The 144,179-nt window shown below is 41.7% G+C and overlaps 3 protein-coding genes across 4 annotated transcripts; 1 reads left to right on the top strand and 2 right to left on the bottom strand.

The window, feature by feature from the left end:
* Nucleotides 1-3,818: 3,818 nt before the first annotated feature.
* On the bottom strand, nucleotides 3,819-15,144 carry TAT (tyrosine aminotransferase). The gene is made up of 12 exons (XM_059043955.2): nucleotides 14,953-15,144; nucleotides 14,107-14,353; nucleotides 13,841-13,945; nucleotides 11,363-11,430; nucleotides 10,331-10,489; nucleotides 9,987-10,125; nucleotides 9,141-9,193; nucleotides 7,974-8,126; nucleotides 7,226-7,354; nucleotides 6,805-6,888; nucleotides 5,637-5,735; nucleotides 3,819-4,912 (listed from the first exon to the last, which is right to left on the bottom strand). The coding sequence occupies exons 2-12, from the start codon at nucleotides 14,339-14,341 to the stop codon at nucleotides 4,772-4,774; spliced, it is 1,365 nt and encodes a 454-aa protein (XP_058899938.1). The 5' UTR covers nucleotides 14,342-14,353; nucleotides 14,953-15,144; the 3' UTR covers nucleotides 3,819-4,771.
* Nucleotides 15,145-51,096: 35,952 nt separating this feature from the next.
* Nucleotides 51,097-64,845, top strand: MARVELD3 (MARVEL domain containing 3). Of its 2 annotated transcripts, none has more exons than XM_059043969.2 (3): nucleotides 51,097-51,548; nucleotides 54,087-54,214; nucleotides 63,233-64,845. In XM_059043969.2, the coding sequence occupies exons 1-3, from the start codon at nucleotides 51,160-51,162 to the stop codon at nucleotides 63,868-63,870; spliced, it is 1,155 nt and encodes a 384-aa protein (XP_058899952.1). In that variant the 5' UTR covers nucleotides 51,097-51,159; the 3' UTR covers nucleotides 63,871-64,845. The 2 variants fall into 2 exon arrangements, with proteins under 2 accessions (XP_058899952.1, XP_058899953.1); XM_059043970.2 differs by lacking the exon at nucleotides 63,233-64,845 and adding an exon at nucleotides 58,226-59,734 and having other exon boundaries at nucleotides 51,155-51,548.
* Nucleotides 64,846-67,266: 2,421 nt separating this feature from the next.
* PHLPP2 (PH domain and leucine rich repeat protein phosphatase 2) lies at nucleotides 67,267-139,378 on the bottom strand. The gene is made up of 19 exons (XM_059043922.2): nucleotides 139,198-139,378; nucleotides 131,707-131,984; nucleotides 121,442-121,575; nucleotides 108,098-108,288; nucleotides 101,986-102,111; nucleotides 99,844-99,998; nucleotides 97,624-97,770; nucleotides 97,012-97,242; nucleotides 95,554-95,756; nucleotides 91,027-91,087; nucleotides 87,728-87,823; nucleotides 86,263-86,418; nucleotides 83,537-83,737; nucleotides 78,419-78,581; nucleotides 78,080-78,210; nucleotides 76,824-76,934; nucleotides 75,793-75,987; nucleotides 74,110-74,341; nucleotides 67,267-71,930 (listed from the first exon to the last, which is right to left on the bottom strand). The coding sequence occupies exons 1-19, from the start codon at nucleotides 139,294-139,296 to the stop codon at nucleotides 70,776-70,778; spliced, it is 4,065 nt and encodes a 1,354-aa protein (XP_058899905.1). The 5' UTR covers nucleotides 139,297-139,378; the 3' UTR covers nucleotides 67,267-70,775.
* Between the last annotated feature and the right edge of the window lie 4,801 nt (nucleotides 139,379-144,179).

The raw sequence follows: 144,179 nt of genomic DNA, 5'->3' as shown, positions 1-144,179 counted from the left end.
AAAAACGTCTCACCTGAATCTAAGCAGGAGGCAGCAAACGCTGAACAGAGGACATTCTACCAGACAATGGGCCTGGACTCTTCAAAAGTGTCAATATCATGACAGACAAAAGATTTAAAAAGTAAGGTGAAGTGCTTTAAATTAAAGGAGACTAAACAGGTATGACATCTAAATGCAATGGGTGAACTTTGATTGGATCCTAGATTCAAAAAAGAAACACTAAAAAAAGTCATTGTGGGGACTTCCCTGGTGGTCCAGAGGTTAAGACTCCATGCTTTCAATGCAGGGGGCACAGGTTCGATTCCTGGTCAAGGAACTAAGATCCGGCATGCATGCGGTGTGGGCAAAAAAAAAAAAAAAAAAAAAAGCATCATCTAATACACTGTCCATTTTCCAAGTTTCTAATTGTCCCCACAATAACCTTTTTAAAAAATATATTTATTTATTTATTTATTTTGGCTGCAATGGGTCTTTGTTGTGGTGTGGGCTCTTCGGTGCGTGGGCTTCTCTGGTTGTGGCACACGGGCTTAGTTGTGGTATGTGGGATCTTAGTTCCTTGACCAGGGATTGAACCCAGGCCCCTGCGTTGGGAGCACAGAGTCTTAACCACTGGACCACCACGGAAGTCCCCAAGATGATTCTTTAAAAAATATATATTAAATGTACTGGGTGTGACTTTGCATTTCAATTTTCAAATGAGTAAATGTCTCAAGGAGCAAGAATTCTTTTCTATGCTTGAAACACTGACAAAAATTAAGCCACACTTGCTAGTCTGCAGACTGTTTTCTTCACAGAATTAGCATCACCTGCTTCCTACATAATACACTTCAGTTGGAGTGTCAGAAAGTGACTGTTTCTTTGGAAGGTGCTGTGCAACAATCTGACCCATAGAGAGCATCCAGATTTGTGGTTTCTATGACAACATTATGAAACCCGTTTGTAAACACACACAAACAGTTTAAAGTAAATAAGAGTATGAATAAGATGTACTGGGAATTCACTTCTCCAACAGATTCAATACTTCAACCTTTAGAGTACTTAAAATACAGGCCCCGCTGCACAGTAAAGAGTTGGGGGCGTGAAGCACAGAGGAGGATTCACCTTTCTAGTTCGGCAGAAATCCAAACATATATGCCATGCACTCGGGACCGCGAAGGATACGATTCTTTTAAGAAAATTTCCAGGGACCATACTTTTGAAAACTGACAACAGCTCCTGGGAACTTCTGCTTCTGTTTCACAACTTATGGGACTTACTGGCACCCGCCCACAGCTAGGAAAAGGTTAACAGGTGTTTACAATACCTAAAGATGACTTGTCGACTTTCTGGAAGCCTCCCGCCTGATGTGGCCCGAAAAGGGGGCAAAGGAGGAAGGGAATCTCTCAAAAAGGAGCGGGTCCGAGAAATAGGCTGAAGGAGGAAACAAAACCGAACATCCGGAGAAAAGGTAGTCGCTCCAATTAGAGATACGCCCCCTCGCCGGCGCCTCAGATTCTCCGCCGGCGCCTCAGATTCTCCGCCTGCGCCCAGAGCGGCGTCTCGTAGTCTCACGACTGCGCATGCGCCCTGATCAGTGCGCCGCCTTCATTCGCATCTGTGCCTAAGCAGCCTTGGGTTCTTTCGCCCCTCTACCCAACCCCAACTCCCCCACCGCTCCATCCCCCGACCCCCTCCTCTTCCAACGCGGTCACCCAGAGCAGGATTAGGTCTTTGGTGACTGCTAGGGACTAGAGTGGGACGGTGTGTGGTACCGGGTCAGCGGTAACTCGCCAGTTATGCCGTAGGTTAGACAGAAAGGTGAATTCACAGCTGCGAGCCCTTGTCTCCGACCTTTTAAAGCATCCTTTGTTTTATCCTGGGACGCTCGGAAGCCACCGTCCTGCTGCCGCCATCCGCGAAGCAGCTGGGACTTGTCTCTCGGGAATTTTAGGAATTTTAATCTTCTTTGGAAGCAGCCCCGACCAGGGGGTCCCTTTTTTATTCAGAATCACCCAGGACATGATGGACAGAAATCTCATCCCTCCTTAGACTTCCACAGAAGCTGAATTTAAAAGTTGAGTAATAGTTACTTTGAAGAAAGGGAAAAAAAAGGAAAAATTCACACACAAAAACATTTATGTGTACACAGAATAATCTGGAAAAATGGACCAGCAACTGTTACTGTGATTACCTCAGCGGAGAAGAAACGGTGCTGAAGGACTGGCATGAGTGGTTTTTAAATTTTTTTGCATCGTTTGAAATATGTCCAATGTGCATATATTTTTTTTGTTTTGTTTATTTTTAAAAATTATTTATTTATATATTTTTGGCTGCGTTGGGTCTTGTTGCTGCACAGGGGCTTCCTCTAGTTGTGGCGAGCAGGGGCTACTCTTCACTGTGGTGCACGTGCTTCTCATGTGGTGGCTTCTTTTGTTGCGGAGCACGGGCTCTAGGCAGGCGGGCTTCAGTAGTTGTGGCTCGCAGGCTCTAGGGCACGGCCCCTAGATCACAGGCTCAGTAGTTGTGACGCATGGCCTTAGTTGCTCTTCGGCATGAGGGATCTTCCCAGACCAGGGCTGGAACCCATGTCCCCTGCATTGGCAGGTGGATTCTTAACCACTGCGCCACCAGAGAAGTCCCCGTTTTGTTTTTTAAGTCTTTGAATGTTCATTTGACTCCCTTACCAAAATGGTAGATATCAAGGAAAATTGGAAATTTAAGAAGTCTGTCTAGATTCAGTAATGCTGGATAAAATTATACATACGTGTGAAGATAAAACGTTTTGTGTAAACCACTAAGTCTTCCTGTTTCTTTCTTTCTTTTTTTTGCGCTACGCGGGCCTCTCACTGTTGTGGCCTCTCCCGTTGAGGAGCACAGGCTCTGGACGCACAGGCTCAGCGGCCATGGCTCACGGGCCCAGCCGCTCCGCGGCACGTGGGATCTTCCCGGGTCGGGGCACGAACCCATGTCGCCTGCATCGGCAGGAGGATTCTCAACCACTGCGCCACCAGGGAAGCCCCTTGCTGTTTATTTCTGGACAGATATCCTTGGGAGTTGGGGCCAGAGGTACAGGAAAAGAAGAGCCAGGAATTTTCGAAAAATCGGCAGGCGTGGCATACAGGAAACAAATGTTTTTCATCTCAATCATTGTATATTCCTCTTGGTTTTGCTGAAGAAAATTGAAGGGTAAATTTTAGTTCACCAAAGTCCGACATAGATGGGAAGGGGATGTTTGGTTTATTTTTGTAAAGGAAATTAATTGGGTGTGGTTGGCAGAGTTGAGACTTGAAGTTCCTATTCTAGATAAGGAAAACATCCCTTAGTGAAGAATTTCCAGATTGATTATGGTATATTCCTGCCCCTAACCTTGCAAAATAACTTCAGGCTCCCTCCTCCAAGGGAAATGGTTAGGAAAAAATTAGGCAACCGTGCTTAACAGGATTTGCAGACAGAAAGCTCATACTGAAATATGAGCACACCGGACACACCTCATTCTCCTGGTTAGCTGAACCAGTTCAACTTGTTACCCAGTGGGTGGTTAGTAGATCCAGACAAGTGTAGGGATTTGGAGAGTGGGGATCCCAAAAGTTGAAAGTGTGAAGTCAGAGGCCAGGGGTTTATAATGTTGCTTCTTAGTTTGTCTTATTTGTAAGTACAAGCAAGAAGTTGAGCTCCCAAATAAAATATTTTAGGAATAGTGTTTCTTAAGTGACTCCAAATGTCAGGACATCTACAAAGAAATAAATGAAACCTAGTGGGTAATCAATCAGACTGAGCAATAAGCAGCACCTGGGGATAGAAATTCCCCACAGAGGAGAAAAATGACATCACAGAAGAGAATACTTAGTAAAATTTATTTTAAAAAAAGGAAAACAATAATTTATGCCCTTGGCAAAATAAAAGATCTTTTCAATATAAATGTTTCTTAGAAAACATATGAAAAGATAATATATATATCAATAAATCAATATCAATGTTACAGCAAAAGTAATAATGATTCTACAACAATGGCGAGTGAAGAAAATTCTGGCCCTTACACAGCAGCGTTCCTGGAAGGTCCTCTGATGCCTCCTTTTTTTAGTACAGATGTGCCCTCATTTTAAGAAAGCCTGATACACATATGTCTACATTTAGAAACTCTATCAATTAAATTTCTTCGTATCACAAAATAATTCTCTACAAAAAAAAAATCAACGAAAAGTTTCTGTTAAGTGATCCTTCAAATTGGCAAGCTTTCCTAATGTGTTTAGAATTAACCAAATACGTGTGTCCTCAACTTCTTTCATTATAGCATTCTTGCATCCAGTGAGGTATACCTGAAGTGAGCCAGTGACAGAGTTGGGCTTCAGACCTGACTGAAGAGAATGTGTTCTTACTTAGAGTAAGAGGAAATGGTTGGGGGCACGAGTTCCCTCAATCTTTTGATTCTCTAATCCCGAGTTCTTAATTTTCCTGTCTCGACTGTTTCCTGGGTAACTTTGTTCACCTGGTACTCTCAAGCTAAAAGGAGGAAGTCATATGGGAGGATGGATTGATGGAAGTCATGGGGGTGGATTAATGAATTAGTGAGTCACTCCAGCAGAGCAGAGTGAGGTGAAATCTGGGGTTCAGAGTGTGTGTGTGTGTGTGTGTGTGTGTGTGGATATAGCTGGGGGAAAGCTGGAGCAATTCTGAGCCCTTGTCGTGGTATTTGTGAAGCCCCTCTCCCAGCAGGGGCACCTGAGGGGCAGCAGGGCTCAGTCCCGCTCTCCCCAGCCGGATGGGACACATACTCGGGAGAATGAACTCCATCCTATTTGTCACATTCCTCCTGGCTCCCTTCAGCACAATGGTAGTGCTGCTCACAGAACTCCTGGATCCGGCTACACGCCTCCAGCATCATCACTTCAGGGATTGTGATTACCACTCGGAAGAAATGCGGGTACTCGAAGCACTGCAAAAATAAAAGCCTGTTATCCTCAGAGCAATTGAATCAGGGACTAGACCACCCTGATATGGCCAGGGTCCTAATCAGCAAGAAGCAGTGATGCCATTTACCCAAGGCTATCATTTCACTCGATTCCCACCACTGTAGCGCTAAGCCAGTAACTGAGTTAATTTATCTTAAAAGGAATTTGTGGGACAAGCTTGATTTCCTCTCGCCTAGAATGTTCAACCACAATTTTTCTTCCTGGATGGGGGAGAAACAAATTTTAAATAGAGGTCATGAGACCCATCAGTTTGAATCTTTTCAGAAGAGAATACCGTAGTCCCTCGGTATCCATGGGGGGTTGGTTCCAGAACCTTCGAGAGTACCAAAATCCGAGGATGCTCAAGTCCCATATATAAAATGGCATAGTATTTGCATAACCTACATACATCTTCCTGTGTACTTTAAATCATCTCTAGGTTACTTATAATACCTAATACAATGTAAATGCTATGTAAATAGTTGCCAGTCTGCGGCAAATTCAAGTTTTGGAACTTTCGCGGATTTTTTTTTCCCCGCATATTTTTCCATCCACAGTTGGTTGAATCCTTGGATGAGGAACCTGCGTATATGAAGGCCGACAGTATGCTTTGTTGGGGGAGAAAAAGTCAGGCTAAAGACCAGCTCAAGGAGAGTTCCTGAGGCTCTAGAAACCGTTGAGAGTGTCCTGAGAGACATAAGCACTCACTGTTGCCGGGAGGCAGTGGACGGATTGCTCAGCAACTAACTGCTCAGTGAATTCCACATCATTCTCAAATTCTGGGAAATGTTCCATCTCAATTCCAACCTATACCAATAACAGGGAGATGCAAATTTATCAGGAGGGAAAACAGGCCAACTCCCTATGCCACAAATTAAGGTAGGGACTGCTCTAAAAAAACATCTTGGAACTCCACTACTGATAACTAAGAGTTCTTGCTCTTATGAACTCACAGAATTTTTCATAGGGAAGAGAGGATGTATTTATATTAATGTTTTAGTTTACTGAAGGGCTCCTTCTTGGATGCTGATAAATGAAAGCTGGAAATAGGATGCCAGTGTTTCTCAAAAAAGGCACTATTGGGACTTCTCTGGTGGCGCAGTGGTTGAGAATCAACCTGCCAATGCAGGGGACACGGGTTCGAGCCCTGGTCCGGGAGGATCCCACATGCCGCGGAACAACTAAGCCCGTGAGCCACAGCTACTGAGCCTGAGCTCCAGAGCCCGCGAGCCACAGCTACTGAAGCCTGCGTGCCTAGAGCCCGTGCTCCGCAACAAGAGAAGCCACCGCAATGAGAAGCCCGCGCACCACAAGGAAGAGTAGCCCCTCTCTCCGCAACTAGAGAAAGCCCATGCGCAGCAACGATAGACCCAACGCAGCCAAAAATACATTAATTAATTAATTTTAAAAAGGCACTATTCCCATTATGGGCCAGGCTATTCTTGATTTCATGGAACTACCCTGGCCATTGAAAAATATTCAGCATCCCTGGCCCACAAAATGCCAATAGCACCCCAAACAGTCTTTCTGAAAACAAACAAAATTCCTATATATCCCCAAACACTCCTAGGGAACCAGATCTCTCCTAGGTGAGAATTACAGTAGTGTGGAAAGCCTCTTATTTGTGTCTTATGTCATCCCTGTATCTACATATAAAATGATTCTCTGTATGAAGAATTAAGTCATTTTAAGAGTATTTTTCTTTTTCTTCTTTTTTCTTTTTTTTTAGCACTGAGGTTAAACCACATCAATGGGACCATTCAGAACAAGGCAGTTCCTAAACTGACTGGCTCAGGAGCCCATGTGGTTGTCTTCGTGAGCCCTGCAGACTGGCTTCCCCCGCCTACCACCAGCTGCCTGCCACCCACACACTCACCATGAGGTACATGGCCCCAGAAGGGCGGATGGGCCGGAGTCCAGGGATGGCAGCCAATGCCCCATAGCAGAGGTCCGCATTGGACTACGAGAGGAGACAGAGACATCAAGAATGAAAAGTTAAGCAAAAGAAAAACCAAGTCATTAAAAGGAGAGCCCGCATCAAAGGCAGGGAATCTAAGTTTGCTCTCCTGGCATAAGGGGTAACAAGATAAAAACTCTGCCACTTGAAGCTTTTGGCCAGGAGCAGGGTGGATTGCCAGAAGTTAGAGAAGTGTATGGGTAGATATTTACACTGATGCCACCTCCTGGTTTGGAAGCCCCATAATGGAGCATTGCTCCAGAAATGAGGACCCATTATTCCAAATTCCACTGGTGGCATTCCTTGACTCCCAGAGTGGAAAGTCATGGGCTGCCCTTACCTTGAGGAAGCTTAGAGTGTTGTGGTAGAACTCTTGAGGGGTGCGATGCAGGATGCTTTTCAGAGCTCCCTGGACAAGGGTGCAGGGTCCCAGGATCCGCTGACTCAGCTTCACCAGCCCATCTCGGATCTAAAAGCCCCCCAGCAAACACATTATTTAGCCTTTCTTAAGCATCCCCACTGTGGAGATCCTTGTTCTGCCCATTCTTTCTATCAAGTTTTTAATCTCTGGAGAAGTGATGGTGCCTGTGTCATTCTTAGATCAGACCACCTAGGTTTGTAGCCCAGCTCTGCCATGCACTGGCTGTGTGACTCTGGGCAAATTATACAACCTCTCTGTGTCTCATATTTCTCACCTGTACAATGGAGATAATACTACTACTGGCCTCACAGGGTTGTTAGGAGAATTAAATTGAAATAAAGTACAGAAAGCACTGGCACATTGTAATCCCACAAACAATATTAGGTATCATTACTGCTATTGTTTCCTTTTTTTGTGGTACTAAAATTGGAGGTAGATGGAACGTCCTCACCAAGACAGAAAAACTGAGTTTTGGAGAGGAATAACTAGTACTGTCTTTATCCAGTGTCTTTCCAGGCACACGGAACTACAGGGCCAAAAAGAAGGAAAAAAACTCCTTACCTCCTTACCACTGTGCATGCAAAATAAATAAATAAATATTTAGAAAAAAATATATATATATAATCGCCCCTAAATTAGACATGCTGTTTCACCACATTGCTCTCACCTCATTGCCAAAAATATCTCTTCGGTCATGGATGAGGATCCAGCCCATCCTCCAGCCAGGAACCAACCAGCGCTTGGCCAGCCCTCCACAGGACAGGATGGGGACGTTGCTACTGAGGGTGGCTAGAGGTTCAAATTTGGAATCCGAAAACACCTGAGAAGAAGAGGGGCTTGTTACAGTTGTCTTCTGGTTTACCTTCCTCCAAATCCCATGCCTTGCAAGATTTTCCTTATATCACTAGGGACAGGGTCTCAGATTTACGGGCTCATTCCTACCCTGAAGCATGACTGGGATCTCAAGAGGCTTCAGAGGGGACTCTCCAAAAACATTTAATCCAGTATCTAGTCTAGATTAAAAGAAGCCTAAAATGAGAAAACTGACCCCAGCCCAGTAATAGGTACAACCCTTGGCTCTAGGGAATGAATGACCGTTGGAGTTACAGATTTCACAATAATATATGGGTCCATAATCCCTTATGTGAAATTCCTGGGCTCAAGTATGTTGCAAAATGTAGAATTGCTTGGATTTTAGAAAGGTTATAGAGCACATGTACCATAGATCATATAACAGCCGCGGGGCAATCAGGGACAGCGCTCCTAAATCAAGCAGAGTAACTGTTCCGCCCCTTTCCTTACACTCTTATATAGATCCATAAGTGAGATAAATAAAGATTTACAAATATCTTTATATCAGGCCAAGTCAGGTTTTGCCACCAAATGAATTCCCAAAATCTTCAGTTTTTTTTTTTTTTTTTTTTTTTTTGGTACGCTGGCCTCTCACTGTTGTGGCCTCTCCTGTTGCGGAGCACAGGCTCCGGACGCGCAGGCGCAGCGGCCATGGCTCACGGGCCCAGCCGCTCCGCGGCATGTGGGATCTTCCCGGACCGGGGCACGAACCCGCGTCCCCTGCATCGGCAGGCGGACTCTCAACCACTGCGCCACCAGGGAAGCCCAAATCTTCAGATTTTTATAGCTTTCTGGATTTTGGAAAACTGGCTAAGGGCTGGTTGGTTATCTGTATATCTGTTTAGATCGCAGGGATGCTGATTAGTGCTGTACTGAAACGATTAGGATTCGCTTCTGATAAATCTAGGTGCCACATCTAAAGGTGCCATGAGATAATTTGGGATTGAGAGAATGGAAGTGATGCACCCTACCCAAGACTCACCATGTCTCCATAGATCTCATCAGCTAAGATGGGGACACACTGCCTTGCAGCCACTGAAAATAAGAGAAACATGCTGAAATCATTTTTAATGTGAATTGCCTTCGCATTTAATATTTACCTGGGCTTATTATACTTTGCATTTCATGTTTGTATGTTTCATCTTCCTCTTTTTAAAAAAAAAATTTTTTTTTTTAATATGTTCGGGAGTGAGATTTTTTTTTTTAATTTTTATTTGTTTATTTATTTATTTATTTTTGGCTGTGTTGGGTCTTCGTTTCTGTGCGAGGGCTTTCTCTAGTTGTGGCAAGCGGGGGCCACTCTTCATCGCGGTGCACGGGCCTCTCTCACTATCGCGGCCTCTCTTGTTGTGGAGCACAGGCTCCAGACGCGCAGGCTCAGTAGTTGTGGCTCACGGGCCTAGTTGCTCCGCAGCATGTGGGATCTTCCCAGACCAGGGCTCGAACCCGTGTCCCCTGCATTGGCAGGCGGATTCTCAATCACTGCGCCACCAGGGAAGCCCCCATCTTCCTCTTTAAGAACTATAAACTCTTCTTATACTCTTCCAGGGTACAGAGCCTAAATTTGCTCTTTAATTAACTAGATATTTCAAACCCTCTCTTCCACATGATGGGAGTGGTGAAGAGGCAAGTATTTCCTCTTTTTCTCCTTCTTTCAGGAAATTCCTACCTTTCCAGGGGCACACCACTCACTGGAGACCCCGGTGGAGCCCTCCCACCTCCATCCTAGGCTTGGAACTTGGTGAAGGACTCCTTTCTCGTTCCATGAAACAGCTGAAGGATTCCATCCCCATCTTCTCCCCTGTCAAGTGAAGTCTGCTGGACTTACCTGCCAAAATTTTCTGGAGATGACTTCTACTGAACACTGACCCACAAGGGTTTGACGGATTATTGACAACGAGGCAAGCTGTCTTTTCATCAATCAGAGATTCCAGTTGTTTCAGGTCACTTTCCCAAAACTTCTCTGGCTGGGGAGGAAAAAAGGGGGAGACTAAGATGATTCTGCAAAATGTAGGAGGACTACTCAATTCACTCAAAGGTATAATGTAAATAACAAAATGTATCTGTGGCCTCGACCACCCACTTCCAGATCTTTCTCTGCTAAGATAATGGTCATATATTTTTATGAAGTAGTAGTTGAGCTCTTGTGTCTAAAATGTAAAAGTCATTTACCAATAAATTGTAGGGTTTGACCTCGATTCCCATAGATTCAGCCAGAGTCCTGTAGAGAGGGAAGCCAGGTCTGGGAACTAGGATGTTTTGCCCTGGGTTGGCCAGCACAGCTAAACAAAGTTCAATAGCCTGACTGCAGCCACTTGTTAGAATGACATCCTGTGAAGAATAGAAAAGTTTCATTTTGTTAGGGGTTCCAACAGCAACAGGAGAAAAGAGGTTATCAGATGAATGAGTGGGAAGCAAAAAAAAACCCTTATTTTTACAAACTCTATGTAAAGTAGTGGGGACTGTACAAAGCCCAAATTGAAAGAAGTGAATATGTTTATATATGTGCATATCTAAAAGTTGTTGAAAATGTTGGCTACTTAAGAGAAATAAATCACTTAAAAAAGGATGGGTTGGCTGTGACTCAGCAGACCTCCACCAGTGATCATTATGACCTTGGACTTTTTCACCTGGTTATTTATTTACTTTTGACCAGAGATTTGAAACCTGACTCTCTTCTGAAAGACAGATATAGGGCACCTCTTAATGTTAAGAAATGTTGACCCCCACCCAGTGGACAGCAGAGCAGAGGGTAGCATTTAAACTTGGCTCTGCCATCAATCCAGTATGCCATGGAACCTCTACCTTCCCATCTAAGTGACCTTAAGGGCAGTGAAGGAAGCTACAGATTAATAAAAGACCTATTGGTAAAATTAAAAATTTCAATTATTTGATGTTTATGAATTATTGTCTTTCAATGATCTTTTGCAGAGGATCAAATATAGGTTGACCTCTGAGTCCTTTAAGCCTCCTTGAGACAGACACTATATGAGTTGTATGCAACGTTATTATCATACTATAATGACATTAACTATAATCACTGATTAGTGGCCTCCCCATATGAAAAGTCCTCGAATTGCCAAAGGGAAATTATCCTTAGTTTTTGTTCCACTTGAAACGCTTATTCCTCCTGGAACAGAAACAAGGAAACAGGTAGGCTGTGCCCAATATTGTTCCCAAGCTGGTTCCTTGTCTAGGGCTCACCTTAGCTTCCAGGGGTGCCTCGGGACAGTGGTAATAAGAAGCAACCTCCTCCCGACTCGATAAGTAGCCTGGGAGAAAAGAGCAGAATGAGGAAGCTGGAAGTTTTCATCCCACAACTGACAGGTTCGCCCTTAAGTCAACAGGGCTTCGAGGCTACCTTCTGCCCCAGCTCAGAGCACATACGATTTAGTTTAGCTCTGTCACTATAGATAAAGGAGATTAACTTTGTATCTTACAATTTTACAATGAGCACAAATGTATAAATAATAACCAAAAGAGTTCCCCAAACCATAAAGTACTCTGCAGCATCTTGGTGACTCTGATATGTTTTATTTTATTTTAGATTATTTAATCTAAAATTTAGATTAAATAATCTAAAATAGGATTAGATTATTTCGGATTTAGATTATTCCTAAATCCCTTCCAGGTATTATATTTTTTGAAAACTTGTAATTAATGAATTCATTCCCTTGGGTCCATTTTAACTTTTTCACATTGTATTGTATACCTATTAGTATTTTTCCTTTTAAATTATATTGAGGGACTTCCCTGGTGGCAGAGTGGTTGAGAGTCTGCCTGCCAGTGCAGGGGACATGGGTTCAAGCCCTGGTCTGGGAGGATCCCACGTGCCACAGAGCAGCCGGGCCCATGCGCCACAACTGCTGAGCCTGTGCTCTGGGGCTTGCAAGCCACAGCTGCTGAGCCCATGTGCCACAACTGCTGAGGCCCTGCGCCTAGAGCCCATGCTCCACAGCTGGGGCAGGGGAGCCACCATGGTGAGGAGTGGCCCCCGCTCGCCGCAACTGGAGAAAGCCCGTGAGCAGCAAGGAAGACCCAACACAGCCAAAAATAAATAATATAAATTAAAATAAATTTTTTAAAATTATATTGAAATTAATTTTTTTTCCTTTTAAATTATGTTCTCGTACAATAGTTCCAAATGTTGGCTTACAAGCTTGAAGTATAGACAGTTTCATACAAATTATGTTTTACAAAATTGCTCTCCAGAAAGATGTTCTTCAGTTACCAAGACTAGAGGCAATATTTCCTAATGTTTGTTAAATTAATAGGTAGAGATAGGTCTCTTGATGTTATACAAATTAGCACTTCCTTAATTACTAATAAAGAAGAGTATTTTCTAGATATATATTATTATCTGTGTTTCCTTTGGCATGAAGTGTTCATATCCTTTGCATTTTGTCAAATGGAGACTTGGTTTGGGGTTTTCAGGTTAAGTCAGTTTCCTAATACTTTGGATATAAAAGTCATCATAAACTTTTAAAAAATTCTATTGAAGTATAGTTGATTTACAATGTTGTGTTAATTTATGCTGTACAGTAAAGTGATTTAAGTTATACATATATACATTCTTTTTCATATTCTTTTCCATTATGTATAAACTTTTTTTACAACTTAACTTTTGGTCTTATTTTGTTTTGAGTTTTATTTATGAAACTTCATAAAATGTAAATAATCAACCTAAAAATCACACCCCTGATATCTCTTTAGAGTGTTTTTAAAATTCTATTTTAGCATGAAACTGGATTTTTTTTTTTTTTTTTTTGCGGTACGCGGGCCTCTCACTGCTGTGGCCTCTCCCGCTGCGGAGCACAGGCTCCGGACGCGCAGGCTCAGCGGCCATGGCTCACGGGCCCAGCCGCTCCGCGGCATGTGGGATCTTTCCGGACCGGGGCACGAACCCGTGTCCCCTGCATCGGCAGACGGATTCTCAACCACTGTGCCACCAGGGAAGCCCCATGAAACTGGATTTTTATTCTGCATTAAGAATATATTTCTACGCGCACATATACACAGGGGGGAAATGTGCGACACTGAAACAAAGTCAAGGAATCACTTATTTTACCAAAATGTTTAGGGTAGTAATGTTTAATAGATGGAGAGAGTTAAACCTAAATAAGAATAATTTCTTTCTGTCCTAAACAAACCTTCTATCCTCCAGTAGGTCAGCTCATTCTTTGCTGTTCTTGATTTTTTTGGTTTTGTTTTTTGTTTTTGCCTTGAAACAAGCACAATTACATTGAGAGTGTGGTTAGGACAATAATTAAATTAAACCTTGAATGTGTAGAGAAGGAGGAATAAAGCCAAGAAGCTATTTACACAGGGCAGTAATTAAATTAATTTAGGAGCTAGGGGGCTTTGTAAAGAAGCAGGTGCAGCCAAACTCAAGGCCTCCGTTTAGAATGAGCAATGAAAGAATAGGAGCGTTATTTGAGAAATAAGTATGTAATGGGAACCTAGAGCAGGGAGGTGCCATAATGCCAGAGGAAGCCAGGAAAGAAGTTAGACCTTGACGGCTTGAGGTTAAGCATGCTGAGACTCCTTTCCCCAAATCCAACAGCCATTTCATTTTAGCTTCTCCTTAGGAATTATGCATCAGGAAAGCAAAGAAATTTATTCCTCTAAGAAGAGCACTTAAGATTTGGAAGCCACCAGATTAGAGTCTCAGGAGGAATTTACCAGTGGAGTGGGCATAGCCGTTATACTTCCCAGAGTCGAGGGCATCTTTTATTGCTTGGGTAACTTCAGGATCTGTAAGCAGGTTTCCAAACACAGTAGGGTCCCCTTTTCATGGGAAAAAAAAAAAAAAAAAAGAACCGCTAAGAGGTTATTCTTCCATGCCCAGTGCTCAGACCCACCCTCCACTTCCATCCTCTCCAATCAAGCCATGAGGGTGGGGGTGGGAGGAACCATGCCTGCCTCTCGGTCAAGTGTCTCCAACTCACCAATTGACAGAGCAATCATGGTCTTGTTTGGATTTGGCTTCACCTTCATGCTGTCCACAATGGATCGGATGGGATTGAAAGTTTTGTTGGACATGTCCGAGGGCCTCACGGACCATCTGGCCTTCCTGCCTTTCATTTTTCCCGGCACAGAGCTTCTCCCAGGGATGTTGACATGCACATCCAGCACTGAGGGGAGGTTGCCGTGGTCGTGCAACTGAATCATGTATGGGTCCATCACTAACAAAGGCTATGGGAAAAAAAAGGGGTCGTTGTGACACTAAGAACAGACATCATCCTGGGGGGACTACAGTTGGACCTAAACGTTGGGGTGATTTCACCAGACATCTCTTTCCAAACTCCTTTCTCATGTAAAGTAGCTTTGTTATGAATGTGGGGAGTTTTAAGACTTTTCCCTGAGACGGAGAATAAGCAAGAGCCCATTCTACAATATTAGCTGAGAGTGTTCCATTGAATACTTACCTACTGTGAGATTCGCTGTGTGCAGCTGTAATCCCCATGAAAATTTAACCACGCTCTCAGTGAAACCAAGGAAAAAATGACATGAGAACTGTTAAACAATGAAAGCATATGTGTTCCTTCCTCTCCATACAAGGAAGAGTCTCCCTAACACTTCAAACAGACTGTGTCTTGTCCTGTGCAAAGAAGAACCAGGAAGAACCATTCCACTTGGTTAGAAATTTAATGTTAATATCGTCGTTAGTAAAAATAAAGCCCTATTCCATAAGCATCTTACTGTCCTGTGGTTAAAGAAGTCAATACACCACAAAGAAGAAAGTGCATACTCGAAATCACCATCACCAGATTAGCTGAGGCTTGAGATTTTACCTTCTGAGTAAAGGAGAAGTAGCTTCCAAGTAGCCAAACCAGGAAGTCGTCTTTGTTCTTTGGCAAGTTACAGTGACAGTGAATTCAGATGCACCCTGTGACTCCTGAAATAGTCCCACAAATGGGCGTTGGGCCTGAAACTTTCATGCTATTGGTTCAGGTGAGAACTGAGCAGCCAGCCCTCCTTTCCACCCCCCTCCCCACTTTTTGCTTCTTTTTATCTCTAACCCTGCCTCCACCTCCACCACCAAATCAGGAATTTGAACTCGCTCTGTGTTAACTCTTTCCGCATACTTTGTGAGATGTCTGAAAGGACTGTCAGAGAGGTAGTTAGGAGTACAGTTGGTAACTTTTATTAAAACTTTTTTGTTACAAAACAACCTATTAAAATTTCAATAGTGCAGAAATGTATAGAGTAAAAAGTGAGAGTCTTGCTATCTGTATGTTCCATTTTCACTCCCAGGGCCAAGCAGTGGTAATGATTTGGCCATTTCTATCCACTCACCAAGATGGATAGATGATAGTAGATCAATTGAGCTATAGATGATAGATAGATAGATAGATAGATAGATAGATAGATAGATAGATAGATAGATGATAGATTAGATGACAGATACATAGTTACAGAATTTTATGTATTTTCAAAACACAGCTGAGATCACGCTTTACAACTTGTCGGGCAGCATGCTTATTTATTTCCTACATCTTGGGCTCCTTTCCTTGTCAGTCCACAAAGTTCTACTCCAGCTGGAACACACTGCACAGTTAGAGTAAACTAAGGCCCCCTCCATAAATATCTTAAAAGTAGACGGTCTCCAAGGCAACCCAAACCTGTATAATTGTGAATTCTCCTTCATTTTCCTGTTGTGGAGCTACTGGAAAAATAAGATGTCAGGTGAGATCTAAATAAAAAACTTTGCTAAGCAAGCACAGCAGAGATCTCAGCATTCCTGTGAGCCTATGAAAAGTACCACCCACCCAAGGGTTAAGAGGAGCCTCAGTGACCCCATGGCTCAGATCCTATCTGTTTATTTATTGAGAGACAAAGAGTTGTTACATAAGCTCCCTCTTCTCCAGCTGCTTATTGGTGATTTGAGTCTCCAGTGAGGTTGAATAACCTTTTATTTCTCTGGTCCTTCTATCTCTTAGTGCTTTGAAAGACCTACCTAATGCATTCTCTTCCCCACTCCAGTGAAGTCAGCATTTACCACTTCATCTCGCCAGTGCAGAAGCGCCAGGCAAGGGCAGGAAGCCAGTCAGGTCAGAGGGAATCTAGGTTCTGAAGCCCTGAGCCCTGAGCTAGCTGATCCAGACTGCTCTGTTTCAAAAAGCTATGTCTACAACATCTAAAAAGACAGAAAAGGAAAGCCTTAAGTCAGCTCTGCTCTTTGGCACCCTCTAGCAAAAGGTGAATGGCTTGTTTTACTAAATGCAGTGAAACATTGTACAGAAAGAAGTATACTTCACAGGCTAGACGGACTGCCCTCGGTTAAGTTGCCAAGTGAGAACATGGTGTTATTTCCAAAGCACATAGGTTTTGTCAAGAGAGAAGACCACCCTTTCTTAAATGCTTTTATTCCACCACCGCCGCCATTTAAAATATAACATGTAAAATATACCATGTATGTGCTGGAGAAAATCAGAAAAAAGTAAAAGCATTTATAATCCACCACCACTCTTAATACATTAGTCTTACTTTTCCCCCACAAAGTTTGGCTCTTGTTCTACATACGTATTTTTTAAATCGAGATAAAATTTATATAACAGAAAATTCACCATTTCAAAGTGTAGGATTCAGTGATTTTTTTAGTTCATTCACAACATTGTGCAACCAACACCACCATCTAATTCCAACACATTTTCATTGCTCCAGAGGGAAACTCCGTACCCATGAACCAGCCCCCCCCCACTTCCCTCCTGGCAGTCCCCCACAACCACTAAGCTACTTTCTGTCTCCATGGATTTGCCTACTCCTGACGTTTCATACAAATGGAATCATACATTGTGTGTCTGACTTCTTTCACTTGGCAAATATTTTTCAAAGTTCCTCCGTGTTGTCGTGTGTAACAGTACTTCGTTCCTTTTTACGGCTGGGAAATAGTCCATTGTGTGGATATACTTCATGGGTTCATCCATTCACCAGCTGCTGGCCATTTGGGTTGTTTCCACTTTTTGGCTATTATGAACAATGCTGCTATCAACATTTGTATACAGGTTTTTGTGTGAACATATGTTTTCAATTCTCTTGGGTACATACCTTGGCATAGAGCTGCTGGGCCATATTATGGATAGTTGTTTGCATTGTGAATTTTTAAATTATATCATGAATATTTTCCCATGTTATGAAAAACATTCCATCATAGAGAAGTACCAGAAGTTATTGAATAATTTTCCTATTGTTGGACATAATGTGGAGTCTAGGTTTTATCATTGTAAGAAATGCTGCCAAGAGCATCATTTTATCTAAATATCGGTTCATACACTTTACTATCTCCTTAAGATAAATTTTACTATACAGTAACTTACTGAATTGAAGACCATAAACATTTTGCTTTTACTTTTACTCTCCTAATAAAGTATAATATATCATCATATAATAAATTCAAATTTAGATGTTTATGGACTAAACCCTTAATACCTTCTTTCCCCATAATCCCATTCCATAGACATAGCCCGTTTAGCCATTTCTCGGTTATCTTTCCAAGTGTCTTCGGTGTCTACACAATACTTGTACACCTGGTTTTGGAGTTGTTCAAAATTATGTATATACTATATGTTTATTCTGAAGCTGCACTGTCTCTTATTGTAGCCACTATTCATAAGTGGCTACTGAGTACTTGAAATGTGCTTTGTCTGAATTGAGATGTATTGTTGGTGTAAAATATACATCAGGTTTCAAAGACATATAAATACTGTAATGTAAAATAGCTCATCAATAGTTTTATATTGATTACATGCTTAAATAATATTTGAATCTATTGAGTGAAATAAGGTATATTATTAAAATTAATTTCATCTATTTATTTTGACATTTAAAAATATTTCTATTAGAAAATTTGAAATTACTATGTGGTTTGCATTCCATTTCTATTGAATAATGTTCTATAGCTTGCTTTTTTCTTTAACATCTTTATTGGAGTATAATTGCTTTACAATGGTGTGTTAGTTTCTGCTGTATAACAAAGTGAATCAGCTATATGTATACATATAACCCCATATGCCCTCCCTCTTGCGTCTCCCTCCCACCCTCCCTATCCCACCCCTCTAGGTGGTCACAAAGCACTGAGCTGATCTCCCTGTGCTATGTGGCTGCTTCCCACTAGCTAGCTGTTTTACAGTTGGTAGTGTATATATGTCCATGCCACTCTCTCACTTCGTCCCAGCTTACCCTTCCCCCTCCCCGTGTCCTCAAGTCCATTCTCTACATCTGCATCTTTATTCCTGTCCTGCCCCTAGGTTCATTAGAACCTTTTTTTTTTTTTTTAAGATTCCATGTATATGTGTTAGCATACGGTATTTGTTTTTCTCTTTCTGACTTACTTCACTCTGTATGACAGACTCTAGGTCCATCCACCTCACTACAAATAACTCAATTTTGTTTCTTTTTATGGCTGAATAATATTCCATTGTATATATGTGCCACATCTTCTTTTTTTTTTTTTTTGCGATACGTGGGCCTCTCACTGTTGTGGCCTCTCCCGCTGCGGAGCACAGGCTCCAGATGCGCAGGCTCAGCGGCCATGGCTCACGGGCCCAGCCGCTCCGCGGCATGTGGGATCTTCCGGGACCGGGGCACGAGCCCGTGTCCCCTGCATTGGCAGGCGGACTCTCAACCACTGCGGCACCAGGGAAGCCCTGTGCCACATCTTCTTTATCCATTCATCTGTCTATGGACACCTCGGTTGCTTCCATGTCCTGGCTACTGTAAATAGTACTGCAATGAACATTGTGGTACATGACTCTTTTTGAATTATGGTTTTCTCAGGGTATATGCCCAGTAGTGGGATTGCTGGGTCATATGGTAGTTCTATTTTTAGTTTTTTAAGGAACCTCCATACTGTTCTCCATAGTGGCTGTATCAATTTACATTCCCACCAACAGTGTAGGAGGGTTCCCTTTTCTCCACACCCTCTCCAGCATTTAGTGTTTGTAGATTTTTTGATGATGGCCATTCTGACTGGTGTGAGGTGATACCTCATTGTAGTTTTGATTTGCATTTCTCTAATGATTATATAGCTTGCTTTTTAAAAAGACTTAATAATATGTTGTGTGGACATTCTTTCCATTTTCGTACACAGAGATCAATTTAATTCCTTTTAATGGCTACATAGTGTTCAGTTAACCATTCCACTGTTGTTGGCTATGGGGCAGCTTCCAATTTTTCTTTCTATTACAAATAAATCATATTGAACACACATTTTTTATGAATGGGAATTTTTATGAGTATCCTGTAATTTGTGGGATAATTTCCTAGAGGAAGAATCACATTTCAAACACTGATAGACCTGCAAATTGATCAAATAATAGACTATAGGGAGAAGAGACAACACAAATATGTCTTATTTTGACAACTCTTGGAGTTCAGACCAGATGTCAGAACAACATATCCTGCTTGAGAGGTGACACAAGGAATCAACTGAGTGTTACAGCAGTGGTTCTCCAGGTGGACAGAATCTCAGAAATTAAGGCCTCCTCTTGATATTGGCCTTTGCAAGAGTTAAGTCAGGCAAGGATGAGATTGTCTAAATGTTAGAAGCTATTGCCACTTAAGGTTTATACTTTCAAAGATCCCAGCTACACTGGAGACTCAGGTTCAACTCGCCCTCCCCCCCACACAGCCAATAGGCTTGGTGTCCTGTCTCCACCTAGACATTATAAACCAAGAGCCTTAGATTGTTCAGATTGATAATGCCGCCTGGGGCGGCAGCAGTGTCAGCACATCTATATCTCTGGTTTTCAGTCCTTCTCATCGCTTGGCCCCTGGGGTGCTCCATTTTTATCTTTGGAGCTCAATTAGGTATTTTGTTATATTTAACCTAACATTTTTAGATATTTTTATAACTGGAGATCTTCCAGGTCCTCCTGATCTCAATATCACCAAAAACGAAAGTCTCTCCTCATTAATTTGAAATGTCACCTTTATCTTGTACTAAATTCTTCTATCTTCCTAACCCTTTATGGAATACTATATTCTAGAATGAAAATTTTACAATTCTTGATATGCATTGGCAGCTTCCTTTCAGAATGGCCAATAACCTTCCTATCAGTCATTGTTTGCAAACCCTGGGAATTATTTTCCACAAAAATCTTTGCCAAATTGATTGATAGGAAAAATGATATTAAAGGTTGCCGTTATTTCTGTTCCTTTTTATTTTAGTGAGGGCAGTCATTTTTCATGATTTAATATTAGCTCTTCTCATGTTGTGAATTACCTGTTCACATCCCTCACCTGTTTTGCCCAGGGGCTCAACTTTTTCTTAGATGAGACTTGGACAGAGGAAGCCACTGCAAGGCAACAAAACAGCAGCACTGAGATCACTGGCCCAGCCTCCTCTGTCTCAACCCAGCTGGCTCAGACTCCGGTTTACAGATCAAAGAACAGTGAGTAGCACGGGTTTTGGGCAGGTGGTCCTGCAAATAGTGCAGCTGACGCAGAACCAGCAGGGCCGAGGGGGTGTGAAAGGAACAGGGGCTGCTGTATCAGAAGGTCATCCCCATGGCACGCCCTCATTCAGTAGCTGACAAGCGAACCCAGGTCAGATGGGAAAACAGACAAAGCAAACAAGTTTTGGTAATACCTTTCTTCTGTAGCTCATGTTTTCTCTCGATAGAAAGTAGATGGGGGAAAACAAAAGAGAAGGCCCAACTCTGCTTACGGAGCCTAACTGCCACCAGGTAACCTTCACTGGACAGTCAGGGCCCAGTAAACCGTGGAAATACTCACTAAAAGCTACACCAACCAGCCATTAAGGCTTTCACTTAAAAATTGAACTTGCATTGAGTTTGTTCTTAAGTATAACACTATTGTGTTTGCTATAGAAAAGTGTTTCTATGTGTGTGGTAAAAAAACACATAACATTAAATTTGCCATCTTCATCATTTTTTTTTTTTTTTCGGTATGCGGGCCTCTCACTGTTGTGGCCTCTCCCGTTGCGGAGCACAGGCTCCGGACGCACAGGCCCAGCGGCCATGGCTCACGGGCTCAGCTGCTCCGCGGCATGTGGGATCTTCCCGGACCAGGGCACGAACCCGTGTCTCCTGCATCGGCAGGCGGACTCTCAACCACTGCGCCACCAGGGAAGCCCCTATCTTCATCATTTTTAAGTGTCTAGTTCAGCAGTGTTAAGTATATTCACATTGTTCCACAGAAGATCTCCAGAACTTTTTCATTTTGCAAATCTGAAACTCTATACCCGTTAAACACTAATTCTCCCTCTCCCCTCCCCCCAGCCCTTGGCAATCACCTTTCTACTTTCTATCTTTCTATTTTCTGATAGGAAAGTATTTTAAAAATAGTTACACCACCCAGACATAACCACTGTTAACCATCTTGCCTACAATTAATATTTTGAAATATATTTTTTTCCTAGGGGTACATCCACAGGCTTTATATATCAGAATTTGGTATTCCACGAGTCTCTTTTTACATGATATTGTGATCTTCCTAAGACTGTAAAATTTTTTTTGAATTTCTTTTTAGGGATCGCCTAAAACCTTGGGTCTCGCATTTTTATACATCTCTTTCCACATCCTTTTTTTCTCGACCCAGGCATAAGAGTTGATGCTCTCTGGGTATCTATCCCATACCCAGCACTGTTTGATATGCTCTACCCAAATCAACTCATAATCCTCATCTACATCCCAGAAGTAGGGCCTGTTTCACCTCCACTTTACAGATGAAAACGAGTACCATAGTAGTGAGTGATGAGCTGCAGTTCCAGTTTCGCCATCTAACTCCAGATCCCGTTACACAAGTCTGCCCCATTTTATTTTTCTTATAAATTTTACTTATTTATTTATTTTTGGCTGCGTTGGGTCTTTGTTGCTGTGCGCGGGCTTTCTCTAGTTGCGGCGAAGGGGGGCTACTCTCGTTGTGGTGTGCGGGCTTCTCACTGCGGTGGCTTCTCTTGTTGTGGAGCACGGGCTCTAGGTGTGCAGGCTTCAGTAGCTGTGGCACGCGGGCCCAGTAGCTGTGGTACACGGGCTTAGTTGCTCCATGGCACGTGGGATCTTCTCGGACCAGGGCTCGAACCCGTGTCCCCTGCATTGGCAGGCGGACTCTTAATGAAATGAAGTTTCATCCATGTTGTAGCAGGTATCAGGATTTCATTCCTTGCATGGATAAATAATATTTCATTGGATGAAATATAGCACGTTTTGTTTATCCATTCATCAGCTGATAGATATTGAGGTTGTTCCTTAACTGATTGTGTTTTGATAACTGTTCGTTATTTACCAATTGACTCAGCTCCTGGCTTCATACCTTATCTTCCTAATTCTTAATCCCCATTCATGTTTTACCTCCAGGCCCCATGAAAACAGCCAACAGTGGGTATTGCTGAAAAGAAATACATAAAAAACACCAAAAAAAAAACCTCTATAGAAATCATTGCTGATTTTTCTACCATATTCATTCAGTAATTGACTCACAGCTGCTTACTGTGTACCTACTATTTGTTAAGCACTGTTCTAAGTCCTACAGATATAGGGTTCAACAAGACAGATATAGACCCTGCTCTCAGGGTACTACTATTAATGTCTAATGAGAGACAGACTTTAACCAAATCATTATACAAATAGATATTTAAATGGCTATTAGGATAAATGCCACAGAGAAGTGCAGAGAGAACATCATGAGTGAGGAGAGAGGTTGAAGGAGCCTTCCCTGAAGAAGCTGTGTTTAAGTTGGGTTGGGAAGATAAGGATTTGGCCAGAAGAAAAGAGCGAGAGAGGTTCCAAGCTGTGACACCAGCATGCTGAAAGCCTTGAGGGGCTAGGGGCTTGAGAGAAAGTGGTGGGACGCTGTGAGTAAGAGGAGAGCAGTAGACAATGAGGCCAAGGAAGTAAAGAGGAGTCTCTGACCAGCTTATGCTCATGGAGAAGGTGATCAGAAAATGTAGCACCATCTTCTTACCAAAGAAAAAGGCTTAACACTATTTTCCAACACTCCAGGGCACTTAGAAATTTTTCAAGCTGCTCAAAATTAGGCAATTTTTCTTCCAGTCCTAAGAGGAGCAATTCTGGGCGCAAATCTCATTCTTGCCCATGGGTTACATATCCTAGATATTTTGTTATCCACTGGGATGCTGGATATCTTCCCTGTGTCTCTTCAGATCCACTCTTTGCCCTTCTCCTTTCTCTGTGCCCCAGGAACCTGACTTGCACGGACCCATCAGTGGGATCCCTTGGCCACTGTGGGTCATTGGTAGGAGATCCAAAGTGGGGTCAGGAGTATATAAGGTCGGCTCCCTTCTGGTTGGGTTTCATCTTCTGAAGACCATAGCTACCATCAGGAGGCTGTCTCCATATAGCCACCCTCTCCAGGTTCTTGTCACCACTTCTTCCCCTTGCCCCCTTAGGCCTCAGTGGGGACAGCTCCCCTGTTGGTTTCTCTAAACCCTATTTATACCTTTTATAGCAGACTTAGTCCCCCCAAATGGCTGCAACAATACTCCCACTCACATGCTCCGCAGCAATGTGGCTTTGCCATTTCTCCTTTGAGAGATGGAGTCTATCCTCCACACTCTTGAATCTGGACACTGTGACAGCTTTGACCAATGGAATCTGAGGGAAGTGCACTGTGCCATTTCTAGGTATAGTTCTTAACTGGTCTACCAACTTCTACTCCCTGCTCTTGGGACCCTGAGCCTCCATGTAAGAAATTCAGTTTACTCTGCTGGAGAGAGAGGACACCTAGGGAAGCACTGAGGTGCCAGGCAGGTAAGTGAGGAAGCCATCTTGGGTGTCCAGCCCATCTGAGCCTTCAGATTACACCAGGCCAAGATAACTATGACTGCATGAGAAATCCCAAGAGAGATTCACCCAGCTATTCCAGTCAACCCTCAGAATCATAAGAGATCCAAAGTAAATTATTTTATGCCAGAAAACCTTTGCATATGGTTCCTTTATTAAACTCTCTTCAAATTGCCTAGTTTGTATGCACCCTCTGTTTCCTGCTGGGACCCCATAGATGACAACCAAAAGTGTCTGGCAACAAAAAGTCCACTCTAACTTCTAACCTGGATCACACAATCCTATGAGTGATAGGGATTGGGATAATCCTGGAAAGCGATCAGCTTGAAGTCTTCCTGCACCCATGGGTCTCTATCTATTTTATTTTAAACACAGGACCTAAGTCACCTGTTTCAGGACTTTTCGCAAGCCACTTTCAAGAGCACATATAGTAGAACAGATCATTCAGCTGCACAGACAGAAAAAGTGCAGCAGAAGAAAAGTGTCAACTTTTTCTTTTCCAGGTCAAACATATTGGGTCTTTAGAGCTTCCTCAAGGGCTCTATAATTAATTGGTCAATCCTTGCATTTTTTTCCTTGTCCTTCCTGGAACGATTTCATGGGTGGTGGTATCCAAAAGGAGCTCAGCCGCTCCTGTAAATGTCTACCTCGTTCTGTAGATAGGAGGAGGCTATACAGATATAGATATAATACATACATAAAAGGGAAAGAAAGAAAAAAGGGATTCTCTTCCCAACAAGTCTGAGCTCTGAGCAGCCAACTAAAATGATAGCTAAAATAATAACATGAAATACAAAGCGTTTCCCTCTCTTGCTGACCTTCAATGGGATCCTTGAAGCCTAGGAGACCCATCTTTTAGCCTACATTACCTCCTGCAGTCAGAGATCTGAGTCATAAGACAGACTTTCTATGAGGAAGAGCATCTCTTAGTAGCCCAACACAAACTTAAGCATCCCCTGCCCTGTGCCTTAGTGAGTAATAAGGGTCTTCCTTCCAGACCAGGCAGGTGCTGAGCCTGGCTTCTGCGCTGCAGAAAGCCCCGAGTACATTTCCATGGGTCTGCAGTTCCGAAGAAGTTTCTCAGCCAAGAAGCATAGAATGTTCCAAAGGTTAAAGGGTTTGCTGCTGCCATCCCCCAATGAGGCCTCAAGGACACTCCTTCACTCTTCTGCCTGGAAACAAGTGCCAGAGGTGATGCAACTCAGCAAACTTTATCCAGATTCACTGCTGGGATCCACCGAAGGGAGAGGACCATCGACGGGGGCCAAACCACAGTGATTACCCAAGTCTGGGAACATCAAGTTCCCACAAGACCCTGATGAAACAAAGATACGCAATGGAGTCTCTAGTACTTGAGAAAAGTGCCACGGGGTACACAACTCTCTCAGTGTGGGGACTGGGAGGGAGAGAATAAAAAAGAACAATATGGTTACCAAAGGGGAAAGGGGGTGGGAGAGGGATAAATTAGGAGTTTGGGATTAGCAGATTAAAACTACTATATATAAAATAGATAAACAACAAGGTCCTACAGTATAGCACAGGGAATTATATTCAATATCTTGTAATAAACCATAATGAAAAAAAAAATATATATATATAACTGAACCGCTTTGCTGTACACCAGAAACACAACATTGTAAATCAACTATACTTCAATTTAAAAAAAAAAAAAAAGGGACTTCCCTGGTGGCGCAGTGGTTGAGAGTCTGCCTGCCAATGCAGGGGACACGGCTTCGTGCCCCGGTCCAGGAAGATCCCACATGCCGTGGAGCGGCTGGGCCCGTGAGCCACGGCCGCTGGGCCTGCGCGTCCGGAGCCCGTGCTCCGCAACGGGAGAGGCCACAACAGTGAGATGCCCGCGTACCGCAAAAAAAATAAAAAATAAAAATAAAAAAGTTAAAATAATAATAAATAAAAATAAATACCTTCGGACATGAGGGGTTGGGAACATGTCTGAGTCAGTGCTGAGCCCTCGCAAACTAAAATAAAACCTGCGAAAGACATGTGCTGCTGGTGGTGGGTCAGCAGGGTCACCTCATTCTGGCTGTTGGGCACAGACCGGAGGGACCAGACAGAGATGCAGATGGGAATTAGGGGGCTGTCCTTCTGGTTGAGTCTACAGAGAACTGGGGCTCTGTTGGGGACATCCCTGCCACCACCCCCAGGAAGTAACTCCACCCCACAGGGATTTTCCATACACCCTGCTCCATCTCACCCAAGGGTCTTCCAAGCCAGCTGTTCCCTTGGCCCTCACCTGAGAGCCCTGCAGAGTGATGGTTTGATCACAGTGGTTATGGCTGTAGGACCCTGACAGGTTTTATAAGAGGAATGGGAAAGCTATTAATATATTAATTTATTTAAAAATATCTTACTCTTGTTTTAGAAATTATTAGGCAGTCATAGACTGTCACGAGCATGGAAGGACATCACCTGGGATGACTGGATTGCATCCCATCCAAGTGCTGGGGCTGGGCTTCTCCCATCCAAGCAAATACAGCCTTCCTCCTTCCTTCTCCCCTCTCCCTGCCCCAGGTACTGGGCCCATCTCTCATATTCGGGGCTTAGTGAGCACCCCTGGCTACTGAAGGGCTGGTCCTCCAACTTCAGTCTCTAGGTGGGAAGTCTTCTGCAGGAGGGTTAGGGACAGGCAAAGAGGGCCACAGAGTTCCCGGCTCCTTGACCCCCACCCCCCCAATTCACCTCCCACTCTTACCCCCTCCTCCTCTTGTCTCTCTTCTCAATCCATTGCCTAGAGATAAACCCTGGCCAGGGAGGGTGGGAGGGAGGGAGACGCAAGAGGGAAGAGATATGGGGATAAATGTATATGTATAACTGATTCATTTCATTATAAAGCAGAAACTAACACACCATTGTACAGCAATTATACTCCAATAAAAACATTAAAAAAATAAAAATTAAAAATATGTAAAAAACCAAAAAAAGCTGGCCCTTCATTTGATTTGCCAAAAGCCTTTTTCCTTTCTCTCAGAAAGCTAAGAGGATCAAAATCTCTGGCTTTCACAGCTATTATCTCTAAAATGCACTTTGAGAATCCTTTTTGGAAGTCAGAAGCTGAGCTTAGATTCTTCCTCTGCTGTAACAGTCCTGGTCTTCCCTGTGAGACGGGTGCCTCTGAGCAAAAGGCAGAGGAAGTTCGCAGATGAAGAAAAAGGAAAAGCACCTCAATGCTCCTTCAAGATAATATTTAATTATCCATTAATCCAAATTTGTTTATTATTGTGATACTAGCAGCCACTTTTGTTGTTGTTGTACGCGGGCCTCTCACTGCTGTGGCCTCTCCCGTTGCGGAGCACAGGCTCCAGACGCGCAGGCTCAGCAGCCATGGCTCACGGGCCCAGCCGCTCCGCGGCATGTGGGATCTTCCCAGACCCGGGCACGAACCCGTGTCCCCTGCATCGGCAGGCAGACTCTCAACCACTGCGCCACCAGGGAAGCCCATAGCAGCCACTTCTTGAGAGCACAAATAAAGATAACAACAGTTTTCACTGATGTTCTTTTTTAAGATGAGTCTTCTGGATTGGAAAACAATTTTCTCATAAAGTTATATACACTTAGCCATACAACACCAAGAAAAGACATCCTACTCATAGGAAAAAAAGAAAAACAACTTATCTTCACACAAAACCCTGGATGTGAATGTTTATAGTAGCTTTTTTTTTTTTTTTTTTTTTTTTTTTTTTGTGGTATGCGGGCCTCACTGTTGTGGCCTCTCCCGTTGCGGAGCACAGGCCCCGGACGCGCAGGCCCAGCGGCCATGGCCCACGGGCCCAGCCGCTCCGCGGCACGCGGGATCCTCCCAGACCGGGGCACGAACCCGTGTCCCCTGCATCGGCAGGCGGACTCTCAACCACTGCGCCACCAGGGAAGCCCTATAGTAGCTTTATTCATAATTGTCAACTATGGGAATCAGCTTACATGTCCTTCAGCTAGTGAATGAATAAATTGTAGTACATTCATATAATGGAATACTACTCAGCAATAAAAAGGAAAGAACTACCAGTATACACATCACCATAAATGAATCTCAAATGCATTAGGATAAGTTAAAGAAGCCAGACTGAAAAGGTGACACATAGTATGATTTCATTTATAGGATATTCTGGAAAAGGTAGAATTACAGGGATAGGAAACAGCTCAGTGGTTTCCCAGGGGCTGGAAGCTGGGCAAGGGAGGGCTACACATAGGAATTTTGAAAGATACTGTCCGTATCTTGTTTGTGGTGCTGGTTATATGACTGTATGCATTTGACAAAGACTGCAGAACTGTACACACACAGAAAAAACCCAGTGAATTTTACTGTTTGTAAATCACACCTTAACTTTTTAAAAGGAAGAATACCAAGTTACTGCCAAAAAAACAAAAAAAACCAAAACCCCAAACCAAACCAAAACACCTGTGCTGAGAAGGGTGCCACTGAAAGTAATTTTGTAGAATAAACAGATGGGATAACATCACCTGGAGTGTGGTTCGTTTTTCTTTTAGGAAGTAGAAGTGTCCTTTGTGGACAAATCACCACATCCTACCATACACCTCCAGCCCCACCTCTCCAAGCTTGGCCATACTGGCTTTTTGGGTCCTTGAGCAAGCCAAGCTCATCTCCACCTGAAGACCATTGCCCCAGCTAGATTTGGATCACAGTTCCATCATTTCCCAACTGTATAAATTGGGCAAATTACTTAATCCTTGTGCCTCAGTTTCTTCATTGGTAAAAATGGGAATAATGATAGTACCAGCATCATGGGGTTGTGGTGAGATTTGGTCAATTAACACGTGTAAAGGACTTCAAATAATGCTGGGACCTTGTAAATGTTCGATAAATGTTAGCAGTTATTATTTCCGGTTCCCGAAGCTCTTGTCTTTTCTACCTTTTAGTCTTGTAATCCAGAACTGTTTGCATGCATGAGTGTGCCTACTGGATAAAATATCTTACAAAGAAACTGTGTCCGGAACTTCCCTGGTGGTGCAGCGGTTATGAATCCGCCTGCCAATTCAGGGGACACGGGTCTGAGCCCTTGTCTGGGAAGATGCCACATGCCATGGAGCAACAAAGCCCCTGCACCACAACTACTGAGCCTGTGCTCTAGAGCCCACGAGCCACAACTACTGAGCCCCCGTGCCACAACTACTGAAGCCCGCGTGCCTAGAGCCCGTGCTCCACAAAAAGAGAAGCCACCGCAGTGAGAAGCCCATGCACCGCAACGAAGAGTAGCCCCCACTCACCGCAGCTAGAGAAAGCCCGCGTGCAGCAACAAAGACCCAATGCAGCCCCAAATAAATAAATAAATTTATTTATTTTTAAAAAATAATAGTTTTATTCATCACCAAATATTGATTGAGCACCTCTATATTCTCGGCACTTTTGCAAATTCTAAATACAAACGTTAACTCATCTAATTCTCACAACAACAACACGAGGTAGGTACTATTATAAGCCCTGTTTCACAAATGAGGTAAACCAATGATAGCCACCATGGAGGTCTGTAAGGAGACTGAGGATGAGCCCAGAGGAAGAGAGAGGACTTTGTGGACCCTTGGGTTGAAACATGAAGGAGTCAGTTTGCCCAGTGGGGAGCAAAGGAAGGGTGGACTCACTGCCAGGCAAACCTCCTGCCCTCCAGATCCGAGGCTGGATGGACTCATTCCCCTCTCTTTACAGAATGGTTTTCACTGTCCTGCAACAAGAGATCAGCTCTGGCTGCCTATCTCTGCCAGAGCAAATATTAAGAAACAGACTCAATGACTCAGTGTTGCACCTTATTGCGTGTGCCACAGAATAAATCTCTTCTCCCGCCCCCTGACCTCCAAAATGAGCATCAGGTAGTCGAGGCAGAGCTAAATCCTAGTAAATGAGGTGGGGGATAACTAGGGGCTGCCGAGGGATAAAGAGAGTGAGGAAAGAACCAAAAAACAGTGGCTGGAGATTAACCCTGTGAAGTTTCCCACCCACAAGGGCCCTGGGCTTGTGGAGATGGTGGTGGAGTACTGCCTGACATCAGAGCAATAACCCATAACTGCAAGGCATGTGAATGCTAGCTGTTCTGGGATCTCCCAGGAACTGCTGTCTCCTTTCTCTAAAATAAATTTTAAAAATAAAATCATAGGTATAAGTACACACACATATATACAGTAGTGTTTTCTCAAGAGATCTTATGTATGATCAATCTATCGAAGTGACCAATAAAATTGCTTACAAAAAGGATATCAGCTCGGTGCTTTGTGACCACCTAGAGGGGTGGGATAGGGAGGATGGGAGGGAGACGCAAGAGGGAGGGGATATGGGGATATATGTATGTGTATAGCTGATCCACTTTGTTATAAAGCAGAAACTAACACACCATTGTAAAGCAATTATACTGCAATAAACATGTTGAAAAAAAAGTTTCTGATTTTTACTGCTCTATTGATTTTTTAACTACCACTAAGTTCCCACTTAGATGTCAGTGAGCCCTAACATGAAAATTATTAACTGTAATGCTTATGTGTCTTGTAAATATTTGATCAATGTGTTCCTGGCTTGTGCCAAAGTGTGGACTCTGGGAAAGTGTATATATCTCTGTTTCTTTTCATGTTTGTGCATTTCTGAGGGCAGGGGCCATATTTGTTTAACTTGTTTTATACAGTGCTAGACAGTTCCATGCACAAGGGAGTACTTAATGCAATTTAATCAAGAGGTCAATGTTTATTTCCAAGAGGAAGTAAGATATAACACATTCATACATTTCATTTTTTTTAAACTTATAAAAAATATGATTTACAAATGCCAAATATATCAGACCAAAATATACACACTAACTAATAAAAATGATAATTTGGGTAAGTTCATATGTCTTGGTTTTTCAGCATTGAGTGACAATCCCCAACAGGGAACCAAAACTTGCGTCTGATGTAGGCAGGATCAGAAGAAAATTCCAGCACAACAGTAATGCTCCAACTTCCAATTGTCCTTCTCCATGCATCTTCAAGTCATGTCTATCATGATTTTTCCCTCTCTTAAAAAAAAATTCTTTTCTTCATGCTTGTGCTTTCCCTTCTGTGCAAAATATGGGAGGGTTCAGGTGTAAAGTGACAGAGAGAAAATAAACATGACAGCTAACACTTACATAGAACTTATTATATGTCAGTCCCAATTCTAGGTGTTGTATATCTTAATTCATTTAATTCTTACAACTACCCGATGAGGTCAGCTCTATTACTATGCTCATTTTCAATGAAGGAAAACTTTTCATTTCCTTGAAAGAAAATTAAGTCCAGAAAGATTCAATATCTTTCTCAAGTTCACAAATCTGTCAGGTAGTGGATCTGGGATACAAACCCACATAGCCTGGCTCCCAGATCTATCGTAACCACTAACATATGACCAGAAAAAAGCCCTTCAAGAATTTGCCAGTGACCTTTATCTTCACCGTGAGTGGTTTTGACCTGGGTGTTAAGTAAGTGGTAAATAACTCTCAAACTTCTTAAAAGCCATGGCCAAATCACAGATTGAAAAAGGAAACAGCAATGAAAATGCCGAAGTATAAGGTTGACCAAAAAGTTCGTTTGGGTTTTTCCATAACGTCTTATGGAAAACCCGAATGAACTTTTTGGTCAATCCAAATGTATAAAACTTACTTTAAGTTATTCGATATGTTGGTGTGTATGTCACATGAATTTTGGTAACATGATAGCTTAGAATGGAAGCTCCCCTGAAGCTTAGGGACCTCTGATGATACTCAAGCTATTTCTGCAGCTTCTTCCAACCATCTGTCATTTACAATTCCACATGTGATATCTCAGAGGTAACAAACTTCACATGTCCCTAGTAGTCAGACCAAATGGCAGCAACTGCTGGACATTTCATATAATATATTGTAGCACCTCTAAATTCTGACTTTTCTCCCTAAGGGTTGTTGCTATTGCTGTTTGTTTTTGTTTTTTTCTTTTTGGTTGTTTAGTGACTTGCCTGGACTAATTCTGTAGCGGCTGTTTACAAAGGGCAGCCCCTGATATCTATGCATGCTTTGGTTTTTCTCTCTTTTTCCTAGCTTTTTCTTTGTTTCTGTTTTTTTTTTTTTTTTTTTTTTTTTTAGTGGTACGCGGGCCTCTCACCGTTGTGGCCTCTCTCGTTGCGGAGCACAGGCTCCGGACGCGCAGGCTCAACGGCCATGGCTCACGGGCCCAGCCGCTCCGCGGCACGTGGGATCTTCCCAGACCGGGGCACAAACCCGTGTCCCCTGCATCAGCAGGCGGACTCTCAACCCCTGCGCCACCAGGGAAGCCCTTTCTTTCTTTTTCATTATTTTTAAGTCTGGCTTCCTTGGAGTTGTCCCTTCATCAGTACAACTTAATGCCCAGCAATGAACCAGAGCCATTTAGATAGCTGTTCATGCACATGGCCTTCTGGATCACCAGAGGTCCATGGGAGCTCATCAAGACCCACTATGACTGTTTCAGTTCTTGATCTCCCTATCAACTTTCTGGCCAACCTACTGTCCTGTTGCTTGCCCAAACCTTCAGGATAGCTATGGCATTTGCCTTCCTTATTTGTTTGCCACTAAGATCACTGCGGTTTTTTACCAAACCCCTGGGCATTTGGTTTTTCCCATGTCCTGCTCCAAATCACATCAGTCCCCTCTGGCAAGGTGGCTGTTATTTTATAGCTTAGCTCACTCTAGTGCAATGACCAGCCCAAAGAACTTGGTGCCAGGGTGGGAGTTGTCCCAGACAAGAAAGTCATAAACTCTCACTGCTCATAACTGACGCTGAGTAGTTTTTCCTGAATAAACATTTCTCAATTTGTTGTTCACCTTTGGTCAACTTTCAGAACCCTTAAGTGGGTTGTTTTTATTTTATTTTATTTATTTATTTATTTATTTATTTTTGTCTGTGTTGGGTCTTCGTTTCTGTGCGAGGGCTTTCTCTAGTTGCGGCGAGCAGGGGCCACTCTTCATCGCGGTGCGCGGGCCTCTCACTGTCGCGGCCTCTCTTGTTGAGGAGCACAGGCTCCAGACGAGCAGGTCCAGTAGTTGTGGCTCACGGGCCTAGTTGCTCTGTGGCATGTGGGATCCTCCCAGACCAGGGCTCAAACCCATGTACCCTGCATTGGCAGGCGAATTCTCAACCACTGCGCCACCAGGGAAATCCCAAGTGGATTGTTTTTGACAAGTTTTTCAGTTTTATTATTCCTTTGGGGGAAGACGATTTGCCATGCTCCTCAGTCCACCGTTCCAAAAGTCCTACTCTCCTCACTCTCATATCATCAACCAGCCAGTCCTAGCAAATTTACTTGTCATATATCTCTGGAATCCATTCCCTTCTCTTTATCTCCACCACCTCCTCCTAGCCCTAGTTACCATCATCTCTCTCTTTTCTTTTTAAACATCTTTATTGGAGTATAATTGCTTTACAATGGTGTGTTAGTTTCTGCTTTATTACAAAGTGAATCAGCTGTATGTATACATATATCCCCATATCTCCTCGGTCTTGCGTCTCCCTCCCACCCACCCTCCCTATCCCACCCCTCTAGGTGGTCACAAAGCACCGAGCTGACCTCCCTGTGCTATGCGGCTGCTTCCCACTCGCGATCTATTTTACATTTGGTAGTGTATATATGTCCATGCCACTCTCTCACTTCGTCCCAGCTTACCCTTACCATCATCTCTTGACCGAACTATTTGTAATCACTTCTTTGGAAATCTACCCTCATTTAAAACAATTTTTTTAAAGTGGACCATTTTTAAAGTCTTTATTGAATTTGTTACCATATTGCTTCTGTTTTATGTTTTGGTTTTTTGGCCGTGAGGCATGTGAGATCTTAGCTCCCCGACCGGGGATCAAACCTGCACCCCCTGCAATGGAAGGCGAAGCCTTAACCACTGGACTGCCAGGGAAGTCCCTACCCTCATTTTAATCTGTTCTCCACACCGTAGCCACTCATACTGTCCAAAGGTATTTTCTAATCATGTCACACTCATCTCCTTCACCCTTTGCTTAAAATCTTTTACTGACTCCCCATCGCTCTTAAGATAAAGAGAAAAAAATCCCTAACACTCTCTCAGAAGACCTGAGTTGTCTGACTGCCCACTGTAGAGCTTCTTTTTCTAGACCCCACTGGTCGTTCGATCATTCTGGGATTGTCCCATTCTCCTTTTTACCTTAGGGCCTTTGCACATGCTTTTTCTTCTGCCTTGAACTCCCTGGTCCTTATTCAGCAAACTAAGCCTCACTCTTATCCCACAGACCTCAGTGCAAACATCACTTCCTTGGAGAAATCTTCCCTGACATCTCCTATGTCAGCTCCCACTATGGTTTACTTGTTGGCACTAACTGTAAGTGCAATATCACATTTATGGTGTGATTATTTCTTTGATTTCCATTGTCTCCTCCACTGAATTGTATGCTCATGAAGGTAGGAACCATGTTTTACATCTGCATCTCCAACCCTTAGCTCATAGTATGTGCTCAACAAGAATGAATGCATTCTTAACTCAATAAGAATGAATGCATGCATGCATCACCCAAAATACACTGCTTCATGACAATTCAATTTAATATCAAAGGAGATATAAAAGCAAAGTTCTAAACTTTACATTACTGAGAAAAAAAGATTTAAAATATATATTCTAAAGGAAACTTGTAGAGAAAAAAGACTTGGTGAACAAAAAATCCAACTATTTTTATCACGCAAAAATTACTCCTGATTTTTTTTTTTTTTTTTTGGCAGTACACGGGCCTCTCACTCTTGTGACCTCTCCCGTTGCGGAGCACAGGCTCCGGACGTGCAGGCTCAGCGGCCACGGCTCACAGGCCCAGCCGCTCCACGGCACGCGGGATCCTCCCGGACCCGGGAACGAACCCGCGTCCCCCTCATCGGCAGGCGGACTCTCAACCACTGCACCACCAGGGAGGCCCCCTGATGTATTTTTAATAGACTATATTTTTTAGAGTCATTCTAGATTCACAGCAAAATTGAGCATAAGGTATGGAGATTTTTTGTATATCCTCTGTCCCTACATATGCATAGCCTCCTCCATTATCAACATCACACACCAGAGTTGCACATTGTTTTTCTTTTACCAAGAATGAACCTAAATTGACACATCATAATCACCCAGAGTCCATAGTTTACATTATGGTTCATTTTTGGTGCTGTATATTCTATGGGTTTGGACAAATATATAATGACATGTACCCATTAGAGTATGATAAAGAGTAGTTTCACTGACCTAAATCTTCCCTGGGCTCCACTTATTCACCCCTCTCTGCCTAACCCCTGGCAACCGCTGATCTTTTTACTGTTTCCATAGTTTTGCCTTTTCCAGAATGCCATGTAGTTGGAATCATACAGAGAGTAGCCTCTTCAGGTTAGCTTCTTTCACTTACTAATATGCATTTATGTTTCCTTTCTGTCTTTTCATGGCTTGATAGCTCATTTCTTTTTAGCAATGAATAAAATGCCATTGTCTGAATATATCCCTCAGTTTATTTATCCATTCACCTACTGAAGGACATCTTGGCTGTTTGCAGTTTTGTGAATTATGAATAAAATTGCTATAAACATCCCTGTGCAGGTTTTGCTGTGACATAAGTTTTCAGCTTCTTTGAGTAAACACCGAGGAGAGTGATTGACTGCTGGATCATATGATAAAAGTAAGTTTGGTCTTGTAAGAAACTGCCAAAAACTGTCTTCCGAAGTGGCTTACCATTTTGCATTCTCTCCAGCAATGCATGAGATTCCTGTTGCTCCACATCCTCATCAGCAGCTGGTGTTCAGTGTTCTGCATTTTGGCCATTACAGTAGGGATGGCCTGGAGCTACTTCACTGCTGTTTGAATTTCCATTTTCCTGATGACATATGATACGGAGCACTTTTTCACGTGCTTATTTGCAATCTGTATATCTTCTTTCATGAGATATCTGTTAAGGTCTTCGGCCCATTTTTAAATCAGGTTGTTCATTTTCTTATTGTTGAGTTTTGAGAGTTCTTTATATGTTTTGGATAACAATACCTTGTCATATGCATTTTTTGCAACTATTTTATCCCAGTCTGTGGCTTGTCTTCTCATTCTCTTGATACTGTCTTTCTCAGAGCAAAAGTTTTTAGTTGTAATGAGGTCCAACTATCAATTATTTACTTCATGGATCATGCCTCTGATGATAAAAAGTCATCACCATACCCAAAGTCATCTAGGTTTTCTCCTGTTATCTACTAAGAGTTTTATAGTTTTGAACTTTGCATTTAGGTGTGTGATCCATTTTGAGTTAATTTTTGTGAAGGGTGTGAGTTGTGGGTCTTTTCATTTTTGCCTGTGTGTGGATGTCCAGTTGTTCCAGAACTGACAGTTTGACAGTATTGACTCTCCTACCCATGAACATGGAATATCTCTCCATTTATTTAGTTCTTTGATATTTATCATCAGAGTTTTGTATTTTCTTCATATAAATCTTGTACATACTTAATTAAATTTATGTCTGTTTCATTTTTTTGCAGTACTAACTTAAATGGTATTATGTTTAAATTTCAGATTCCACTTATTCAATACTAGTGTATAGGAAGGCAGTTGATTTTTGTATATTAACCTTGTATCCTGCAACCTTGCCATAACAGCTTATCAATTCCAGGAGTTTTTTGTTTGATTCTTTTGTATTTTCTACATAAATAATCATGTCATCTGTGAAAAAAAAGACAGTCTAATTTCTTCCTTCCCAATATGTATACCTTTTATTTCTTTTCCTGTCTTGTTGCATTAGCTAGAATTTTCAGTATAACTTTGTTTTCTTTTAATTTTTGGTTGCGTTGGGTCTTTGTTGCTGGGCATGGGCTTTCTCTAGTTGCGGAGGGTGGGCTTCTCATTGCAGTGGCTTCTTTTGTTGTGGAGCATGGGCTTCAGTAGTTGTGGCTCGCGGGCTCTACAGCGCAGGCTCAATAGTTGTGGCACACAGGCTTAGTTGCTCTGCGGCATGTGGGATCTTCCCAGACCAGGGATCAAACCCGTGTCCTCTGCACTGGCAGGCAGATTCTTAATCACTGCACCACCATGGAAATCCCAGAATTTTCAGTATGACATTGAAAAGCAGTGGTGAGAGGGAAAATCCTTGTCTTGGTTCTAATTTGTAGGAGTACAGAAAAGTAGTGGTAAGAGGGGACTTCTTAGTGGGAATACTTCAAGTTTCTCACCATTAAGTATGATATGAGCTGTAATTTTTTAATAGATATGCTCTAAGTTGAGGAAGTTCCCCCTTTAACCTAGTTTACTGAGAGTTTTTATCATAAATGGGTGTTGCAGTTTCTCAAATGCTTTTTCTACATCTATGGATATGATTACGTGGTTTTTCTTCTTTAGCCTATTGATGTGATGGATTACATTGACTGATTTTCCAAATGTCGAACCAGCCTTGCACACCTGAGATAAATCCCACTTGGTCATGGTTTATAATTCTTTTTATATAATTGTTGGGTTCAGTTTGCTAATATTTTGTTGAGGATTTTTACATCTGTGTCCATGAAAGATTTGGGTTTGTAGTTTTCTTGTAATCTCTTTATCGGAGTTTGGTATTAGAGTAATGTTGGTCTCATAGAATGAGTGAGGAGGTATTCCCTCTGCTTCCATCTTCTGAAAACGATTGGAGAGACTCGATACAATTTTCTTCTATAAATGTTTTGTAGAATTCACCATTGAACCCATCTGGGCCTGGCACTTTCTGTTTTGGAAGGTTATAAATTGTTGAGTCAATTCCTTTAGTAGATAGAGCTCTATTCAGATTGTTTATCTTCTTCTTGGCAGATTGTGTCTCTCAAGGAATTGGTCTATTTCACCTAGGTTATCAAACTTTGGGGCACAGAGTTGTCATAGTATACCTTTATTGTCCTTTTAATGTCATGGAATCTAGTGATATTGACATGAGTCATATTGGATTACAGGCCCACTTTACTTTAGTAACTTAACAAATTACATCTGCAATGACCCTGTTCCAAATAAAGTCACATTCTGTGGAACTGGGGATTAGGGTTTCAGTGTACTACATTTGAGGTGATATCATTCAACCCATAACAGGGAGCAATCAGCAGTGTTGGTGTGACAAGATGGAAAGATACAACAGAATTTGGGTTCCAGTCTTAGTCTGTCAACATTGTGCTGTTGACCTTGAGCAAACTGGGCCTGTCTCCTCACCTGCAAAATAAGGGAGTTCCTACAGAGGGTATCAAAGTTTCTGTGCTAGTCCTGTTCTCAAAATAGCACTGCTATGAGTAGACTTAAAACATAAAGCTTTAAGTTAGATTTTGGATTTTAAGAAAAGCATCAACTCAAAAGTGAGACCTTTTGAGAGGACTGTGGTATGAAGAGGCCCAGCACAGAAGGCGCAGTGGTCTTGGGACTGATTTGTGAGAAGGGTTGCCCTCATGTATGAGTTATCACAGGATCATTGCCTTCAGACTGTTATCATTCCCAACTTTTTTGGAGTTGCAACACCCAACATGTTATGGTTGTTTATTTGATTTTGTAACACTTCCCATTACCCTCCACCTCCTACAGCTTCCTTCTCCCCCCAAGCCCCAGCCGCAGCCCCAGCCCAGAGGAACTGCCAAACATGGACTTATTAGGTCTTGCAAATTTCATTATACCCCTAAGATAATTCTACCCCTCTGTCAAGGATGTAAACAAAAGCAGATCACCACTGGGCACAGGAATGGCTGGAGGAAAGAATACTTGGGAACACCCTAATTACCATTTTTAGGAAATTATAAATTATTATTTTTTTTAAATACCACCTTACACTTTTTAAAAAAGCACTTTAAAAACACTTTCACAATAGCAAGTATATAGGATTGGATGTCAAAGGGAAATAACAGCAAACTCTCATTCAGCTCTATGTATCAGAGAGTGCTATAAATGCTTTAGATATGTTAATTCATTCAATCCTCACAACACCCCTATGATGTATCATTATCCTCATTTTGTAGATAAGGAAATTGAGGTATAACAAAGTTAAGTTATTTTCTCAAGGTCACAATGGTGGAATCTGGCTTTGAATCCAGGCAATCTGGCTCCAGAGACCATACACTTAACCTTGTCACCATACTGCAAAATTTGAAGTTATGATTACAACAATACTGAAATATGTAAAAAATATTTTTGCAGATGGAGCCTTAATAAAATATGCAAAAGCAAAAGCAGTTTATAGTCAGGAGAGAGGTTATTTTTTATGTGACATTACTCTTACAGTTAACATATGCACATGCTTTTATAGACTTTCTAGAAACAGAGACTGCTGTGAAAAAGTCTTCACAATCTGGGAAAACTCTTAAGGATACCATACACCAAAAGATGAGTGATGAAAACCATTAGGATAGCCAGTCTCCAAGATGGCCCCAGTGATGCTTGCCTTCTGGTATCCAAGCCTTGGTGTGGTCCTTCCACATTCAATAAGGGCTGACTTGTTTGACCAATAGAATACTGTGGAAGTTATAATGTATGACTTCCAAGGCAAAGGTCAAAAAAGGCAATGCAGCTTCCACCCTCACCTCTTGGATCTCTTGCTCTGGGAAAAGCCAGCTGCCCTGTCATGGTGACACCCAAGCAGCCCTGTGGAGAGCCCCACTTGAAGAGGAACTGACACCTCCTGATAGCAGCAGCAACTTGTCACCACCTGAGTGAATGACCTTTGAAGCAGATGGACTAAGGCCTTGTGGGAGACCCATGAGCCATCCAGCCCAGCCATTCCTGAATTTCTGACCCACAGTGTGGTAAACAGAATAATTGGCCCCCAAAAATGTCCACATCCTACTCCCTGGAACCTGTTCATATGTCACCTTACATGGCAAAAGTGACTTTGGAGATATGATAAAAGATCTTAAAATAAGGAAACTATCCTGGATTATTTGGGTAGGCCCAGTCTTTTAGGCTTGAACTCTAACCTGCCTGGGTTTAAAGCCATTGCAACCTTTGGAAATGGTGGATATTATGGGAGGGATACATCTTTTTAAAAAAAAAATTTTTTTAATTAATTAATTTATTTTGGCTGTGCCAGGTCTTAGCTTCTGCACTCGAGAACTTAGTTGCAGCATGCAGGGTCTTTAGTTGCATCATGCAGACTTCTTAGTTGCGGCATGCATATGGGATCTTGTTCCCCAACCAGAAATCGAACCCAGGCCCCCTGCATTAGGAGCGCAGAATCTTACCCACTGACCCACCAGCGAAGTCCCGGGGAGGGATAAATCTTAATTATGCAAGTGGATGGCTTACACCAAGAGGAGTCCCCCAGGCTCAAAGGACTGGGCTTGCCCTCGACAACTTCTCTTTCCTCTAGAGAAATGGGTATTTGTGGATGAGGTGTAGAAAAATTATTCAACACTTGGATGTAAGGGGAAAAATAACTGTACATCTTCAATGTCATATGGAGCATTAACAGGCCTGCCCCAAACTATTGATTCTCTAGGATAGTACACCTTTGTTTGATTTATTACTTGCTCTTGATTCAGGCTCAGGCTCTGTAAAGTTGGATGCTCTTTTAGATTTGCCAATTATAAGTGCTTTTAAAAAAATTCTTTTTTAATTGAAGTATAGTCAGTTTATAATGTGTTAGTTTCAGGTGTACAGTTGCGTCAGGTCTTAATTGCAGCACACAGGATCTTTCGTTGCAGTGCTCCTGCACTTTGTTATAGCGCATGGGGTTCTCTCTAGTTGAGGTGTACGGGGTTCTCTCTAGTTGTGGCACACAGGCTCCAGAGCACGTGGGCTCTGTAGTTGCAGCACGTGGGCTTAGTTGCCCTGCAGCATGTGGGATCTTAGTTCCTCAACCAGGGATCAAACCCATGTTCCCCTGCATTGGAAGATGGATTCTTTACCACTGGACCACCAGGGAAGTCCCTACAAGTACTTTTTGTAAAGTAAAGATGCAAATGATTTCTTATCTAGTAGGAATAATAACTTCAAAATTTATAACTTATTACCATGTGTGTTGGGTGACCAACAGTTACCATTTGCTCAGGATTGAGAAGTTTCCTAGGATGGGGGACTTCAAGTACTAAAACTAGGACCATCCTGGGCAAACAGGGACAGCTGTTCACTCTACCTGCACGACTTAGGCAGTTTGGGAACTGACTTGGCCATCTTCTTTCAACATTCTGTCTTGCATTGGCCAGAATTGCTTTGGTCTACCCACATATGGTCACCTTAACATTGATAAGGGAGCCAAGAATATACAATGGAGAAAAGACAGCCTCTTCAATAAGTGATGCTGGGAAAACTGGACAGCTACATGTAAAAGAATGAAATTAGAACACTCCCTAACACCATACACAAAAATAAACTCAAAATGGATTAAAGACCTAAATGTAAGACCAGACACCATAAAACTCTTAGAGGAAAACACAGGCAGAACACTCTATGACATAAATCACAGCAAGATCCTTTTTGACCCACCTCCTAGAGAAATGGAAATAAAAACAAAAATAAACAAATGGGACCTAATGAAACGTAAAAGCTTTTGCACAGCAAAGGAAACCATAAAAACGACAAAAAGACAACCCTCAGAATGGGAGAAAATGTTTGAAAATGAAGCAACTGACAAAGGATTAATCTCCAAAATATACAAGCAGCTCATGCAGTTCAATATCAAAAAACAAACAACCCAATCCAAAAATGGGCAGAAGACCTATATAGACATTTCTCCAAAGAAGATATACAGATTGCCAGCAAACACATGAGAGGATGCTCAATATCACTAATCATTAGAGAAATGCAAATCAAAACTACAATGAGATATGATCTCACACCAGTCAGAATAGCCATCAGCAAAAAATCTACAAACAATAAATGCTGGAGAGGGTGTGGAGAAAAGGGAACCCTCCTGCACTGTTGGTGGGAATGTAAATTGATACAGCCACCATGGAGAACAGTATGGAGGTTCCTTAAAAAACTAAAAATAGAACTACCATACGACCCAGCAATTCTACTACTGGGCATATACCCTGAGAAAACCATAATTCAAAAAGAGTCATGTACCAAAATGTTCATTGCAGTTCTATTTACAATAGGCAGGACATGGAAACAACCTAAGTGTCCATGAACAGATGAATGGATAAAGAAGATGTGGCACATATATACAATGGAATATTACTCAGCCATAAAAAGGAATGAAACTGAGTTATTTGTAGTGAGGTGGATGGATCTAGAGACTGTCCTACAGATTGAAGTAAGCCAGAAAGAGAAAAACAAATACCGTATGCTAACACATATATATGGAATCTAAAAAAAAAAAATTGGTCATGAAGAACCTAGGCGTAAGATGGGAATAAAGATGCAGACCTACTAGAGAATGGACTTGAGGATATGGGGAGGGGGAAGGGTAAGCTGGGACAAAGTGAGAGAGTGGGATGGACATATATACACTACCAAACATAAAATAGATAGCTAGTGGGAAGCAGCCACATAGTACAGGGAGATCAGCTCAGTGCTTTGTGACCACCTAGAGGGGTTGGATAGGGAGGATGGGAGGGGGATGCAAGAGGGAGGGGATATGGGGATATATGTATACGTATAGCTGATTCCCTTTATTATACAGCAGAAACTAACACACCATTGTAAAGCAATTATACTCCAATAAAGATGTTAAAAAAACTTACAAACATATGAGAAAAAAAAAACAATCGAAAAATGGACATAAGACCTAAATAGATATTTTTCCAGAGTAAATACAAATGGCCAATAGGCATATAAAAAGCTGCTCAACATCACTAATTATTAGAGAAATGCAAATTGAAACTACAGTGAGGTACCACCTCACACCGTCAGAACGGCCATCATCAAAATCTCTACAAATAACAAATTCTGGAGAGGATATGGAGAATAGGGAACCCTCCTACACTGCTGGTGGGAATGTAAATTGGTGCAGCCAGTATGGAAAACAGTATGGAAGCTCCTCAGAAAACTAAAAATAGAATTACCATATGATCCAGCAGTCCCACTCCTGGGCATATAGCTAGACAAAACTCTAATCCAAAAAGATACATGCACTCCTATGTGCATAGCAGCACTATTCAAAATAGCCAAGACATGAAAACGACCTAAGTGTCCATCAACAGATGAATGGATAAAGAAGATGTGATACATATACACAATGGAATACTACTGAGCCATATAAAAAGAACGAAATAATGCCATTTACAGCAACATGGATGCAATTAGAGATTGTCATATTGAGTGAAATAAGACAGAAAGAGAAAGACAAATACCATATGATATCACTTATATGTGGAATCTAAAATATGACACAAATGAACCTATCTATGAAACAGAAACAGACTCATGGATATAGAGAACAGACTTGTGGCTGCCAAGTGAGAAGGGGTTGGGTGAGGGATGGAGTAGGAGGTTCGGGTGAGCAGATGTAAGCTTTTATATATAGAGAATGGACAAACAACAAGGTCCTGCTGTATAGCACAGAGAACTATATTCAGTATCCTATGATAAACCATAATGGAAAAGAATATTTTAAAAAATGAATGTGTATATATATATATGTATAATGGAATCACTTTGCTGTACAGCAGAAAGTAACACAACATTGTAAATCAACTATCCTTCAATTTAAAAAAATCAAAAAAAGATAAGTATTTTTGACAAGACAAGGGAACTCTCTGGTGAGGGGGGAAGTGGGGAGGTGCTGCTGGGAGAACAGGCCCTGAAGATCTGTACCAGATATACCGTTTCTATTTTTCATGCCTTTATTGATCCCCTTCCTCTTGAGCCTATAAATACGATTCAGTCTCGTCCCCAGAAAAATAGCCTCCCTTCCTTATGGTCATGCCCTGTCTCCTACTCTTCTCAACCAAGAGTGCAATCTGGTTCCTTCTTAGCGACTTCATGATCTAGCCAAACTCACTGACACCGTCCAAATACAATGGACACTTTCCAATCTTGAAATCACTAAAAAATGTTTATAGCTACCAATATCTGACATTCATTGAGCACTTGACATTCTTTGAGTATTTGTCTTTCATTGAGTATTTAACATTCAGTGACCATGCTCTCGGCCACTTGGCACTACTTACTGATCGGTTGCCCCTTCTTGTTTATAAACAATATACTTCCTTAATATTGCCTAAATCCACCTCCTCTCCATCCCCAATGCCAAGGCCTTGGCTTGAACCAGCTCTCCCTCCCAAACATCCTGGAAGGTTATTTCTATAACAAATTTGACTGAGGTACTTCCCTGATAAAAAGCCATCTCTGATGGTTCCACACAGCCTATAGTCACAAACCTAGCATGCACGCCAATATGCAAATATTTATTTATAAATTAAATCCGTGTACCACTGTACTAATATATTGCTTATATTTACATATCATAAATCAGATATGGAATAAGAAATTCCCAAAGAAATAGCATCTACAAATTAAATAGAAGTTCTAATTTCTTTCCCTACACTGTAGTGGAGGTTGTATGCGCTTGCTCAGAAACCACAGACCCACAGTGGTTAAGTCCAAATACATATGGCTGACTTTCAAGGATTCTCATAATCTGGCCCCTGCCTATCTCTTCTGTCTCTTCTCCCTTTGCTTCCTCTCTTGCTCCTAATGCTTTGGTCCTAATGGAAGGATTTGAACTTAAAGCTCCCCAAATCTTCTTGCTTTCTATTTGTTGCCCTCTTTGTTTAGAAGGCTGTCCCCTGCCTTGGCTCCCGAAGCCCCAAGTCCCTCCATCTTATTTATTCCTAAAAGCTCTCATCCGGCACTCCTTCCTGTGGGAAACTGTTTTTTCGTTACTTCTGCCTCACACCCCACCTACACCCCATGCACATCTTTTCTTTTGCAGTAAAACACAATGTTTACTTCTCTGCCTTTTTCATTAAGCTGTGAGCTCTGTAACAAACTGTCTTGCTCACTTAGGAGTCCAGAGTGACTGATAAACAATAACAATGACAATAATAACAGCTAATACTTTTATAGTGTTAAAATATGCCAACTACTGAGTCAAGTTTGTTGTACACATATTTGCTTTATTTAATCTTATGATATGGGTATAATGATCCCTATTGTGCAAATGAGGACACTTGGGCACAGAGAGGTTAAGTAACCTCCCGAGGTCATTTATGTAGTATGCAAAGTTCAGAAAGTACTGAACTAAACTGAACTGCATCCTTTCTATCCACCTGTGATGAAAGAAGTAGTCACCCAGGCCCAGGAGAGGGTGTATAGTGTGGGTTGCTCCGGCCTGAGCCTGCGCTGCCCCCTGCTGACCAGCTCTGCCCTCTCTGCAGGTTTAACCAGCTCAGAAGTGCCCCCTGCCACCTGAGCTTGAGGGAGAGAGGGACCCAGAAGGTCACGTGGAGAATATACAGGGATTTCCCCTGATCCCCACACCTGAAGGCCATCTCCCCGATACGGATGCTGAATGAAACCTCTCAGAGTTAGAACTGGGAAAGTAAACTCTCTGCCACCAAATGCCATAGAATTTACCCAAAACCAATACAAATGTTTATTTATTAAGAAAAAAATTAGGTAACTATTTGGATTTTTCTTACATTAGGCTCTTCTTTAGATAAAAAATTGAATGCTAACTTATATTAACAGATTGGTTTGCATATGGGTTTGCCCCATGGAACGACTGAAAAATACAGACACCCAGGCTCCATCTCAAGCCTGGTAAGCCAGAAGCACACGTGCTTTACTATTTCTCCTCATGTCACATTTTTCCAAACCCCCAAATCTCTACGACCGTTTAACATCCCACTTTTCCAGTTTAGTCAAAGGCAATGCCTTTCCATTTGTGCTTCAGTAGAAAATGATGCTATTTTTCCAAATCTGTAAATTGTAGGTAATTGATAAGTGATGAAAAGAAAATTCTTGCCTGTAGACACGCAAATTCTACGCTGTCTGATAGAGGTTCAATTGATTTTCCTTTCCCTCTTTGGAAGAAATCAGTTTTGCCTCCTTTGTACATTGATTTCCTTATTCCTGATCTATGATGAGTCTATCTTCAGATTCTCTTCTGAACCTGCTGTAACATTTGCCTGATTCCCTCATTGATTATTAAGTTAAATAAAATCTTTAGCATGTGTTCATTTTATAACTGAATGAGAGTTGTCATTTTACCTATTATCTTTAATACACCAATGGCAAGTATTTTCCTTTTCCCTCCCCTTCAGTCATCTCCTACTTGTGCTCTTTGCTCTAGTTGAAAACTCAGAGGGTTTCCTCAAAAAAGAGCCGCTGCCCTTATAACCTTCTACCATATGCATAATGTCTAACCAAGCATTCCTGGAATAATAGTGGAATGACCAAAAGATGTTACACTTTTCAAGGCAAAAGTGAGGTCAGGGCATTGGTTCTTAACCTTCTACAAAAACGAAAATAAAAGGACACAAACTTAAATTAAATAAAAACACCATATTTTCATTGGGCTCTAACTCTGAAATATCTTATTTACTTATTTCTTCCTTACCTGTGTTGTTGATGGATTTATTAAGAATTACAGGGTTTCCCTGGTGGCACAGTGGTTGAGAGTCCGCCTGCTGATGCAGGGGACACGGGTTCGTGCCCCGGTCCGGGAAGATCCCACATGCCGCGGAGCGGCTGGGCCCGTGAGCCACGGCCGCTGAGCCTGCGCGTCCGGAGCCTGTGCTCTGCAACGGGAGAGGCCACAGCAGTGAGAGGCCCGCATACAGCAAAACGACAACAACAACAACAAAAAATTACACACATTAGGATTGTTTTACTTTTAATGCACTTTATGCCATCTTGTACCTTATTCAAGATGCTATGGAAAATATAAGGTCCCTGTCATCTTCCTGAGTACACAGATTCATCTAAGAACTAATGTTATTCACTCAACAATTACTTATTGAGCAGCAACTGTGTGCCATGCATAATGGCAAAGACATTGTCCCAGAGGGCTGACAGACTAGAGAGAGGAACAGACAACACAAATAAATGTATAATTTCAAAGTATGAGACCCACAGATGAAATGCATGTTTTCCATTCTTCCCCTCACTCTCACAGCTTTATGCCCAAATTTTTAGTTGGGTACCTAGCTACACTTCCCAGCTTCCTTTGCAGTTACCTATGGTCATGTGACTGTCTTCTGGCCAATAAGATGTGAGCAGAAGTGATGTCTCCAACTTGTCGGTCTCACTCTTAAAGAAATGAGAAGAGCCCTTACCAATCCCTAATTTTCTTTCCTTCCTATGGGCTGAAATGTCAACACAGTGTTGACATTTTGGACCTTGTAGATGAGGGCAGCATCTGAAGAGTTACAGAACAACAACACAGAAGGAGCTCGGACTTCCAAGAACTTCACAGAGCGGAGCCACCAAATGGGCTTGGACTTTTCCAAGAGAGAAATAACTCTCTATTGTGCTTAAGATACTGTTGTGTTGGGTCACTGGCTCATCCAGCCCATCTTATAACCTAACTCTGAAAAGCCTCAAAGGAACAGGGGATACTCTGAATATGGAAGTTAACAGAACATTCCTATGTGGGGCTCAGGAGTGAGCATTCTCCAAATGAGGGAGCATAAAGGGAAGTGAGATCTTCAGGGAAGAGGCAGGTCAGGCCACGAGGCACAAGATGAAACCACAAAGACTGATGAGCATATCAGCATGTTCCTCCTGGTGTCAAAAGCATGCCAGACGCAGCTTGAAGGGACTCCCACTGGCCAAATTTGGGAAATTTTAAGTATCAAAAAAATTGATAGATTATAACAAATTATTAGGGAAAAATTAATAAGTCTATCAAGTTAATATAATAGTCTGACTCCGTTTTTGACATCTGACTGCTGACATCTTTCAAGCCCCATCACTCCCCTTCCCCTTCTGTCCCACATCTGAGCAAGCTGATAAGAAAGCCCAGGTACGCCCTTGACAATGGCAGGAAGTTCACACCATGCAAGTTCTAGTCCACACATAAGAACCTTCACCCCAGTCCTATTCCCAAATTACAGTAAAACTCCAAGGCTAGTCACCTCTTCCTGCTTTCTCAAGCCATTTTCAAACCAACTTGGGAAACTGTTCTGCTCTCACCAGAAAGCCTCATTATGTGAGCAACAAACATACCCCACTGGTGCATTTTTGACTTCATCAGTCTTGACATTGGAACCAAATTGGGGGTCGGGTGTACAAACTGCTTCTGCAGGATGATCACAATAGATGGAAGGGAAAGTTCTTTATTATAGAAGAATGCCAATAAATCAATAAATATAAAGATTGATAGAGTTAGAAACTACAACTCTGCAACCACCACTGTAATAATTCATTCAAGCAAGAAAGCTTAAGAAGGAACATATAGTCTCAAAGTTATTAAATACAAATGGGAGGGGTTTCCTTTAAAATGGAGAATCTGACGGACACCACCTTATCCAAGTGATCAAATGTAACATCACCAATAATGGGACAAACTGACGTCTGTGCCTCCTGATAGAACATACAAAGAAGGATATAATATCACCTATTTTAATATTCCTGCCAAAAGTATTAAACTAGAATTTAATCATAAGGAAATGATCAGACAAATTCAAGTTGAGTAAGTAAGTATTTAGTGGGGAGAGTCATGTGTCTGGAACTTACACTTCAATGTTTCATCAAAAAAAGTTTATAGCTATATAGAGAAAGATAGAACAAATGTGGCAAAATAACAATGTTTATCAAGGTAAAGATACGAAATAAAACAAAAACAAATGAAACAAAAAGGTAAGCTGGTATGGGGGTTTGTTTACTCAAAAAGAAGGTTCCAGAGGCCCAGAGGAAAGGTCTGAGAGAGAAAGGACCATCCCGTGTCTGCTTGTTCACAGAACTCTTCTCTAGCCATAGCTGTCCTGGGTTCAGAACAGGGTTTTGTGCAAATAAATATTTGTAGACGGCCCCAGGATTTGGCCCCATCTTCTCCACTCTGGGAAGAAAGGCTAGTGGAGCTCACAGGAGCGCTTCTGTGGGATGGGGGTTGGTGTCTGAGCAGATAGGCCTGGTGACCCCACCCTCCTGGGTTTCCTCCTACCTCACTCCTCACTTCTTAATCTACTTGCTTTTTAGCTCTAAATGTTAGTTTTCCCTGGGCCCCTATTCTAACTCCATCTCTCTCTCCTTAAAAGAATAACATAGCTGTTGAGGATATGACAAAAACTAGTTAGACCCTACTAGGCCCAAGATGGCAGAAGATTCGACTTCCAGTAGACCTTGAGCCTCATTATATGCTTATTGTAATATGTTAGTATATGCTAAATGACACACCCACAGGCGCCATGACAGTTCTGAGACCAACCATAAAAGGCCAAAAAGTGGGCAGCAGCCCAATTCCTGGAAATCCCCACCTCTTCCCCCCAAATAGTTCAAGTAATCCTCCCACTCGTTAGCCTATGAAATTACCCAGCCCACAAAAACTAACCGCTCCATATTTCGGCGCTGCTTTCTCCTTCTGAGATGGACTACATTCTGCCTATGGAATAAACCTGCTTTCACTTTACCATGGCTTGCTCTTGAATTCTTTCCTGCGTGGAGGCAAGGATCCTTACTTGGTGGCCCGTCCCAGGAACTCACCTGAGACCTGGGACATGACCATCCTCTCCCATTTTCCTGCAACATCTTCATACAAAGGATGAGGAAGAAGGTAGTCTTCTCTCCCTCCCTACTTTTGCTTTGATTATAAATACGTAGCCCACTTAGTTCTCTAGGCAGAGCCCTCTTGCCTGCTCGCCTGTAATCCTTCACAAGCATCCTATATTAACAAATCTACATCTTACCTATCGCTTTGCCTCTTGCTGAATTCCTCTTGTGCCGAGACATAAAGAACCTGAGCTTCATTAAGTCGTGGGACAAGTCGTGTGGTTTCAACACATCCAAAACGGAACTCTCCAAGTTTCCCCAAACCTGGTTCTCTCCAGTCTTCCCATCTCAGTAAATGGTACCTCCATCCACCCATCCTTTAAGTTATTCCTCCAAACTACAATCCAGATCTGTCCACTTCTCACCATCAACTCAGCCACCATCACCCCTCACCTGGATTTCTTCAGTAGCTTCCTAACTCATCTCTTGACTGTGCTCTCAGGCCCCCACAGTCCATCTTCCTCACAGAAGCCAGAGTAATCTTTATTTTTTTAAAAACATAAATCAGAGCAAGCCACTCAGTGTTTCAAAACACTTCAATATTTCCCCATTGCTCTTTGAAAATGAAGATTCTTCACCATGAAGACCCTACACCATCTCCTGCTCCACTTCTCAGCCTCATCTCATGCCCCCTCACTCAGCTCGCAGTGACCTTCTTTTTTTATCATTAAAAAAATTTTATTGGAGCATAGTCGATTGCAGTGACCTTCTTGTACAGCTCTCTGCATAAGTCAGGGTTTCTCTCTTTCTGGAACATTCTCTCAGCTCTCCTCAAGGCTGCCTCCTTCTCTTCTAGGACTCAACTCAAATGTCCCCTTCCCAGATCTATATAAAGAAACCTCCTCCGTCAAAATGTAGACGTCAAATTGTCTTCTCTGTTTCTTGCCAGTTCTCCTTTTCCACACACAGTAGAACGGACGCACCGTACAAGGAGAGTTCATTACTGGATCTCCCGCGCCTGCTAGGCTAGGGGCTCACACATATTCGTTGAAAGAATTCATTAATAGACGACAATTTTGTATGTTTTAAAATATCCTTCCTTGGCAAAAGGCTGCCAATTCTGTGTGGTTCATCATTTTTTAAAAAAACATTTATGAGTCCAGGACTCTTGAATGAACTGGCCTCAAGTCCCCTACAACACAGTTGTTGTCAGGATAGCAGGAGACGGAGGAAGATAAGGGCAGTGGCTGGGGGGCCGGCTGGGGGGCTGAGTGGACGGATGGGTGAGAGAGCGGATGGGTGAACACTCTGGGGAAGCATACCCAAGGTGTTCAGTTGAGAGCACAGTTGCCTAGGCAGCCCATCTTGAGGAGTCGCGAAGCGGATACTTCAGGGCCGACGGGGCATGGCGGGAGGGCGGTAGTCCTCTCCTCTGTGTGTAAAGCAGCAAGACGCTCCAAGCTCGCACCCCATCCAGGCGCACGCGCGCCCAGACCCCGGACCGCGCTCAGCAGCGTCTCCTGCCGGCGCGCGCGCTCAAGTGAACGCTCTCCTGGCCCGCAGCGGGGTTAGTGCGCGTGCGCGCAGGTGAGCGTCCCGCCCCGCCCTGCCCCGCCCTCGGGCTTGGCCACCTGCCGGGGAAACTTGTGGATTGTTGCCCTCGGGTCGCTCCGGGGCGGGGACGCGGAACAGAGCCATGGAACTACAGTCGTCGGGGAATCGCGAGTCCCGGGCCCGGCCAAGAGAGCGGGACCCAGACCGGCACCCGCGCCCGGACCGAGACCGCCACCCCGAGAGACAGCGGGACAGAGCCGGGGACCGGCGCAGGGAGAGAAACGGGGACGGGCGGAGGGACGGGGACCAGGACAGAGGGAGGGACCGGGAACCCCGCCAGGACAGACACAGGGCCGGGGACCATCGTGGCGGTGAACAAAGAGTTTGGGAACAGTCCCGCCAGAGTCGGACGCGGGACGGACCCCGGCGGCCGACCTGGGACGCGGCCCCGCCCCCCTGGCCCGCGCCTTGGGAAACCCCGGAGCCACCGCCCCTGCGGAAGGAGGGCCTCGGACGCCGAGGACCAGAAAGGTGAGGTGGGGCAGCGAGGGCCCTCTTCCTCGCCCCGGAGGAAGCCTGGGTCTGAGGCCAGTCTGCGCGGTTCTGCTGTCCCGGCTACTTGTCCTGGGAAGCTGGTTTAAAGGAAGTGCCATTCTTCCCTTTTGAGCTCTTAGAGGTGACCTGGGAGGCAAGGAAGACCTTACAGTGCCCCCCCACACACACTCCTTGATTTGAACCTGATGACTCCTTGACTTGAACCTGATGAACGCAGAGACCTACCCCCCACCTCCCTCCCCCCTCCACCCCCCTGCCCCCCACCCCCACCTTAGCAGTGAAAGGACCGGGCACCAGGTAAAGAGGAAGAGAGGACTTCAGGACTGGAAAGGGAAGGGTGGGAAAGATTGGGTGGGTTGGGTTAACCTGAGGCCCCTCTCTGACCCCCACCCATGTGGTCACAGGACTGCCCCTTGGGGCTTCAGACCCTTGTCCTGTGCTCCAAAACCAGCCCTCCCCAAAGTCCAGTTCCCTGGAGGCCCAGGCCTAATAAAAGACCAATGAAAAGCTAATAGTTTAATGTGTAATCCCTTCTAGGGGTATATGCATTTCAAAACCAGACAGCTGGGAGAAGATACACTTTTAGCCAAAGAACTGAATGTACCTAAAACTCTGCACAAAAGGGCAGAGATTTTTTTTTCCCCTTTTGTCATTGAGGTCTTTCTGGGCAGCCTCATTCAAATCCCATGATTGTTTCAGACCCCACCCACCTGAATGGACAAACTTTGCCCTCACTACCTTGTAGAACAGAGTTCCCATAAGGCCTGTGGGATGAAAGCATCATGACGTTCTGGAAGACTGTGAGCTGGGAGAGGGTAAGAAAAGAGAGGCGGTGGTCCTAGACTCCACTCCCCCTCTAGGGAAGTGGTCTTTTTTCCATTGCACATTCCATCCAACTCCACAAATATTACTGAATGCCCAGATTAGATGCCAGGCCAAGAAGGAGACAGGAAGGTACTGGAGTGATGACTGCCTGCTGGTTTTTGCCCTCGTCCCTAGGAGGAGTCCAGGCTCCTCTCTGCTATGGAACTTGGAGGCTTAAGGCCAGTCTCTCTTCTGGTTGTGTCCACACAGCGGAAAAGCTATTATCCTGAGTTTATGTTACATTATCTAGAACTAACTAGCCAAACTGTGACAAAGGGTGTGCCCAGTTACAGTCACAGGCGCTGGCTATTGTCTCCCTGCCTAAAGCCACACTGCATTGCGGCTGCCAGGCCTGGGAGAATCCAGAGCTTCATGTTTAGGTTTCCTTCTAAACTGGTGTCCTGGTCCCCCTGTCCCCACCCCCGCCAAGCCCCAAAGCTAGTGAAGGGAATACTTTTGCTTCTTTTGCTCACAGTTGGTGGTTTAAAACCAAGAGCAATTTATTTCTGTCTCTCCTCCACATAACAAGCATGTATTTAATGGATGGGAGGTAGGGCCAGGGACTACAGTGATATACTCACGGTGTCCACAGGACACTGACAAGTCAACAGGCCAATTTGCAGCACTTGTGAAATGTGCCATTCCAGCGGGGGGACAGACACAAAGAGAACAGAACTGGGGCCCTGATTGGGCTCTGGAATGTTTCCTGGAGGAGATAGCCTCAAAGCTGAGTTCTGGAGGAGCAAGAGGCTGTCTCAAGCAGAGAAGTAGTTTCCACGGTGACCCAGAGGCACCGCGGGAATTCTGGGAATTCCCAGAGGCATGGGAATGCTGGTCACCTTTTGGGGCGGGGAGAGGGGCAGTTCACTATGGCTGGGTCTGTGAACACGAGTTTGTGAGTGGAGAGAGATGAGCACGGGCCCTCCCTTGCTGTGCTTAAAGTTTGGACTTTATGGATTTCAAACCCAAAAAATACATGGTGAGATCTATGTTCTAGAAGGATCCCTGGAGCCCAGCTAGTAGAATGCAGCCCCCACCATTCACCACTGAATCTTGGACAAAGCCCAGGATGTGCTGGATAAAGTGATAGGGAAGGGTGGCGGGGGGGTGAGGAGAAGGAACAGAATATTCCAGGGCTGGCAGAGGAAGAGGGAGAGATGTGAAGATGTCCAAAGTTGTCTGTACCACCCATAGCCTAGAGGATGATTGTGGATTCAACTCTTTCCAAAGTAACAAGGGAAGGAAGAGAATGCCAGCCTGGGCATCAGTCTTGTGAATGCAAACTAGTTTTGAAGAGGGCCTGGTCCTCACTGAACTGAAAAGCTCTCCCAGGTGGCTCCCAGCTACCTGTTAGATAACCCCCCCAACACACACACACACCCCTCCCCTGCAGGCCAGGCCAGCATGGGAGGCGGGGCTCAGAATTACTGAGATAAGTGATGTGTTTAATTAGCAGAACTGGGCCAAGTGTTTGGAGGCCTTGTATAGCTGCTAAACCAGAAAATTCTCTGGAGTATGAAATCTGTGGCAGATTTTCTGTTCTGTGCATTCTTTAATGTCTGAGCCCAGCGTGAGGTGTCCAGAGTTCTAATGCTGAACAAGCTATTGAATTTGAAGCCCACTAATGGCCACACATGTGTTTGATTATAGTGAGCCCACTGCAGGGAGATATCCGCTTTCGACCCCCAGGCCTGGACTAGAGGAAGTGGAATATTACCAGTCAGAGGCTAAAGGGCTCCTGGAATGCCACAAGTGCAGATACCTGTGCACCGCGAGAGGTGAGCCATTTTGTAGGCAGTTTGACCAATTACTTACCGTTGCTGGTGGTTCTGGACGGGGTCCGAGATGATGGAGCAAAAATTCAAGCCGACTTCCCTTTTGGTTTCCTCGTATTTTCGTTTTCATACCTGTGTGAAGTTCACACTTTCTAAAGAAGGGTAGGAACATCTGAAAGGGGCGGCTAGGTTTCCCGTGTTTCTCCTCAGACGGGCCCGGGTGTGGTGAGGCAGTCGTGCCTGCAGTTTTCAGAGCCAGCTCTGAGTTGCCGGCTGTCAGAGGGGGGCCCGTCTGGCAAGGGGGGCCGAGTTAAAGAGAGATCACCGGAGACGGCAGCCAGGTTGAGCTCATGCCACAGGACGGGTGATCCGATGCCCAAACCTGCCATCATGGCTTTTAAATGTTAACTGAGACCCACAGTAAGAAATAGGTTTCATATTAAGAACAAGTTCACATGTGCGTGCATGTGCACACACACATCATGAAACAACACGCCATCACCTACGAAGGGCAGTAACTTCTGTTTCATTGAAAACAAACAAAAACAAAAAACCACACTTATTAGAATCCACAGTATGAAGAACACTTAAATAATATCATGTGTCAGCTCCAAATGTGGTTTCCCAGAGTGCCCACCCTAGCACCAGGCCTGGCCTTGCCAACAATGAAGAAAATCTGGTTTGTCAGGGTGAAGAAAATCTTATCCTTATGGCTCACATGATTTGGTAAGAAATTTTCCTCGGCTACCTATGACTAAGAAGGGAAAACTTCTTGGCCTAAGGGGGAGAAATCATGGAACTTTTACCTGAAAATGTCTCTCTTTATTTTTTTAAAAAATTTATTTATTTTTGGCCGCATTGGGTCTTCATTGCTGCGTGCGGGCTTTCTCTAGTTGTGGCGAGCAGGGGCTCCTCTCTGTGGTGAGCAGGCTTCTCATTGCGGTGGCTTCTCTTGTTGTGGAGCACGGGCTTTAGGTGCGCAGGCTTCAGTAGTTGTGGCTTGCGGGCTCTAGAGCATAGCCTCAGTAGTTGTGGCACACGGGCTTAGTTGCTCCGTGGCATGTGGATCTTCCCGGACCAGGGCTCAAACTCGTGTCCCCTGCATTGGCAGGGGTATTCTTAACCACTGTGCCACCAGGGAAGCCCCTGAAGATGTCTGTTAGAATGATTACAATGAGATACCTTATTATGGAATTATGTAGAACTTTCATTGAAGAGCTCTAGGCAATCCAGGTACAAGAATCCTAGTTTACTGTATGTTGGCACACCCCGTTGCTTTTTTTGTTGTTGTTGTTGTTTGTTTTTTTGTTTTTTGCGTTACACGGGCCTCTCACTGTTGTGGCCTCTCCCGTTGCAGAGCACAGGCTCCAGACGCGCAGGCTCAGCAGCTCAGCTCATGGGCCCGCGCAGGCTCAGCTCATGGGCCCAGCCGCTCTGCGGCATGCGGGATCCTCCCGGACCGGGGCACGAACCCATGTCCCCTGCATTGGCAGGCGGACTCTCAACCACTGCGCCACCAGGGAAGCCCCACCCCGTTGCTTTTAATTTCTCTCAACAACTCCTGAGGCTCAGAGAGGTACAGTAAGTTATACAAAGTCACACAGCAGTTAAGTGGAAGAGCTGGAATTGAAAGTTAGAGCCTGACTCTAAGGCCTGAAGTGGTTTACGTGCTTGACCTTCTTTTCTTGATGATATAAATAATAGGAATAAGCCAGAGGCTCTTTAACAGGTTTCTCTCTAGAGGTATTCTTCAGCAATTGATTCAGAGCTTGAGGCCCCTGATTTAGCTTTGATTGCTTCTGGCTATTTGGTTGGGCCTAGATGTTGGGTTTCTGAGTCAAGATAGTGAAAGGATAGTTCAGCAGTCAGAAGCTAACAAATGAGGGCTTATAAAGATCTCTGGACACGCAGGGACCCATATAAATACACAATGCTGTGTTGTGTTGAGAGCAACAGCCATTAAACACTGGGAACTTGTCTCAAACAGGAAATTCACACCTGGGTAAAGGTCACCTGAAGATTTTCAGCCTCCTCTTAGAGTAGATCTTCTGTGATTTCTTTTCCTCATCAGTGAAACCATGTCCTCCTCCAGCAAACTGGCAAAAATGGGAGGCAGCTGTGGCTCTCTCTAACTTCCTACGGAGACCCTGCAGTTTGGGCTGAGTCACCCTTAGGAAGTTCAGTGGAACACTGACAAAAAGAGATAGGCCCCGAATTCACGGTTACGGGCAAGACTCCTCAGCTACTAAAATCTTTAAAGGATGAGGATAAAGATCAGATAAACAACAAGTACAGATGTCATATGTGCATATCAGATCACTAGGAATCCTGTCATTTATAGGTTGTGTTATAGGTTTATTATTTGGAGAGACTGGTGAGGAATTACAAGTTCCCTGGGGAGAAGGTACATGGCTTGCTCCCCTCCTGGCTCCCTCCGATTTGCATTTGGAGCAGCTTCCCCTTTCCCTTTTGTCCTTTTCCTCTTCCTTTAACCTTTGGTGCTCAAATCATGATGGAGAAGATCGTAGAAGGAGAGCTAGGCCAGTGTAACAAGGAAATTGTGAAGAAAAAAAAAAAGGGGTGATGTTTGCATTCAGCTTGATGCAAGGGCTGGATGTTTGCCTTACTTGCAAACCATCCTTAAAAATTTAATTTCATTCTCTCTCCAAACATTGTAATCTCTATAGTCAGTGGTGCTGTCTCTCACTCAGAGCCTGGAGGTTTAGTTTTGAGATGGCTTCTCACTGCCAGTGGCATTGACTTGTGACCACACTGAAAAGGTTCAGAGGGACAGTGGTGGGGGTTTTGCCCCCCAACTTGCATTCTCCGTCCCCCTTTTATATGCTTATTTAATACCCTAACTCAGTGCTTATGGGACTGAGCCTATGTCAGCACGTACAACTCCCAGCTCAGAAGCACCCAGCTGTATATTATGCTGAGAAAAAGAAGCAACACACAGAAGAGTACATGAACTGTATGATTCCATTTGCATGAAATTCGAGAAAGACAAACGTAGTTTCTAACGGCAGAGAATAGATCAGTGGTGGCCTGAGGAGGAAGGTGAGGGGTTGACCACAAGGGGTGACTAGGGAACTTTCTGGAGGGATGAAAACAGTCTATATCTTGATTATGATTACATGGCATACACAGTTGTCAAAACTTACTAAGCTGTTTGCTTAATGCGGGCCATTTTGTTATGTATAAGTTATACAACAGTAAAGCTGACTTTAAGGAAAGTAGCCAGCTTTGGGGGAAGATCTGGGGCTCTTTCATCGTCCAAGATAAAGCAGCCAAGGGTCCTGAAAAAATCCAGCCCTGGGAAGATATCATAGCCCAGATTTGCTCTTTAGGGAAACTAAAAGAAAACAAAACTTTAAAACATACTTATTGAATTAAAGTCTAAGAACAGTAAAACCAATTATGTTTCTCTAATTCAGTAAGCCTTATAGGTTTAATTAACTTAACCTTTCCTATCCCTAATACATGTGATCCACGGTTAACATTCTGACGGATAAATTCCATGCTTTTTTTCTAATGTCATTATATTTTTTAAGCACTATGGTATAAGCTCCTTCAAATTTGGAGAAATTTCCTCTTTCAAACTGAAGATGGCCACAAAACATATCTAAAGAGGATATAACTATTTTTCAGTCTTTTTGGCAGGGAAGGGCTAGGGCAGAGAATGTTCTTGCTTTCCATAAAGGACACCTTTCTTTCTGCTCACTGGCCTGATTTCTGCCCCCATCGTCCTGCAGCCCACCTGGGGCAGGCTGCTTTGCTCTTTTGAGAGTTACACGTTTCAGTCCAAAGTACCTCTGACATCATTTCTGGAGACCACAGTTCCCTGATACCATCTAATGCTAATCATGCAGCTTTGGCTGCTCAGGCCTTCCAGGGGGCAGAATAAAGAGCTGGCTGTGATGTGAGCTGCCATGGGGAAGATAAGCCTCAAGGTGGAAGTCTCCAAGTGCAAAGTAGCATCTCTCAAAATGGTAACACGCCCTTCTTTTGCAGCCTGCTGCCAAATGCTGGAGGTTCTCCTGAATTTGCTGATCCTGGCCTGCAGCTCTGTGTCTTACAGTTCCACAGGGGGCTACACGGGCATCACCAGCCTGGGGGGCATTTACTACTACCAGTACGGAGGGGCTTACAGTGGTTTCGATGGTGCTGACGGGGAGAAAGCGCAGCAGCTGGATGTCCAGTTCTACCAGCTAAAGCTGCCCATGGTCACCGTGGCAATGGCCTGCAGCGGAGCCCTCACGGCCTTCTGCTGCCTCCTCATCGCCATGGGCGTCCTGCGGGTCCCATGGCATTGCCCCCTATGGCTGGTGATTGAAGGCTTGTTGGACGTGCTCATTGCCGGGGCATACATCCCAGCCTTGTACTTCTACTTCCACAACCTCTCGGCTGCCTACGCCTCTCCCATTTGTAAGGAGAGGGAGGCGCTGTACCAGAGGAAAGGATACAGTGGCTTCAGCTGCAGTTTCCATGGGGGAGACATAGGTGCTGGAATCTTTGCTGCCCTGGGCATTGGGGTCTTTGCCCTGGGGGCCGTGCTGGCCATCAGGGATTACCGAAAGGTTAGGAAGCTGAAAGAGAAGCCCGCGGAAATGCTGGAGTTTTAGGCTCTTTAAAACGTTCCGAAAAACTTGAGTGATGGAAGTTACTCTGAACCACTGTCTTCCGTGGAATATTTTGTTGTAGAACTTGCCAACCCTTGGAAAGTAACAGACCAATTTTAGTTTGCTGGGCCTAGCTCCAGGGTACATGAAGCAGCACTGCCTGATGTAATAAACCCTGGTCCTGGAGCCCTCTGTTGGTGAGGGACTAACCAAAATTACTTTAAAAAACAAAAACAAAACAACAACAAAAAAACAACCAAAACTAGAGCCCAAGACCCACAAAGAAAAGGCATATGCTGCAGCAAAATGTACTTCTTGAGTGAATAAAGGGAGATAACCAAGTGAATTTGAAGAACCTTATCCTCAAAGTTCATGAAAAGCCACACAGACATGAAAAAACATTTCAGCCTGAAGTTCTCTAAACACAGCTGTCTTAAGCAGATTAGCCTCGAATTTTTTCCTCCATGAACTCTAGGCCCTTCACTCCCTTAATGCTCTGGATGGCAGGGGTTGGGGATGCCTGAGAAACTGCTGCTGTAAGATATAAGCTGGAGGGAGACGTGGGCTGAGGAGAGAGGAATCAGATTAATTCACTGGGTTGCAAAGGAGGTCTTCTAACAAGCCCCTTACAGTGGGCTTGAAAGCTCAATAAGTGTTTTGTACCTCTTGTAAATGTACCATTGTACGATGAATTCAACCCGACATCTGGAATTCAGGATCCATCCAAAATTAAAGAAAGTAAAATCTTTCCCAGGATAAGTATGCTACTTTTGGCCAGACAACTTCATGGGTTGTTACTTCATGTTAAATTAGGACTTATGGCCCATTATAATATATTCTTGGTACAAGTGAATATGTTCTTTGCTTTATGTGACTCCAATAAAAATCCAAAGAAAAATTTTAATTTGGGGGTGATGGTTCTCTTTACAATACGTTTATAATATTATTTTCTTGTCACATTTAAAAGGTGAGTTCCATTTGGGTTTACAAAAGGAAATACCTATAGTTGCTTGTATATGATTAGAAAACTTCTTGAAGAATATATAAGAATGTATTAACAGTATTTGCTTCTGGAGAGGAAATTAAAATTTTTTTTTCATTTTATGTAAGACTTGACTGCACATGTCTTAGTCTTATTTTAGAAAAAAATGTTTTAATTTGATTTGCTTTCCTCAGTTTTTTCACATTTACAGTGAAAAGGCAGATAGTAGATGTTTAGTTAAGCAGAGTATTAAATGATCAGCCACAAAAGCAGCCTCACCCAAAAAGATGCTATTTTACAATAAAAATCTCTGGTCTGTTTCAGTTTCCACTTCCCTCTACAGTTTATCCCTCCATAGGGATAAACTGCTAGCTCTAGTAGGCCACTCTTTTCTTTTCTCCTGATGTCTGTGAATCTTTCTGCACCAACAGCATGCTTGGCAATACTTGAACCTGTTCGATGTTTTCAGCAAAGCCAGGTCAGGCCTGGCTGGTGCTCTGATAATATCCAGTGGCCATATTTCTTCATCACTGGCCCCAGCAACAGACCATTATTGCTCTTGATTGTTGCAGTCAGTGGAGTGGTTGACAAGATCTGTCAATAGATATATTACATTTCAGATATGTGCATGGCAGATACGTGCTGCGTGGAGTATGTCGCTGCTGTTTTGGCAGAATCTTGTCCCAGAAGGAAACATTCAGGTTGCCCACATCTTGTAGCACAGTATCCCTGCTTCCCTTCAGGGGGTGAGAGGTTAACTGCATGCAGAGGGAAAACCAAGGCAGAGAAAGGTGTTAGGTGGGGGAGATAGCTACTCCCTGTGAATTAGAATGATGTCTGGGTCAATTAATTTGTACAGCTTGTAGGGAGAGAGTAGCCAGTAGCTTATGGTGCCTGGGAGGAGAGTGGGCAGTTCTGGTCTGATGTTATTTTCAGATTTAAATTAGAGGAATGTAGCTTCTCAACTGTCAGAGCCCTTAACTGCTGCGTTCCGTGGACCTCCTAGGAATTTGCGTGGGCCCAGCAGGAGATGGAATCAGCAGGCCCAGTAGCTGTTGCCTAAGTACATTAGACATACTGGTCTTTAGTTGCCCAGTTTATAAACGTTGTGGTACCCCCTTGTGTATTAGAGGGTTTTCCTGACTTCTGGGAAACTGTGCTTTTCATAAATTTGTCCCTTTTCTTCTTCTTCTTTTTAAAAAATATTTATTTATTTATTTTGGCTTCACCGGGTCTTAATTGCGGCATGTGGGATCTAGTTCCCCAACCAGGTATTGAACACCAAGGCCCCCGGCATTGGGAGCGCCGAGTTTTCCCCACTGGACCACCAAGGAAGTCCCTGTCCCTTTTCTTCTTAAATCTCTTATTAATCCCCTTCATTTTTTTTTTTTTTTGGCCGCATTTGGTCTTCATTGCTGCACACAGGCTTTCTCTAGTTGTGGCGAGCGGGGGCTACTCTTCATTTCAGTGCCCGGGCTTCTCATTGTGATGGCTACTCTTGTTGCGGAGCACAAGCTCTAGGCGTCTGGGCTTCATTAGTTGCAGCACGTGGGCTCAGTAGTTGTGGCATGAGGGCTCAGTAGTTGTGGCATCCAGGCTCCAGAGCGCAGGCTCAGTAGTTGTGGCTCATGGGCTTAGTTGCTCTGCGACATGTGGGATCTTCCTGGACCGGGGATTGAACCTGTGTCCCCTGCATTGGCAGGTGGATTCTTGACCACTGCGCCACCAGGGAAGTCCCCTCTCCTTCCATTTTATATATGTTACTGGGTAGCATCACCGTCCACTTGTATAACATTTTATAATTTTCCAGGTATTTTCACATACTTGCTTTCATTTGGGCCTCATCCCAGCCCTGTGGGATAAGACAGGGAGGCATTACCTTCATGTGTCAGATGAAGTGTCTGAGGCTTAGAGTCAGTGACTTGGGCACGGTCACAAGGCAGTAAAGAGCGGGGATGTGAGCCTGGCATTCCCACTCTAGGTTCATATGCTTTTCTCTTCATTCTCATCTCGGACCCCTGAGAGAACAACAGGACACCTTCTCCCCGGAAGACGCCTAACGAGAGGCTGGGACCCCTGTCAGTGACAAATGAAAGGTGATTTTGGACAAGTCGACATTCATCTCCATTCACCTGTTGGCTTCCACTGCCTCGTGGCATTTGCGGGTTCTTTAAACTTGTAAGAACCCCCCCCCCCCCAAGTGAACAGGCCAAGTATCCAGCAGTAGGATCCTGGCTGAATAGACTGGTCCACCCACACAGTGGGCTTGGAGGCCACGTAACGGAGCATGTGGACACTGTAGGAGCTGATCTGAAAACATCTCCAGGAAGAGTAAAGCCCAATGCAGAGCAGTGTGTGTGGTGTCCTCCCTGTGACACAAGCAGGGAAAGGGGGGATGAAATTCAGATTTGAGTGCCTTTACTTGCATAAGCGAACACTGGAAAGTTATATTAGAAAATAATGAAAGTGGTTGTGGGTAGAGAACAGGGTGGACAGGGACATGGGTGATTTTTCTCAGTTTATGCCCTTTTATGTCATTTTGATTTTTTTTAAACTTTAAAATTTGAAATAATTATAGATTCACAAAACATAGCTAATATAAACAGGGATCCTGTGTATCCTTAACCCAGTTTTCCCCAGTGGTGACTATAGTTCAAAATCACAACCAGGAAACTGACACTCTCCAGAGCTTAGTTAGATTCTACCAGCGTTACACGCACTCATGTCTGTGTGAGTGCAGGTCTGTGCGGTTTTACCCCGTGTAGATTCGTGTGACCACTGCCACAATCAGCTACAGAACTGTTCCATCATTGGAACCTCCCTAGCGCTCCCCACTATGGTGTAGGCACACCCATCCCCCTCCCGCTCCCCCAATCCCACTCCTCCCTGACAACCACTAATCTGTTCTCATCTTGAGACTGTTATGTAAATGGAATCATACAGTGTGTAAGCTTTTGGGACTGGCATTTTTCACTCATCATGAATCCCTTGAGATCCATCCGAGTTGTTCCGAGTATCAGCTGCTCATTCCTTTTCATTGCTGAGTAGAGTTTCCCTGGGGATGGCTGTACCACACTGTTGAACCATTCGCCCATTGGAGGGCATTAGGGTTTACTGTGACATCTGTGTACATGTTTTTGTGTAGACCGAAGTTTTCATTTCTTTAGGATGAATGCTCAGGGGTACAGTTGCAAGGTCACATGGTAAGTGTATGTATAGTTTTTAAAGTAATGGCCAAAAGTTTTTCCACAGTGGCATTTTGATTTTCAAACATGAGTATTAAAAAACAAAAACCAAGGATGTTAATGGTGAGTGTGACCGTGTCCTCACAGTCAGGTGGTATTTCTCTTGCCTGACCTAGAGAGCTTTCCTGGGTGAGTGACATCAGTGTTAAACTCCCAATCTCTCTCCTCCTAGGTGTGATACAGATAGTGGAGGTGATATTGAATGGGATGGTTCTCATGTGTATCGTGGCCTCCTACTTTGTCCTTGCTGGATTCAGTGCCAGCTTTACCAGCGGCGGTGGCTTTGGGAACAACTATTACTCACCGTTTGAGGGCACTGAGCTGGAGCAGGTTCGGCAGCTGGACCAGCAGTACACGATCCTCCGGGCGCCCCTGATATACAGCGGCGTGGTTGTTTCTCTGGGGCTGGGTGTCCTCACCTTGGGTGTTTTACTCCAAGGAGCCAAGAGTCTAAACAAACTGCCAGGAAAGTGGCTCCTCTTGGAGGCTGCCTTCAGCCTCCTCGCGGCATTGGGCTACTGCGTGGGCATCGGCCTTTACCTCCACGAGGCCTTGCGGATCAATGCCACAGACACCTGCAAGACAAGAGAGAGGGTCTATGCCCGCAGGGGTCTCACCTGGATGAACTGCCAGCTGGCAGGCACTGATGGAGCAGCAGCCACCTTTGCTTGTCTCCTGGTGGTGATGTACGGCGCCAGCGTGGTGCTGGCCCTGCGGAGCTACCGAGAACAGCGGCACTACAGGGACAGCCAAGAACAGCACAGCAATTATAATGATGCACCAGGATACCTGTGGTCTGGGATACTCTGAGATCTACTACTGGAATCTAAAAGTCAACCCAGCCCCCTTGTTTCTCTCAAAAACCACACTACACAAATGTAGTTTCCGTGGACTTGATTTTATAAATGTTCCCTCTGGCACCAATGCAAAGCTAGATGATCATCCCATTTTTCTATCAATGTCTTTGTTGGCTGAGAGCTAGAAAAAAATACCTCCACCTTCGCTACAAAGAGCAACATTGGAAGTTTGCATATACGCTTAGGGTTTGGCTCTCTTACCAGATGGTAAGGTAATAATACTAGCTAAGTAGCCAGAGAAATTCTGAAAGATGAGAACAACACATCAGGGGTAGCAGGCCCAGTGTTACAGTGGAAATAGCTTGCCTGACCGAACTAAAATCACTAAGAAAAACATGCTGTTTCCCCCTGTATTTGATCCCAGGGGAATGATTATAAAGCATTTGTGTGATTAGATTCCAAATGAGTAATTACATTCTGGCTCTCTCCTGGAGGAAAACTCTCCTGCCCATTCGACAGTATACCATGACTGCATAGGTCCCAGAGGCTGGATCCCTGAAACCTGAAGACAGGTAGGTGCTTTTAGCATGCATGTTCCTCCTTGGGATTTCTGGGGTAGGGCTCAGATTAAATGGTTTTTGCCACCTTTCCAAGCTAGTTGCTTTCTTGTTTCAAGTCATTTGATTGGAATTCACTTTCCTGAAATATTTTATAATTTCCTGAAACATGACGCCTCCAAATAGTGAGAAATAAAATTCATAAACTTCTTAAACGTGTTATTCAGCTGAGTACAGAGATAAAGCAGTTGTTTACTGGACTGTACAGGCATTTTTGGAGCCTTCTTTATTTCTGCATCCCTTCCAGCGCCCGACAGAGTAGGCCTTCAAAGGTCGATTGTAATCTCTCACGATTCTGAATTGTTTCCGTAACGTAACAGATCATTAACACTGAATCTCAAAAATAAAGTTCTTTCAGTAATTTTAACCTCAAGTTTTATAGCTGTTCTTATACTTTACAACTAGTCTCAGATATTCCGTTCATGTAAGATGCAACTAGAAATATACATGTTCTTATTATAAAGGGTAGTTTTTCTAGTTGCCATCTTTTTTCGTAACATTGTGGGTTTTTTTGGTTTTTTTGCGGTACGCGGGCCTCTCACTGTTGTGGCCTCTCCCGTTGTGGAGCACAGGCTCCAGACGCGCAGGCTCAGTGGCCATGGTTCACGGGCCCAGCCGCTCCGCGGCATGTGGGACCTTCCCGGACCCGGGCACGAACCCGCGTCCCCTGCATCGGCAGGCAGACTCTCAACCGCTGCGCCACCAGGGAAGCCCCGTAACATTGTTTTATTTTCATATTATAAATGAGATTAAACTATTAATAAGTTCAAACCAAATTTTTAGTACAATTCTAAAACCAGCAATTTTGACAGGAATCTCAGACTGTCTATACAGTTAGTAAGAAATCAGCAAACGTAAGCCCGTTTCAATGTATGCCAGAGTGGCTATTAAAAAAATTCAGTCAGCGTCATCTCTCTCTGATGTGTGTTGGCCATTTTACCCCTGCATGTTTGCTGACTCTTTTCCCTGGAATATATTACCTTTCCTCTCTCCTCTTAAATCCTTCCTATCGCTAGTTCTTACAGAACCTATCCAAGGTGAAGGATCAAAACTAAACCTCAAACAGAAAGGAGAAAATATCTAGATTCTACTTTTACAAAAAGTAAAGCTTGGAGGAAAACAACAACTAGAAGTCTAAACTGCTAGCTTAAAATACAAACAACTAGTGCCACAGAAAGCTGCTTCCGCTCCACCACCTTAGCCCGAGGCAGGGGCTGGAGTCCCCTGAGTTTTCACTGAGTGCTAAGGCAAGTTTAACAGCAGCAAAAATCAAACAACCCATTTCCCACCGAACCCCCCCAAAAGCTTCCCAACACGCACTATTCTCACCTAGGATTTATTATTCCCTGAAACACACCCTGAGTAGACCTTTGCCCGTGTCTGGGTCCGGGGCTTGGAAAAATGAGGACTTCGGCCACTGTGACCCCAGTGCGATGCACCGGCCCAGCTACAGTACTGCTCCCAGTCAGTTCCTTCTAATCACTGCAGCAGCAGCATTCAAAACGCCTTAGCAAAACCTGCCTTAGTCACTACCACTTGGCAGGTTGGCAGCTCAAGATTTCTTACTCACATTTTACGGATGAAATGGAGGTTCAGGAAGGCTAAGTGGCTCACCCAGTGGTTGACGTTTCACTGAGTGCTCACCGTGCCGGGTCTAGTACTGAGCTAAGGAAGCATTTGTTGACATCATCTCATTTTAGCTCACAGCTGTTGAGAGAGAGACTATTATCTCCATTTAACAATCGAGAAAAAAACACCTGCCTTGGAGAGGTGAACTTGCCTAAAGTCAAGTCTTTTTAAGTAGCAGAGGAAAAACTCAGACCCAGTGAATCACACACGGGAAAGTGTTCTGAGTGACTAACGTGCTCTTGTGGTGTGTGATGTACCGGGGAGACAATATCACACGAAGGAGAGAACACACCCAAGAAGTTCACTTCTGCCACCGTGTAGGCAGCTGTGTGTGTCATGGAACCGAGGTATGAAAGTAGATGGTGGCATTGAGCCCAGCACATTGGAGGTACTCAAGGAACAGTTGGTGAACCAAGTTTTCAAAATTTCATTTTGCTAAATGAGGAGGAAACCTGCAAAATGATTTCAACTGGGCCTTTATTTGGAGTGAGAGGTAGCTAATTTTGCTTGCAAGTCCAGAGATTATGGGAGACAACCAATGGGGAGAGGGGAGGGGAACAATTTAGAGACTTAGCTAGGTTAGACATACTTTGAGAGCCAAGACTCACCACTGTCTTAAACTCTTAACACCAAAGCCATTAGGACAGACAAGATGGCCAGATTACCCACTTAGTTCCTCTGTATCACTGGTAGTTCTGTGGTTTGTTTAAGAGGAGCTGTAGATTATTTACAAATTAAGTTCCCTCTAGTCAGCTAATAACCTGCATGGAAATAAGGACCATGCTTCCTGTCTTTGGGATTTCTTTAAACATATAAACCAAGTCAGAATATAATATTTCTTAATGTAAAAAAATCTTTATTGCTATTTCAGCTTAAATGGTGATCAAAAATATTTATTCTTGCCTTAACCCATAGCTTCACAGAGTGTTACGGAATGTGGTTTCATTTGTTATCTTCCCCTACAACAAGAAAAAGCAGAAAAATCCTAAAGGTGCTTTTGGTTAAGAAACTAATTTCACATACAAGTTAGAGAAAATTACAGTTTCATGCTAAAATAAAGTACTTATAAAATAACAGGTACTCCATTTTAAAACAAAGCCATGAAAAAGATATTCCATTTTATTTTATTTATTATTATTGTTATTTATTATTATTATTTTTTTACAAACAATAGATTTGCTGCAACATGCTCTGGCTCATATTATTGAATTAAAAAATTTAACACATTTCAAAAATATCAAAAATACACTATAATGAGTCTTAGGACTACAATATGACAATGATTGCACAAAACCATAAGATATGAATTCACTGTCTGGATGACATCCACTGGCAACAGTGAGAGAAAACCCTACAGCTTCTGGGAGAAATGCATGAAATTTCGAAGGAGCTTATGTGTGACTGAATGATCATCAAATGAGGGAAACAGCAGGATTTACTGTAGCTGCTTTTCTCAACCCAGGAAGTGCTTACCCAACTATGGGGCAAAAGTCACTAACTGGAGAGAAAGATTAACTTGCCTCCATGATTGGGGAAGTCTGAAAGTCCCCACCCAGAGGGAAGTAAAAAGTGACACAAGACAGTTCTATAGTGATGCTGAGGACATCACTGAATGGCTTGGAGACTATTTAATAATTGGTACATTTATCAATAACAGCCAAGTGCTCCCTTATGGAGGTCTCTTCATTAGTAATTATTGAGCAGATAGAGAAGGTGAGCCTGTGGCTTCCAAGTACCTGTTTTTGCTGAAAGCCTACGTGGAAAGAAGGGCATCACTTGATATTCAGTAGATCAGCCAAACCTCACTGGCTCCACCTCCTAGAAAATAGCACCCAGTGATTACCAAGCTGCTTGTATTGGCTCTTCTATACACCAGGAAAATGAATTCATCAACTTATTGCACACATACACTCTACAGTAGTATAATAAAGCCCTCTCGTGTAATGAGGAGTGGTAATTCAATGACTATGGTAGCACGGTAGATTCATGACATACTAGCGTTCAAATTTTCGAATGTATTTTCAATCCATTTGGATAAAAATAAAAATACCATGACTGCCAAGACTTGTGTATTTTTCTTTCTTCCATGGGACTCCTGGACTGTTCCCATTAAGCAGGAGTGATGTTCTTTCAGAAATTCTCTTAAACGCCTCTATTAAATGGGAGGTACGCACAAGGACCTGAGAATCATGCAGAGGCCAGGTTCTCTGGGCTAGAGATCAAGGGGCCTCTGCCTGCCTGGGGAACACATCCTCTGGGTGAAGCCCTGGGAAGTAGATTACATTCACCTGGAGACAGATTACTGGCTTTCACCACCTGACAACCTAATCAGATCACACAATAACTGTAAATGACTTCATAAGACAAAAGAGTTCTGTGTATTTTTGGTGATGGGCTATGGCCTTTTCATCCCGTTTTAACAAAGAGCAATTATAGAGGGAAATGAATCAAAGGAAGTTACAAAAAAGAGTAGTCAGTTTTGGTGTAGCCTATATTAAAGGTTTTCATACAACCTAACATTTCCTGAACATAAATCTACCACATAAAAGAACATTTGGAACTTTAGGGTCCTTCTGACTAAAAAGTAAATACATTTACTCTTAGTAAAGTCATTTCATAACTGGGTTTTGTGGTGGTTCCAATTAGTAGGGTGGGAAACAAAGACAAGAAAAGGTTCACAGATAAAGGAGAATTTTTAAAAGACTATACTATTGAAGTGGTGAATTCCCAAAATAATTTCCAACACTATCATCTTGGGTTTTTTCCTTCATTTTCATTCCCCCGCCCATTTTTCTATTAAAAAATAAGGCGGCAACACACTATTGTTCCCATCTTTCTTACAGCACCTGAACTTTGCATGAACCACTATGTTCCCCACTTCAAATCAAGACCTGAGATCTAAAATTTTGCAGTAGCTAACCAGTAGTTTGACACAGAAAAGTTGTGTTCCTGATAATTTGGGGACTCAAATTCAGATCCTTGATGGGTTGAACACTAGACAGCCATTGGTATGGAACCCCCCCAAGAGTGTACCCCACTGACAAACGCACGGGTATGGGGCCTCTGAGAAGATGAGGATACATAACGATTTGTGGAGTGGTCATCTGGTTTCCTACCACTGCTTTAACAAAACTTCCCCCTGCCCACCCCCACAAAAAAAAGACAAATATATGTATAGATTAACCTTATCTTTAACATTTTGTTTCTCATGAAACAAATTAAAAATGGTTCCGCTCTATTTTCTTTTTAATTGTTAAAGTATTTAAAAATTCAAAGCACATTCCCCACTGGGTAACATTAAGCAATGTCAAAACTTCGCAGGAATAAAGAGGAATTAATTTTCCTAAGTAAATCTTCTAAAAGAAAAGGCAACAGAATAGAATTATGGAAGGAACTGCATTTTGCAAGGGTTACATGGAATGTGCAAAAAAAAATCAGTAAACCAGGTTTTCTGTAAGCTTAGGATTTTCTCAATTAAGTCTTTCAGAAATTGAGCCCAGTACTGTGAAACCATGTGAGATGGATAAGCATTTTCAGAAGAAGACTCTGTTAAACATTAAGAGGTGAACCCTCAACTCACTCCTGATGTTTTAGAAAACCATCTCTCTGCTCTAGAGTAAGAGAAGGAACCCGCCTAACCTGGAGGCTCCACCCATCCATCTGTGCTCATTCGGCCTCAGTCTGTTCCGAGTCATCTATAACTCAAGGTTACTTGGATGTGAGAAGCCGCAGCCTTGGCCCTGCATGCTAGGAGGCTGACTGCCATCTCCGTCACATGTTATGGAACGAGGCCAATCCCCAAATGCCTCTCTTGTGACCTGCTGGGAGGTTCCTAGCAGGTGTCACATTTGTCAAGGAGTTATTCTCTTTTTGTGATTTGGGGGGAAGTCGTCTTAGTCCTCACTCCTTCCCCATCTTCATCCCCCAAAGAAGATCCTACTCCCCTGTTTCTCAGGAACTAACACAGTCTGACATCCAACAGCTAAATCAATTTCCCAGGGCCCTTCCTAGTACCCTCATAGCCGGCTCCAACACCCGACGATCATCCTGCCTGTGGACAAAGGCGCTGGGCTGCCTCTAAGAAGACTGGCTCGAGTGCAGATTCAAAAATAAAAAGTTCACAGTCAATGAAAAGTGCTCTCACTACGTCACATACAATTTATGTATGTTTGATTGGGTCTACATTTCCAATAAACATCATTTTGATAGGCTGTATTCTCGTAGAGAAGAAAGAAAAGCCATGTGACTAGTCACGTTGCATCCCGTCAGGTTGAGATATAAGGTGATTTCTCTGTCACAGAGATCCAACAGCAGCAATCAGTAAAGGGAATCAATCTTCAGTTATTTCCTCCACAGAAATAGTCCCTTTCCTGCCCAGGCAGGCAAATTCTCAAAACTACCCTAGGAGAGAAGGGGCTAATGGCAGGTGGTAGGACTGGTACAGGGCAATGCCTGCCTGCTCCCCAGGAGCCCTGGGGAGCCCAGTGCAGGTTAAATGTGAAGCTGAACACTGATGGTGTTTACTAGCTTATCCAGAGCAAGACCCTGACAGCTCTCACCATTTCTGGCTCCGAGTTCTACCCCCCTCTCATCTGTGGTTTAGAAGTGCAGAGGCAGAGTGCCCCACCCCACACCTCACAGCCCTCCCAGCGCCGTGGCCCCCAGGGGAGTACTACAGCGCCGTGTCAAACTCCTCTGTGAGCTCGGTCCGACCCTCTTCGCTGGGCTCAGGCTCAGGCCTGCTTTCCTGGTGGTGTTTCATTTGTTCCTTCACTTCTTCTTCGAGGTCCCGAGGTACAACAAACTGGTCCTCTGGCTCCAGCTGAGCGGGGGCAGCAAAATAGCCAGTTTTCTTCCTGGGTGCTTCTGTGGCCACTTCGATGAGGTTCAGGCTATCTTCCAGGGGCACAATCGAGCCATTGGAGAGTTTCTTTCCGTAGAGACAGGAAGTGGAGGGAGACTTCTGTAACTCTGTCTTGTCTTTGCTCACTGGTAGAAGGATGCCACTATTCACGCTGTTCTGTCTTCGGATCCCAAAAACGAATCCTCTAGCATGTTCCTCGAGGCACGGGGTAGGAGAATTCTCCCTAAGAGTGGGAGAGTTCTCAAGCTGCCTCCCCCTACAGCAGTGGATATCTACCTCTACTTCCACCTTGCTGCCATTTGTCATGACGCCTTCGACGGGCTGGTCGTCGTCACTGTCCAGGCCGTTGTCAGACTGGTTACTGGAGAAAGTCGCACAAGACGGCTGGCGCTGAAACACCCCTGCTGTGGGCGTTGGGTGGAGGCTGCAGCGCCTCTCTGGCCTCGAAAGCCAGCCAGCATCCAGGCCGACAGTGTTGTGTTCGTCAGAAGCAGTGGATCCCACCTCACTGCTCACCTCCGAAGTGGACATCTCGCTGCTGAACTCAGAGGCAATACCACTACTGGAGGAAGGAGTGGTTGGCTTGGGCGGGTCCTTGATGACGGCGGTTGAAGCAAATCCCACAGGACCTGGGAGGGTGAGCCCATTCATTTCACAAGTGCAGCCTTCCTCACCAACGTTCAAATAAACCACCATGGCACCCACATTGTCCTGACAACCATAGCTCTGTGCTAATGTGCACAGCTTCTTGGCAGCCGCTAACGGGTCTTGTACACGGCATACTGCGTTGACTGCTTCTGTGTATGACAAGTGTTCCCACAGTGCTTTGTTTCCCAGAATCAGCAGCTCATCCTGAATGGTAAGTGGAGTGGAAGATACGTGGGGCTTGGGGAGGATCCAAGGGTAGAGGTATGTACAGCCCAGCAGCCGGGTACAGCACGTTACCCCATTCACTTTGTTGTCCTAGAGACAAGCAGAATGCAAACTCTGAGAAACAAGCAACAATGACAGAATTTTTTATCTCTCTAGATCACAATGCTTAGGGCTCTACAATAAAACAGAATTGACATGTTATGTGGTTTTTCCTAGGATCTGTGTAATTTTAAGTGGACTTACAAAAATTAAATGTATAGAATTCTAAAAGGACAAAATATCAAATGGGTATTATTCTGCAAATAGTTCAGAGGACTGAGTTAAAGCCAATTAAAATTAAGTGGCTAAAAGGCACCTCTGTCTCAAAAGATATTTGCTCTAACATGAAGTATAGGCCTCAGCATGTTCTTAAATAGAGAAACATCTGTTAGAAAAACAATAAGCAAAACTATCAATTCCCCATCACTAGTATTCTTGGAGGGGCCAAAACTCAGATGGGTCCCTAAATATGACTTCTCATTTAAAGGCAGAGATGGGACTGAAGATACTAAATGGCTAAGAGAATGTTTATAGCTAAAGCACCGAAAAATGCCTAAAGTCTGAAATCTGTGGCATAATTTACCTACTCTGTAATGGCTGTACCAAGAACGATGTAATTCTAAACTCAGAGGAAAAGGAATAACCCTGGTTGCAGACTGGGAATGTTTATCTGCCAGATGCTTCATATTGATTTCTCCTCAAGATAAAACCAAACAAAACTGCTAAAGCCCTCAATATACTAATCTCATAGTTGCAGTCATTCTCTGGGTGAAAATCCTGCCTCATTTATCAGAATTTGTCACAAACTCTCGAAATTTATAATCTTATTTTCCTCACCTGTAAAATGAAAATAAAAGCACTTCTTTCATGGGGGTTATTGTGAAGCTTAAACAAAACAGTGAAAGTACAATGCTTAGCAAATAACAAGAAAACAATAAATATCTGTAGTTATAAAAATGTTTCCTACTTGTCCAGGACTCCCTAAGAAAAATCTGAACAACATTATCTAAATTCTGTAGTAGACTAATCAAGCAAAAAGTTATCTTTTATCTTTTATTTGTTTTGACTGAAAGGTTCTCCTAAGACCAAATTTCCAGAATCTCCATAGCATCAACCACATTATAATGATACATTTTTTGGTTTTGTGCTTCCTTGGATGGAATCTTTTATGGTCCTTATTACAGAATTCTGACAGAACAGACAGCCTAGAAGTGGACCCACACATATAGTCGACTGATCTTTGACAAAGGAGCCAAGGCAATTCAATGAAGGACAGTCTGTTTCAAAACATGGTGCTGTGTCAACTGGACGTTCACATGCCAAAAACGAAAAAAAAAACCTAGACACGGAGCAGCTTACACCTTTCACAAAAATTAATTCAAAATAAAACACAGACCTAAATGTAAAAGATGAAACTTCTAGAAGATAACACAGAAGAAAATCTAAGTGACTTTGGGTTTGGCGATGAGTTTTTAGATACAACACCAAAAGCATGACCCATGAAAGAAGAAAATTGGTAAGCAGGACTTCATTAAACTAGAAACTTCTGCTCTGCAAAAGACACTTAAAAGAATGAAAGACAAGCCACAGACCGGGAGAAAATATTTGCAAAACATTTCGGATAAAGACTTGTATCCAAAATACACAACGAGCTCAACAATAAAGAAACAAACAGTCCAATTAAAAATGGGCAAAAGATCTGAACAAAATTCTGCTTTGCAGTAAACAATGTTCACATGTAATTGCTAAAGTCTTTTTGAAAGCAAAACGTTATGCTAACTTCTGAAAAGGGTGAAAAATTATAGAGATACTGATGCTTCTTTATTAAAAAAAAAACAATACCAGAGTATACTAAGCCATATACAATACAAAAAGGAAAAATACTGTGAAACTTTTCATTTCAGAACAGGGATGTCAAACTATAAAACTTTTTTTCTTCTGTTTGGAATAACAAACCAGATGAAAATTAAACAAGGAGGACATTTACATTTATTTTACATGCTATATCTAAGTCTCAAGGACCACAAATTAGGATTTTTCATTTCTAATTAATTTGCTTTTTCTTTCTGCTAGTCATTAGCTGCTCATTAGATTTTCTTTTATTACTATTTTCAGGATTGGATACAATTTACAGGGCTTGATAGGAAGAAAATGGACCTTCACTGTTCTATGCAGAACAGCATTCATGAGATTCGGGGAGTGGAAGTAACCGGTGGAGAGCGAGATTCACCTCTGTTATGATGGCTTTTTGGTCCTTCACCCTCTGAGCCTCCTCCGGGTCCTGTTCCAGGCTGAATACTTTAGACAGGGGCACTGGCTTCCCACTTCGGCACAGGACTGCTTGGCACGTGCCAACGTTGGCCATGGTCAAGCTAAAGCTACTTGTTGGATCGGCAGTGTCAGGGCGGATATAACAAAGGAGAGCAGAAGAGCCCAGCTTCTGGCCAGCCATTCCTAATTTCCTGTTGAGAAAGAAAAGAAAATGAAAACATGGCAGCTAGTTTTAGAAGAAAGCAGAGGTCCTTCATGTCCAAGACTCCCTCGTTTTTTTACCGTGTGACTGAAGCTGCTTCACCCTCCTCCATCTGAAGGCAGTCTCTTGATGTGGGTGATGATGGTGAAGAGAGCCTTGCCTTCTACTCTTAGCTGAGAAATTTTACCAAAAGGGTCCGGGTAAAGGAGACAAGGTGCAGCTTTCTCTGTTGCTTCCACTTGTCTGATCACAGACTACAATGACCTAATTCGGTGGCTCCCAACGGTAGCAAATCAGAAACAACTGAAGGGCTTGTTAAAGACAACTCTGGGCCCACCCCCAGAGTTTCTGATTCAGTGGGTAAGGGGCTGGCCCCTAATCTACATTCCAATAAGTTTCCAGTGATGCTGAGGCTGCTAGTCCTAGAACAACACTTTGTGAACCACTTACTTAGGCTGTAAGTTCCCTGAAGGAAGGCCCATAATTTTCCTTGTATTTCTCCCATACACATGGCATCCATCCCCCTCAGCACTTGGTACACAATGCTAAGTACGGAGCAGATGCTATCAGAAAAATCTGGTTTCAAATTCCAGCTCTGCCATTTATGGGCTATAGATCCTCAGCAAGTTGATGCTGCGATAAATTTTTCTGATTAAAATACCCACCTCCACGGCTTGTTTTGAAAATTAAAGATACAGTATGAAAAATGCTTGGTACAGTGCCCAGCTCTTGGGAAGTGCTTCATAAACTGAGTTTCCTTTCCCACACCCTTTATTCTGCCAAGTCCCTAGGCTCAATTCTATTACTGAAAAACAGACTCCTTTCCCAACATCTCTGTGTTATAATGACAGACAAAACCACCTCGGGCTCCAGGTTGTTCCGTTTCAACCTTGATTATACAAAGGTACACCCTCCCAGTTGTATGTACCCTTTATGCAGCCCACCTGATGTGCAAGATTTTCTATTAGCCACTAAGAGATTTTCAACAGTTTGGTTTATAAGGTTTTTGCCCTAAAGTGGCTTAGACTTTTCAGTGAGGAGATTACTTGGTAAATCCCCAATAATAAGTATTTTAAACACAAGAATCTGATGAGTGCTTAACCTTTTGTAGGTCACTGACGCTTTGGAGAATCTGATAAAGGATTACCACCTTCCTTCCCCGAAATGCGCATACACACACACAACCTTTTGCGCGTGATTTCTGGGCTTTCCAGATTTTCAGCAGCCTTCGGTTTCAACAGAGAAAACAGATGCCTCCACAGGCTCTTTAAAGAGCCAAAGTCCCCACATTCCATGATGATGGAGAGAATGGTTACAGAACAAAGAGCAAGATCTCACCTTGCCCCTGTACTTACAATTGAGACCCTGACCTTCTGGCTTAGTGAGATTTATTTTCCAAAAGCAGGGCAGAGTTAGGAATTATTCAACCCACTTGCTTACCTGTGAGATACCAAGAAGGTGTGAGCCATGAAAACTGCGTCATTTGTTGACTGCTGTATCTCTTCCAAAAGCACATCTGCCATGGTACACTGGAGTAGGCGAGGGAGCTCCTCATTTCGGTCCCCATCAAACATGCCATACACAGCTCCCACGCCCTCTGCAAAGTTATCCACAGCTAGAGCAGATACACATAGCCTATCACAGAAACAGGAGAAAGACAAACAACGAAGAAAGTTAGTGGTAAAGCATTCTTCTCCAGGGAGCCTTCTTTAAAAAAGTAAGTATTGACTGAGGGTGGAGAAGAATAGTAGTAAATCCTAATCTACACATGAAAAAAGTGCTACAGGAGATAAGTAAGCAGCATCTTAAAGAGATGATGCCATAAGAAAAGGGGGAATTCAGCCACATTCAGGGGCAGTACATATTAGCTCTGCAATGCTGTGGAAGGCTGGGAAAATTAGATGTTTTCTCTTCGTAGTGATTAAGGACTAGTATCAACACCCTTCAGCCAAAGACTCCCCCAGGTGCACAACATACCTGTGGCTGCAGAAGTTGAGTTTATTATGCCTTGCAACAAGAGAAAGCACACCATGGGACTCTGGGATATATAAGAGGGTATTGGAAAAAATCTAGTGCAGGATTTGTGTCTGTCTGGGTCATTTTGGGGAAGATCTAACAGAGTGGGGGATCATACTAGATTGGGTGCTGTCAGAAAGCAGGGCTGAATCTATGGTTGGGTACCTCAATAAACCTTATCTACAGGGAAAGAAGATTAGCATGGGGACAAAGCTGTGATTGATAAAGAAAGCAGCAGTCACCCATCTTAGTCATGGGATGGGGTGTGGGTGTTTTGTGGACTGCACATCTTGTTTTGTCTTACTGGATCATGGTCTCAGAGGACTCTTATCTGATGTTGGCATTCTGTGATTTGTTTATGTCCAACAGGAGAACAACATGGCCTAGCTTTCAGCACCAGATCCTTTCCCAGATGTCAGGGGAACTTTCTCAGTCTCCATGGCCATGATACTCACTTGTTTCTCTGCCCTGCCATCTCAGCCAGTCCATGGCTCCAGAAGGTTGATGTAACTGTAGAATCAGTGGTTGGCAAAGGTTTCTGATCAATTTTCAGGGTGGTGATATGGCTGCGGGAAGTGGAGGAAGGGAAGTTTAAACCGTACATGCTTCTGTACTTTACAGAAGCTATCCCAACAATAATTTACATTTTTATAAAATAATCTGTTGACAGACCAAGACTAATTTCCAGAGAGACCAAAGAAAGTAGTATGCTGACCCACTGGCCAAGAAGAGAGAGAAAGGAAAGGGGTAGGAGGAAGAAACAGGGGCCAATTTTGTTATAATCGATGCCGTTCATTTCAATTAAAAACTAAGCACAACAAAGATTTCTAAGTTTCAACTGTCTACTTATTTTAAGTATTTTGATACCGTGAAGTCTTGGTACAATGAATCAGCTTGCATTGTCTTAGATGTAATGTAATGTGATCTGTGCCACCTAAATGACCTATGCCTGCTGTATAATCACACCACTCAGATGGCTGTTCTCTTGCTCTCTGCACGACCCTGCCCAACCAGTGCCTGCCTCACCCACACCCTACTCGCCTGACTGACCTTCCCTCTGAATCACAGAGCCTGACTGGTAAATGCCTGCATACCTACCTCCCCGCCCCCAGTTCACTCGGCCCCAGCTAGTGATTGTTCTCTTCTTTAGATCAGAACTCTCTCTACTATGAGAGTTTATCAAAGGGGTGGCGAGGGGGCGTGCCTCTGCTCGTTTCCCAGGTAACTGATGAGCCAACCTCCCTCCATAACTGGTAACCTCCCTCTCCCCCAGTAGTAAAGACACTACCATGTCCTGCCCACCAGATGCTGCACACGGTGGGGTGTTGCTCCGGGACCTTGCTTCAGACATGTAAGATCTCCCTACCCGTTAAAACATGATGTCTCTGTTGCTGACTCTGGGCTCCTTCTTTGGTCTCAAGGTTGGGCAAGTACAGGGCTTGCAGGCCTGTGGGGTGCAGCCCCACACCTGCCCTGTAAAGATACTGGGGTACGGCTGAGCAGTACCCACGATGTTGAGTTCAAATATCTATGGGCTGACTGCTGGACAGAACACCCATCGAAAACTGACTCAAAGACGAACCAAGGGGCTTTATGATCTAATTCATTCTACTCCTTTAATGAACTGAGGTCTCCACAGTCCTTAACAAGAACGACACAAGGCTGGTGGGAGTTACAGCACATGTGGATTCAACTTCATAAGTTTTCCTACCTAAATGTGTCTAGCGTCTTGTGTTCCAGAACCAGATTTGTATTTCCAGTTAGGTCCAGGTCTTGTAAAGTAGCAGGCAGAGTCTCTGGAATCAGGATTTCGGTCAAGTCATTGCAACTTAGGTCTACAAACTGAGAGGAAAACAGAGAGATTAAGTTAATTCTTAACTCCCTAAGGGTCAATGTCCTACTATATCCTCAAAGGGAATTTAATTTCTTCCCAGAAGTCAATTAAATATACTGTGATCCCAAACCGCCACTTTCCTCTTCCTTAGAAGAGAACTGCCTCAGTCACACCCCTCCCATCACCCCCAGACATCATTCCAGCGCACAGAAGTACCTGTATCTGAGGCAACTGCAGTATTTCCGGGAAAATGCTAATGTGGTTGGAGTGCGCCACCAGCGTGTGCAGCCTTTTGCAGTTTGCGATGGTCGTGGGGATGGTTTTAAGTTTGTTGCCACTTAGGTTCAGTTCCTCCAATTGCTCCAATTTATTTAGTTTGCTGAAAAGGAAACACCAAAATACCAAATTGCACCCAAATGAGCAGCTGCCAAACAAGTTCCACAGCTGCCAGAGTACAGAGGTGACCAACCCGCTGCCCAGTGACCAGCCAGAATGAAACAGCCACGAGGGTGGACAAACACTCTTGCCGAGCCTCAGCTGCATCTCCCTCCCTCTCAGTGCATTTCAAGGGCTGAACCCTCCTTGGGCTTCTATGCAGCTGCTGGATCTTTAGGGCACGAACATCTTCCTATTATCTGACTTCTAGGAAGTGGCTGAATTGGCATCAGCCTAAGGTTGGTCGACCAGTTACAGTACTTACTTTGCCACTAACTAGTTGCAAAAAACGGGGTAGATTAGTGTCAGTGGACAACAATAGTCCTGGCTATAAGATAAAGAAGTTATACTAAATCATCACTAAGATTGCTTTTAGTTTTATTTCTTTTAAATTTATTTTTTAAAATTTAAATAATTTATTTAATTTTTGGCTGCTTTGGGTCTTAACTGCGGCACACGGGATCTTTGTTGTGTTGCTCTTTGATGTCATGCGCAGGCTTCTCTCTAGGTGTGGTGCGCAGGCTCCAGAGAGCGTGGGTTCTGTAGTTTGTGGCACGCGGGCTGTCTAACTGAGGTGCGAGGGCTTAGTTGCCCTGAGGCATGTGAGATCCTAGTTCCCCGACCAGGGATCGAATCTGCGTCCCCTGCATTGGAAGGCGGATTCTTTAGCACTGGACCACCAGAGAATTCCCTCCTTTTAGTTTTAAATTTCTAGGGACTTCCCTGGTGGCACAGTGGTACAGAGTCCTCCTGCTAGTGCAGGGGACACAGGTTCAAGCCCTGGTCTGGGAAGAGCCCACATGCCGCAGAGCAACAAAGCCTGTGCGCCACAACTACTGAGCCTGCATGCCACAACCACTGAAGCCCGCATGCCTAGAACCCATGCTCCACAACAAGAGAAGCCACCGCAATGAGAAGGACTCACAGCGAAACGAAGAGTAGCGCCCGCTCGCCACAGCTAGGGAAAACCCTCACACAGCAACAAAGACCCAACACAGCCAAAACTAAATAAACAAAATAAATTTTAAAAATAATAATAATAAATTTCTACAGTTATTCATAACATAATCCACCTTCAGCAAATGTTTCTCAAGTGCCTAGAATACACACAGCGCTGTGCTAGGGACTGTGATGCACTCGATTCACACTGTCCCTCCAGTAAGCAAAGTTTTCTACACAGTAAGCAACACACCTTAAGATGGCCTAACACCTTTATCAGATTACACAAATTGCTCTGATTTCTCTTTATCTACCAATTTTAAACACTGTAAAAATAATAAACTGCTGTAACATAGAAAGTTTAGAAAATAAATCAACAATACCAATCCGAAAAAATTACTATTTTCATTTTGCTAAATTTCCTGCTAAATTTTTCATATGTAGATTTTACATGAAATTTATATCCTGCCCTTTTCATATATCATAAATATTAATAATTTTCATTGTTAGAAAATTGATAAATACTTTGTAATAATTAAGCTCAATAAGTTAAAATTGTTTTCTTTCTTACTACAATAGTAATACTCACTGAAAAAAATAGAAAAATAAGATGAACGTAAAAAAAAAAAAAACTTTTAATCCCACAACCAGATTTAATCTCTGATGACAATTTGGTGAAGAGTAGTCTTGGCCTTTTTAATGCATGAAACTCTATGTTTCAAATTAAAACATGATGCTTATCATATGTATTATTTAATAACTTGCTTTTTTTTTTACTTAATATTTTAAAAATATTCCCATGTACAAATTTCACGCTTTTCTCTTACACGATTCCCTACTTGGATCCTTCTGACTTATAGATAGAAATGCAGCATCTGTATCTCATTCAGTGTCTTAGTGAGCACCCAGAACTGTGCTAGATTCTAAAAATAGTCCAAAGGAAACAGAAGACTTGGGATTGTGCCTGTGCAATTATAACACTGTTCAGGAGATAACTTGACAGGAGATTTATTATTCAGTACGGAACATACATTTTCTTTAAAATAATGCTCTAAATTCCATTCATTCATTCATTCATTCATTTAGGTTCTGTTGGGTCTTTCGTTGCTGTGCACGGGCTTTCTCTATTTGTGGCGAGCGGGGGCTACCCTCCATTGTGGTGCACAGGCTTCTCACTGCGGTGGCTTCTCTTGCTGCAGAGCATGGGCTCTAGGCATGCAGACTTCAGTAGTTGTGGCTCGTGGGCTCAGTAGTTGTGGTGCACGGGCTCAGTTGCTCTGCAGCACATGGGATCTTCCTGGACCAGGGCTCGAACCTGTGTCACCTGCGCTGGCAGGCGGATTCTTAACCACTGCGCCACTAGGGAAGTCCCCCATTTAGTTTTATCATCTGTATTCAGATTATTCTAATCGCCTGTTGATTCTTATCCTTACTTCTAACTTTTTTTTTTTTTTTTTTTGTGGTATACGGGCCTCTCCCACTGCGGAGCACAGGCTCCGGACGCGCAGGCTCAGCGGCCATGGCCCACGGGCCCAGCTGCTCCGCGGCATGTGGGATCTTCCCGGACCGGGGCACGAACCTGTGTTCCCTGCATTGGCAGGTGGACTCTCAACCACTGCGCCACCAGGGAAGCCCACTTCTAACTTCTTAGTTTCATATTCTTAGGTGTTTTTCTTGTTTTTTTGTGTTTTTAAAGAAGATGTTGGGGGTAGGAGTTTATTTATTTATTTTTGCTGTGTCGGGTCTTCATTTCTGTGCAAGGGCTTTCTCTAGTTGTGGCAAGTGGGAGCCACTCTCCATCGCGGTGCACGGGCCTCTCACTATCGCGGCCTCTCTTGTTGCGGAGCACAGGCTCCAGACGCGCAGGCTCAGTAGTTGTGGCTCATGGGCCTAGTTGCTCCGCGGCATGTGGGATCCTCCCGGACCAGGGATCGAACCCGTGTCCCCTGCATTAGCAGCCAGATTCTCAACCACTGCACCACCACGGAAGCCCCAGTGTGTTTTAAGTTTTCTATCAGCCTGCTTTAGACCACTCCAACAGTAAGAGTGTTGTCAAATTAGGTGGAATTCATTAGTTTCAGAGTATTACATCTGGTATCTCCCAACAGCTTCATAAACTAATGTAACTTGTCAGTGGTGCATCATTTGCACATTATATGAACATATTTGAGGCCAACTGAATTAATCTGATAGGATTTCAAGAGATCTATCACATCTTGAAATTAAGATTCTGTATTCACTTTAAAAGCCATTGTTCAGGGACTTCCCTGGTGGCCCAGTGGTTAAGAATCCGCCTGCCAATGCAGGGGACACAGGTTCAAGCCCTGGTCCAAGAAGATCCCACATGCCCCGGAGCAACTACGCCCATGTGCCACAACTACAGAGCCTGTGCTCTAGAGCCCGCGAGAAACAACTAGTGAAGCCCGCATGCCTAGAGCCCATGCTCCACAACAAAGAGAAGCCACCACAATGAGAAGCCCATGCACTGCAACAAAGAGTAGCCCCCACTCACCACAACTAGAGAAAGCCCGCGCGCAGCAATGAAGACCCAATGCAGCTGGAAAAAAAAGAAAAAAAATTAATTAATAAAGGCCATTGTTCAAATTCTTTCAAGGAAGCAATCAATATCTCCAAATATCTCATTTTATAATCACAAAAATTACAATTTCTACGTTTTTCAACTTTAACACATTTCTAAGAAAATTTGTGAAACAAAATTAGAATACAAATAGTTTTCTTTTCATTCAAATTGTATAAAATATGATATAATTTTATGTGAAATATATATATAAAATTTCATTCAAATTATATCAAATGTCATTTCCCTATGTTCTTTGTTTTTGAAAACATGATTTTTAATGACTACCTTTATGGTATAAATGGATTTTTCTGGTGTCAAATTTTCTTTAAAAAATATTTATTTATTTATTTATTTATTTATTTGGCTGTGCTGGGTCTTAGTTGCAGCTTGCGAAATCTTCATTGCCGCAAGTGGGATCTGCAGTTGTGGCATGTGGGATCTTTTAGTTGTGGCATGCGAACTCTTAATTGTGCCATGTGGGATCTAGTTCCCTGACCAGGGATCGAATCCAGGCCTCCTGCATTGGGAGCATGGAGTCTTGGCCACTGGACCACAAGGGAAGTGCCTCTGGTGTCAAATTTTCTAAAAGAAATTTTTTTTAATCAAATGTATTTTGGAAGATACTTATTTCTCCACTGACACTGTTTAAAACTTTGACAAGGGATATATGTATGTGTATAGCTGATTCACTTTGTAATAAAGCAGAAACTAACACACCATTGTAAAGCAATTATACTCCAATAAAGATGTTAAAACAAAACACAAAAACTTTGACAACACTAAATATCTCTCCTATGTCTTATAAATGTAGCCTGGCTAAATACTATTCATCTCTTCAGTGCAGCTACCCGTGCATATCTTTAACATCCTGCATTTATTACACTGCATTGCAACTGCCTGTATACTTGTCTATTTCCCTAATTTGACTGCAAGTTCCTTGAGGACAGAGACTGTTAACTTCATCACCACTGTTTCCCTAGTACTTATATAGTACTTGACATACAGTAGGCATTCAACATATATAAAAATGAACAAATTAATGGACTCAACAGTATTTTATATATCAGTGCTGACAGGAGAAAAGAAAGAATTATCTTCAGAATTTAATTTATTTCATAAGCCTGTACTTTCTAGGTTGAAAATTCTCAGACCACTATTAAGTAAATAGAACTAAGAATTAAACACATTTTAACCACAATCTCTGTGGTTACTGATACTTAACAACAGGGTACAGATTTTCCCTTTCAAGTAGTGGAATCACAGCACCAGTAAGTCGGTCAACAAAACGCAAGAGTACCCAGTAAAATAGCTGTGATGTAGTCTGACAAATGCAGAATCATGTTACGTATCTGATATGATCAAAGTTCACGTTTGCTTACCTTGCGGGAAAAGTCTGTAGCTGGTTGTTTGCAAGATGCAAGATTCGCAGGTGCGGGTGCCCCACCAGGACGGGCACACACTGATCTGTCAGGAGGTTGTTGGTCAGGTAGAGCAGCTGCAGTGCACTCAGACTCTCCTCCCCAGTGCAAGCAGATGGCAGAGACTCCAGACTATTTGCAGATGCATTCAAGTATCTGAGACTGACAGAACACATGCAAATCATCATTTCCTTTATGGCTACTTGTTGTCTTCTTGTGTGGAAACCATCATGCCATCTCAGTATGTAACACTGCCTTTCCGTGCTCCGAAACTCATGACAAAAGTAATTTCCTCCAGGTAGTTTTCTCTGACTGATCGTACCCAAACAAAATTCCTTCTATTCAACTCATGTAAGCCAAGTAGAGAGGGAAGAATGCAGGCTTAGTTGTGTTCCCGGGATTCTGTGCTGGTCTAATTCTAACCCAGCTTCATGTTTTACTGTCTGCATGACCACTGAAACGATGTTGTTGAGTATCATGTTCACAAATATATGAACTGTGAGGACACCCTTTGGAAAAATGTTTGTCTGATTTTAATAGGATATTTATTTAGCCAATCCCCCTATAATCCCCTAATAATTGGCATATCGGCTGTTTCCAATTGTTTGCCATTATAGACGTTGTAATGAGCACCTTTGAGTCCTCACCCAATTATTTCTTTAGGCCATATTCCCAGAAGCAGAATATGTGGGGTCAAAGGATACATATATCTTTAAGATTTTTATACATATACTGCCAAAATGAGCTCCAGAAAGGCTGTATCAAAGTATACTTCAGAAAGGCTATGCCGGACTTCCCTGGTGGCGCAGTGGTTGAGAATCCGCCTACCGATGCAGGGGACACGGGTTCGTGCCCCAGTCCGGGAAGATCCCACATGCTGCGGAGTGGCTGGGCCCGTGAGCCACGGCTGCTGAGCCTGCGCGTCTGGAGCCTGTGCTCCACAACGGGAGAGACCACAGCAGTGACAGGCCTGAGTACCACCAAAGAAAGGCTATGCCACCAGAAGGATATATGATTGCATTTTCTCACACCTTTGTCAACGCTGAGTATCATAATTCATTTTAATCTTCACCAATCTAAGAAGTAAAACATGGTATGATTTTTAAAATCTGCCTAGCATGGTGTTTGGTACATACAGAACATGCTCAGTAAAAGGCAGCTAATATTATTAAACTTCTGTGTTCTTAAGTCTTTTTCAAACTGTATGATCCACATTGCTAATTAGCTTTTAAGTTGTTGAGGGAACTGTGTGTCTGTTTGTGTCTTCATATATCCCAAAAGTGCTCCATGCAGAGTTAGTATTAAATATTATTGACAGTTTGCTACAACTGCTAAGTAACTTCCTTACTAAAGATTCTAGAGCTGAAACTAATTTTATTCAGACAGTCATCAGAATGAAATGCACTGTAATGCATTACTAACAAATACTTATTAATTAACAAATGTTACTACACTAAAACTTTCCAAAAAGAAAATTTCCCTCAAATGTTTTTTTAGAATTTCCAAATAGGAAACTCCAACCAAGCATATTACACATTAAGAGATGTATAAACTGCCAGAGAACAAGCCAGACAGACACTTGTGGGCTAAATGCTTTTTGTATGCCTCCTGCAGCCTAGTTAAATTACCACTGTTTCTCTCTGCTTTCTCCATGTCAAAATTGAAGAACAATACTGCCTTCTCCATATTGCAGAAAACTATAATTAAAAACAAATTTTCATTTAATGGTGACATATGTGTTAAATAAACCTGATTACAGGTATTAAAATAGGAAGACATACTATCTATTTGTTAATTTACAATGAGAAAGTAAATAATACTTTTGGAACAACATAACTTTAAATGCACAGTTTTCAAAGTAGGGAGTAAAAAAGCCCTGCAAATAAAGAATATAACTTAATGATAGCTTAGCAAAGCTAGAAGAAAAAACTAAATTAACTTCAGTGGTATGCCCTTTTCTCCTAATGCAAAAGCTGAAAAGTACCCAAAGAAGCTGTATCAGAATGCTGAAACCTCTATTTGAAGATCAAAGAGGCTTTCTGAGATGAAAGCCTGAACCTTCCCAAACTCTTTAAATCTGTTTACAACACTGTAACTTCCTAAGTACTTGATGGTTATTTCACCTTTTGAGTTGAAGATTCCTGCCTCATAAGACAGTGTCATGGGGCTTCCCTGGTGGCGCAGTGGTTGAGAATCCACCTGCCAATGCAGGGGACACGGGTTCGATCCCTGGTCCGGGAAGATCCCACATGCCATGGAGCAGCTAAACCCGTGTGCCATAACTACTGAGCCTGTGCTCTAGAGCCTGTGAGCCACAACTACTGAGCCCATGTGCCGCAACTACTGAAGCCTGTGCGCCTACAGCCTGTGCTCCACAACAGGAGAAGCCACCGCAGTGAGAAGCCAGTGCACTGCAACGAAGAGTAGCCCCCGCTTGCCACAACTAGAGAAAGCCTGTGCGCAGCAACGAAGACCCAACACAGCCAAAAATAAATAAATAAATTTATATTTTTAAAAAGACAGTGTCATATTTTATTCCATACAAATTGCAAATAAGTCTCCACCCATAGCTGGATTATGAGATAAACACTCTGTAAAGATGGTTCCAAAGGTCACTCAAATGACAAGTCCAGGCAGTTTGCTTAGCCAATGATTCTGCTCTTCTAAATAAAATCTACAGTACTTACTTTAAGGCCTTAGAGAAGAGGGTATCTGGCAGCCTGGTAAGCAAGTTATGCTGAATATCCAACACCTCGAGAGGGATGTGCTCCACCAGCGCTGGAAGGTTCTGCACATGATTGTGTCCCACCATTAGTTTTCTAAGACTCAAGCTACTAAGGATTCTAAGGGGATAGAGCACAAAGAAACAACAACAAAAAACTGACTTAAATCTCTCTTCCTGAGTCTGCCCTTGGCTATTTAACTAAAATCAGTAAACTAGTAGAATTGTGTTCTTCTAGACAGTATAATTACTGACAGGTGCCTGAGCCAAGAAAGCAGCCACAACCATATGTTTACCCACCACCCACCAGGAAGTCATTGAGGTCATTCTGGGAAAAGGTGAATTAATGAAAGCACACAGCCCAGAACATCTAAACAAAAAAAGCAATTTGTGTAATAAATCAATTTAGATTTTAGGTCTAGACAGACAGCACCAAAAATTCAGTGAATTTATTAATATTAATATAATTGATTATAATAAGCTAATAACAAAATTTATTATAACAAACACTACTCCTTATTCAATTCTTAAAATGTGCCAGGACATTTAACTATTAGGTCCAGAAGGGATAAGTGACTTTGATTTGCCAAAGATTCTCACATCAAATGTACTAAATGGTATAGTCAGGATTTGGATTAAAGTCTGACTCCAAAGGTGTGTTCATACCTACTATGCTACAAACCCTTAATTTACTTTTAAAGACTCCACTAAGTAATAACCTCACATTTCACATTTTGGCACTTTTTAATACACCCCGACCCCCACCTCCCAACACCTCTATCTTTCCCCTCCACATACAGAAATCCTACCATCTTATAAAGGTCAATTCTAACAGGCATTCTCCATGAAGCGTTCTCTAATTATCCAAAGTTCTGAATTTCTAAAACATTTTATTTATATAGTGTAGTAACCAGGAGTGAGGCTTTGGAGTAAGAATGACTACATTCAAATGCCAGCTCCTATCACTTCCTAGTTAAGTGCAATGTTGGACAAATCACCTAACCACTCTAAGCCTTAGTTTCCTTATTTGTAAGAGGAGGATAACAGCACTTATAAAATATAAGGTTGATACAGGATTAAATAAGATAATGAAAGTGAAGGTCTTAGAACATTGCCCAGCTCATAATCAATCATCCAATACAAATGTTCTATTATCACTATGTCATCGACCTATGCCAGCAACTCTTGTTACATTTTATCACAGTTATCTCTGCACAAGTCACCCCGACTATCTGTTTACTAATAAGTTCCTTGCAGGCCAAGACTATGCCTTCGGCGTTACTGTATTCCTTACGGCACTCACGCTGCCCTGCACTTAGCAGATACTCAATATTTACTGAACAAATGAATCAAAGTACCCTTGAAAGACAACCCAAATATAGGAAAATTAATTAAATACACACATAATATATACATTAACACATGCATACCTCATAGGAATCTCTGTCAGGAGATTATAGCTCACATCTAAAACTTCTATCTTCTTTGCTTCACAGGCCCAGTCAGGGACACACTCAAGCAGGTTTCTGCAGAAAATAAACAATTAAAAGGCATCATTTAAGATGATGAGTGGAACTCATTCCATGTCACTAGTCTATAATGTATCGTTAATGGTCCCCTGAGCTCCCTGAGGGCAGAAGCACTATCCCCAAGGCATCCCTGATGCACGGCCTGGAAAACAGTAGGTGCTCAATGAATGTCACTGACAGAAACGTGGAGAGAGACAAGCACACATACATGCCTGACACTGGATCAAGTGTGCTGCGGGCTCAATGAAGATACAAACAGTACAGAAAAGCACATAGGTGGTGGGATGGGATGGGGAGGAAAGCCTTAAAGGAAGAAGAGGCATTTTAAACAAATCTTCAGAGATGAGTAGGATTTCCTCAAGTAATGATGGGGGGAGAAGAGAAGCAAATTCTGGGAAAAAATGAACCAAATGAAAGGACAAAAGATAACTAGTGGGGGAAAAGTTCTGGATCATTTAGAATGCGAATTCAAATATTTAGTAGAACACTGGGCAGATATTCAGTCACAGGAATTTATTTTCAGATGTCACTTAGCTTCCCCAAGCCTCAAAGTACCTACTGATCGATGGATCAATACGATGAGGCAGAATGAAATAAGTGCTGTAAGAGAAATGCAGATGCTGCTCTGACTGCTTAGTGAAGGAAGCATTTCAAGGCAAGCTCCCTAAGAAATATGACATCTGGGGTAGAATCTGAAGAATGTTGTACACACCGGAGGTGTGGTGGACATTCCAAGCAAGAGGTGACAACATGAGCTAGAGCACAGAGGCAAGAAAAGAATAATAAGCAGTTTGGTGATGCTGGAACAGCCAATACAGAGCACAGAGTGGGAAGAAACAAGGCTAGAAATATCTGATCACGTCTAGGAGGTTGTCACTTTATCCTGCAGATGTAGGGGGATCGCTGAAGCGTTGGTGAGCAGTTTTGCACTTTTAAGAGCTCACTCTGTGCATACACGGAGGTCTGGTTGAGGTGGTGATATTAGTAAAAGGAAGCGTAATCAGGAAGCTGTTAGAGAATTCCAGACAGAGAATGATGAGGGCCTCAATGAGTAGTAACACACCTGGAAGGGAGCGGAGGGGCGCCAGAAACATGTAGGAGACAAAAATCAAAATGACTTGGAGATGGATTAGACATGTGAGTGGAGCAGAGGGAATAAATGAAAAGTGATATTTGGGCTTTAGGCTAGATGACCAGAGAGGACATCCTATCCAGAGAAAGGACTGATAAGCTCCAAATGAGGGAATCATGAATTTCAGTGGTGTCCATCTGGATCTGACTGTCTTATGATAATGCCAAAAGCCAAAACAGAAAACAAGACAAGTTAAAGTGCGGGTGTAGGGATGGATAATAAATTTAATTTTGCACATATTTGAGATACTTGGAGAAGTGAAAGTTGAAACATCTGTTATGAAATTAGACATACAGGTCTGAGGCTGAAGGAAAGGAGGTCTGGACTGGTGATCTGGGTGATGCTGACATTGAAGGGTAGTGAAATCCTGGGAGTAAATGAGATCGTGTCAAATGAGAAGTGCAGTGGGCCAGAGACAGACCCTGGGATAACTGACCTTTAAAGGGCTAGCTAAGAAAGAGGAGTTAAGGAAGAGACAGAATAAATGGTCAAAGCAGCATGAAAAATAATCACACTATCTCAGCCAGCCAAGGAAACAGCACACGTGAAGAAAAGAAAACAAGATGAACAGTGTCAATACAGAAAAGTTCCACAAGAGGAGATCTAAAGCCAGTTGTGGTGGGGTGAACAAAGGGGAACAGGAAATTGGGCCAATAAATGCAGATAATTCTCAAGAAATTTGGACAAAAAGGGATGAGAGGGATGAGGGAACAGACAATAACTAGAGGGGCTGCAAGATAAAGGGAACATTTTTTGTTAAGACAGAGGAGCTATGAGTGTGTGCAGAGACGAAGGAAAAGAAAAACACCGAACACGCGTGAGAGGAGGAGGAGGAGGAGGAGGAGGAGGACTAACAGAGCAAGGTCCAGAGCAGTGGGAGTGCATGGGATCAAAGGCACAGATGGCTGGACCGGCCTTGAACAGAGGAAGGAAGCAGAGAATGGATACGAATCTACGTGCATTTACACAAGGGGGTAGGAAGCTGAGAGAGATCACCCACGATGACCTCTATTTTCCCAGTCAAGTGGGAAACTGAGCTCTGGAGCCGAGGAGATGAGGGGCAGTGGGGCTGAGAGAAGCCAAGCAATTTGGAACAGATGTCAGGACACTCGAAGGAGCTGACGGCAGAAGAGACTCCAGATGAGGCTGGAAACTAAATACATGATCTTCTTCGGTAATGATCAAGCTCAGTGGGGAAGGTCAATCTTAGTTTTGATCCATGTTGGGGTTTTGATGGGAAGATATGACAGAAAGAAATGGATGGAAGGGAATCTAGAACAATAGCTTAATAATAATGATGATAAAGTAACAACAACAAAAAGAAACTTGGCTATCACAGCTAATATTTCTTGAGAGACTCATTTTATGCCAGGCACTATGCTACATATTTTGTGTTTACTGTCTCCTTTAATCATTATGAAAACCCTGAGCGTATGGGACTCTGTCCACTGCCCCTTCTACCTGCTTCTAGCACTCTACACTCACAGCACTTATGATGCTGCCCTCTTACTGCTTATTTCATGGTCAAACTCTCCACTAGACTGTAAAACTCAGCCAGTGACCCTGAATGCCTAACACAGTATTAAAAATGAAGGAAGGAAAGAAAGCAAACTTCATTTACATTTGTTCTTGACCACCAACAGAAGAAATAAAATCCTGAATAGAATTAATATCTCTCTGAAAATCAGATTAACATGGGTCACAAGAGTATCAAAAAAATAAGAGAACAACATTTTAAGTCACTAAAAACCAAGAAGTATCTGATTCCAATTGGAAAAAGAAAATCACTGCCATGGAGGGGAAATAGGTCTTTGTTTACAACTCATGCTAAATCCACAAACTTTAACAATGAGTAATTCAGAGCCACCTTCCTGTTTCAAGAGGACCTTCCTTTATCTAAATAGCATGGCCATTAAACTTATTCCTCCACTCAACCTTTGCTCTTCTCCTGGTTATCCAAATATTTCAGTGTATTAGCATTTCTTGTACCTCAAAACTGTCAAAGTGCCCACAGACATCTCTGAAATACTGGAATCAAACAAGCACCACCCTCATGAGACACACTCACCGGGAGAGTTCCAGAGAAGTGAGCAGACTGGGTACTGGATAGACGGTCACTGCTGTCAGCCCTAATCAGAAAACAGATTGGTTAGTGACGTTCTGCAAAGAAGAATGTAACTGAGAGTAAACAAGAGGGAAAGCTGATGAAAACTGATGTCACCTACTGACATGAACTAAAGATGAAAACCAGTGGGCATCGCAAAGCCCCGAGCTGATCTCCCTGTGCTACGCTGCCGCTTCCCACTAGCTACTTTACATTCGGTAGTGTATACATGTTGATGCTACTCTCACTTCACCCCAGCTCAAGAGGGAGGGGATCCGGGGGCATGTGTATGCATATGGCTGATTCACTGCGGTGTACAACAGAAACTAACACAGTATTGTGAAGCAATTATATTCCAAAAAAGATCTATTAAAATTAAAAATTTTTTAAAAAACAGTGGGTAACTCACATTGACTAACTTTATTTCACTGCTTGATCCCCATTTGAAAACCAAATGCAACAACTAACTGGAGGATCTTGGGTACTGCACCGGAGTCACACTGGATCAGGCAGCTGTTAAACGTTAACAATAATTGCTTAGCTTACTAACCTTAAAAATGAATAACTGAATTTTCCCTGGCAACATTCTAATTTTTAATTAAAGCAAAACAAATAAAGAAAAGTACAGTAATCTTAAATGTATAGATCAATGAATTTTTACAAAAAGAACGTACTGGTATAATCAGTAGGCAGATCAAGAAACAGAGCAGTACCAGCTGCCTGGAAACTTACCCTCATCCCCCCCTCCCTCTAGTCACTACCCCACATACAGATTACTTTTACCTATTTATATAAATATACACATTCATTATATAAAATTTTTTTGCCTGGCTTCATCACTGAACATTGTGCTTGTGAGATATTTGTTCATATTACTGAATATGGTTGTAGTTCATCCATTCTCATGGCTGTATAAAATTTTTCCTGGGAATATACCACAATTTATTTACCCATTGTAGAGTGATGGGCATTTTAAGTCTTGTCTAGCTGGGGGTTACTATGAATAGTACCTCTGTGAACATTTTGTCCATGTCTTTTGTGGACTAACATAAGCATTTATGTTGAATACAAGCTTAGGAGAGGAACTGCGGAGTGCAGTGGGTACATATGTGTGACTTCAGGAGATACTACCATGCAGTTTTCCAAAGCGGTTGCAACAATTTACACACCCAACAACTGGCATTGGTATTTTCAGCCTTTTTTATTCTAGTCATTCTGGTAGGTGTGCAGTGGTGTCACACTGAGATTCCAATCTGCATATCCCTGATGACCCTGGTGTGATGGCACTTCCCTATGCTAATTGGCCATTTGGATAAATTCTTTGGTTAAACTGAAAGCTGAGTTCTTTACTTTTGAGGTGTCAAAACTTCAAGTGTTGATGTGAATTCTTCCAGGTTGTAGAATTTAAGGATTCTGTGAACATAACAAACCCCATTAACAGTACTGTGACATAATCTACTAAGGCCTACATGTATGTCAATGGGTCTTTTCCCAGAGGGCCAGTCATTCAGTCTCTAGATACTTTAAGAATACAGATTAGGCCTGATAATAAGTATTTCCAGGACAAAAGAACTACTACCATCTCACAACATGTATAAACAGCACGACTCAACAAACAGCCCTAACAATTAATCTAAGCTACAATCTGAAGCTTCTGTAACATGATAAAAGGCAATGAAAAGAGAAGTCTTAACTCTCTTTTATCCTAGTAATATATTTTAGTGATACAGAAAAGGGAATAAAATAAGGAATATTCTTTCACCCATCACCTACCTAGCTTTTAACAAATCGCGACATTCTGCCTTATATGCTTCAGCCTTTTTAAGAATTAAAACACTGCACATACCAAGAGGCAAACACCATCAGGAATATGACATCCGGAATATGATTTTTATCATTCCCATAGATTCTTTCATACTGTCATGGCATATTTAGAGCTAAGCAAACAACATTTTTATGTGTTTTTAAAATTTGATATAACATAGTGTACTCAACCACTGACTCCTGAATACCTAACATACTGTTAAAAATAAGAAAGCAAACCTCATTTATGTTTATTCTTGACCACCACTCAAAGTAATAAAATCCTGAATATAATTAATCTCTCCAAAAATCGGACCAATATGGGTCACAAGAGTATCAAAAAGGGGAACAAAATTTTTAAAAGTAAGTCAGAAAAACCAAGAATTATCTGATTCCAATTGGCAAAAAGGAAATAACACCATGGAGGGGTAACAGATCTTGGTATCTCATTCTAAATCCATAGGCTTTTATTTGTTTGTTTTTGTTTTTTTAAATAAATTTATTTATTTATTTATTTTTGGCTGCGTTGGGTCTTCATTGCTGTATGCGGGCTTTCTCTAGTTGCAGCGAGCGGGGGGCTACTCTTTGTTGTGGTGTGCGGGCTTCTCATTGCGGTGGCTTCTCTTTGTGGAGTGGCTTCTCGTTGTGGAGTTCGGGCTCTAGGCGCACGGACTTCAGTACTTGTGGCACGTGGGCTCAGTAGTTGTGGCTCGCAGGCTCTAGAGCTCAGGCTCAGTAGTTGTGGCACACAGGCTTAGGTGCTCCACGGCATGTGGATTCTTAACCACTGCACCGCCAGGGAAGTCCAATCCACAGGCTTTTAGAATGAGTAATTCATAGGTATCTTTCTGTTTCAAGAGGACCATTCCTTTCACTGCAGGATATCAAAATATGCACTTTCTTTTTTTGCTCAAAAGATTTCTGAGATTTACCCATACTAATACACAAAGCTCTAGAACATTCATTTCCACTGCTATGCAATATTCTATTATATAAATTTATCACTGTTTTGTTTACCCATTTTCCTATTTATAGTCATATTTTTAGTTTTTTTCACTATAACGTACAAGGCTGTGATAAACATTCTACGACACATCTCCTATGTGAGTGCCCGGGAGATATTCCAAGCAGGGAAGCTGCTAGAACATGGGCTCTGTGTATCTTTGTCTTCTCCGACACCATCATGCTGCTCTCCGTGTTGGTTTTACCAACTCCCCCTGGCAGCGTTTGAGAGGTACTGCTTCTCCACATCTTCAGTAAGCACTTTGTGTTATTATTTTTATTTGATGAGTATAAAATTGTATTTGAGTATAAAATTTGCATTTCTTTGACTGATACTTAGTGAAATTAAACATCTTTTCCTTTACTTCTTTAAACACAGAAAAAGTAGTTACAGTTGACCCTTGAACAATGTGGGGGTTATGGGCACTGACCCTCTGTGCAGTTGAAAATCCGCACATAACTTTATATATATATATATATATATATATATATATATATATATATATATATATATATATATATATATGTAAATACTACAGTACTACACAATCCATGGTTGGGTGAATCTAGATACAGAATCATGGATACAGAGGGCTAACTGTAAAGTTATACTCCCATTTTTGACTGTTTAGAGGATTTGTGCCTCTAAACCCCGCATTATTCAAGGGTCAAATGTATTTACTATTGAAAAAAAATCCATGTTTAAGTGGACCTGTGCAGGGAATCCGCTGGCGGTTCAGTGGTTAGGACTTTAGTGCTTTCACTGCTGTGGCCCAGGTTCAATCCGTGGTTGGGGAACGAAGACCTCACAAGCCGCATGGTGTGGGCAAAACAAAACAAAACAAACAAACCAAAAAAAGGGGACCTGTGCAGCTCAAACCCATGTTGTTCAAGGGTCAACTGTATAACTTCTTCGGTAAAGAAGAACTCTCTATAAACAGAATGGCCTCAACAAACGTGAGACCTTTTACATTGAAAAATATTCCTGGGGCAAATAAATCACTATTGAAATGAAGGGCTTCTCAGTCTGGAACTGAGGCAGCACAAGGTTTTAGACTAGAGATTGGCAAACTTTTTCTGTAAAGGGCTAAATATTTAGTAATATTTTGGCCTTTGTGGGCCACGTGGTCTCTCTTAAAACTACTCAATTTTGCCACTGTAGCATGAGTGGTTAATATGTAGACAAATGAATGTGGGTGTGTGCCCATCAAACTTTATTCAATTACATTTGAATTTCATATAACTTTCCCATATCAAAATTATTCTTCCTTTGATTTTTTTAAAACCCAACCATTAAAAAATGTAAAAACCCATTCCACGTGAGCCATACAAAAACAGATGGTAGGCCAGATTTAGCCCCTGGGCTGTAGCTGGACAACCCTTGTTTTAGACCATCACTGATATTTATTCTCTTTTGAACGTGCTTGCCCACCCTCCTAACTTCCTGTCATTCTGCAGAATGCCTCTTATTATTATGTTCACTTAGTGAATCTCAAATTGTCCTGCAATGTCTTCTTATGCATATCTCAACCACTGAAGTGTTGACGGCAAACTTAAAGCTAGGTCTCAATGAACTTCAAACTCTGCTTCGCAGAGTATCTGAGGAACACTCCAGATGCCATTGTTCTTGGAAAGCTTGGACAAGAGCTACAAGAGGAAATACAGGAGACTGGGTAGAGAACTCACTGTTCGAATTGGCGTAGAGAGTTCGAAGGGAGAAGCCACTGAGCGTCAGCTCCCTCAGCTGGTTCCGCTCACAATGCAGCTGCTCCAAGTTGCACAAGGAGCTAAGATCTAAGTCAGTCAGCTGATTGTCCCGCAGATCCATGTGGGTGATGTACTTATTTCCCTCCAGGTTCTCAATAATCATGGTTTTCAGATGGTTCATCCTTAATATTCAGAAATAAAAAAATCATTAGAAATAAATTTTACTAAATGTACTGACCAAAAGAAAAATAGAAGTATGATCTTTTTTTCTCTTTCCTAAACAGCATAAGAATTTCACTACTTGCCTCATTTTGCAAGGTACTAAGTAAATAACCACAGAGAGCTGTACCTTGAGTTCTTTGTTTATAAACTAAGTTAGAGACAATCCAGATTGGCAAATACATGTACAAAGTAAATAAAGAGAAAGGAAAGGGGACCATGCCCACCAACAGTTGAAAACTTTCACCCAAATACCAAGTACATTAGGTAGGGATGAAGGAATAGGACAAAGGAACAAGAAGATGAACATAACTTGTCGGGTTAGGAGTAGCAAGTCATTCACGGAGTAAGTACCGGGTAAGAGCAAAAGGAAGCAGTCATACTTCCTCTCGCTGCTCTGCCGACTCTCTCTAGTGCTAAGATTCCCATGACCTCAATTAATGAAGAGGAAAATAATCTGTAACAATATGGAATAGTTCAAGGGCAAATTACAGAAAATGATGACTTCTCTGTTCTCTTCTATATAAGTATCTGATTTAATGCAGGCAGGCCGGTTCATTTTCCTGCATTTCAATAAATTTTTCTGTTACTATGTCTTTATAAGGGACAACGATGACTTACTGTAAATGACAGAACATCCAGTATGTGTGTTTTACTAGCTTCCTTTAGGAAAAGATTATAAATAAATAATAAATAATATATTTTAAAAGGGAATAAAACTCTTATTAAAAATTGTTAGTAGTAAAACTGTTAACATTTTAATTATAATACCATAGATATCAAGAAGCAACCCAATGATTCAACAGAAAAATGGTCAAGTTTATGGAAAAATACAAAGTACCAATAAGCATACAAAAAGACACTCAACTCACTCCCCATAAATGCTGATTAAAACAATGAAATACTATTTTCTACCTACTACATTGATAACAAGGAAAAAGACTGCTAAAATCCAACACTGGTAACAATGTGATGAAATCGGAGTTCTCATAAAACATTGCTGGGAGAGTAAGTCAGAACAACCTTTGCCTCTACGACATGGTACACCTACCTCATTCATAACCTCTCTGCCATTGAGTGAAAAATGAAGCTTAACTACAGCATTGAAAACATACAGTGTTCTAAAATCCTAATGTTTTAAAGAGTCTTCATAAAAAGAAAACGTAAAGGTCCATTAGAGGTCAGGCGAAAGGAAGGCACGGTGAAGAATGACCTCACCTCAAATCCACATGTTTGACGTGGCTCATACAGTTCAGCACCCCCAGGTTCAGCACTTCCAGTTGGTTTCCTGCCATAACCACTTTATCTAACATAGTGAGTTTCTCATAAACCTTGGGAATTTGACTAAAGTTGTTGAAGGAAATTCCCAGGGAGGAAAGCTGTTGCAGATTTCCCAATTCTTCAGGTAAAGTAGTCAGAAAGTTGCCATCAAGACAGAGGGTTTGAAGACTGCAGGAAGAAAACAAAACTACTTGATGAAAGGTTTTAACTGGAATGGATGGAATTAGAATTACGGATTTTGACTTGTCATTAACTTATTATGAGTCCAGTAATGATAAAATGCCCTAAGTCTATCTAAATAGACTCTTACTAAGATAACTGAAATACAGATGGTCCCTCTAACATCAAGGGTAATCAGAGCCTCTGCTGTTAAAACTGAGGGACTAGTTACTTCTGTAGGCAAGTAGCTGCTGCTGACCAGAATCCTCATAATTACATGATTTATTTCACTGCAAGAGCTCATGGAACTACCTTCATTCCAAATGCCAGAAAAGTTCCTTACGCTGCAAACACAGGAAAAGACAAATCTAGTAAAAGTCAGATACTTACTTCAGCAGATTGCCAATCTGACTCGGCAGGTTGTGGAATCCATTACAGGAAAGGTTGAGCTCAGTCAGGGTAGAAATTTCACATAACAATACAGGAAATGACCCAAGCTTATTATGGGACAAGTTCAGGCCCTTAAGCTGAGAAAATCTAAAAAGCAAAGGCACATTATACTACTGAATGAAAAAGTGATCTATTTTAAATGTCCATCAAAGAACTTGTTCTGCAAATATTTACTGAGCACTCAGTATGTGCCACAACATTATGTGTGGCATAGACACTAAGATGACTAACACCCAGTGCAAGCTATTGAGAAAACCAGGTCTGGTGCGACAGGAGTTGTTCTCTCTTCTCCTTAAAAAGGCAGAAAATCTTGAAAAGCTCACATTGGTACAATTATTTTCTATCAAAGTGAATCAATCATTATTGATATGCTTCAAATCTTTTCCTTTATTAAATTTCTACGTGCAATATACCAAAGTCTTATCAATATTTAATCAACCCATGGACACAGGAATAGCTAACAAATAAGCAATTTCTTTTTTTGTACTGAAACTATGCTGGCTCAAAAGTCACTTGAGGGGCTTCCCTGGTGGCGCAGTGGTTGAGAGTCTGCCTGCCAATGCAGGGGACACGGGTTCGAGCCCTGGTCTGGGAATATCCCACATGCCACGGAGCAACTGGGCCCGTGAGCCACAACTACTAAGCCTGCGCGTCTGGAGCCGGTGCTCCGCAACGAGAGGCCGTGATAGTGAGAGGCCCGTGCATCGCGATGAAGAGTGGCCCCAGCTCGCCACAACTGGAGAAAGACCTCGCACAGAAATGAAGACCCAACACAGCCAAAAATAAATAAATAAATAAATTTAAAATATATATACATATATTTTAAAAAGTCACTTGAAATGAATGGGCCAGTTAGAGCTTAAAAATATGTACGTGATACTGAGTTTTACTGTAATGTGATGATATACAACATGAACTAATTTTTAATGCTTCAATTTTTTTTGTAGAAGTATCTATATAATGTCTGAGAGACAGTATCATCATAAATTGGATCCACAGGAGTCACTCCTGTAATTCTACTTAGAAGTATTATACTTCATTACTATACTAGTACAAGACGGTAAGGCTGAGGTGGTGTTCTCCACGATGACAAACTATATCATCTGCTTCTAGATTTGAATCCTTGGTACCTCTCTCTAATGTTCCTCTTCCAAAATTTCAGCTTGAGTAGTGACTGTTCCTTTGGCTTGGCACCTTGACTTCCAAATTGTTAATCCAGTCCTCAAACTAGATCAACCCTCTTTTCATAGAAACAGAAGGAAATACTAGAAACCCACTCCTTAAAATTATAGCTTGTTTTTATTTTTAAATATCAATATTATTAAAATAATTATTTCATTACTAAATATAGGCTTTTATTTGAAAACCTTTGCAAAACATCTCAGATGAAGTAAAAATCATATGCTTTCTGAAAATTATTCTAGAAATATTAGTTACTAAGTATATAAAATGTCATTTCAATGTGCATTTATCTTTTTAATCACCATGTAATTTGAATGCTTTAGTTTCCAATTTCTCTCCTCCCCACAAGAAGCCCAGACAATTACTTACACCATATATTTATTCACTTCCACCCATTTTTAAAGGGAGGAAGGAGATGAAATGGGTGGAGGCTGGGAATGGGGAATATATTCTAACAAAGGAGATGGGAAAATATATGGGTCATTGCCCCTTAGGACTGAAATGGTTCCTTTATTAGAAGAGAGAGGTTTCATAGCTGACAAAAGGCTTCAGAGTTGGCAGTAGCAGGTGCAAAGGAAAGATAAAAGCCCTAAGCTGGGAGTGGAATTCTTGAAATCTGGCCTATTTCCTTTAAGTAACTTAAGTTTGAAACTTCTGATTCAAAAACTTCCCATATACAGAATCTCTCGATTTACCCTGGAGGCAGATCATGCATTGCTGTCAATGACATATAGAAAAGGATTATCCAAATCAAGGGCAGCTCAGTGTTGCCTCCATAACGGAAACTGTGCATCTATCTTCTCTTGTACGGAGGGGAGAAGGGGAGTGGGAAAACTGTGTGAATAAAAATTCTTAACTTCCTCTTCAAAATGGAGGGGAAGTTTTCAAATATATATATGATGGTAAACATGCTCACTTATAGGTATTGATTACGATTCAGTTTTAGTAAGCTAATCTGGAAACCTATGCCCCACATACTTGTAGAAAGTGTCAAGGCCCCCTGGTCTTTCTAATTGCATGAAGTTGTGTCGCAAGTTGAGGTAGGTGATATCTTGACTGTAGAAGAGATGCTCAGGAACCTCCTCAAGGCTGTGACACGAGAGGTCCACGGTACTGATACGCTGGGACACCACCTGGACAAGGTCAAAGAGAAGAGCCATCTGAGCCAGCCCCAAATGTTTCCCACCCAGCAGAGGACGGAACGGCATTGACACAAAAAGGCACCGATTAAAAGGATGGGAGGGGGGCTTCCCTGGTGGCGCAGTGGTTGAGAATCTGCCTGCCAATGCAGGGGACATGGGTTCGAGCCCTGGTCTGGGAAGATCCCACATGCCACGGAGCAACTGGGCCCATGAGCCACAATTACTGAGCCTGCGCGTCTGGAGCCTGTGCTCTGCAACAAGAGAGGCCGCGATAGTGAGAGGCCCGCGCACAGCAATGAAGAGCGGCCCCTGCTTGCCACAACTAGAGAAAGACCTCACACAGAAACGAAGACCCAACACAGCCATAAATAAATAAAATTTATTAAAAAAAAAAAAAAAAAAAAAAGATGGGAGGGACTTCCCTGATGGCGCAGGGGTTAAGAATCCTCCTGCCAGTGCAGGGGATACGGGTTCAAGCCCTGGTCCGGGAAGAAGCCCTCAGACCGCGTAACAACTAAGCCCCATGCGCCACACTATTGAGCCTGCACTCTAGAGCCAGCGAGCCATAACTACCGAGCCTGTGTGCCACAATTACTAAAGCCCGCGTGCCTAGAGCCCGTGCTCCGCAACAAGAGAAGCCACTGCAACGAGAAGCCTGCGCACAGCTATGAAGAGTAGCCCCCGGTCACCAACATACAGCAATGAAGACCCATCGCAGCCATAAATAAATAAATAAATAAATTTATTTATTTATTTATTTATTTATGGGAAAGAAAAGAAAGGTCATGAGATCCGATTATTCATTTATAAGAAACAGTTAATTTTTACTTTTTCCTAAAACCATGAGATGCTTGAAAAACAGAGGTATAAGCTGTAAAGTGTCTACAAGTAAAAGGTAAAAAAAAAAAAAAACAAATAATAAAGATGGAAAGTTAACAGTTCATGCAGGAAGTAAAGTTAAGATGATTCAAAGTAACTGTACAAAACTTTAGGAGGGAGTGTGATACTGAAAGACACAGCCTTTTGTAGCCACACAAGCCCTGTTCTTTACTTGTGCAGTTTCTTCACCTGTCACAAGGGAAATTAAATAACCAAGCACACAGCACCACTGCTTAGCATGCAAAAGGTGCTCAAAAAATATTAATTTCTCTTTACAAGGGCAGAAGAATGAAATAGCTATTTAAAATTGAAACTAGTTTTATTCAGAGAAGATTTTATTACCACAAGTACAGAAAATCCAATAAAGCCAAAACAAGATTTATATTACTATAATAGTAGGCTAATACAACACAGACTGTGAAAATGGGTCTAAAACAAATAAAATATCACTGCAAAAGTCATTCATGTTTTGATGGCATGTCATTATACTGAAACAATCCTTCATGCAGCTATTTAGCTCCAAAAAGAAAAATGTGTTTAAATTCTGAAAAGATGGCTAGGAGAACAAGAGAATTTGGAAAATGAAATACAATTTTAGAGCACTTCATCTTTAAAGGCTAGGAAAGCAGAAATTATGCTAAAAAGCCAATTATCCTCAACATACAGGAATAATGGTTTGGGACAGGATCACAGGTCATGTCCCATCAATAAGTTCAAATTTAAAGTGGTTCATCAAAGCTGTGCTAAATACATACAGATGCACTAGGCTATGAGTTAGGGAACAGCTCCATTATGGTCGAGGGAGAGTCATTTGAATTTCATTGTGTCTCAAATCCTTCAAGGCCCTACCTTTTTCACAGAGATGGTATAAAGGTAAATGCACCTGAAAACACTTTTGTAAGCATTCTGTACTATGCAAATATAAAAAGTTAAGGACCTGGGAGAATTCCATTTCATTCACTATGTACTCAGAAAGGCCTAGAGTGATGTGCATAAGAATTATAATTTGATCTCTTGGGAGTAAGTTCAGTTTCAAAATATACTTCTGTTGGGTCTCTCTGCTCTTATCTCCACATCAGGACATCTGACAGCTTATCACCTTGGATGATTGCCGCTGCCATCTCTGGTACTCAGCCAAAGTCTCAAAGCTGACGTGATAGGTCTGAGCTTGGGCTCCAGCTGAGCTGAATGCAAGGCAGTATTGACGTCGCTTCACTTCTTCTACCTGAAGAAGAGGAGGGGAGAAAACCAGAACCAATTAAAGTAAACAATCCCAGTCAAAAATCAAAGGACAATAACAAGACAAACAACTCAATTTTTTAAAATAGGCAAAAGATCTGAACAGATATTTCTCCAAAGAAGACAGAGGAATGGCCAATAAGCATACGATATGATGTTCTACATCATTAGTTATTAGATAAATGCAAGTCAAAACCACAAAGTACCATGTCACATTCACTAGGACGATTAAAATCAAAAACACAGATAATAACAAGTGTTGGATAACAAGCATTAGCAAGCATACAGAGAAACTGGAACCCTCATACACTGCTGTGGGAATGTAAAATGGTGCAGCCACTTTGGAAAACAGCCTGGCAGTTCCTCAAAAGCAAGCATGTGACACAGCAATTCCATTCCTAGGTATATACCCAAGAAAAGACGCATCCACACAAAAATTTGTATGTGAATTATAGCAGCATTATTCATAATAACCAAAAAGTGGAAATAACCTCAATGTTCATCAACAGGTAAATGTATAAACAAAATGTAGTACATCCATACAGTGGAATACTATTCAGCTATAAATGGGGATAAAATATTGATGAACACTAAAACTTGCATGAACCTTGAAAACGTTATACTAAGCGAAAGAAGTCCGTCACAAAGAGCCATATATTGTATGATTCCATTTATATGAAATGTCCAGAATCAGTAAATCTATAGAGATAGAAAGTAGATTAACGGGTGCCTGGGGCTGGAGAAGGAATGGGGAGATGACGGCTAAGTAGTACAGGGTTTCTTTTCAAAGGGTCATGAAAGTATTCTAAAATCAATTATGGTGATAGTTGCACAACTCTGTGAATATACTAAAAGTCAATGAATCATACATTTAAAATGGATTCTTTGTACACTATATGAATTCTGTCTCATAAAGCTGTTTAAAAAAAAAAAAAAACAAAGTGGGAATTCCCTAGTGGTCCAGTGGTTAAGACTCCATGCTTCTTCCACTGCAGGGGGCACGGGTTCAATCCCTGGTCAGGGAACTAAGATCCCGCATGCCGCACAGTGCGGCCAAAAAAAAAAAAAGAAAAAAACAAAGGAATACTTATTTAACAGATATGTTGAAGGATTAGGATTCACAGGCCATAGCCATAAGTAAATTTATTTATTACTCTTTAAATCACAAAACAATCTCAGTTTGATAATTATCTGCTGAATGAATACATTTTACTATTGTGGGTGCTGGGGACATAACAGGGGAAAAACTAACAAACCCTCTGCCCTCAGTGCAGTTTATATATCAAAATGGTGACATGAGAGCTTCCCTGGTGGCACAGTGGTTAAGAATATGCCTGCCAGTGCAAGGGACATGGGTTTGAGCCCTTGTCCGGGAAGATCCCACATGTTGTGGAGCAACTAAGCCCACGCACCACAACTACTGAGCCTGAGCTCTAGAGCCTGCGAGCCACAACTACTGAGCCCATGTGCCACAACTACTGAAGCCCACGCGCCTAGAGCCTGTGCTCCGCAACGAGAAGCCACCACAACTAGAGAAAGCCCGCACGCAGCAACAAAGACCCAACGCATCCATAAATAAATAAATAAATAAATAAATAAAGGTGACATGGTATAGCATAACATGATAAAATACAGAATGAGTAACATGAAGAAAAAAAAAGCAGGGTACAGGCTTGGAGGGGAACAGGGTAGGTGATCTGAGCTATGAATAGGACAGTCAAGGAAGGACTCACTGAGGAGAGAACATGTGAGCAAAGACCCCACAAGGGTTCAGGAGCAAGGTGTGGAAACCTCCTGGGGAAGGAGCATTCCCAGCTTAGCAAGTCAGTACAAGTCCCAGTAATGCAAGAATGTATGCCTGTTTCAGAACAGAAAAGTCTGCAGGCCCACATGATAAAAGCCAAAGTTTCCACTTCAAAGCTAAGATTGCTCCAACCCTTTCCCCACCACTGCGGCACACTGGAGGTAGCTGCTTGCCTGCAAGGGGTACCTTGGCCTACTTTTTGGGCTCACCTCCCCCCTTACTTACTAGGTGCTGGGATAGAAGCCATTTCTGACTCCCTCCATCATTGAAGTGGGGCAGGAGGAAGGACAGGGAAGACGCAATCCCAAAGGTTCTTACTAGACTAGTAGAGTCATAACCTGACTTCACACTCTCTGGGCCTACCAGATTTTTAAAGGGGATGATCTTCCTCAGTAGGTCCTTTTGAGTGTTCTTTGGATACCCGGTCCCCCAATCCAACCAACGATGGCTTCTCACGTACAGATCCCTTGACCAGGCTAATGCATGCTCTTCTAGCAGGTGACCACTCCCTCCTCAGACCTTAAGGAATCTGGTGATCCACTGACAGCCCACCCTCCAGTGAAGTCTGTTTGCCCCTTCAGGTGGCCCCACTGGACATATTCTAAGAGAATCCACCCACCTACCCCATGGCTCCTGCTCTCTCTCAACCTATCTGGGTCACATACTAACTAACAAACCCAAAGAGTGGGATCACACAATGATCCCAACACATGAGTTAGGAGCTTTGCTCTATCACCAAAGCAGCCAGCAGCCTATCTTTCGTCCTCAAGACTTCCTGGTTAGAAGGCAGGACACCAGTGCACTATGTCCCCCTTACTGCAGGGGACCCATATCAGGCTCTCTTGGGTCCTTTTGAAACCTTTCACTAGGCTTGAGGAAAGAGGCAGAAACCTCCCCTAGTATCATTTGGGGTGGTGGCAGGGATTCACTGCACAACAGCTCTCTTCAACAACCCAACCTATATAGCTTTGATGAGGATGAAGTCTTTTTTTAGTTGTGGAACCATTTACATCTTTGTCTGACATCTCACTTTAGTATGTCATAGCTACTGAATCTTGGTGAGTCAGCTGGAAACTTCCAAGTTATACTCATAAATCACTTATCCCAAAACTGCATCACACTTTCCTTACTGAACACACCATCACATCTTGAATACTGTTCAGGATAGTCTGAGCTTTAGCTGTTTAAATTTAAATTTATATTTAAAATATTAAAAATTTTAAATGTTTTTACAATCAACATTAAATTTACTACCATATTTTGTCAGTGTCTGCACTCATCATCTATTTATCTCATGCCTTCCCTTTGAATTTACTTTCCTTTGTTTTATTTCTTCTTTTATCTTTGTTTTTTGGAGGGGTGTTGTTTTTTATTTTTAATTATTTTAAATGAAATTCATGTCCACTCTTTTATTTATATATTTATTTTTGGCTGCATTGGGCCTTCATTGCTGCACGCGGGCCTTCCTTAGTTGCAGTGCGCAGGCTACTCACTGCAGTGGCTTCTCTTGTTGCGGAGCACGGGCTCTAGGTGCGCGGGCTTCAGCAGTTGTGGCGCACGGGATTAGTTGCTCTGCGGCATGTGGGATCTTCCCAGACCAGGGATCGAACCCGTGTCCCCTGCATTGGCAGGTGGATTCTTAACCACTGTGCCACCAGGGAAGTACCAGTCTTTTTTTCTTTTTTTTGGCTGCACCGCGGCAGTGAAAGCACCCAGTCCTAACCACTGGACTGCCAGGGAACTCCCTCATTAGTCTTTATATGTCTGAAAATGTCCTATTTTGCCTTGACTCTTGTAAAGTAATTCAGCTGGATACAGAAGACAGGTTGACATTTATTTTCTCTCAGCAATTTTGCAAATAGTCTTCTACACATATTGTTGATGAAAAGAAAGCTGTCGTCAGCCTGTCAATTCTTTGCAGGTAATCTTTCCTCTCTGGAAGCTTCTGTGATCTGCTCCTTCATGTTCTGCAATGTGTCTACGTGTCAACTTATTTTTATTTATCCTGTTCAGTACCCAGTGTCTTTTCAATCTGAACACTCATGTCTGTCTTTATTTGTAGAAAAATCTCAACCGTTATTTCTTCAGATATTGTTTATCCATTCTCCTTTACTCTCTTCTTTGGAACTGCTATTAGATGTATACTGGACCCTCCCTTATGGGCTCTCTTATCCATTTTATCTGTGAAATCCTTCAGTACATTTGTTGGTTCATTACATTCAGCTGTGAAGTAGTGGCTTAAAAACACAACATCAGGGCTTCCCTGGTGGCGCAGTGGTTGAGAATCCGCCTGACGATGCAGGGGATACGGGTTCGTGCCCCGGTCCGGGAAGATCCCACGTGCCGCGGAGCGGCTGGGCCCGTGAGCCATGGCCGCTGAGCCTGCGCATCTGGAGCCTGTGCCCCGCAAAGGGAGAGGCCACAACAGTGAGAGGCCCGCATACCACAAAAACCACAAAAAAAAAAAAACACAACATCAGTCCAGGAGTGCTACAGCAGCTCCGCCCTGCCACCAGGGGCCCAGGCGCCTCCTGCTTTCCAGAAGGCCACACTCAGCAAATGCCTGCAGTTTCCAGCCACCATATGACTGCTCCATCTCCAATACCAAGAGACTGTGTTCCATAAAGGAAGGAAATGCACGGCAAAGGGTAAAGCCATCCACGTCTCTCCCACGTTAAAGGCCTTTCCCAGAAGTCCCACCAGCAAACTTCTGTTTATATTAGCCACCACTAGCTACAAGGGAGGCTGGGGAATTTTTTATCTTGGTCACATCACCACCCTGAACACAATTCTATTCTATTAGTAAGGGAAGAGAGAGAACGGACAAGAATTACGTAAATGGGAGGTTTGTTTTTCTTTCTCTTTCTTGCTGTTTCCCACTCCCTCTCTGCCAATCCTCCAACCTTGTCCTCACCTTCTCCCTTTGGAGAAATTTCACTTACTTTCTTCACTATCCTTCAGCCCCCAAGACCAGAACCAGGTCTCATATTGGTAGTGGTGGGTTCCTGCTCCATGGATGATACTGGAGTGACACACATTTATTTATTAGGCCAGTTGGGGCTTGTTCATTTCCTAGTCACAGGGCATACAACTGGGTCCACCCATCTGTTTAGAACCACAGCCAGGAACAAGCCTTGTTCCAGTCAGTGGTTTACAGAAGCTTTGGGTTTGGGTTTTTGTTTGTTTTATTCCAAATTTTTATTAGGAGCAAAGAATACCACTCATTTCCTAGCTTCAAGCAATAAGCTTGGGCCAGGTACCCCATCATAACCAGAGTACTTTTAGACCCAAATACTTACAGGAGCTAAACCCCTAGGCTGCCACCTTTCAGACCCAGAGCCCAGTAGGCCCTCACCACTTACATTTCTATTCCACATTCCTAAGTCCAGCTATGTCCTTTCATGTTTATTTTAAAAATATATGTATTTTATCTATAATGCTGTGTATCTGGATCAAGTTGGCTATTCAAAGCATGATTCACAAAGTCATTTTGTCTGGAAGTTCTCTTCAATTCAGATTGTTTTATGATCTTTAAGATTCAACATAAAGGAAATAAAATTATGTATAACTTCCTATAAACATTAACATTATCTGTTTTCCAGTCATCTATCTCTGTTTAAGGACTTGGAACTGCCTTTCCTATGATGGGGAATTCTCTAGTACAGATGCAAGAAACGGCAGGTTTCTCTGGCTGCTGGGTAGGAGCTTATGACCACTCCAGACTCTGAATTTCAGTCTAACAGGGGAAAAAGAGAAACAGGAAAGAATCTATTTTGTAGGGGATGCTAACAGCTACTTCTAGTTTACAAAGGCAGCTTCTAGTGGTAGCATCCTCTGTCTACTCTTGGTGGTACCAATACGAGAGCATTTAGTGCCTAGCAGTGGAGGCAGGGGTTTCTCCAACAGACGGGTCCTGCAGCAGAATTTGGGGCATGGATAGTCTTTGGACCTCCCAGGGAGTCTGTGATGTACATGAACTTGTTTTATGCTTAAATTAGCCTGACTGGTTTTGTTTAAAACTAAGAACACAAAAACTTTGTGATGTAATCTTTAATAATGCTCATATTGGCTTATCTGAAAAGATGTGAAAAAAGCTCTGAAAAGCATATGTGATATTTTTTTAATTAAGATGATCAGAGGAAGAATGATTCATCTTTGTGAGTCTTACCTTTCCCCCAACCAGAGGCAAAATGTGCATCTTTCCAGTCTGACAATCCTTCACTGAGGAAACGATGAGGCAGGTGCCACAGAGAACAACCAGGCGTTCAGCCCACTTATGCAGCTGGGTCTTTCCCTTTCGTACATTATAGATGCCAGACAGAAGGATTCGATCCAGATGATCCATCTGGCATGGTTTTTCTGAAAAGAAAAGAGTACTTCAAAAGCCACCATTAAAGTAGCATAAAAATAATGAAAGGGAAAAAGAAAGTATTACACATTAACATTCAGCAACCCTAATACATATTTAAGTAACCAAGCAATATAAGTATTACAGAATAAGCTCTCAGGCTTAAAATGTTGTCCATCCCTATGTTATATAATGGGAGCACTACAAATTTTGGTCTAGAGAGCAACATGCTATTTTGGAAGCCATTGTTATCCTTCTTCCAACAGTCATATCTCCCATGTACACAAAGAAAGACAGAATGACAGAGTGGTTAAGATCATGGACTTGGGAGTCAGACACTCAAACCTGAGTTTGAATCTTGGTTCTGCCACTCACTTCGTTTCATTGAACTAGATAATCTCACTGACCTTGACTGTCCTCATTTATAGAGTTTGGATCTTAATACTATCTACCTTCAGAGGGTTCTTATAAAAAATTAAGATAAAGAATGTAAAATACTAAGCATAGTTTTAGATACAAAACAAGTATGGAATAAGTGACAGCCACTCTTGTTGTGCTTAGTCTATTCTAGAATGAAGAAATGAACAATTAGTTCTGTACACAATCCTCCAACATTCTGCTCTTTGTGAAGAAAAGCTTTCGGCTGATATTTCAGTCAACTCTCCCAATCATGGTGGCAGAAGCAATACATGCATGCAAGAGCTTCTCTCTTTTTTGCCACCCTTTAGAAATCTTTATATGACTGAGGTATAGGGAACAAAGCAGAGCATTATGACAGAAGAGATGTTCTTGGTTAAAGCATTACTAGAAACAGACAGTAACTCTACACAGAAGCGAACAGGAGCAGCAACAGAATGAGGTGGTGCAAACAGCAGTAAAAGGGGAACTGAGAAAAACTGGGTTGTACTCAGTATTATTACATAATTGATTATGGAACCCTGGGCATTGTTTTGCCCTATTTTTTTTTTTTTTTTTTCTGCGGTATGCGGGCCTCTCACTGTTGTGGCCTCTCCCGTTGCGGAGCACAGGCTCCAGACGCGCAGGCCTAGCGGCCATGGCTCACGGGCTTAGTTGCTCCGCGGCATGTGGGATCTTCCCGGACCAGGGCACGAACCCGTGTCTCCTGCATTGGCAGGCGGATTCTCAACCACTGCGCCACCAGGGAAGCCCCCTGTTTTGCCCTATTAACTATGTTTTTCCCACATAAAAATATGAAGAAATGGACTAGCTTACTTCAAAGCTTTTAAAACTTTGTATGTTAACACCAGATGTATGGAAGAGTCATTTCTCCTTCTATTCTAGGCCAATCCTTTCATCTCTTTTCTAAATTCCACCTTCCTTGGGGAGTTTGGTTCTTCATTCTTCTCACTCTTCAACTCCACCCTCCCTATTGTTTCTATCAAAGCTACAAAAACGCTCAAGTTTTCTCCCATTCCTTCTCATTCGCAAAAGAATTCCTTTAGTTGAGGAATTCTCCAATTCCTATGTGCCCAAGAATTATGTAAGAATTAGTTTAAAATGCAGAACACCAAGATCTATCCACAGAGAGTCTAATTCAGAGGGTCTGGGATGGAACATAGGAAAATGTATTTTTAACAAGTATCCCAAGTAATTTAAACGCAGATGGCCCACAAACCATATTTTAAGAAACTGTAAGTTTAACCTTTTGAGGCTCTTTTCTCCTCATTTGTGCTTCTATATTAGCTATCTCTGTTACCTCACCTTTTATTTACTCAATTTACTTCAACCTGGCTTCCACTTCCCCAAAACTACACTATTCATATGTTGATAGGGGCTTTCAAATTTCTATCTCCTGCCCCAATCTTCCCTTAGTTCTGATCTCATATATCCAACTGCCTGCTAGACATGTCCAACAGATGTCCCCATTCACCTCAAATATACAGATTCATAGACTCATAGATATAGAAAACAAACTTACGGTTGCCAAAAGGGAAAAGGGCAGGGGGGATAAATTTGGAATGTGGGGTTAACAGATACAGACCACTATATATAAAATAGATAAACAACAAGGACCTACTGTATAGAAAAGGGAACTATATTCAATATCTTATAAGAATCTATCGTGGAAAAGTATCTGAGGGGAGTTCCATGGTGGTCTAGTGGTTAGGATTTGGCTCTTTCACTGCCATTGCCAGGGTTCACTCCCTGGTCAAGGAACTGAGATCCCACAAGGCACGTGGCACGGCACCCCCCCACACACACAAAATAAGTATCTCAAAAGGAATACACACACACATAAAACTGAATCACTTTGCTGTAAACCTGAAACATTGTAAATCAACTATACTTCAACAATAAAATAAAATAAAATTTTACAGATTCAAAACCAGTATCAGAATGAAAAGAAAGTAAAACTATCTCTATTTGAAAATAATATGATCTTGTATATAGAAAATTACCTTCCTAGGTAAGCCACACCAAAAAAAAAAATACTATTATAACTAATAAATGAGTTCAGAAAGGTTGCAGGATACAAGATTTTTAAAACATCAGTTATATTTCTATGCACTAGAAATAAACAATTCAAAAGTGAAATTAAGAAATCAATTGCATTTATAATAGCATCAAAAAGAATAAAATGAAAATACTACAAAACTTGTATACTGAAACTATAAAACATAGTTGTAAGAAATTATAAAAGACATAAATGAATGGAAAGACAGCCAGTGTCCCTGGGTTGAAAGACTTAATATTGTTAAGATGGCAAAACCCCCCAAACTGATTTACAGATTTAATGCAATCCCTATCAAAATTCTAGATAACTTCATGACAGAAACTGACGAACTGATCCAAAAATTCCCATAGAACGCAGTGGACTCAGAACAGCTTGGATAGTTGAAAAACAGCCTTTTCACCTCAAAACAATCTTGAAAAAGAAAAACAAAATTGGAGGACTCATATTTCCCAATTTCAAGACTTACTACAAAGTAAGGAGCTGGCATATAAAGTGCAGTTCTGATATAAGGATAGACATAAAGCAACAGAATAGAATTGAGAGTTCACCAAAAAAAACCCTACTTTATGGACAACTGATTTTTGACAAGGGTGCCAAGATAATTCAATGGGGAAGGAATAGTCTTGTCAACAAATGGTGCTGGGAATTCTGGATATCCACATGCTAAAAAAAGAAGTTGAATCCCTAACCTCACACCATATACAAAAATTAATTCAAAATGGATTATAAACCTAAATGTAAGAACAAGAACTATAAAACTTTAAAAGAAAAGATAGGAATAAATCTTGTGAATTTAGATTAGGCAATGGTTTCTTAGATATTGACATAAAAAGCACAAGCGACAAAAAAGAAAATACAGATAAACTGGACTTTGAAAATAAAAGGCTGTGTGCTTCAACAGACACCATCAAGAAAGTGAAAAGAAGACTCACAAAACAGGAGAGAATATGCAAATCATATACCTAATAAGAGACTTGTATCCAAAATAAGAACTATTACAATTCAGCAATAAAAAGACAAATAATCCCATTAAAAATTGGGCAAAGGATTTGAACAGGTATTTCCCCAAAGAAGATATACAAAAGACCAACAAGCACATGAAAAGATGCTCAACCTCATTAGCTATTAGATAAATGTAAATGAAAACTACAAGATACCAGTTCATACCCATTAGGATGACTATAATCAAAAAAGACAAACAATAACAAGTGTTGGTGGGAATGTAAAGAAATTAGAACCCTTCATGGTTGGGGGGATTATGAAATGGTGCAATCACTTTGGAAATCAGTCTGACAGTTCCTTAAAGCTTAAACATAGCACCACCATATAATCCAGCAATTCTACTACATCTACATCCAAGATAACTGAAAACATATGTCCACACAAAAACTTGTACATGAATGTTCACAGTAGCGTTATTCATAATAGCCAAAAAGAGGAAACAACACAAATGTCCATCAACTGATGAGTGGATAAACAGAATGTGGTATATGCATACAAAGGAATATTATTCAGCCATGAAAAGAAATTAAGTACTGATACATGCTACAAAATGGATGAATCTTAAAACACTATGCTGAGTACAAGAAGCCAGCCACAGAAAGCCAAGTATATATGATTCCATTTGTATCAATTGTTCAGAATAGGCAAATCTATATAGACAGAATGTAGATTCATGGTTGCCAGGTGTTGTGGGAGTGGGAAATAAGGAATGACTGCTAACAGATATGGGGGTCTCATTTTACAGTGATAAACATGTTCTAAAATTGGATAGTGGTGATGGTTGCACAACTCTCTGAATATACTAGAAAGCACTGAATTGTACACTTTCAAAGGGTGAATTTTATGGTATGTGAATTATATCTCAATGAAGCTGTTTTTTTTAAATCACATCATTTTCCCCAAGCTTGCTATTGCATTTATATTCCCCATCCTGGTTAACAGCATGATATATTACAAAGTTAGCTACATCAAATAAAAATGGGACTTCATTATAGCTTCTCATGCTTCCAAATTGTCTAATAGTCTCTTTTGAAGTTTACGTGAAACAGATGTTAAATCAATCGATGTACAATTCTTTGAGTCTCTCTTTCCTTGGCCTTATTTCTTTATATTTAATCTATCTATCTAAATCTATCCGACACCACTCTCAGAAAGGAACATTCAATTTGGGGGGGATAAGTTATTTATACATGAAATAACACGCTGTTTATTATTATTTTTGGAGGGTTTGCTAGATATTCAGAGTGCCTCAAGTCTGTGATCTTCTGAAAGATCAGAAGAGGAAAAAACAGAATGAGGAAGTTCTAATAAACATTTGGAATGTCTAAGGGTTCTAATTTAAAAAACAGACTTATAATCTCGAAAGCCAAGGTTCTAAGTAGAAAATTAGGGATAATTTAAATTTCCCCATATATTTATACTTTGAAATGTTCTATAAAGAAAATGGATTGCTTTTATAATTTTAAAAAGAGTTTCTAAAAAAAAAAGAATCAAGGACAACCCTGTAGCAATGAATACATCTATTGCCCATAGTATAGTCTCTAAATACCATTTTTCACTAAAATGAACCAGTCTTTAGAAAAATAATCTATTCCTGGTGTGAGTCAGATGATGAAAAGATCAAGAACTTAATGGAAAAACGAGAATGCTATCAAAGACAGTAGTTGGGTCATGTTGGAAGGACATAGAAAGCAACCTGAAAGAGCTCCCCCTAGCTGAGATGGGACAAATTGAGCATCAGAAAGAAAAATGGTTGCAAATGAATTGAAACAAATATAAATAAGCCCATGAGCTCATGATGATACTCAAAACAGACAATAAAAAATGAAGTCACACAGACAGATTGTGAATATAAACTGAAAGGCAAAGCAATATAGCTTCTAGAAAAGAATAAAGGGAAAGACTGTTAAACTGGACTATATAAAAATAAAATACTTCTTTTAATCAAAAGATGCCATTAAGGTTCTGGTTCTGAGTTCGACAGAGAAAGCCCACTCTACCCCGTCTCTCCCACTGAATTCACCTATAAAACCTGGACAGAATACCTGGAGTACTGGTGAACCCCAAGCAGGCTAAACTCAACGAAATTCAAGCCCAGACACTTCATAATCAAACTGCTGAAAATTAAAGACAAAGGAAAAATCTTTAAAGAAGCCAGAGAAAGAGGAAGCACTATTTATACAGGAACAAAGGCTGAAATGACTGTATAAAGTGTGTGCAGGAGCTCTATCATTCCAACTGCTCTGAAAATCTAAAGCTAGTTCAAAATAAAAAGTTAAACGGACAAATAAATAAATACTGGCTGATATATTTTGGGGTAAAAATGAAACATTTACTTACATTTAGAGTAAAACAGGAAACCTCAAAACAAATTTCAAACTCGCAATAGCCACCCCCCCACCCAACACAAGAACACACTCTGTGATGTGAAGTATTTCAGTAGAAAATCTTGTGAAGCAGTGGTGGCTAAGCAATCCCACAATTTGGTTTCGTGACCCTGAACAAGTTCCATACTTTTAGGCCTTAGTTTCCCAAGTTTAAGACCAAGGAGTTGGATTAGATGATCCCTAGAGTCTTTCCCAGTTCTCACATTTTATGGATCCCTCTTATTCTTCTAAACTGTTTCTCCATCAACTATATGGTAGAGTACCTTAGAGGTTAAGAAGATGAGATTTAGGGTTTCCCTGGTTGCACAGTGGTTAAGAATCCGCCTGCCAATGCAGGGGACACGGGTTCAAGCCCTGGTCCAGGAAGATCCCACATGCCGCAGAGCAACTAAGTCTGTGTGCCACAACTACCAAGCCTGCACTCCAGAGCCCGCGAGCCACAACTAAAGAAGCCCGCGCACCTAGAGCCCGTGCTCCGCAACAAGAGAAGCCACCACAGTGAGAAGCCCGTGCACTGCAACAAAGAGTAGTCCCTGCTTGCCACAACTAGAGAAAGCCTGCAGGCAGCCACAAAGACCCAACTCAGCCAAAAATTAATTCATTCATTTTTTTAAAACAAGAGATTTAGAACCAGTTAAGACCTCTCCAGAGTAATAATATCTACCTACATGGTTGTAAGGATTAAATGAGAAAAGGTACACAGAGTGCTCAGCACCTTAGTACATGCTCAGCACATAGTAAGGGTATCAAACAAATGCTAGTTGTTATAATGAAAGTTCTGCCTTAATCCTCCTTCTTTTGCTATGTTTAAGTATTATTTTCAAGATAATCTTAACAACTTTCACGGATTTAACACTCCCATGTACCTGACTCCCAGATTTGTATTTCCAAAGCTCCTAGTTTCATACTTCCAACTACCTGCCAGACATCTCCAACTGGATGTCTACCACCACTTACAATTAAACATGCCTGAAACCAAGTCATCACCATCCCTGCAAACCAGATCCTTCTCACAACTCAAGTCCTGTCAGTCTCCCAAAGACACCCAGCCTCAAAACCTCAGAGCCAGCTTTGCCTCTTAGGTTCTCTTCCTCAACTCCTTTTTTCAATCAACCATCAACACTTACTGACTATTCCTTCAAAAAGTCTCTATACGAATGATTCTTTCCCATTCCCTGGTTCAGATCCCTACTAATTCACGCCTGAATTATTATTCACTCTGGTGCCAGATTCATCTTTCTCAGGCTCACTTGGATCCCAACACTTCCTGCTACCATCTGCCAAATGAAGGCTAAACTCCTGATATTGCACTCACGGCCCAAAACAATCTGGACTCAAATTATCTGTGTGTGTGATTCACAGAACATGCACTGAAATTCCTAATACCCCACCTCTGTCCTCCTTTTCCTTTCTGATTATTGAAATTCTGTCGATTTTTAAAGAACCAACCCAAATACTACTTCTTCAGAAAGATTTCTTTGATTCTAGAGATCTCCCTGATTTTTCAGAGAAGAAATGTGAATGGGAACTTCCTTATCGACTATCAGAATCTATCATATAGGTATATTAAAAATAGCATTGCTATTAGCATAAGACATAGACATCAATGTAATAGGACAAAGTCCAAAAATAGACCACCGCCTGTATAGGAACTTAATAATAATAAAGGTGATGCTTCAAATCAGCAGGAAAAGGATGAGCTATTTCATAAGTATTGTTGGGACAACTGGCTATCAACAGAGAAAAAAGTAAAGTTAGATCCCTACCTCATATCACATTCTAAAAATGTAAAAGTACTAGAAGAAAATATAGAGTATGTTTATGACCTAGGATAGGGAAGGAATGTAAAGGTATTAAAGGAAAAGACTAAATCTAATCAAATAAAACTTCTGCACAATAAAAAACAATAGGCAAAACTACAAAACAAGTTACAGGCTGGAAACAAAATGTGTCACAAATACAGTATACAGAGGATGTATATTCAGAATATATACAAAAGTCCTCCTCATCAATATGAAAAAGGATAAACAACAGAAATATCAAGGGTTAATTCAAAGGAGAAGAAAACTTAAAGATCAATGTAAATATGACACAATATTCAACCATACTAGTAATCAGGTAAACAAAATCAAAACAACGAGACCAACATTTAATCCATTAGATTAGTAAAAGTTTTAAATGCTAATAATATTAAAAGGTAATATTGTGAGCAAAGGGGTACTCTGATATACTGATGGGATATACATTTGTTTTGCAGCAGTAACTATTAGTATTTTAAATGAGAATAAATATCCTATGACCCAATAACTTCATGTTTAGAGATTTACTCTGAAGAAACACAGGTGCAGGGACTTCCCTGGTGGCGCAGTGGTTAAGAATTCACCTGCCAATGCAGTGGACATGGGTTCGAGCCCTGGTCTGGGAAGATCCCACATGCCGTGGAGCAACAAAGCCCGTGCACCAAAACTACTGAGGCTGCGCTCTAGAGCCTGCAAGCCACAACGACTGAGCCCGCAAGCCACAACTACTGAAGCCCGCGTGCCTAGAGCCCATGCTCCGCAACGAGAAGTCACTGCAATGAGAAGCCTGCGCACTGCAACAAAGAGTAGCCCCTGCTCACCGCAACTAGAGAAAGCCCGTGCGCAGCAACGAAGACCCTATGCAGCCAAAAATAAATGAATTTTTAAAAATAAATAAAATAAAAATTCGGATTACATAATTTAAAATAAAAACACAGTTGCACAAAGATGCAATTTTACTACAGTGCTATTTGTAATAGTCCATCACTAAGGAAATTGTTATATAAACTATAATACATACATGACATCCAATAGTATGCAACATAAAGAAATGCATATAGAAGATAGCTAAGAAAAGACCTCCAAAACACTGTTGGGAGAAAAAAAAGCATGAAGACCAACACCAAATGACAGCATTTATGTAAATAAAATATATTTCTGCAAATACACATTAGATAGGAATAAAAGTTAGAAAATTCTCAACAGGTATATACCAAATTGATTGTTACATCATAATTATCACATTATATATCACTGCTTAATAGATAACCACTATCAGTATATATTTATATTAACTCAAAAATTCTACTTGTAGGAATCACTTCCTCCCTCTACCCTAGAGGTCAGCCATTCTCTTCACGTTTGTAATAATCATTTCCTTGTTTTATGTTTTTGCTACTCATGTATTAGTTATAGCATTTTTAACTACTGTAACAAAAAGAATATACTGGCCCAAACACAAGAGAAATGTAATTCTCTGCTAGGGTGGGCAGTCTGGGTTATCGGGGGTCAACTCTGTCGAGAAACTCCAGCTGATGGTGGCTCTGCCATTTTCAACACATGACTTCAATATTGCTCTTGATGACTGCCTTCCTACCCTACAGAAGAGGAGAAGAGCAAGAAGTATGCATGGGAGGCTTTAGGAACCAGGTATAAAAGTGGCACACGACAATTCCACTCCATACCACTTTAGAAAGTTTTGCCACAGGTGCACACCAAACTGCACAAAAGACTGAGAAACGAGATGTAGCTGGGCAGTCATGTGCCCACCTCTAAGTCTTATTATGGAAGAAGGAAAGAGCAGCTTTGGATGGACAGGGAGTGGTACAGTCACACATCTCTAAACAATACGGCTGAGTTTTGCCTGTTTTCAAACTTTAAATGAATGGAAACATACTACATATGCAATTCTTTTGTATCTGGTTCCTTTTGTTTGTGTTTATGCTCCTTGGATGAAACCGTCTCAAACAACGTGTACAGAGAATACCAGACAGAAAGAAATGCTCAGGCTGGGTGCTATGCTACCTGAGCTATTCAAACCCAGAACTACAACTTCACCAGCACATCACGCCTTCTAGATGCCACTTCCTCTTACATAATAAGGAATTGATTAATGGGCTCTCTTAATCTCTGTGATAGATCATGCTACCCACTCATCTTTAGTTACATACATTATTTCAAGGCTTTTATATCATGAATCTGTACTGAGTCACTCCACTCACTTTCCCCCAGCACCCACCCCAGCAAGACTGATAACTAGCATTTGCACAATGGCCCCTGGAGTACTGGAGACGTTCCATATCCAGCAAACAAAGCAAAACACCGGTTTGAACTTAGGCCCTCTGACCCTGGCCTCATTAACACTATATTCTAAGCTAACGCACCAAAGACTCTATGCAAGAAATACTGAAAGCTGATTGCCAAGCTATTTGCTTCAAAAAGAATACTTCAAATTCTTTACAACTCCTCTCTTCAAAAGGAGAGGCCTAAAAAAAAAAAAAAAAAAAAAAAAAGTGAGGGCTATTTCCCTTCTCTATATAGTGTGGGCTGTATTTGGCGACTCAATTCTAATAAACAGAAAGTGGTGAAAATGATGGTGACTTATGAGGCTAGGTCATAAAAAACAATGAAGCCTCTGTGTGTTGTGTGTATGTATGTGTGTGTGTGTTGTGTGTTTGCGTGCACATGCATGCATGAACTCATGTGCATGTGTGTGTTTCTCATCACTGGGGGCAGCTAGCTGCCACATCGTGAAGACGCTTAGGCAGCCCTAGAGAAGGGTCCACATAGCGAGCAACTGAGATCTCCTGCGAGAAACTGGGGCCTTCTACCAACAGCCACATGAGTGAGCCATGTTAGAAGTGAATTTTCCAGCCCCACTCAAGCCTTTAGATGACTGCAGCTTCAGCCAATATAATGAGTACTATCTCACTGAGACTCAACCCCAAACCATTCAGCTAATTCCTCCTAGATTTCTGACCCACAGAAACTGTATGATATAATAAATATTAATATTGGGACTTCCTTGGCAGTTCAGAGGTTAAGACTGTGCTACCACTGCAGGAGGCGCGGGTTTGATCCCTGGTCAGAGAACTAAGAGCCCACACGCTGCACATGGTGCAGCCAAAAAATAAAAATAAATATTAAAAATAAATAAATAAATATTTAACATCATTTTAAGTCACTAAGTTTTTTAAATTTTTAATTTTTTGGCTGCGTTGGGTCTCCACTGCTGTGCGTGGGCCTTCTCTAGTTGCAGCGAGCAGGGCCTACTCCTCGTTGCAGTGCATGGGCTTCTCACTGAGGTGGCTTCTCCTGTTGCGAAGCATGGGCTCTAGGCGCATGGGCTTCAGTAGTTGCAGCATGTGGGCTTAGCAGTTGTGTCTTGTGGACTCTAGAACAGTCTCAGTAGTTGTGGTGCACAGGCTTAGCCGCTCTGCAACATGTGGGATCTTCCCAGACCAGGGATTAAACCCATGTCCCCAGGACTGGCAGGCAGATTCTTAACCACCACGCCACCAGGGAAGTCCTAAGTCACTAAATTTTGAGGCAATTTGTTACACAGCCAACAGAAAATACCCTTATCTATCATTTCTGGTGCCATATATATATATATATATTGCCTATTTTTAAAAGTAACTCGCTTTAAAAACCTCTTTCTCAAATGTAATTTTCTCACTCAAATTATACTAGCTTCTCTGAATGAAAAGAGCTCACTTTTGGAAATGTTCTCTGTTAAAGACTCCCCCCACCCAAATATAGTAAGTACTACGAACTGGTACTTTTTTTTTTAAGTTATTTATTTTTGGCTGCATTGGGTCTTCGCTGCTGCACATGGGCTTTCTCTAGTTGCACGAGCAGGGGCTACTCTTCCTTGTGGTGCGCGGGCTTCTCATTGCGGTGGCTTCTCTTGTTGCAGAGCACGGGCTCTAGGAGTGTGGGCTTCAGTAGTTGTGGCTCACGGGCTCTAGAGCGCAGCCTCAGTAGTTGCAGTGCACGGGCTTAGCTGCTCCGCGGCATGTGGGATCTTCCAGGACCAGGGCTCGAACCCGTGTCCCCTGCACTGCCAGGAGGATTCTTAACCACTGTGCCACCAGGGAAGCCCCACGAACTGGTACTCTTTTTGACTTTACTGGAAATATCCTCTTAAGGGAATATTAAGATCCTAGGCATGCTACAATTTATCAGGTGGTATTAATAAATTAATGCAATCATGCCAACTGTTGTGTGTTATAACTGACTTCAAATGCAATCTCAGTGGTTATAAAGGAACTCGCTGGCATCTCAAGGCTCAATTTTCATCCCAGAATGAAAACATGGAGTGAAGAACTTATGTGCAACCACATATAAAGAGCATGTTACTATCCACATATAAAGAGCATGTTACACATAAAGATTTATTATTATTTTTTACCCAAGCTTTACAGTAATAGATCGGTTGTGTTCCTCAAATTAGTCTTAAAAGATTTTCCTCAGATTTAACATCAACCTAGCAACTATTCTCCCTCCATGAATGGAGATAAATGAATGGAAATAAAATAAAACGAAACCAACTTTTCAGGAACATGTCAGAAAATATTGTGTGGTGAAAAATTATAAATAAAATATTTTTTGAACAATAAAACTGGCTTGTGACATGTGTCACATGAGTTCAGATTAAATCAATAATTTGAGGAATGAGAGCAGGGAATCTTAGTAAATGGTTATGCCTACATATACTAATGACTTAGTTACTAGTTCAACCGTTTGATAAATGGTTCATATTAACTCAAAACTGTTAGGTGTTAAAGAGCTCTGTTATTTACTAGCTGTATGACCTTGAACAAGTTAACTTCTCTGTCTCTGTAAAATGAGACAACAGTTCCTAGAGCATAAGGTGGCTATACTGAGTAAACTGGGTAATTCATAAGCATAAAAGCACACAGTAAGCACTCAAAAAATGGTACTCAGTAGTATTATTAGTTATTGATGTATATTTGGAGAGTAATGTTCAGAAATATTCTGACTTCCTTAAGTCTAACTTTATGACTAAAGTGATCAGGTGAAAAATAGTCAATAGGGGAAAAAAGCACCAAAAGAGAAGAGCATGTAAAATATCCGAGATTTAAAGCTTACTAAATTCAACAATATACACACCTGATGTGTTCATCAAATGTTAAGTCATATATGATAATAACCACCTACTTCTCAACATTCTCGAACTATCCAGAAGTTCATGGACTTTATAAAGAACTTGAAAATATAACTGATACTAAAGCTATGATTTGATCAAGATGCTGGCAAAAGTACGTAACAATTCTGTAAGTCAGCAAAACACCAGAACAGAAAGAGCAAAATTAAAAGGGAAGGCTGTTTTTGCTGTCGTTTTCTAACTATATTACTAAATTGGCTTAAAAATGGCTTTGGATAAAATATTTTTAAAAGGCTGAAGACAGACAGAGGTACAAATAATCAATTAAAAGTCATTAATGTATCCACACAGCCACTGATAAATCCTTACCACCATAAAATCGAAGCATACAGCCAAGGTCAGGATTTGCCGCCTCCTCCTGTATGCGCACAGGGTCATCAAACCCCAGCCTGGACAAGTAATCATAAACAATCTGAAGAGGTCGTTCAGTAGGTTCCAGTCTCCTGCTTACACAATTCAAAAGAAAAATATTTGTTAAGTAATAAACACACTTCATTTGATTTTTAAAATCTTTTAATATGCTCTAGATTTTTACTTCTATATCAAGATTTTCTCTAATATCACATGATATAACTAATCTAAACAAGTGGTGCTCAAAGTTTTTGGTCTCGGGATCCCTCTATTGTTTTTGAGGCCCCCAAAGAGCTCTTGTTTACACGGGGTATATCTATTGACATTTACTGAATGAGAAACTAAACTTAAGAATTTCTAAATATTTAGTTATTCATTTAAAAATAACAATAAACACATTACATGTTAACAAATTTTTTGAAAACTGTATTTTCAGAATAAAATTTAGTGAGAAGACTTGCATTGTTTTACAGCTTATAAATCCCTTTAACAGATGGTTTAATAGAAGACAGCTAGATTCTCAGATATGTAGCCTCTAGAAAACTCCATTGTATACTTACGAGACTGAAGGTGAAAAATAAAATTAATACCTTGTTATTATTATGAAAGAGTTTTGACCTCATGCACCTCTTCAAAAAGTCTCAGAGACCCCCAGAGGGCCCTCTGAGAACCTCTGGTTCAAACTTAAAGGCGTCGAATTGAAATTATGAGATATAAAAGATTGTACCTGGCCATAACTGATTTCACATAAGCTGCAACACAATTATAAATGGAGACTTTGGGTTGCTGACTATATCCTATATATTTCCTCTGGCTTCACAGATGACTTTTCCATAAAAACTAGGAATGAACTGCCCAGTAATTCCCCAGAAATCATTAGATTACATGATTCTGACCGAAAGCTAGATAAAACCAGAATGTTAGTAATCACTTGTGGCTTCTGGTGACTCTGCATATTTTAAAATCACACAGACTTAAGGCGGCTCATTTACAATTCTTTTATCAGAAAGCAAAGAGTCATAAATATAGCAGCTAAGAGCATGACCTCCAAAAGTCAGACTGCCTGGGTTTGAGTCTCACTTCTGCCACTTATCAACTGCATGTGTGCCCCCAGACAAGTTATTTAACCTCATTGTCTTAAATTCCTCATCAGTATAATGGGTAGTGCCTAACTCACAGAGTTGTTATTAGAAGTATTTATTTATTTGCTTACAAGAAGATATCACATAGTACATAAAGTGCTTAGCAAATTATTTGGCATGTAGTAGTGTTCAATAATGTCCTGACATTATTCAAAAAATTCTTAGGAATGGAATAAAATTTTAATTAGAATAAAAATAAAATGTCTCCCCTATCTGAAACAACAACCAAAAAACAAGTATAGAAAAGCCTGTATGTTTAAAAGATCTTGAAGAACATTATTCATATCCTAAAAGGATTCTGTTTAGAAAACTTAAGTCGTGTATTAATCAGAAGAAACACGATAAACCTTCCATCATGGCAAAAAGATATAAAAGAACTCTGTGTTTTGTGGTTAAAGAACTAGAAAATACTGGTTGGCAATATGCTTTAATTTAAAAAAACATGAATTGGGAATACTACAAAGTGGAATATAAACAAATGTAAAAAAATGGTAATTTAGGAATGGAAATCATATTGATGAGTACAGAAAGTAAAAAATAAAAATAGGGACTTCCCTGGTGGTCCAGTGGCTAAGACTCCACGCACCCAATGCAGGGGGCCAGGGTTCGATCCCTGGTCAGGGAACTAGATCCCACATGCCGCAACTAAGACCCTACACAGCCAAATAAATAAACATTTTTTTAAAATTCTAAAATAAATAAATAAATACATATAAATAAAAGTAAAACCACACCTGGCCCCTCCTGTTTAGTTCTGACTTTCAGTTTCCATCAGCTCAGAACTACTACATGGGGAATGACCAAAGAACTAAAAGCCTACAAAGACCAATAAATATTGAATTTAATAGAAATGAAAAATAAACTTTTCAGAATAAAAATATCAGTTACAATTAATCTCTAGCCAAATAAAATAAAAATCCACAAAGGGCTGTGACAATATTAGGCACTTTCCCAGTACAATGGTAGAATTCTTCTAAGAAGGATGCATTTTAAGAGAGACTTCTAATAAACTACAACCTGGACAGGTCAATTAGCCATGTAACAGGAAGACTGACTGAAGGATTAACTTGAAGACAAGGTGACCAAGGGCATAAAGAGCTCTCCCTACCTTCCAAAGTCAAGAAGGATTAGACTTACTCTATCTAGATTGCTGCAAAGAATAGGACTAGGACTAAGGAGAAGTTGCACAGGTAGACTTGATTAAAAAATGAGGAAGAACCTTAATGATTCGAGATGCCCAATAATGAAACAGACTACCTCTCAAAATAGCTCACAGAGAGCTAGAGAGCCCTCTGTCACGGACACTTTAGAAGAGTCTCCTCTAAGAATCAAGTTGGGCCAGATGACGTTTAGGGTCTTTTAAAACTCAGGGCTCTTTCAGGTATTTAAGACACTTTGTTAATATAATACAAATTCTACTTGAACATTGCTATTATTTTTGGATACAGAGTTCAATGTATTTAAATATAATTCCATATAATGATCACATATTCAAGACCAAGAAATATTATTAATACTTTCAGGCTAAAGCTCACTAACTCAATTTTCCTATTTCTCTCTGGAAAACCAGGAGAAATGGAAATATCCTAATTCTGACATATTCTACCTGACCAAATTTCCTTGTCTAAAAAGGCTCTGCAGATTTTGGAAACCCTCTTTATATATTTCCACCTAAAGAAAGTATTCTCCCTGGTGGGAGGGGAAAAAAAAATCAAGAGAATCTCAACATCTGCTCTTATTAATTTAGCATAAATGATCAAACAAGAAATAGTTCAAGAACTGCAAAAACAAGTAAAACGAGGGACTAATTCCATTTACTCATTAAACTCATCTGCTTAAGAGAGTAGAGTATGGGGGAGGGAAATGCTGTAATATGCTTACGGATCAATTTTGTGTTTCAAAGTTCCAAAAGTTTAACAGGCTGCTAATTAGCTGTGTGTTAAATCTCTCACAAATCAAAGGAAATATATATACTGCAAAACAGGTGTAGGAGAGAGTATGTTAGCAAAGAAAGGTTCCATTCAGCATTTGAAATACTTCCACTGAGGCTTTAAGAAGAGACAATATGACTATTGTTAACAGTTTTAGTTTGCTTCTAATGCTTCAAGGAGGTACAATAGTCCTTGTAAATCTGAATATATGTGCATATGATTATTTTTCTCCAAACCAGCCAACCAATACAGTAATGCTATCAACAGTGTTTGTAGCTCTTAGCCAATCTGAACAGCACCCACAGTTAAGTTAGAGGTAAGAGAAGAGTACATTTCATTCCAGGTATCATTTCACAAGAATTCTAGTTAATAGTGGGAGGCAAAAGTATACATTATTGAAACCTAACATATTGTACCCAAGACCCTAACAAAGCAGAGCAGCATTCTCTACATCAAAGTCAGGTTAAAACTCAATCTCTGGCCATCTATAAAGGTAAAATCTGCAAAATTTTAAGAATGACAATACAGATCATGATACAAACAACACAGATACATTTGATGAATGTTTACCCCATACCTGACACTATGCTGGGAAGTATCTCACATTTTACAAAACTAGGAAATAAGAAAAATGAGGTTCAGAGAGTCACACAATTAGTACATATGGCACCAGGGTTTGAACCTGTGTTGGTTTCCTTACAAAGCCTAGCCTTTAGGGAAACAATATTATTTTCTAAATGTAGATAAAAAATGTATGCAGAAGAGAGCTCAAAGCACTTCATATGTTAACTTACATCAAGAAACATAAAAAGTTATGTTTTAAAATTACTGTGCGTCATTAGTCTAATACATCATCATTTGAAAGATACACTATTTTTATGCATCACTGTTGTAGTCCCTGGCTCCTGTGGGGTAGATTCTAAATCCTCAGAGTTTCCTGAGTAATGGGAGTGTCTTAGCTATTCATGAGCCCCTTGGATCACCCCTCAGTTTATGCTAAGAAATGAGCTGACTCAGGATGGGGGCTGGTCACCAGAAAGACCAACCACATGAAGAGAGGGCTGGGGCTTGGAGTGAGCCTGACCTTGGGGGAGGGGAGGGCTGGAGATTTGAGTTCAAGCACTTACCTGATCAATGATTAAATCAGTCAAGCCAACCCTAATACCTCAATAAAAACTCTGTACTGAAGCTTCCCAATGGATAAGCACACTAATGTGCTGGGAGGGTAACGCAGATGCTCCCAGACCTCGCCCTATGTCTGTCTTCATTTGCCTGGTCCTGATTTGTATCCTTTATATGAAAATTGTAATCTTAAGTATTGCTTTCTTGTGTTCTGTGAGACATTCTAGTGAATTATTGAACCTGAAGGGGTCATGGGAGCCCCCTAAATTTTTATCCAGTTGGCCAGAAGTGCAACCAGAGTGTAAAGTTAGGGTGGTCTTGTTGGAGACCAGGCCCTTTAACTTATTTTTTGTTTGTTTGTTTTAATTTTTATTTTATATTGGAGTATAGCTGATTAACAACATTGTGCTAGTTTCAGATGTAATGTCCTTTAACTTGTGAAGGAAGTTTGTGCAAACTCTGCGTGGTTAGTGTCAGAACTGTACTGCAGTAAACCAGATGGCATTGTAATAACCATTAAGAAAGAAAAAACACTGCCAGTGAGACTATGACCTACCAACACCTGTAAGATACACACTGATTTTAGAAGTATTAAAATGTAAAAACAAAACAAAGTTTTAATAAAAACAAATTACTTAATGTGTAACACATTCTTTTAAAGCTTTAAAATAGTACAGAAATATGAAACACAAAACAAAAATAATCTCCTTTTTCCTTCCTCAGGGTTAATCAGCTCAGTATTGTATCCTGAAACAGGACTTTTCATTCCACTTTTACAATATCAAAATATTGTAAACAAAACTTTAGTGACTTGTTAAGAGGTCACCCAGCAAGTCAGTGACAGTAAAGGAATTGGAACTCAGGATCCCAAATCCTGAGGGCATAATTTTCTGTTAGATATATTTTATCGATTCTTAGCTTATCTTGAAAGATAGTGTATCAACCACAGAAATCTTAGTCATTTTGATGACTGAAAATAAAAGTAAAAATACGAGCCAAAGGGCACTTCATTTTGTTACATGTGATATTTTTACAACTTTTCAAAAAGAAGGCAATGATTACACGAAGCTTCCCTACTGAGTCATTTGTCACTTAAACAATCCAATAAAACAGACAGACCAAATAGTATCACATAAAGGGCGCTGGACTGGGAGACGGGATACTTGTGTTGCAATGAGAGCACTAACACCAGGTAGCTGCAGGAATGTGCTTTAGACCTGACCTCTTTAGACCTTACACAACTAGGAAATAAGAAAAATGAGGTTCAGAGAGTCACACAATTAGTACATGAGGCATCACGGTTTGAACCTGTGTCGGTTTCCTTACAAAGCCTAGCCTCCTTTAGGGAAACAATATTATTTTCTAAATGTAGATAAAAAATGTATGCAGAAGAGAGCTCAAAGCACCTGACCTCTCCAGGCCTCTGTTTCACATCCATAAAATGAAAGAAAATGGTTTCAGTGATTCCCATGGGGAAGTTACTGGCCTTTTAGGCAGGACAATTCTTTGCTGTACAAGATGGTCCCACACATTGAAGACATTAAGGCTCCCTGTCCTGAATGCTGAACTTAGACTCTGGTAACCCTCCCCCGTAGTGGTGATAACCAAAAGCCCTGCCCCCACACCGGAGGGAAAGGGCAGTGGATGGTGAGGCTGGTAGGTTGGGTTCATTTTACTAGTAAGCAGCGGTCCCCAGCCTTTTTGGCACCAGGGGCAGGTTTCATGGAAGACAATTTTTCTACAGACCGGCGGCCGGCGCGGAGGCTGGTGGGGGGCGGCGGGAGGGGGTTCAGGCAGTAATGCGAGCCATGGGGAGCGGCAGATGAAGCTTTGCTCGCTCACTGCTCACCTCCTGCAGTGCGGCCCAGTTCCAGGGGTTGGAGACCCCTGCTAGTAGGTATCTCTCTTAGGTTCCTTCAAGTGCTACAATTCTATAAACTAGTAATCCCTCTGTTAAATTCAAGTGACAAGTCCATGATTTAAAAAGAGTAAGGAAAGAAGGAAGTCATGGATGATTTAGGAAAAACATGGGGTAATTTTAGTGCCAGTAATCCCATTTCTAGGACCTAGTTCACGGAAATCAACAACGTAAAGAGTCATGGGCAAAGGTTTAGTCATCACACTACTTCTAAGGGTTGAATGACTTGAAACAACCCAAATAGGTAACACTTATTGAGCACTTACTAGGTCCAGACAACATTTTAAGCAGTTTACTTCCTTCTCCTCAAAGCATAGCACATCACTTAGGAGCTTAATAGAAATATAGACCCACAGGCCCCACCCCAGAGCCACTGAATCAGAATCTGCATTTTAACAAGCTCCCCAGCTGGACATTTGAGTTTAAGAAGCATTACAAGTATTAATTCATTTAATCTTCATAACATGTATAATCTATTTAATCCTCGTGATAACTCTATAATGTAAATATTATCATCCTCCATTGTACAGATTAGTAAACTGAGGACAAAGCATTAGGCAACTTGCATAGTAACAGAGCCAATTTGAACACACACACTCTCAATCCAGAATCCAAGCTCTACACCATTACTGCATATAATTTCTCAAATTTTAAACAAGTTATAGTATGTGCATAAAATAGAATATTTTGTAGTTATTAAAACTGGTATTTAAGGAATTTTTAATGACACAAGGAAATTAATTGAAGTAAGCAGTAAATAAAATTGAATATATGGTGTGGATCCAAATATGTAATTTTTAAAAATTACACACACACTCATTTTGAAAAAGATCTGGAAAAAAAATGTCAGCATGGCAAGGGAAGGGGGAGGTAATATATGGGATCTGGTGTCAGAATGCCAGAGTTCAAATTCCAGCTCGACACTTACCAGCTGAGTGATTCTAGGTGAGATGATTAACTCTTTTAAGACTCATTTTCCTCATCTATAAAATGGGGAAAGTATTTACCTCACAAGATTGTTATGAGGATTAAGTGAGATAATCTACAAAAAGCATAAGCAATTAAAATTATTTTTCTTTATACTTTTTCATTTTTCCAAAATTTCTACAATGAATATAAATCACCCTTCATTAAGCAGCAAAAAATGTTATGAAAAAAAAGATATTGTGCTAGACTGTCAACTATCTTATGAAGGGCTATTACAAAGAAAGTACCTATTCTTCTGATGCAATAAACATAAGACTGAACTCAAGCAATTCACCGTTGAGTAAGAGGTCTAAAAAAGATCTTTAAACAATTATGATTATATAGTGAAACTGAGTAAGGCACACTGTGCCAGTTCCCCTCCGGGAGGGCCTTTACTCGGAAGGAAGTCCGCCATCTATCATGAATGATGTCAACATTCCAACTGCTTGGCAGTACCTGCCTGGCCTTGAACAGGTTACCAGACCTCTCGAGGAGCCTCAATTTTCCTCATTGGAAAGGAATAACCCTACCTCTCTTAGAGTTACTGTGAGGATTTAATGAGAAAATGTGCATAAAGCAGTAAGCCCGCTAACTAGCAAAAGAATGCACTTAATGTTAGCTAAAATCTATCATCATCATTTCTTTGGCTGGCTGAGGCTTCTTGAGCTCCTACTCCAGCAATGAAAATATATTCGGATCTCAAATAATGTATGATCGCACTTCTATGTGGAATCTAAAAACACAACAAACTAGTGAATGTAACAAAAAAGAAGCAGCCTTGCAAATATAGAGAACAAACTAGGGGCTACCAGTGGTGGGTGGAGAAGCAACACGGGGGGTCGGGGGGGGCGGAATGGAAGGCACAAACTACTGGGTGTCAGACAGGCTACAAGGATGTAGTGTACAGCACAGGGGATATAGCCAATATTTTATAATAACTGCAAATGGAGTATAACCTTTAAAAATTGTACAAATTTTTTAAAATTTAAAAAATATATATATATTCATATCTTCAAACCACAGTTCAACAGTGTTTCCATTATTTTGTAATCAATTATGTTTTCAAAGAGCTATTTCATTATGAAATTATCAAGGCTACAGGACAAAAAGAGACAAACTCTCCATTTTAAGTACAGTTTAGATTCACAAAAGTAAATTGTACCACATTTGGATTCTTAACTAACTACACAACTAGTAGTAGCAAGCCAATTCAAGTGGGGTTTTCTCCACTTTTCTAGTATTTTTGTATATACACACATTGGTATACAGATGAGTAAGTCTTAGGTTTAAATACTTGAACTCCGTCAATCACTACCAGCTATAATGTAGGTCAAGGCTTTCCACCTGATAAAATTAGATCGGAATCAGTGTTAAGATTTAGAAAAGCCTAAGGATCACCCAGTCTGATCCTTTCGTTTTACAAATGGATTTAGGAAATGTAGTTAACTGGAGAACAAGGAAAACATTCAAGGGCTAATCTACCTTTTCAGGAATTAGTCCAAATCCTAAAGGAACACATAATAAACCCCAGTTTAGACTTTAAAATGATATCAATGTTTAGCTCAGCTAAAGGTGTTACTATCATTGCCACATTTTTAGGTGTAAGTGTGAGCCTCCTTTCTCACTTTCAACAGTATTGAATCCACAGTTTTGAATTCTGTTTTGAGACATTTATTTATTACAGGGAAAGGAGAGGAGAGAAAGTCAATGGTCAGGCACTTAAGGAGCACTTATTTGAGGTCTAACTCAAAGAACTAATAGTTTTTTTTAAAAAAGCTGATCAAAGAGTTCATACGCCCAGTATAACACTACTATGAGACTACTTTTCTTCACGTTTATATAAAAGATTTTAAAGAAAACACATATGGCTTTTAAACCTATGAAAATATGCTCAACCTAACTCATTAACATAAATGAAAATTAAAACAAAATAACAAAATTCCTATCATCAGGCTTGAAAAAAGATTTGTCCTTGGAATGCTGAATTTAGGATTCTCTAAAAACTGTTGACAATCATTTTTATTCACAATCAATATGTGCTCGTGCATGAGGATGTGCCTGTATATGTAAAATTTAACATATTCTGGAGAAAGTAAGGGGGAAATAGGTATACTCTTATATTATTCATCAAAGTATAAGTTCTATGAAGAGGAATTTGACAAAATCTATCAAAATTAAACATGCACATACCCTTTGAGCCAGTAATTCCACTTCTAGGACTTTACCCTACAGATGACTTACACATGGGAGAAATATCACAGGTACAAGGATATTCACTGCAGCAGTACTTGTAGTAAAAAGCTGGTAACAACCTACATGTCCATTAACAGCAGACTAGCTAAAATTGTGGTAGATTCATAAAATGAAATACTATTTAGCTATTAAATAAATGAAAATTATATAAATATTAATATGGAAAGATTACTAAGAGATATTAAGTTGACATGTTGCATGTAGCACCATTAGTTTTAAAATTTATATACAAATAATGACACATACTCATACATGACCATAGGTACTTCTCATTCTATTTCCTTTTACACATTTCTATTTCATTCTGTTTATATGTATTACTTAAAAACTTTAAAAACATTTATTTTGGGCTTCCCTGGAAGCGCAGGGGTTAAGAATCTGCCTGCCAATGCAGGGGACATGGGTTCGTGTCCTGGTCCGGAAGGATCCCACATGCCACACAGCAACTAAGCCCGCAAGCCACAACTACTGAGCCTGTGCTCTAGAGCCCGTGAGCCACAACTACTGAGCCTGTGATCCACAACTACTGAAGCCCACGCACCTACAGCCTGTGCTCCACGACAAGGGAAGCTACCGCAATGAGAAGCCCGCACACCACAACAAAGAGTAGCCCCCACTCACCGCAACTAGAGAAAAGCCCACGCACAGCAACAAAGACCCAATGCAGCCAAAAATAAATAAATTTTTTAAAAATCTAAAAAAAAAAATTTATGACAGTTTTTAAATTCTAGAATCCTAATGTCATCATTCCAAGGACAAATCTTTTTTCAAGCCTAGTGACCCCATAACCATCATCTGCTCCAGCACGAATAAAGTCCTAAAGCCCACTTCCAAGCAGAAACACATGTGACTTATACTGCAGGAGAATTAGTGGTAAAACTCTGACCTCACCTGACCAGGTCTCCATGAAGCTGCAAATAAAGACGTTCCCTTCCCTCTCCAGCACAAATTTCTGACGCTGGCGTGTCTACTGTGCAAAGGACAAGATGTAAGTCGGAGGAGGAGGAGGCAGCGGAGGAGGCGCTGGCTGCACTGGCCGTGGCGGTGTCTGCTCCATACAGGTAAACACAGCCTCTCTTCACATCTTCTCGCAGCCAGTCTCTCTCTCGAGAGCCAAACCTACTTCTCCTATTCAGACAATGTCTGCTCCCATTGCGTTTCATAGTTCTCTAAAAACATCAGGAAAAAGAAATCATTAGCTCAAATGTCTGACTGAATTAGACACATTCAGTCCTCAGCCCGCCTTTCCACTCCATAGTCACCAATACTTGACTCAGTACCGCCTCCTCTCACAGAGCCTTCTGCACCTGCCATGCCCAGCCCTAAACTGAAAAATGTCATTCTCTTTACTGCTAGCTGTTCATGTCTCTGTCCATCATCATTTATTTTCTTTTTTTTTTTTTACTTTTAAATTTTTGGCTGTGTCAGGTCTTAGTGGCGGCACACGGGAACGTCATTGTGGTGTGAGGGTTTTCTTTAATTGTGGCGCACAGGCTCCAGGGCACGCGGGCTCTGTAGTTTGAGGCGCATGGGCTTAGTTGCCTCGGCATGGGCTTAGTTGCCTCGTGGCATGTGGGATCTTAATTCCCCAACCAGGGATCGAAACCCATGTCCCCTGCATGGGAAGGCGTATTCTTTACCACTGGACCACCAGGAAAGTCCCTGTCAGCCATCTTCTGACCCTTTTTTTCTTCATGTTTTCCGAAAAATGTCAAGAACAACAGTAGTGTACCTACTACCTAATTTTCACAAATTTTAATATTTTGCCATATTTAGTTCAGATCATTATTCTAAAGAACATACATATGATATATCCTTACATATATAGCTAAAGCCACCTACTACCTAGAAAAATCACATTCCCCTCCCTCTCTCCCCAGAAATAAACACTCTACTATAGTGTTATCATCCCATACATTTTTTTTTAATTTCTGATTTTTATTGATTGATTTTTGGCTGCGTTGGGTCTGTGTTGCTGCACATGGGCCTTCTCTAGTTGTGGCAAGCAGGGGTCACTCTTCGTAGCAGTACATGGGCTTCTCATTGTGGTGGCTTCTCTTGTTGCAGAGTACAGGCTGTAGGTGCATGGGCTTCAGTAGTTGTGGCATGTGGGCTCAGCAGTTGTGGCTCACGGGCTTAGTTGCTCCATGGCATGTGGGATCTTCCCAGACCAGGGCTCAAACCCGTGTCCCCTGCATTGGCAGGTGGATTCTTAATCACTGTGCCACCAGGGAAGTCTTCCCATGCATTTTTTATGTTTACCATATACGTATATATCTATAAACTCTATATAGTATTGTTTTACATGGTTTAAAACTTTATCTAAAACCTAACATACTTATGTTTCACCCTGTAAATTTTTTTGTTTGATTCAACATTGGTTTAGAGATATATCTATGATTAATACACCCTGCTCATTCTCTTGAATAACATTCCATTATATGAATACACTGAAATTTATCCATTCTCCTGCTGAGGGCATTTAGTTTCTTTCTAATTTTTCACTGTTGGAAACAATGCTGCAATAAACATTTCTGTATGTCTCCATATGCAAACTGAAAGTTTCTCTAGGGTCCTAGTCCTCTGCCTCATATCCCAAATAAGGAACTACAGAATCAACACAATACTGCACAAATATTCTTTCCATTATCCTCATGTTTCAAAATAAAAATTACTGTTGCATTTGATAACTTAGGTATGCATATACATTGTGAAGTCACATTATCTCAAAGCAAAAACAACTGCTACAGCAATATAACAAGTTTCTAAAGATCAATATTTACCTGCTCTATTTTTTTTTAATGGGCCATTTCTATTCCCGTTAATAAAAAATTAATTTCCACAATTACACTGACCCACCTCTCCAGGGCCACTCCCCACTGTATTTCACTCTGTTTAACATATCCAACTCCCCAAACACACCAACTATTCCACAATTCTGTGACTTGCCTGAAATGTCCTTCTCCATCTTGTCCATCTGAGTAGTTATTCTTCAAAATTACTCAAATGTCACCCTCTCTGTAGAGCTTTCCATGTCTCCCATCCCTGCTTTCTCCTACTAATTAAAAAGAATTAATAACTCTACACTCTCCTCCATAGATCTTCCTCACCTTAAACATACTTCCATTACCATGTAAATCACAATGAGTTTTTAATTATTTATTTGGTATTTCTTCTCTTATACACTGAGAACCTATTACAGTCCCTTAGCACCTGGGTGGCCCAGAGATGCATGCAGAACTCAGTGATGTCACAGACATTCCCAGTCTGTACTTTAGCCTAATTAGCTTTAGCAAGAAGTTGAACAAACTTGGGGAAAAAAATCTCCATTTTTATAGGAAACCCTATCATCTTTCCGCTGTATCAGCCACAAAGTAAATAAAATACTTTTGCTACTATTCCTCACTGGAAAACAGAAATATCTATAAATAAAGCAAATATTATTTTTGTAATTACTGAGATTAAATATTTGAGGATAACTGTAGCGCCTAAAATTAAATCTCTGAAGATGATGAAGAAAGGCGAAGGAAAAGTTAGAAGGTATTCCCCACATGGAGAGAAAGAAAAACAAGAAATCGAGAATGGTTCATTGTTTAAATTTATGATAACAGGTGAAGTGATCATTTTACAGATCTTAGGGATTTAAGTACAGCTAATCAAAACCATGAGGATTATTACTGATTCTAACTTTAGATAAGTAGGATAAACCCCTGCTACAAGTGGGAACTAGGTGTCTGTCTTCTCATCAAGAGCATTTTCTCAAAGCTGAACATCTCAGAATTAACAAAGGGCTTTTGAGCACGTATTTTATAAACGCAGGGATCATCATATTTACACCACTAAATAATCTTAACCACTGCATAATTAGACAGTGATTTTAAATATTCCTTTAATCTTTGGTAAAGATCAACTGAACCATCTGAAAACAGTATTCTATACGGTGCAGTAACATTTATACAAGGAAGCTCTGCATTCTGCACTCAGTGGGGAAAAATTTTGCTCATTGCTGTTAAGAGAGGGCCAGTGGACACCACTCCAAACATCCACCAAAAAACTTCTTTAAAAAAACTTTTTAAGGTCAAATAATATCCCACTAACCTTATCAATCTTAGAAAAGTCAAGGCAGACCCCAAGAAGTAATACATTAGTTCATCCATGATTTTTCTTCTGTGAGGATTTTTATCAGTCATTTTTTAATGTGTATATCTATTTCCCTTAAGACTATACATAAAGTCTTTAAGAACTTTACACTGTTGAAACCCATGTGTGTTGGTCAAAGAATGTATCTCCTCTTTATATGATATATTCCACCCCATGAAAATAAACTGTTGAGTTAGAACTTTAGTAGATATCATTCTCTTAAACCTGTTCAATGGGCATTTAAAGGCCTAGATACCACGCAAGCATAGCCTTCTGGCAACAATCTAGATGGACTGTTTAGCTATCATTAGTTACTGCTGAATTACCTAGTGCTTCCTTCTCCACTGCCTAAACCATCAGGTAAATATTGGAAAGGTCACTTCTGTCCTCTGAGATGCTTGCAGCTTTTAGAATCACTATTCCACTGGAATTGCTAGACGGAGAACACTTTATTTCCTCCCTTTACTCTTATATAAGAACTATTGACAAGTTTCTCTAAAAGGGAACATACCTATAATCACCCTCACATCAAACAAGTGTATAAAGAACACATTTAAGACTTAAAGATATTTCTAGAAAGCCGAAATCTTCAGAGTAAGCCATGATTCAAGTACCCACTTCAGTTTTACACTTTTAACCCTCTAAAAATGAGGGCTCTGATCAGTTCAAAGGTGAAAAACTATTAAACCCCAATGAACTAACTCTGAGTTATGCATGGTAGAACAGGATCTACTGAAGTAACTCTTCATACTCAGTGAGTTCTACTAGACTGTGAAATATCCTAAAGTAGGAGATATGTTCCTGCATTCAAAACTTTAGAATATGGGCTTGTCTCTAGGAATATTTTGGAAGGGGTGGATGAGATAAAGAGGGAAAGAGTATTTCAGTTCATTAAAATATTTTTGGTAGTAATTGATTTTAAAAGCCATACACACACATCATTTTGATAAAAACCTGAAACTATTATTGAAAAAACGCATCTCACAGAATCCACTGACTAGATTAATTATAACTTCATTTCTTCTACAGACTGAGTAAAAAAAAAAAGAAAAAAAAAACTCTCCAAATTTCCAAACATCTGGAAATCTCTGCTTCAAGGATACTCCTAATAATCTTAAAAGAGTATTAAAAATCTCATACTTACATTCTAACTAAAGTTATAAAGGACTATATTCTAAATAGCAATTTGCTGTGGAGAAAAGGGAACCCTCTTGCACTGTTGGTGGGAATGTAAATTGATACAGCCACTATGGAGAACAGTTTGGAGGTTCCTTAAAAAACTAAAAATAGAACTACCATACGACCCAGCAATCCCACTACTGGGCATATACCCTGAGAAAACCATAATTCAAAAAGAGTCATGTACCAAAATGTTCATTGCAGCTCTATTTACAATAGCCAGGACATGGAAGCAACCTAAGTGTCCATCAACAGATGAACGGATAAAAAAGATGTGGCACATATATACAATGGAATATTACTCAGCCATAAAAAGGAATGAAACTGAGTTATTTGTAGTGAGGTGGATGGACATAGAGACTGTCATACAGAGTGAAGTAAGTCAGAAAGAGAAAAACAAATACTGTATGCTAACACATATATACAGAATCTAAAAAAAAAAAGAAAATGGTCAGAAGAACCTAGGGGCAAGACGAGAATAAAGAGGCAGACCTACTAGAGAATGGACTTGAGGATACAGGGAGGGGGAAGGATAAGCTGGGACAAAGTGAGAGAGTTGCATGGACATATATACACTACCAAACATAAGATAGCTAGTGGGAAGCAGCTGCACAGCACAGAGAGATCAGCTAGGTGCTTTGTGACCACCTAGAGGGGTGGGATAGGGAGGGTGGGAGGGAGGGAGATGCAAGAGGGAAGAGATATGGGGACATATTATATGTGTAACTGATTCACTTTGTTATAAAGCAGAAACTGACACACCATTGTAAAGGAATTAAACTCTAATAGATGTTTAAATAAATAAATAAATAGCAATTTGCTAAATAAATCTGGGGGCAGATTTTGAATCAAATTTTCCAGTATGCCATACAGTGGACCTAGATCTAATCTGGTTAAAGTTACACCAGTTTAGCTATATTAGCCTTTTTATGAAGATCTATAGTCTTTGACAATAATGATGTTCATGATTTGGTATTAAGTATAAAAGAGTTACAAAAAAAAAATGGTAAACCTTTTTCAAAGGGTTTTCAGAAAAGAACATGTAGGAGACTATGGCTTTCTTCCTGATTCTGAAAGTCTTCTATTTACATATTCCTTTCTAGTTTCACCTGACACAAAATTCAGCCACTCAGCTACCGAAGGGAACTTCTGTTTGTAGAACACACCGCACCTATTCTTCATAGCCGATCCCATTTATTTGCAAGGATGCAAAGGTCTAAGATACTGTTAGCCTCCCACATCACCAGCTCAGCATTATAATCAAGATCAATTTCTGGACTCTTTCTAATGGTCCCCAGATTGGAACCCCACAGAACCAGTGGTAGGTTGGACCACTTCCTGGAAGTGTAGGAAGGTCGAACCCTTCAAAAAAGATCCTCATTTCTCAATTCCTTCCCTCCCACAACTCACTCTCTCCCCACCAAAAAAATAGTTGTAAAAATAGCCAAGGCTGTTTACCTACTAGGCCAGAGGGCATTACCTATCTCTCAGACCTGCCCCTTCCTGATAAGCCAGGCCAGCAGAACTTTTAAGTTCATTCACAATTTACATTTTTGTGACCATACAGTTTTAAGTAAATATCCAAAAGCCTTTGAGTTATTATAATTAAAATATAATTTTAATATAAATTATATTTAATATAATGTAATTATATTTAATATAAACATGATTAAAGTAAATATGTATAAGGTCTATGCAGAAGTGGAGATAAACTATGAAAAGTTATTTCTTTAAATCGCTTCATTAAGACTGGGAGGTAGTAGCAGAAAAAAAGTTTTATATTTTAGAGTTCTAATTTATGTTGTTTCATGGATTCACCACCAGATGCTTCAAATCTATTATTTTTTTCAATGTTGTTTCTTTGTGATGCCCTACGTATAATCTTACTAGCGAGTATACAGCGCGCACCCTCAATCCCAAAGAACTATTACTTAACGAATTTTTAAACATGATGCATTTTCATTGTTTTGCAAAGTATTTTTGAAACACGTCAAATCTAAATGTTCTTTGCTCTCTTCCTTTTCTCTGGCAAGTTTTAAAGCCTGCTGATTCCTCTTCTAGAACTTTAGAAGGAATTCCACTCCATCTCCAGGACACCTAGTTTACATATCTGACCTAGAGAAAAATTTCTCTCCAACTATTTCGAAGGGTAGTAGAAAACTCCATCCAGTGTGTCCCCCATACTCCTCCTTTTAACCACCTTCACTGTCCCCTTCCCACCCTACATTCCTGTGCATTTTAACTTCTTGTCATCACCTTCAAGACTTCACTCCCTCCCTTGCCTGCATCTGCCTTCATTTCCTCCTACTCCCCCCCAATTCCTGCCAAAAGCCCCGTTAGCTGCCTGTTGCATAACTGCTCCCCCGTCAGCGTCTCTCTGGATTGTCAGTCAGCCCCACTCCCGCCAGCAGGAATGCCCCTTTTTGTCCAACCCCTCCTCCCTTCTTCAACACGCCCAGCGATTCCCCGAGATTAAGCTCCTCCGGGGATTCTCTCTCCAGGCCCGCGCTCCGGAGCGAGAAGCGGGTCTTAACTTCGGTGGTAAGCTCCGAGGGCAGACACGGCCCACTCCAGCCGGCGCAGCCCCAGCACACCGCAGAGCCCGACCAATCACCGCCGCCATCCTCCCGCTGGGGTGATGTCTTCAGGTGTCCGGGGAGAAAGCCCTGCGTACTATCAGCTCCGCTCTCGGGCCAGGAGCCGCCGGCCTTGGGGCCCCGTGCGCAACCGGGGGAGGCAGAGGCGGGCCCCGGGGTCCCGAAGGAGCCGAGTGGCGGCGGCAACCGGGTGGACGCCAGCCCCAGGCGTGGGCCTGCGAGGCGGGTGGCACGCGGCCAAGGATGGGCAGCGGTGGAGACGGAGGCGGCCGCGGCCTCGGCGGGGGGCAGCTGCAGAGGCCTCCGCTGGTGCCGCGGCCCCTCCAGCCGGGTTTTGGGGGCGACTGAGCCGCAAGGCTGACTGACCAACGCGAGGTGGGGGTCGCCGGCTGCCTCGGCCACCGCGCGGGGTAGGGGCGGCCTCTCCCCTCTCTCGCTCCCTCCCCAACCCGCCCGCCCACCTCACCTTCAGGACCCGGATCCCGCCCGGCCGGCGGCTCGCGGGCGCTTCGGGCGGTTCCGGGGGTTCGAGCGGGCCCGCGGGGCCCGGCTCCACCTCCCCCATCTGCGGCTTGTGGAGGCTGCTCAGGGACGCCCGGCCGGCGCTACGCCGCACGGAGCCTCGGCGGCGAGCGCGAACAGCCTGCGGCCCCGCCCACCGCAGCCCGCCGGCCCCGCCCCCTGCCCTCCGGCCGGCCCCGCCCCCCGCCGCCCCGCCGGCCCCGCCCCACCCGCAGCCCTTTCGGCCCTGCGTAGCCGCGGGTCCTGTGCGTCCTGGGCGCTGCGAGCCGCAAGCCGCTGGGCGGGCGGCTGGGGACCTCGCGGGCGGAGCCCGGCGCCAGCGCAGGTCTGGGCCTCCGTTGTTGGCCGCCCTCGGTTTGGAGGACTGAGATACAGGGAGGATTATTTGCTGCTGTCCCCGCCTCCGAAGTACGGGCAGAACAAGGAAGGGGGGGTGAAGGGCTGCACCTGTCAATAGTGACGCGAGGACGCTGCCCTCCGCCAAGGGTGGCTCTTGTAACTGACCTTTCCCAGACCTTCCCTCTGTACTTCAAAACCGGATGCCTATATTCAATATCCTATGATAAAACATAATGGAAAAGAATATGAAAAAATAATGTATATATATTTATAGCTGAATCACTTTGTTGTACAGCAGACATTAACACAATATTGTAAAACAACTATGCTTCAATTAAAAAAAAGAAAAAGAAAAACCTGGACTGTCACCCTCACGTACAAAGCCTTTGAACGAATTGTTGAGAATACTCACCTTAGCAAGGCCGTTTCTCTTCCTTATTAGGGATGCTCACGGACTTCTTCAGCAAATTCGACCCCACCTCATCTACAAAATGTCATCTCACCTCCCAGCCGCATTTTAATTTCTCCTCATGTAGTAAAATTATCAGAATATTGTTCTCTGCTTTAAGCAGTAATGTGGTCTGGTCTGAAAGCCATTTTATTATTTGCATTTCTAGTTCAGAAAATTTTTATTATTTTCTTTTCGTTCCTGCAGTGATAGTTTTGTGACTGACCAGTGGGCCAAATCAGACAGCCAGTTTCCAAATTTGAGCTCTACCTCTTATTATTAGATCTATACCCTTGTGCTAACTATTTTATCTAAGCCTTTGGTTCTTAGCTGTGAAATAGAAATTAGTCTGTATAGTAGTTATTATGAAGATTTTGCAAATTCATACAAAGTCCTTGACACATAGTAGTGATTCATAGGTGTCACTATTATTCTGAATTTCCAAATTTAAGAGACACTCAATTCCTTAGAGTCCTCTTGTTAATTCTGCTCTAAATTGTCTTAGGAAACCTTCCAGACCTCTGGATTTTTAGGTCTCCCCCTCCTACACAGGTGTTGAATCTTCAGGCAACTTCTAAAGAATTAGCAGGAAAAAAAACAATTTCTTGTGCTTTGAATAATTGGTATAAATGGTATCACCTATTAACCATTGCTTCAGCTTGCCTAGTCCAGACCAACTATATGTTAAGAATATTTTAATTGTAGGTTTAGAACAAGAGAGTTTGACATCAGTGCAGTCTGTTCCCCTCTTCTATGTATGCATTTATAGATATTTTAAATATCAAGACAAAATTTGACTCTTGCAAAGATTCTGACTCTGTACAAATTATTTCTTCTGTGAAAGTTTGGTCACTACTTTCTCCCCTCTCATGAGTTACTTTGTATATACCAAAATTCCAATCTCCAGTCATCTTCATTTCTTTGTCTCATTTTAGTGAATTTAAAATGATGTCTCTGTGAGTCTGGTGTAAAGTGAAAAAAACTCTTTAAGTTGTCTACCTCCTGGGTTTTCCTTCTACCCTGAAATTACTTTCAAGAAAGCTACTCAAAGTAGTTGGATTCCCATTTCAGTGCTTATTGGGTAACTTCTTCCAGCAAGAACACTGGTATGTGAGGGATAAGCACCAATATGGAGACAGAAGTGGACTTGACCAAGGGCAGACAGGCAGAGAAAAGAATGAAAATGTGGTTCAGAATTAAGTGCTTCTAAAAGCCTGTTTCTTGAGGTACTACACATTACCTTTTCCAGATCTCATGAGCAGAAGCTCTTTATTAGTTTATCATCTGAAGGGGAAGGATCCTGTCACATGACCAGCATTTGAGTTCATGCTGGGGAACAGCGGTGGTAGATGATTTTTTTGTTTTTTAATTAACGGGAGAGTAGGCTAAAGCATCAATTCAGAATACAAGCATATGCTAAAAGTTACGTATTTACTACTTCTTCAACAACAGTAGTACCTCTTTCAGAAAGAGAACAAAAAAGCTACGAGCCCAGGTGTTGCAGGGGATAATTTATGACGCAGCTCTCTTTAAAGGTCTCCATGGTTTAAGCCCCAATTCAGTTAAGTGGTGACAACCAGTTGATTCTGAGTTTTCTTTTCAGGTCATGTATTGCCATTAACATTTTATACTGTTTCAAAGGTCACATATTCATGTTCTCCCCCAGTTCAAGGCAGTGTGCATTATGTATGCCAAGGGTTACGTAACTACAATTTCTAGAAATGGTAAACAGCTCAGACTAACCCTAAAAATAATTCCTCTGGGATTTTTTTGTGCAAATATCCATCTGCCCTCACTGCAGGTTCACCATTACAAAAATCAGTTTGAAACAAGCCAAGAGACAGACAGAGAAGTCATTAGACTCCCTCCTCTCTGTATCCTTCCTGTAAACAGCTGTACATACCTCTTTCTTTCCACCTGGAAGGGGTTGGGGAGGGAAACACACACATACTTTATCCCAGGAGCTCTTCCTAATCTTCACTACAAAATGGAAAGAAGGTCTGGAGAAGGAGAGTTCATGTCTGTAAGATTTTGGTAGAGGAGCCATAAGAGCTTACTACATTTGCTTCTTTATAGCTAGTTCCCACTCCTTTGATGATCACAAGTCATCTTTAGGCCTAAATCCTTTGTTATTTCTACCACAGATTGAGCAGATTTAGATATTCCTTATTTTAGTTTCCAATAAACAGGCTGTATTTACCTGGCTTCCAGGTTTGAAGGATTTTTTTTCCTTGAACATTTTTGTATTGTTGAATATGGGGACAACTGAACTAGGGAAGGAAAAAGCATGAAAAATACTTTAAAAAAGTGATAAAAATTAATTTGGTCCTGGATGGAAGTTCAAATGTGAACGCTATTCACTGTATTAAGTAAATGTCTGGAGTCTATTACTGGCTAACGTTTTCTACTGCAGCTTTTATATTTTCATCTCATTACATGGAGATGAAGGTGTCAAGTAAATTTAATATTAGAAACAAAGATGAATTTTAACTAAGCCACATATAAGAAAAGATTCTAGAAATGTCACTTATCAAACAGCACCAAAGGGCACTTCTGCATAAACTAGATAATTGCCAAGGCCTATTTCCTTCTACTTCTCAGTTAGGGGACTAACTATCACACTCTCCCTCTTCTCAATAAGGGACTATCAGGGATCATCTGAGTACTAGAACACATAAGCTCCCAACTTTCAACCACTCTCACTTCTATGGTAGAGTTCATAGAAAATAGATATGAAACAGAATTCATTTGGCTGGTCAAGCCTTCCTCCTCCTAGTCACAGATAAACTTGAACAAGTCACAAATAGACGCTTTAAACTGAAAGCTCATGACCACCTCTAACATACAGTTCATCTTGACGTGATTTCTTTGCCTTGAGAATTCACCCATGTGGAGAATACCAGCATGGAAACAATCACTAGTTAAAATTTCCAATTGCACTTTTCACTGTCTGTAACTTCAAGTTTTTAAAAATTTGTTCAAGTTCCTCTCTTGGTGAGATTTCTGTGTAAAAGGAACATTAACACGTCAGTAAGTTTAGCTCAAAGCTCTGGAATAAGAACTCATCAAAGGCTTCTCTAATCCACTTGTAAGAAGTGAGGAAGCAAAATTTAAATCATTGAGTATTGACTTTTTATTAGTCACTGTTCATAATTTGTTTCAACCAAAAGACAATACACACAGCAGAATTCTAATGCATCCCATGTAAATGTTTACATCCATTTTATTCCTCACTCGCCTCTAAGACTTATCATTTAATTTTAAATTTTTTTTACATCTCAAAAATATGTCTGCAATAATTAGAACTTCATTAGCCGTCCCACTTGGAAACAGCCTTTTAATATTTTTACAGTAAAGAAGATGTGATGGGGCTTAATGAAAATGTAACTTACAACATTATGAAAGAAAAGGGACTATACAGGGACACAGTGGGAGTTCACAAAGGAAAGAGTTCAGAAGCTCTTTCCCATGAGGCCCCCAAAGAGCAAACAAAAACAAAACACACAAAGCGCAACAGCAGGTTCCAAAAACAAAAACAAAAACAAAACTCCAATGTTCCATCTTGAAGTCAGAATCAGCCTCGTGGAAGTTCAAGAAGCAACTGTGCAAGCTGCTTCAGCCTTTTCTTCTGTTTGAATGTTCCAGGTCCTGGAACCCTGTAGATGGGACCCACTCACTGCTATTGCTTGAAAAAGTTATTCACTTCCAGTTCTACAAGCAGGCCCACCCTCCTGAGCCAGAGCTGGTCAAAGCGTTTTAAACTTCAGGACTTTGTGAGCACGTCTCTTTTCAGTGATCCTCCCCATTCCCAAACTCCTGAGTGCACAGACATGTACCACCTCTCCACCAACCACAAAACTCGCGAGTATTCACTTTTTGCTCTCTAGCTCACTCTCTGTTTAGGACAATGTGGGTAATACACATTCGCTAGAAAAAAACATACGCATTCAAATTTTCCTTCCCCTAGTTCTCATAGCCCCAATATTTTCCAATGCAGAAGATAATGAAGTTGAACCTTGAAAACAGTATCCCTTAATTTCCAACCTCTCAGAACAACATAAAAATGGAAAGCATGTTATATAGTAGACGGAAATACTCAAACGGTTAGTGCTGGACAGTTTTCTTATATAAATGGGACA

This window comes from Kogia breviceps, chromosome 18 (assembly GCF_026419965.1).
Source record: "Kogia breviceps isolate mKogBre1 chromosome 18, mKogBre1 haplotype 1, whole genome shotgun sequence".
NCBI lineage: Eukaryota > Metazoa > Chordata > Mammalia > Artiodactyla > Physeteridae > Kogia > Kogia breviceps.
The sequence above is the reverse complement of the archived record's forward strand: the minus strand, read 5'-3'. Positions and strand labels throughout refer to the sequence as shown.

What these genes read in the sequence shown, in the direction of transcription:
- PHLPP2 (XM_059043922.2), bottom strand. Translation starts at nt 139,296, where the DNA reads ATGGGGGAGGTGGAGCCGGGCCCCGCGGGCCCGCTCGAACCCCCGGAA. An exon ending in TGCCTCTGGTTGGGGGAAAG is followed by an intron (nt 102,112 to 108,097) that starts GTAAGACTCACA and finishes CCTCTTCTTCAG; the next exon opens with GTAGAAGAAGTGAAGCGACG. An exon ending in ACCTTCTTGGTATCTCACAG is followed by an intron (nt 74,342 to 75,792) that starts GTAAGCAAGTGG and finishes CTTTCTCAACAG; the next exon opens with GAAATTAGGAATGGCTGGCC.
- TAT (XM_059043955.2), bottom strand. Translation starts at nt 14,341, where the DNA reads ATGGACCCATACATGATTCAGTTGCACGACCACGGCAACCTCCCCTCA. An exon ending in CGGCTATGCCCACTCCACTG is followed by an intron (nt 11,431 to 13,840) that starts GTAAATTCCTCC and finishes CTTTTCTCCCAG; the next exon opens with GCTACTTATCGAGTCGGGAG. An exon ending in TCTCCAGAAAATTTTGGCAG is followed by an intron (nt 9,194 to 9,986) that starts GTAAGTCCAGCA and finishes TCTTATTTTCAG; the next exon opens with TGGCTGCAAGGCAGTGTGTC.
- MARVELD3 (XM_059043969.2), top strand. Translation starts at nt 51,160, where the DNA reads ATGGAACTACAGTCGTCGGGGAATCGCGAGTCCCGGGCCCGGCCAAGA. An exon ending in GGACGCCGAGGACCAGAAAG is followed by an intron (nt 51,549 to 54,086) that starts GTGAGGTGGGGC and finishes GTTTGATTATAG; the next exon opens with TGAGCCCACTGCAGGGAGAT. An exon ending in ATACCTGTGCACCGCGAGAG is followed by an intron (nt 54,215 to 63,232) that starts GTGAGCCATTTT and finishes CTCTCCTCCTAG; the next exon opens with GTGTGATACAGATAGTGGAG.